At 42.3% G+C, this 144,179-nt stretch overlaps 3 protein-coding genes and 5 pseudogenes across 3 annotated transcripts; 3 read left to right on the top strand and 5 right to left on the bottom strand.

The window, feature by feature from the left end:
* Window positions 1-42,167: 42,167 nt before the first annotated feature.
* LOC120024564 lies at window positions 42,168-42,756 on the bottom strand (annotated as a pseudogene).
* Window positions 42,757-57,608: 14,852 nt separating this feature from the next.
* LOC120024557 lies at window positions 57,609-58,206 on the bottom strand (annotated as a pseudogene).
* A 6,270-nt stretch (window positions 58,207-64,476) lies between these two features.
* Window positions 64,477-65,055, top strand: LOC120024550 (annotated as a pseudogene).
* Window positions 65,056-70,870: 5,815 nt separating this feature from the next.
* Window positions 70,871-71,463, top strand: LOC120024543 (annotated as a pseudogene).
* Window positions 71,464-81,326: 9,863 nt separating this feature from the next.
* LOC120024534 (bactericidal permeability-increasing protein-like) lies at window positions 81,327-87,262 on the top strand. Its single transcript, XM_038968814.1, has 16 exons — window positions 81,327-81,444; window positions 82,927-83,044; window positions 83,179-83,293; window positions 83,470-83,601; window positions 83,748-83,903; window positions 84,063-84,126; window positions 84,216-84,276; window positions 85,273-85,364; window positions 85,550-85,726; window positions 85,826-85,885; window positions 86,100-86,267; window positions 86,362-86,429; window positions 86,511-86,553; window positions 86,643-86,706; window positions 86,792-86,868; window positions 86,987-87,262. The coding sequence occupies exons 2-16, from the start codon at window positions 82,942-82,944 to the stop codon at window positions 87,026-87,028; spliced, it is 1,422 nt and encodes a 473-aa protein (XP_038824742.1). The 5' UTR covers window positions 81,327-81,444; window positions 82,927-82,941; the 3' UTR covers window positions 87,029-87,262.
* A 13,097-nt stretch (window positions 87,263-100,359) lies between these two features.
* Window positions 100,360-110,303, bottom strand: LOC120059276 (dolichyl-diphosphooligosaccharide--protein glycosyltransferase subunit 2-like). Its single transcript, XM_039008205.1, has 16 exons — window positions 110,217-110,303; window positions 109,498-109,685; window positions 109,222-109,317; window positions 108,874-109,049; window positions 108,586-108,661; window positions 108,311-108,445; window positions 107,776-107,952; window positions 107,368-107,486; window positions 107,074-107,179; window positions 106,502-106,593; window positions 106,277-106,391; window positions 105,894-106,175; window positions 104,585-104,680; window positions 104,238-104,313; window positions 102,831-102,960; window positions 100,360-101,045 (listed from the first exon to the last, which is right to left on the bottom strand). The coding sequence occupies exons 1-16, from the start codon at window positions 110,257-110,259 to the stop codon at window positions 101,030-101,032; spliced, it is 1,923 nt and encodes a 640-aa protein (XP_038864133.1). The 5' UTR covers window positions 110,260-110,303; the 3' UTR covers window positions 100,360-101,029.
* A 2,901-nt stretch (window positions 110,304-113,204) lies between these two features.
* On the bottom strand, window positions 113,205-121,982 carry LOC120024527 (myb-related protein B-like). The gene is made up of 15 exons (XM_038968801.1): window positions 121,790-121,982; window positions 121,206-121,302; window positions 121,021-121,092; window positions 120,771-120,863; window positions 120,337-120,557; window positions 119,987-120,131; window positions 119,831-119,884; window positions 117,484-117,690; window positions 117,000-117,272; window positions 114,646-114,818; window positions 114,425-114,524; window positions 114,204-114,311; window positions 113,991-114,107; window positions 113,771-113,902; window positions 113,205-113,544 (listed from the first exon to the last, which is right to left on the bottom strand). The coding sequence occupies exons 1-15, from the start codon at window positions 121,828-121,830 to the stop codon at window positions 113,416-113,418; spliced, it is 1,962 nt and encodes a 653-aa protein (XP_038824729.1). The 5' UTR covers window positions 121,831-121,982; the 3' UTR covers window positions 113,205-113,415.
* A 3,018-nt stretch (window positions 121,983-125,000) lies between these two features.
* Window positions 125,001-126,763, bottom strand: LOC120024518 (annotated as a pseudogene).
* Between the last annotated feature and the right edge of the window lie 17,416 nt (window positions 126,764-144,179).

Raw genomic sequence — 144,179 nt, 5'->3', positions numbered from 1 at the left:
TGCCAACAAAGGGTATATAACAAAGTATTGAGATAAACTTTTGTTATTGACCAAATACTTATTTTCCACCATAATTTGCAAATAAATTCATTAAAAATCCTACAATGTGATTTTCTGGATGTTTTTTTCTCATTTTGTCTGTCATAGTTGAAGTGTACCTATGATGAAAATTACAGGCCTCTCTCATCTTTTTAAGTGGGAGAACTTGCACAATTGGTGGCTGACTAAATACTTTTTTGCCCCACTGTATACAATGAGCAAATTGATCATGCCGTTTTTATGTGGCTGCTATGAAAGTGAACTGTGTTTGCGTGTGATCAGGGGTGTATTCATTCCACTGATTCTGTTGAAAAACGTTTCTTAAACAGAAGAAAACGGAACGAAATGGAGATAAACATACCTGAATTTGTCCAATAGAAACTCTTGTTTGCAACTGTGAGACTAGTGATTAAACCCTAGATCAGCTAGATGTAGGCAAGAGTGTGCATGGCGGTATTGAATGTGTCACTGTCTGTCACCTTGATTACGCACAATTCTCTCGACCTGTGTACCTACGTTGTAAACTCTCATTCATAGGCTAGGTTGTAGCAACCTTATGATGGGTACAGGACTAATTTAAGTATCATGTAGTAACCTAAATCTATCACTGTTAGATTGAGCTGGGTGAATGGAATATGAATGACAGTCATCCAATATGCTGTAATAGAAATAAGGCAATGATCATTAAAAAAAATATCATCCTCCCTCATCTTAAATGGCACCGACCACCACTGCCTGAGGTACTGGATGGCTGTAAGATACAGTAGCACAAATAGCAGACACCTACTGTCTGAGCTAGGATGAAAAACAATGAGGCATTAAGCACACACATCATCCCACCAGATCAGAGAGAGTGTGGGACATGACAAGTCTCATGCCTGAAAAAGGAGAGAAGATTTGTTCAGGGAAGAAGAGAGAGTGAGGGATGGGGAAGGGGGAGGCAGATATGTAAGAAGGAGAGAGAGAAAACCCTCGCATGCAGCCTCAAAACCTGCTGACTCACTGCAACCTCCATGGGCTGGCTCTGGCTCCCCTTCAGAAGGACAAAGTGACACTTCCCATCGTAATCCACGAGCTATGATGGGAAGCTTTAAATAAAAGACGGGAATAAAACCGCATTAAGGCTATAATGGCGCCAGAGGGGATGGCTGCCGTTTTACGGGCTCCTAACCAACTGTGCTATTTTTATTTTTAGATTTTTTGCATTGTTTGTAACTCATTTTGTACATAATGTTGCTGCTACCATCTCTTATGAACGAAAAGAGCTTCTGGACATCAGAATTTGCCAATGAGTAGGTAAACCACCACTTCCCTCCGTATTATTGGCCAAGGTGAAATCATTGGAAAACTGGACGATCTACAATTAAGACTATCCTACAAACGGGACATTAAGAACTGTAATATCTTATGTTTCACCGAGACGTGGCTGAACGACGACACGGATAATAATATAGAGCTGGCTGGCTTCTCAGTGTCTTTTTGTCAATAACTGTTGGTGCGTGATGTTTAATATTAAAGAAGTCTCAAGGTATTGCTCGCCTGAGGTAGAATACCTCATGATAAGCTGTAGACCACACTATCTATCAAGAGAGTTCTCATCTACATTATTCGTATCCCTCTATTTTTTTCACCACAAACCGAAGCTGGCACAAAGACCACACTCAACGAGCTGTATAAGGCCATAAGCAAACAAGAAAATGCTCACCAGAAGCGGCGCTCCTAGAGGCCGGGGACTTAAATGCAGGGAAACTTAAATCCGTTTTACCTCATATCTACCAGCATGTCACATGTGCAACCAGAGGATAAACAACTCTAGACCACCTTTACTCCACACACAGAGATGCATACAAAGCTCTCCCCCGCCTCCATTTGGCAAATCTGACCATAATTCTATCCTCCTAATTCCTGCTCCAAGTAAAAACTAAAGCAGGAAGTACCAGTGACTCGCTCAATACGGAAGTGGTCAGATGACGTGGATGCTACGCTACAGGACTGTTTTGCTAGCACAGACTGGAATATGTTAAGGGATTCATTCAATAGCATTAAGGAGTATACCACCTCAGTCACCAGCTTCATCATTAAGTGCATCGACAACGTCGTCCCCACAGTGACCGTACGTACATTTCCCAACCAGAAGCCATGGATTACAGGCAACATCTGCACCGAGCTAAAGGCTAGAGCTGCTGCTTTCAAGGAGCGGGAGACTAATCCGGACGCTTATAAGAAATCCCGTTATGCCCTCAGACGAACAATTAAACAGGAAAAGTGTCAATACAGGACTAAGACTGAAACCTACTACATCGTCAATGACGCTCTTTGGATATGGCAAGGCTTGAAAAATATTACGGACTACAAAGGGAAACCCAGCCGCGAGCTGCCCAGTGATGCAAGCCAACCAGACGAGCTAAATGCCTTTTATGCTCGCTTCGAGGCAAGCAACACTGAAGCATGCCTGACAGCACCAGCTGTTCTGGATGACTATCTGATCACACTCTCCTTAGTCGATGTGAGTAACACCTTTAAACAGGTCAACATTCACAAAGACGTGGGGCCAGACTGTCACGGTTGTTATGAGAGACGGACCAAGGCGCAGCGTGATTGGAGTTCCACATCTTTATTTTAGTGAAACTTAAACAAAACAAGAAACAAACAACGACCGTGAAGTACCGTAGTGCTACATGCACTCACTCAAAACAATATCCCCAAAGCAGGTGGGAGAAACGGCTTCCTAAATATGATCCCCAATTAGAGGCAACGATTACCAGCTGCCTCTAATTGGGAACCATACAAACCAGCCACATAGAAAATAAATGACTAGAACACCCCCCTAGTCACACCTAAACACCATAGAGAACCGAAGGCCCAGTCTGTGTAAGGGCTATTTGACCAAGAAGGAGAATGATCAAGTGCTGCATCAGATGACCTGGCCTCCACAATCACCCGACCTCAACCCAATTGAGATGGTTTGGGATGAGTTGGGCCGCAGAGTGAAGGAAAAGCAGCCAACAAGTGCTCAGCATATGTGGAAACTCCTTCAAGACTGTTTGAAAAGCATTTAAGGTGAAGCTGGCTGAGAGAATGCCAACAGTGTACAAAGCTGTCATGACGGTAAAGGGTGGCTACTTTGAAGAATATTAACACTTTTTATATTCTACAATGTAGAATATAGTAAAAAATTAAGAAAAACCCTTGAATGAGTAGGTGTGTCCAAACTTTTGACTGGTACTGTTTATACTAGGCAGTGTCAGAGGAATGCCCCAAAAATTGTCAAAGACTCCAGTCATAGACTGTTCTTTCTGCCACCGCACGGCAAGAGGTACCGGAGCGCTAAGTCTAGGACCAAAAGGCTCCTTAACAGCTTCTTCCCCAAAGTCATAAGACTGCTGAACAATTAATCAAATGGCCACCCGGACTATTTGCATTTGTTTTTACACTGCTGCTACTACTGTTTATTTTATTCACTTTAGTATATTTAGTAAATATTTTCTTAACTCTATTTCTTGAACTGCATTGTTGGTTAAGGGCTTGTAAGTAAGCATTTCACAGTAAGGTCTACACCTGTTCTATTCAGCGCATTTTTTATTTTTTATTTAACCTTTATTTAACTATGCAAGTCAGGCAAGTCAAATTCTTATTGACAATGACGGCCTAACCCGGGCCAATTGTGTGCTGCCCTATGAGACTCCCAATCACAGCCTGTTGTGATACAGCCTGGAATCGAACCAGGGTCTGTAGTGATGCCTCTAGCACTGAGATGCAGTGCCTTAGACCGCTGCGCCACTTGGGAGCATGTAACAAGAAACATTTGATTTGAAATTAAATAGCAGCTCCCTAGGATGTATAATAGTAAAACACCTATCTCATCAGAACAGACTGATGTGAGAGAGGGGCCAGTGAATCAGTGAGGCTAGTGCAGAGTGTGTAATAACTGATGCTAAAAATAAAACTCCTGAGCAGACAGACAGCAGTAGGAGGTGAAGGGACAACACTGAGGAAGTGAGAGGAAGACACAGGATGCAAGAGGGAACACAGAGACCGGAGAGACAGCTCATTGCCCAGCAGTCAGTCAGTAGACATATCAACACCCTCTGTCTAGCCCATTCAGAAAACACACTCATTGACTATCATTGACTTGTATTTCCTATGGCAAAACAATACCTCATTGTCCCCAGCTGACAGTAAATAGTCCTATAGTTATCCTTAAAGCCTGTGATGGCACAGCTTCAGTCATCAACAGGGTTACAGATTCAAGAAGAAAGTCAGCTCAAATACTGCCGTTTAGGAATGGTACACAGAAATAAGATTGCACTAACATCACATTCAAATCAGCCATCGACTCGGTTTGCCAACAGTCCTTGGCCACACGGGAACGCAACCCTCAATGCATTAAATCAAATATCCAGAATAAACCTTACCATGCTAACCTCAGAGAGCAGTGTAAAGTGAAGTTTCCTCTTCTGTCTGTGTGTATTCTCAGTAGCAGTGTCACTGACCAAGCCTTTGGCTCGTCTCTGTGACTGCCTCCCGACTTGTCCCTGCAACGCTGCATGAGTTGTGACTAGATTCACCCAACTACAACAACACAGAGCCATGGAACATTCCACAGGGCCAGCAGTAATGACAGCCCAGAGCAGACACTGAAAAAAGCATACACACTGTCTTCAACACACACTGCACTATAAAGCCCATGTACTAAAGTACTGTATACAGTATGTACAGATGTATGATCTTAATTTGAGACAGTTTGCTACAGCAAGAAAATAATCCTGCAACAACAGGTAATGTGAATTATAATGAATGGACATTTTTGTAGGGGTTGATACATCTTTTCACAAGGGAAAATCAAGTTTCAAAGTAGAAATTACAAACTTCAGAAATCTTTTTAAACCTCAAATACAGTCCAAGTTTAACATTTCCTGTGATCAAATTATGATCCTACATCTGTAGGGAAAGAACATCTGGCTTAATTTTTCCTGGTTTGGTACTGTATTGTACTGTAATAAATGAATAATGACACAAACAAGATAAAGCATTCATATTTTGTAATGATAAATTCAGCATGTTGTAATGTGGTAACGAGTAGTGGGATCAGTACATTAGGTTAACATGGGGTACAGGAGCTGGTTGTCTCCAGGGAAAGACAGAGCACAGTGAGGAGCACTGCCTCTGTGCCTCAGACCCAGTAGATGCTTCATACTTCCTAATTTGAATAGCAAATCAGGGAAAAGCTGCATGCTGTGCTCTGAAATCAACCTGGACTCAGGGGTAGACGTAACATAGTAAATGTAAATCCGGGACACTCCAATTACTCCAACACTCCAACTGTTCCCCGGTAGGCCGTCATTGTAAATAAGAATTTGTTCTTAACTGACTTGCCTAGTTAAATAAAAGTTAAATAAAATAAAAATACACATTTGTATGATATGTTACGTTTCATATGGTATGTATTCATTTGTGGATGTCCATCATCCATTTCGTATGATATGTTATGAACTGTAATTTATACATTATGTTACGAATTGGAATTCGTACGATATGTTGCGAATTTGCAAAACGTAGGATATGTTATGAATTCCAATTTGTTGTGGCTAACATTAGCTAGGTAGGTGATTTAGACCCAGAGTCCTCTGTTGCACGTATGTTTGTCTGTCACTTTTCCTGAGTTTTCCCCGCATTCCCAGCATAAGGCGCTCGTAGATCCAGGCGCGGCTGGGAATTTCATTTATAGAGCGTTAGCTCATAGTTTAGGGACCCCCATTGTTCCCGTGGATGTGCCCTTCCCCGTTCAGGCCTTAGATAGTCGACCATTAGGGTCAGGGTTAATTAGGGAGGTCACCGCTCCTTTGGGCATGGTGACGCAGGGGGGTCACACGGAGAAAATGTGTGTTTTCCATATTGACTCTCCTGCGTTTACCGTGGTGCTGGGCCTACCCTGGTTAGCTTGTCATAACCCCACTGTTTCTTGGCCACAGAGGACTCTCACGGGGTGGTCGCGAGAGTGCTCAGGTAGGTGTTTAGGGGTTTCCGTTGGTGCTACTACGGTGGAGATTCCAGACCAGGTCTCCACCATGCGCATACCCCCTGAATATGCCGATTTGGCTCTCGCCTTCTCTAAAAAGAAGGCGACTCAATTACCACCTCATCGACGGGGCGATTGTGCGATAGATCTCCTGGTAGACGCTGCACTTCCCAGGAGTCATGTGTATCCCCTCTGACAGGCGGAGACGGAGGCTATGAAAACATATGTCTCCAAATCCCTGCGTCAGGGGTACATTCGGTCCTCCACTTCACCCGTCTCCTCGAGTTTCTTTTTTGTAAAGAAGAACTTTAAGGCAGACGCATTGTCCCGGCTGTATGACACAGAGGAGCGGCCCATGGATCCCACTCCCATAATCCCCGCCTCTTGTTTGGTGGCGCCGGTAGTGTGGGAGCTGGACGTGGACATTGAGCGGGCATCACGTGCAGAGCCCGCTCCCCCTCAGTGTCCCGCTGGGCGTCTGTACGTTCCGTCTGCTGTCCACGACCGGCTGATCTATTGGGCCCACACGTCACCCTCCTCTGGTCATCCTGGGATCGGTCGGACGGTGCGCTGTCTTAGTGGGAAGTACTGGTGGCCCACTTTAGCTAAGGACGTGAGGGTATATGTTTCCTCCTGCTCGGTGTGCGTACAGAGCAAGGCTCCTAGACACCTGCCCAGAGGTAAGTTAAAACCCTTACCTGTTCCACAACGGCCGTGGTCGCACCTGTCGGTGGATTTCCTAACCGATCTTCCACCTTCACAGGGTAACACCACGATCCTGGTCGTTGTGGATCATTTTTCTAAGTCCTGTCGTCTGCCCGGTCTCCCTACGGCCCTACAAACTGCGGAAGCCCTGTTAATACACGTCTTCTGGCGCTACGGGGTGCCTGAGGATATAGTGTCTGATCGGGGTCCCCAGTTCGCGTCAAGGGTCTGGAAGGCGTTCATGGAACGTCTGGGGGTCTCGGTCAGCCTTACCTCAGGTTTTCACCCCGAGAGTAACGGGCAGGTGGAGAGAGTTAACCAGGATGTGGGTAGGTTTCTGAGGTCTTATTGCCAGGACCGGCCGGGGGAGTGGGCAGTGTTTGTGCCCTGGGCAGAAATGGCCCAGAACTCGCTCCGCCACTCCTCCACTAACCTTTCTCCCTTCCAGTGTGTATTGGGATATCAGCCGGTTCTGGCTCCTTGGCATCAGAGTCAGACCGAGGTTCCTGTGGTGGACGACTGGTTCCGGCGCGCGGAGGAAACATGGGACGCCGCCCATGTCCACCTTCAGCGCGCCGTACTGCGCCAGAGGCCGGTGGTGGCTGGCCCACTCCAGGAGTCTGAGGTGCGGAAGGTTCCTCCACCCCTTCTGGACATCGAGGGGGCCCCTGCGTTCGCCGTTCGTTCCATACTGGATTCGAAACGTCGGACAAGGTGCCTTCAGTACCTCGTGGTCTTCAGTACCTCGTGGACTGGGGGGGGGTGTGGTCCGGAGGAGAGATGCTGGGTTCCGGTGGAGGACGTGTTGGATCTTTCCATGCTGCGAGATTTCCACCGTCTCCATCCGGATCGCACTGCGCCTCGCCCTCCGGGTCGTCCCCGAGGTCGGTGCCGACACGCTGCTGGAGCCGCGCGTCAGGGGGGGTGTACTGTCACGACTTCCGCCGAAGTCGGTCCCTCTCCTTGTTCAGGCGGTGTTTCGGCGGTCGACGTCACCGACCTTCTAGCCATCACTGATCCATTTTTCATTTTCAATTGGTTTTGTCTTGTCTTCCTTCACACCTGGTTCCAATCCCATCAATTACATGTTGTGTATTTAACCCTCTGTTTCCCCTCATGTCCTTGTCGGAGATTGTTTGATTGTATGTTTGTGTATTATGTGTTGGTGCGCGGCGGGTTTTGTACCCACTTTTTATTATTTTGTAATTTTGGTTTTGGAGTTTTGTGAGGCACTGATTAAACAACTCAGTTTATACCAAGTTCGATTCTCCTATCCCTTGCTTGCTAGCTAGCCAACTATGTCCAACTTACAGTCATGTCAAACAGTGCAGCCAGAATAACAGCAAAGTAGGTGCATTTGAGTTTGTTTAAGCTGTTTTCTAGTGACATTTATTTGGATACATCCATAACAATGAACTAATAATGCGCGATTTCGCCTGACATAGGAAATGTGCTCTCTCGTCAGGACACTGTTGTTCAGAGGAGCTAGCCAACAACACAGCTAACGCAATCACTTCAAACTGAAGCTGGAAAGACTACAAACTAGCTGCATTTAGTTTTGTTTGACCTGTTTTCTATTGACATTTCTTTGTATAGATCCATAAAAACTATGACAGCTGATTCATTATTTTGACTGACTGAGAAAAGCTGTCTGTCTGTCTCATCCTGGCTCCCAACACGCTCATTACTATGGGATAGTTGGAGATCAAATTTCAATATTGAAACAATGTTCCAAATGTTGGAGAGTCAGCTGTTGAAAGCCAAATGCTAGAAATGGGAGATAATGTCAAGATGCTTTTCATAGTGGAGATCAAGTTTATAAATTGCCTGGCTGGGCTGATGATATAGTGGATTGCCCATTGAGATGGAACAGAGTAAACAGGCATTTCAACGTCATAGCTTTAGCCAGTGGTAACTTGTAGAATAGACATCGGATGGAATGCGATATTAACCAATCAGCATTCAGGATTAGACCCACCCGTTGTATAATAGAGCTATATACACATTCCAATTGTGATCTGCACCCCCCCCCTAATTTTTACCCTCAGAACAGCCTCAATATCCTCTCCTCTACCTATCCTCTGGCTATCCTATCCTCTACCTATCCTCTGGTTATCCTCTCCTAAACCTATCCTCTGGCTATCCTCTCCTCTACCTGTCCTCTGGCTATCATATCCTCTACCTGTCCTCTGGCTATCATCTCCTCTACCTGTCCTCTGGCTATCCTCTCCTCTATCTGTCCTCTGGCTATCCTCTCCTCTACCTGTCCTCTGGCTATCATATCCTCTACCTATCCTCTCCTCTACCTATCCTCTGGCTATCCTCTCCTCTACCTATCCTCTGGCTATCCTCTCCTCTACCTATCCTCTGGCTATCCTCTCCTCTACCTATCCTCTGGCTATCCTCTCCTCTACCTATCCTCTGGCTATCCTCTCCTCTGGACCCCTTTTTATTCCCTATCTTTATTTTTTACAAGGTTTCAACGCGTTCCACAGGGATGCTGACCCATGTTGACTCCAATGCTTCCAACAGTTGTGTCAAGTTGGCTGGAAGTCTTTGGGTGGTGGACCATTCTTGATACACACATGAAACTGTTGAGCGGAGAAAAAAACAGCAGTATTGCAGTTCTTGACACAAACCAGTGCGCCTGTCACCTACTACCATACCCCGTTCAAAGGCACTTACATTTTTTGTCTTGCCCATTCACCCTCTGAATGGCACACATACACAATCCATTTCTCAATTGTCTCAAGGCTTAAAAATCCTTCTTTGACCTGTCTCCTCCCCTTCATCTGCAATTATTGAAGTGGATTTAACAAGTGACATCAATAAGGGATCATAGCTTTCACCTGGATAGCAATGTTTCCTCTAAGCTGCGGATGTGCGCTTAGTGCAGAAGAAATATCAGCTCGCCCAGAGAAGCACAAGATTGAACTTTCTAGAGTTTTCCCCGCAACGTTTCCCTTTATGGTGGGAATTGCGATCAAATCAATGCAATATTAGCCACTTTCAATGCCGAAACAATACAAACCTGAATATTTTTTCTTTATTAAACTAGGCAAGTCAGTTAAGAACAAATTCTTATTTTCAATGACAGCCTAGGAACAGGGGGTTACCTGCCTTGTTCAGAACGACAGATTTTTACCTTGTCAGCTCAGGGATTCGATCTTGCAACCTTTCGGTTACAAGTCCAACGCTCTCACCACTAGGCTACCTGTCGGCTACCTGCCGCCCCAGTATGCAAAACTAACCAAGAGATTTTGTTGTAGGCAGAACGCATCGGAGTAGGATTCTATTGCATTGACAGGCATGACTCAGGCACATATTCTACACAGACCTAATTTGTCTGATTCTCTGTAATAATGGTATGAGAATAATTATGCATTTTATTTTGTAAAGCGGTTTCTTGCATCAAATAGCACAACATTTCACTCACCTCCTTATCTGAAGGACAAGTGAATAAACAGGTTAATGTCAAGCACTGCATGTTTTTTTTTAAGTCTCATGGAATGTTGGCTTCCTTTGAACACAACACATTGGCATTTTCTCCATTGTTTTTTATGGTAGGCCACTCTAGTAGGCCTACATGATGATCAAATAGCCACAGTAGCCTACTTGACCACTGTTAAAACAAACTTAAAGCGGGTACAGTTTGCACTCAGCAGACCTGAAATTTGCTCAGTGATTTAAAAAATTTGAGGGAACATTGCTGGTCTGTCTATGTCATGGAAAGAGCAGGTGTTCTTAATGTTTTGAATAATTTTTAATAAGATCATCTTTGAGAGCTAACAATCACCAAAATAAAAACAGACTAGTCAGGGAAAATCTAAAAGTAAAAAAAATGTCATGGCATTGGGCCCCCACTGATTTTATTATAATGTTAGAGTCACTCAGATAACATAAGAGCACGGCATTAGCCATGGCAAAAAAAAAATGAATTGCAGTAAACTAGCTTTAAAACTGTAAAATTGTACCTCCGCCACAATGGCAAAATGTGTAGAATTGCAGGAAGTTCTTTCAAATAGCAAAATGTTGTCTCTGCGGCAAAGAGGGCCTTTAAAAATGTTGATCGGATACCGCACCGTTAGCCACGCCCACTACCACACCCCCACCCACCCCCCACACTAACTTTGCCACAGCTGCTGAAAAATGAAAAAAATCCTAGGGAAAACAGTGCACAACCAAATCACTGAACCTGACCAATGAGCATGTCCACTGTATCAGTGTGACACACATTACACATTTTGTGTTGGTTAAAAACACTGAAGAGTTGTTCGCCTTTTACGAGAATGCCAATTGTGACATTATTATTGAAGCTTCTGATCTGAAACAGATCTTATGTATTTGAAACCAGAAGGGGCTCAGAAGCAGGGGTGCAACTTTAACTTGGGACGGGGGGGACATGTTTCCCCACATTCTGAAATTGCATTTTTGTCCCCACCAGTTTCATCATTGGAATGTGATACAAAACGAGGTAATGGTGTGCTTTAGGACCATGCGGACGCCTCTGAGCAGTCGGGTAGGCTGTTTCGAGTATTTATATTTGTAAAAATACAAATATTTGTTATGCCCCTCACTTCTTAATAAACCAAAGTTGCTCCCCTGCTCAGAAGCATCATGGTGAGAGGTGAGACCACTTCCATACATGGACCTGCCTGAGCATGCAGCGTAACAGTCTTCTGAATGTTTATTTCATTTAACTTCTACCAAATGCTCATTGTACTCCCTCACAGTGTGCTGTCTGTAGGAATACCTTTTTTGGTGTGCTTATCTGGATATAGGCCACAACAATTAGCAATTAGGCCTCACGAGTGGCGCAGTGGTCTAAGGCACTGCAGCAGTGCTATCTCTGCCGCTAGAGGTTCTGGGTTCGAGTCCAGGCTCTGTCGCAGCCGGCCGCGACCAGGAGACCCATGGGGCGGCGCAAAATTGGCCCAGCGTCGTTAGGGGTTAGGGGAGGGTTTAGCCTGCAGGGATGTCCTCGTCCCATCGTGCACTAGCTACTCCTGTGGTGGCTGGGTGCAGTGCACGCTGACTTGGTCGCCAGGTGCACAGTGTTTCCTCTGACACATTGGTGCGGCTGGCTACTGAGTTAAGTGGGCATTGTGTCAAGAAACAGTGCGGCTTGGTTGGCTTGTGTTTCGGAGGACGCATGGTTCTCGACCTTCGCCTCTCCTGAGTCAGTATGGGAGTTGCAGCGATGAGACAAGACTGTAACTACCAATTGGATACCACAAAAATGGGGTAATTTAAAAAAAAAACTAAAATATATAAAAACCATTAAAAATATATATATATATCAAATAAATAATAATAACAATCAGTGATTAGTTATCGGTGATGGGATGTCAGTCACTCAATATTATGTCCGCAGGTCATAGAAATGCCTTTCAGAAACTTTAAACACATGTAACGGGAAGGCTCGGCTTGGGAATGCCTGACTGAACATACCCCTGAAGGTGTTTGTGTGTTTCTGAGAGGGTGTGATGTGGGACCATGTGTGCCATTTGGATCAGTGTCTCAGCGTGTTATGCATACAGCCGCGTGTCTGTTTATGACTGTCTGTGTGTGTGTGTGTGTGTGTGTGTGTGTGTGTGTGTGTGTGTGTGTGTGTGTGTGTGTGTGTGTGTGTGTGTGTGTGTGTGTGTGTGTGTGTGTGTGTGTGCATAAGCATCAGTCAATCTGAGTGTGGGTGTGCATAAGCATCAGTCAATCTGAGTGTGGGTGCACTGTGTGAGATGGGAGTGTCTGGGGAGAATCAGGCAAGTGGACTGGGGTAAATAAGTGGACTGGGGTAAATATAATTTAAAAATAATAATAAATAGAGGGGCTATCAAACACTGGGATCAATCACACACCCCTTTGATCCAGAGTCATGGGATTCGGTCATGGGAAAACCCAAGCCTACTTGATGGCGATAGCGCTGACTGTTGCCCCTAGTGGCCGGATTTGAAGGCATTTCCCGACGTCCTCAGGACATGGATAGATATTAAATTTGGAAGTCTCTCTTGAGTGATCTGCCTGATGGGATAGCTGCACTATATAATGACAGGGCTGAATTAAACAGAAACAGAGCATTATACAGCATCTTCCTTGAGGTAAACATGAAGGTGTGTGAGAGGGTTGATGGTCAGTAAGAGTGTGTGGGATTCAAGCCATCGGTCCACCCTGGTACGCAGGCTTAACGTAGGGATGCATAGTGGCAGAGGTAAGCCACATTACTGGACAGGGATTTTAATGCCTGATGAAACGTATGATAAAGATGAAAGCACTTTGTGAGCAATAGTATGCCAGTATATCTGGCAATATATTCAACATAAGTGCTCAAGGATTGGCTGTCATCATCGATCTGAATTCACTCTCCTCCATGGGCAAAAAAAGCGAGATGCCACCCACCTGAGTGGTCATATAACAGAACAGAACAGAATAAAACATAATAGAACAGAATAGGATATAGAATAGAATATTATAGAATATAATTTAATAAAATGTGCTCCCTTCTCTCCACTGCATGGCCTCTATCCCCAGGAGGCTAACACACAGCCTCAGGCTAAACAGGCTCCAGGCATAAGCAACATATGCGGTCGCTTTGGGCCCCTGGCCGCTAGGGGAACTCTGATCCTATTATTTTTTTGTTTTGCATCTGCAGTTTTTCTCTTGTTTTGTCAGTCACTGACAGTCACTCAGCTAACAATTTTTAGATTGGTAAATTAGTCTAGACAATTATCTAAAATTGTAGTAATCATGGCCGTATACCTAACCGGCACACAGGGCATGTGGCCAGGGGCCCCCCATTGATTTTGTTAGTCACCCTCACCCAGATATAATTAACATGCCATAAGTCATGGCAAAATGTGTAGAATGCAGGAAATTAGCTTTAAAACATTTCTCTCTGTCCCATTGCAAAATTAATACAATTGCATAACAATTGCTAAATGTTCTCTCAGCCCCAAGGCAAAATGTTTAGAACTGCAGAAAGCTCGCTTTAAAACTGCAAAAATGTATCTCTGCCCCATGGTAAAATTGCATGAAATGTATTATAACATTTTGAAATTTCCTCTCCACCCCATGGCAAAATGCGTAGAACTGCAGAAAACTTGCTTTAAACTGCAACATTTTCTCTACACCTCATGGCAGAATGTGTAGAATTGCAGGAAATTAACTTTAAAACGTACATTTTTCTCTCCCCAGTCAAGAGGGAGCACACTAAAAAATGTTGCCCGCTTGGTGGGGGGGGGGGGCAACCAAATCTTGCTTAGGGCCCCCAAAAGGCTAGAGCTGGCCCTGACTTCACTATGCCACACTGGGACACTGTAATACTAACACCAGATATGATCTTATTAGTTTTATTTCTTGTGTGTTTTTGTTCTACCTTATGTTATTTTTTGTGCTACATTTATATTGATTACTGCTTTGTTGGGCTTGGAGCTTGCAAGAAAGGCATTTCACTGTACTTCTGCATGTGACATTCAAACTTGATCCACACTGGGACACTGTGATACTGATATAGATAGTACTGCTTTGATCATCAACTTTTTATTCTCATTACTGGGAACGCCTATTACATCTAATTGACTTCTTCTTCATTATTTGTGTTGGTTTACTAGCTTTATATGACAACATGGCTATATGACTATCATGGAGAATAAGCTAAGTTTGTTATTAAAGCTGTCAGTTCGGGGTGAGGGCTGAGCAGAGGATGTGAGGGAAATAGCCGCGTCATTTACGCTACAAGTTGTGCCTCTGGAGCCCTAGAACCAATGACTGTATGCCTAGAACGCACCATGGAAATTGAGTATTAATTTATTTCGTATCACCTCATGTCACACACACATCGCCTTCACACAATGTCCCGACGACAGTGCGCATTCGCATGTGGGATATTATGAAAGGCCATGGGCATGTTCCACCATAAAGATTCCCGAATCAAATGTGCTCTGTCCTTTTAGGGAGCGCAAATGCAGTCGTATAGAATGGAATTATTGCAGAATAGCCCAGCAGTGACATGTTCCTTCCTTGCGAAATATTAAATCGTCCTAGACATTTCGCTCCAGCGTGTAATCCAGCATAGTTTACAAATGGCCTTTTAAAACATGTTATAATAAAACAATTAGGGATACATACATGCTTTACAGCCATGTGCAAGAATTTGTTTAGAAGTAAGGAGAGATTGTACCCTAATAAAAAAAACTATTCCTATGATGAGATGGAAGCACCGCATATATGAAATGTATTAATACAATGAAAAATTTGATACAATGCAAAATGTTGCCACCTACCTTCAAGTCAAACACACATTCAGGTGTGGACTGTTGACGTTGTGCACCGCGGGCAAATCAATCCAATACTGCCTCTGCCCCGTCCTTATTCCCTGCTTTGAGGGAACAGCAGTATATGACGGAGTCAAGAGCTTCGAGCGAGTATGAGGAAGAGAAGGCGAGCGAAAGAGGGAGGAACGAAGGCTGGGAGTAGAGGAGAAAACGCGCAAGTCTCCGGATGTCAGCGAACAGCGCTTGCTAGCTTTTACTCCAAGCAGAGAACGGCCTTCAATTCACGTTACCTAACAACGATTTTGGCACTGCAATGGCTTTGATTTAATCATTGGCACAAAACAAACGCCTATCGAGGTACAATATGCAATGGAACAGTCTATTTTCGCGTTCAGAAGATAATAATAAGCTTGGTGAAGTGGTCCATCACATCAAGACAGGGCCTTAAAATGTACTTATGAATTGCTTAAATGTGACATAATCACCATTTATGTGTAAACTATGGCAGGACTATTGAGATAACATGCATTTATAGTCCTTCTTCTTGGTTAAAAAATAACACTATACTGGTCCAATTGATAAAAAGGAAAATATGTTGTTCTGTATTAAAGCGGCAATAGGTAACTTTTTGGGCTACCCAAACAAATGCACATAGAAATGTGATTATAGATCTGTCATTTTCATTGAAAGCAAGTCTAAGAAGCTGTAGATCTGTTCTATGTGTGCTATTTCTATGCTCACCGTTCTGAGTTTTTGTATCTTTTACTTTTGGTTTTGTACACCAGCTTCTAACAGCTGAAAATACAATATTTTGGGTTATGAAAAATATATTTATATAGTACAATGATTCTCTACACTATACTTGCTTGTTTTGTCCCATAAACTGAAATTAGGCTATTAGAACTACTAGAATGTTTGCAACCAGGCAAAGGAGGATACATTTCAGCATAGTGCACCTTTAAGTCAGTCTATTGAAATAAACTGTTTTATGCCATGCATGATGTTCTCAGGTTTCAGTAAAGATGAAAACAGAGCAGACAGTAGACTGTCATAGCCTACTCACTGGTTTAGATAATTCCATACTATCCCCTCTTTCTCTGAGCTGTAGATAGGCCTAATGTAAAGAATGATTTACTGCCTTCTTAGAAGCACTGATCTATGCTTCAAACTCCCCATGCCCCACAGACAGTAATAAGAATGCATCACTGAGTGTGTTTACCTTCAAAAAGTACCAGTATCACTGTGGAAAAGTACAGCATCTGTCCACTCCGTGTGGCTGCGAGGGAGTGTGGATACATTTGCAGTCAGCAGCAAGATGATGAAATCACCAGCTGAATACCACTGCACATGTGTCAATACGGTATGTTATGCATGCAGTCAGTGAGAGTCCTGTCACTCTCAATACAGATGTAGGATCTTAATTTGACCCGTTTCTCACAGCAGAAAAATAATCGTGCAGCAACAGGAAATGTGGATTTTTTAGGGGTTGTTAGAGCAAAGTTTGACATTTAAATCAAATCTAATCAAATTTTATTTGTCAAATACACGTAGTTAGCAGATGTTAGCCAAAATGTTTGTGCTTCTAGTACAGTGCAGTAATATCTAATAAGTAATCTAACAATTCCCCAACAACTATGATGGCGCCGGAGGGTAGGGCTACCGTCTTATCGGCGCTCAACCAATCATGCTATTTTGTTTGTTTTTTCATGTTGTTCGTAACTTGTTTTGTACACAATGTTGATGCTACCGTCTCTTATGACCGAAAAGAGCTTCTGGACATCAGAATTGGGATTACTCACCTCAAATTGGACGAGGAGTTCTTCTTCAATAAGTCGGCCGCGAGAAATATACTGCAGACGCCCGACCAGGCCCCGATCCCTGTGATTCGCTGGAGAAGGAAACAGAGATTTTGAGGCAAAAGATCCGGATGCCTTGCGAGGATCAGGCGGCGAGTGGCTAAACTGCCCTTGCCTTCCATTCTGCTAGCTAACGTTCAATCGCTGGAAAATAAATGAGGCGAACTGAAAGCAAATATATCCTACCAACGGGACATTAAAAACAGTAATATCTTATGTTTCACCGAGTTGTGGCTGAACGATGACATTAAGAACATACAGCTGGCGGGTTATACACTCTATCGGCAAGACAGAACAGCAGCCTCTGGTAAGACACGGGGCGGGGGCCAATACATTTATGTAAACAACAGCTGGTGAACGATATCTAAGGAAGTCTCAAAGTTTTGCTCGCCTGAGGTAGAGTAACTCATAATAAGCTGTAGACCACACTATCTACCTAGAGAGTTTTCATCAGTATTTTCGTAGCTGTCTACATACCACCACAGAGCGAAGTTGGCACTAAAACCGCACTCAACGAGCTGTATTCCGCCATACGCAAACAGGAGAATTCTCACCCAGAGGTAGCGCTCCTGGTGGCCGGTGACTTTAATGCAGGGAAATTTAAATCATTTTTACCGAATTTCCATTAGCATGTTCAATGTGCAACCAGAGGGGAAAAAATTCTAAACCACCTTTACTCCACACACAGAGACGCGTACAAAGCTCTCCCTTGCCCTCCATTTGGCAAATCTGACCATAACTCCATCCTCCTGATTCCTGCTTACAAGCAAAAATTAAAGCAGGAAGCAACAGTGACTCGGTCTATAAAAAAGTGGAGATGAAGCAGATGCTAAACTACAGGACTGTTTTGCTAGCACAGACTGGAATATGTTCCAGGATTCTTCCGATGGCATTGAGGAGTACATCACATCAGTCACTAGCTTTATCAATAAGTGCATCGAGGACGTCGTCCCCACAGTGACCGTACGTACATTTCCCAACCAGAAGCCATGGATTACAGGCAACATTCGCACTGAGCTAAAGGGCAGAGCCGCCGCTTTCAAGGAGTGGGACTCTAACCCAGAAGCTTATAAGAAACCCCGCTATGCCCTCCGACGAACCATCAAACAGGCAAAGCGTCAATACAGGACTAAGGTCAAGTCGTACTACACCGGATCCGACGCTCGTCAGATGTGGCAGGGCTTGCAAACTATTATAGACTACAAAGGAAAGCACAACCAAGAGCTGCCCAGTGACACAAGCCTAGACACAAGCCTAGACAAGCTAAATAACTTCTATGCTCGCTTCGAGGCAAGCAACACTGAAACATGCATGAGAGCATCAGCTGGTCCGGATGACTGTGTGATCACACTCTCCGCAGCCAATGTGAGTAAGACCTTTAAACCGGTCAACATTCACAAGGCCGCTGGGCCAGACGGATTACCAGGGCGTGTACTCCGAGCTTGCGCTGACCAACTGGCAAGTGTCTTCACTGACCTTTTCAACCTCTCCCTGTCTTAGTCTGTAATACTGTACCAACATCTTTCAAGCAGACCACCATAGTCCCTGTGCCCAAGAACACTAAGGTAACCTGCCTAAATGACTACCGACCCATAGCACTCACATCTGTAGCCATGAAATGCTTTGAAAGGCTGATCATGGCCCACATCAACACCATTTTCCCGGAAACCCTAGAACAACCCCAATTTGCATGTCGCCCAAACAGATCCACAGATGATGCAATCTCTATTGCACTCCACACTGCCCTTTCCCACCTGGACAAAAGGAACACCTATGTGAGAATGCTATTCCTTGACTACAGCTCAGCGTTCAACACCATCGTGCCCTCAAAGCTCATCACTAAGCTAAGGACCCTGAGACTAAACAACTCCCTCTGCAACTGGATCCTAGACTTCCTGACGGGCTGCCCCCAGGTGGTAAGGGTAGGTAACAACACGGGGGCCCCTCAAGGGTGCGTGCTCAGTCCTCTCCTGTACTCCCTGTTCACTCATGACTGCACGGCCAGGCACAACTCCAACACCATCATTTAGATTGCTGATGACACAACAGTGGTAGGCCTGATCACCGACAACAATGAGACAGCCTATAGGGACGAGGTCAGAGACCTGACCATGTGGTGCAAGGACAACAACCTCTCCCTCAACGTGATCAAGACAAAGGAGATGTGGGCTACAGGAAAAGGAGGACGCCCCCATTCTCTTTGACGGGACTCTAGAGGAGCAGGTTGAGATCTTCAAGTTCCTTGGCGTCCACATCACCAACATACTAAACTAACATGGTCCAAGCACATCAAGACAGTCATGAAGAGGGCACGACAAAACCTATTCCCCCTCAGGAGACTGGAAAGATTTGGCATGGGTCCTTAGATCCTCAAAAGGTTTTACAGCTGCACCATCGAGATCATCCTGACTGGTTACATCCCTGCCTGGTATGGCAACTGCTCGGCCTCCGACCACAAGGCACTACAGAGGGTAATGCGTACGGCCGAGTACATCACTGGGGTCAAGCTTCCTGCCATCCAGGACCTCTATACCAGGCGGTGTCAGAGGAAGGCCCTAAAAATTGTCCAAGATTCCATCCACCCTAGTCATAGACTGTTCTCTCTGCTACCACACGGCAAGAGGTACCGGAGCGCCCAGTCTAGGTCCAAGAGGCTTCTAAACAGCTTCTACCCTCAAGCCATAAGACTCCTGAACAGCTAATCAAATGGCTACCCAGACTATTTGCACCACCCCACCCCCACCCCCACGCTGCTGCTACTCTCTGTTATTATATATGCATAGCCACTTTAATAACCCTACCTGCGTGTACATAATTACCTCAATTACCTTAACACCGGTGCCCCCGCACATTGACACCTTGACTCTGAACCGGCGGTACCCCCTGTATATAGCCCCGCTATTGTTATTTGCTGAACCTTAATTATTTGTTTTTCATATCGCTTACTTTTATTTATTTTTTTATATTTTCTTAAAACTGCATTGTTGGTTAAGGGCTTGTAAAGTAAGCATTTCACTGTAAGGTCTACACGTGTTGTTTTCGGTGCATGTGACAAATACAAATTTGATTTGATACACAAATCTAAAGGGGGGAATGAGAATATGTACATGTAAGTAAATGGATGAGCAATGTAAGATATGTAAACAATATTAAAGTGGCATTATTTAGAGTGGCATTGTATAAAGTGACTAGTGATCCCTATATTTAAGTGGCCAGTGATTGGGTCTCAATGTAGGCAGCAGCCTCTCTTGAGTTAGTGATTGCTGTTTAGCAGTCTGATGGCTTTGAGATAGAAGCTGTTTTTCAGTCTCTCAGTCCCAGCTTTGATGCACCTGTACTGACCTCTCCTTCTGGATGGTAGAGGTGTGAACAGGCAGTGGCTCGGGTGGTTGTTGTCCTTGATGATCTTTTTGGCCTTCCTGTGACATCGGGTGCTGTAGGTGTCATGGAGGGCAGGTAATTTGCCCCCGTAGATGCGTTGTGCAGACCGCACCACCCTCTGGAGAGCCTTGCGGTTGAGGGCGGTGCAGTTGGAGTACCAGGCTGTGATACAGTGGAAATGAAACTTTAGAAGCCTTTTAAAACATTGAATACACTACAGGTTTGCATTTCCTGCTGTGCAGTAAATTTCCTGCAAAAACAGGGTGATCAAATTAAGATCTGGACCATCCATGTTTCAGATTAGCACTGTTCCTGTTGGACTATACAGGAGTATAAAGTCAGCACACAATCCCCATCCCGCCTCCCTAACCTCTAGAGGGCAGTGATCTAAAATTCTAAAACAAAGACATTCAAGGACATGGCAGACCTCCCTCGGTAGAAGGAATTTGTCTGTTTTTCATCAGAGAATGGCGCTGTGGACATTTTTAACATGGCAAGTCCCAATCTGCCTGCCATTGCATTTACATTTCAGTAATTTAGCAGACACTATTATCCAGAGTAATTTAGAGTAGTGAGTGCATACATTCCATGAAGCACTACCACACTAGGGTTAGTTTAAGGCTATGGTTGGGATTTCCTCACTGTATCAGAACTATTGTCCAGGGTTTGGTAAGATGATGTGGTAGCAGCCATGTATATGCAGGTCCTCTGCTGCTGCTATCCTCAGTGGAGTGCTTTTAGACTGCTGTTCAAAACCTTTGAAATCTTCTCATCCTTATTTTTCCTTCTTGTTGTTTTGATATTTGACCCAGCAAACAATGTATGCTGCAGCAGAACACTTCGAAACTTAAAAGCCATTCACAATTCACAATGTCTAAAAGATTCACATTTTATCAGTACTTTTTACCCCTCGATTTATTTGCTATGAAGTGCCTTAATGCACAAATTAATATTTTGTTTCAGTTACACAAATAAATCCTAGCTTCAAAGCACTACTTGTTAATAATGAAACAGTACTATCTCGCAATAAGAAAGTCTTTTGAAAACCACAGAGTAATTATTCTAAGGAGAATAAGATATAAGTTCTACTGGAAGCTAGATATTTATATTTATCTGGTGCTCTTAAGAAAGTCGTGTGATAAACCACTCTGTGGACTCAGACTCTGTACTATGTCAATGTCACCAATGCCACTCAGTAGATGGCTACATATCAATGCAAGACTTTGTAATGACGGCACAATGGTACAACACTGTCACATCACCAGTCTTAATGGAGCAGGATCTCCAGTAACACTAATAATCCTAACCTTACCTGTGAACACCATTACACCAATACTCTGAGCAGCACTATAAGTCAATTCAGCTTTCTGTACGTCAAAGTCATCCCAGCAAACCAAGATTGTTTCTGTGAAAGTTCCCAGAACATTCGTTAGGTTGCGGCCAATGTTCTCATAACTCAAAAACTGTCCGGTTGTGCTGATGATTATATAATGTTTGTATAAAACATTCACATGATGTTACAAGAACGTTCCCAGAACGTTGAGCTCAGATTTTGTTGCAGCAATATCTTCTAAAAACATTACTGGTACATTGTGTTATTACATTACCTGGAAACCTAATGAGAACGTTTGGGGAATGTTCTGTGGTGGTTCTTACAGATGTTTTGCACAACATTTTTGTGAATGTTAGGAGAACATTACAAGTATATTTCTTATACAGTTTTATCAAAAACGTTCTTTGAATTATAGCTAAGTTTCTGGGAATAACTCTCCCTCCTCCTGGTGCTAAGAGGCCTTAGCAGGACCAAAACAGTGCCCAGGTCTCAGCACCAAGGCACCTGGGTGGAGCAGTGAGGGGACCATCAGTCGACCCACAGTGAGATATGACGCCCTGAGAGCAGCCTGCATGTTTCTCTGAACAAAGACCTGTTTGGCAGGCAGGTGGGTGCATTGCGGACAACGGATCTGCTGAAACCACGTAAATTGTGATACGCCATCCTCTGTTATCACATCGTTAAAGCGTATGCTCACAACACAGCCAAGAGAGTGTCAACTGATGCCTCACAAGATTAAACTTGATAGATAATCTATGGGGTTTGTACAATTATTCAGGTGACATTTCATATCAACTCGAGGCAACAAAAAAAAACAGCAGTAAAGGTTCTGGAAATAATCAAGCAACTTTCTTGGTATAATTTCTCCAATAACCTCTGCCCAAAATTGTTTTCGACAGGAAATGATTTGACTTTGTTGTTTTCAAGGCTAATGTACATTTAATGACGGTTTCTCATTAAATTGAACAAAATCAGCATTTCCTTACACTTCAACTTCACTGCTCTGTTCTCAAAGGGGAATTTTTAAAAGTGATGAGTCATGCGCCTTTTGAAAGCCAACCGTTACTAATGAAGTTACTTTCTTGATTATCCAGCATGCTGTTTATTAATAAAGGGAATATCAGAATATATATAAGATTTTCACTAAGACACTGGAAGTTTAATTTGTTGAGGTGCTACAGATCCATAGACATACACAGAAGGCTCATAATAGATTTCAGTGCACTGCAAAATATCCAGACAGGATCAGGTTCATGATATAAACCTTAGCCATTTCAGAAAGCCATTTCAGTGGCAGGCTCATCTGCTGATGTAAGGCTGATCACACCCAGAATAATTTTCCTCCCACTGTGTCAAAGCCTGGTGTTAAACGATAAGGAGAGCTTTGCCAAATGATTTACAGTGAAGAGACTCAAAGGAGAAGAGACTCAATGGAGACCTCAAGTATCCTGTCTCTTCACTGTCTGATCCCTGTGCTCTCCGCTCTCACTCATATGTGTCGGCCGGGGCACAAGTATTTCCCTTTCTTAATTTGTCCCATGACAGCTTGACATCCCCCATGATTACAGCTGGGAGTGTTTCCGGTACGTGACCTAACAAGTAAACACTGAGGCCTAGATGTTTCTCCATGACTAAGAGGAAAGCTAAATATATAGTAGTTTACAAGCTTCACTCAGTCAACCCTAGATCAGTCAACCCTAGATCCACCCCTGTGCATATGACTAAGCCATATGCATATGACACCTTAGTCCACTGTCCCTACATGTGGTCTGTAAATGTAGGTAATTCCCAGTGGAGTGTGTTGTATGTTGTAGCTGTTTGTTCTTAAAAACATCATATATATATATATTACTGTAAAAATGTATCACATTCCTTGTGTATGATCATATATTTTGAAAAACGAAATGCATGCTAGTAAAACTAAATGCATGCTCCTCAACCATTCGCTGCCCGCACCCGCCCGCCCGACTAGCATCACTACTCTGGACGGTTCTGACTTAGAATATGTGTCACGACTTCCGCCGAAGTTGGTCCCTCTCCTTGTTCGGGCGGCTCGTCCCCGAGGCCGGTGTCATTGCTAGAGCCGGGCGTCAGGGGGGGGGTACTGTCACGACTTCCGCCGAAGTTGGTCCCTCTCCTTGTTCGGGCGGCGTTCGGTGGTCGAAGTCACCGACTTTCTAGCCATCGCTGATCCTCTTTTCATTTTCCTTTGGTTTTGCCTTGTCTTGTATCACACCTGGTTCCAATCCCATCAATTACATTGATGTGTATTTAACCCTCTGTTCCCCCTCATGTCTTGTCGGTGATTGTTTGTTTGTAAGCTAGTATGTGCAAATTATGTTCTGGTGTGCGACGGGTTTTGTACCCACTTGTATTATTTTGTATATTTTGGTTTTCGGAGTTTTTTTTTTTTTTTTTTTTTTTTTTTTATTTTATTTTATCCCCTTTTCTCCCCAATTTTCGTGGTATCCAATCGCTAGTAATTACTATCTTGTCTCATCGCTACAACTCCCGTACGGGCTCGGGAGAGACGAAGGTCAAAAGCCATGCGTCCTCCGAAGCACAACCCAACCAAGCACTGCTTCTTAACACAGCGCGCCTCCAACCCGGAAGCCAGCCGCACCAATGTGTCGGAGGAAACACCGTGCACCCGCCCCCCTCGGTTAGCGCGCACTGCGCCCGGCCCGCCACAGGAGTCGCTGGAGCGCGATGAGACAAGGATATCCCTACCGGCCAAACCCTCCCTAACCCGGATGACGCTAAACCAATTGTGCGTCGCCCCACGGACCTCCCGGTCGCGGCCGGCTGGCCAGTTGAGAACAAGTTCTCATTTACAACTGCGACCTGGCCACGATAAAGCATAGCAGTGCGACAAAAACAACAACACAGAGTTACACATAAACAAATGTACAGTCAATAACACAAAAGAAAATACAAATAGAAAGATCTATGTACAGTGTGTGTAAATGTAGAAGAGTAGGGAGGTAGGCAATAAATAGGCCCTAGAGGCGAAAACAATTCAAATTTAGCATTAATACTGGAGTGATACATGTGCAGATGATGATGTGCAAGTAGAGATACTGGGGTGCAAAAGAGCAAGAGGGTAAGCAATAATATGGGGAGGAGGTAGTCGGGTGTGCTATTTACAGATTGGCTGTGTACAGGTACAGAACTCCGCATCTCTGGCAACCGAAGCGATAGAACAAACTACCAGCCGGCTTGGGTAGGATCCTATTTGTGTCGGGACTATATCTTGTGGAAGGATGAAAACACCCATGCCAATATATCCTCCAAACACCAGCTTCTCTGGCATTATCACTTAAATAACATACCATTTTCTTCACATCCTTTTTCCACTATGTGGGAAGGGGTCCCTCCTCATTGTGAAACCTAGAGAGATTTGAACACTATTCAATGGATGCCAGTATAGATATTCCTGCAATATCTCAATTAGTCCCTGATAGCTGTGCTATTGAGCATGAAACTCATAAGATGTTAAGAGAATTTGGGCTACAGAACGTCACAGTCCACTTTTATTGAAACAGAATTCAAAGATATTTGATGTTTTCAGGTACAGAGAGAGATAAGGAAAAAATACGAAAATGTAAAACACGGAGGCCTATGCATTCCTCTCCAGCCATGGAGGATCAATAGCTTGCACTACTCACTTCAGTCATTGGGAAGGAGATCAGTTTTACCATAAATAATTACTGAACATTAGGAGAATTGTAATCACAGAAGCTTTTTTCTGTTAAGTTTTACATGCTAGTGCAACAGTGTCCATCCCTATACGGCCTACCCAAGGGTGGAGATGATGCTTGGGACAGGTGGCTACTTTTCCATGTCAGCTTTTCCACACTGGTGTCAAAATGTCTCATGTCTGCTAGGGTGGGCCAGAGTTCCACAGATTCCCGCATAGCATGTGGATTCATATCTGCTGTTCCCTGAGAACTGTCTAAAATAATCCAACATTGCTTTACAGGAACGTGTGCAATTAAGTGATTGGCTTTGTTCCAAGACTATGTGACAGTTGTACTTTATGCACTCATCACAGCGGTTAAACTGATGGTGTCCCTCCTCCCAGCTGGTCCATACTCTGATGCCTGGATATCCCAGGGGCTCTCATATCTAGGGACAGGATTCTTTCCTGACTATGTGACCAGACCAGGTAGAAACAGTGAACCTAGTTATTCCTAGTCAGTTCACAATGCCACTTAATATAATGTTTACATACCCTACATTACTCATCTCATATGTATATGTATATACTGTACTCTATATCATCTACTGCATCTTGCCATCTTTATGTAATACATGTATCACTAGCCACTTTGAACTATGCCACTTTATGTTTATATACCCTACATTACTCATCTCATATGTATATACTGTACTCTATACCATCTACTGCATCTTGCCTATGCCGTTCTGTACCATCACTCATTCATATATCTTTATGTACATATTCTTTATCCCTTTACACTTGTGTGTATAAGGTAGTAGTTGTGGAATTGTTAGGTTAGATTACTCGTTGGTTATTACTGCATTGTCGGAACTAGAAGCACAAGCATTTCGCTACACTCGCATTAACATCTGCTAACCATGTGTATGTGACAAATAAAATTTGATTTGATTTGATTTGATTTGAAGGTCAGTAAAGTCTCTTGGGCCTGCTCATATCTGCAAGAGCAGGGATACAGGACATCTAACTGAGCGTCACCCTTGACTGTAGGGGATGTAGCAAGGGGCTCTGGATCTGTGCCCGGTGGTGGGTCCCCCAGGCAGCTGCATGGACCAGGGGCACAGACAGACAGGCCTTCTTTCAGACACATTGCTCCTTTTATGCCTCACACACTACGGCATTGATCTAGGGTGCCTGTCTACGCTACAAGTCACAACTAAGGTCTGTATGGAATTAATGCAACATTTATCTTACAAAGGTAATTTGCATAATATAAATGAATAATGTCAACAAAATGTCGAGAACATTATATGTTTAAGTACCCAATTGCTCCACACAAAGTATGAAAACTTACAAAATATTCACATTACTCAATATATCTTTGAAACCTACATTTTTTGCCCCAGACACTTGGGTACTCCAGTGAGGAAGTTCTCTGCAGGCCCAGTGGAGTTTGGATGGAGCACTAGTTGACTCTTTCCATCAGTGGGCTATGGCTCCAGCAGTGAGGTTGTTATGACAATGTTGGGATTGTGTTTGGGGTACATGGTCCTGTGTAGCTCAGTTAGTAGAGCATGGTGCTTGCAACGCCAGGGTTGTGGGATTCATTCTCACGGGGGACCAGTTTGAAAATGTACCCACTCACTACTGTAAGTTTCTCTAGATAAGAGTGTTTGCTAAATGACAATTTCTTTAAATGTAAAATGCACTGGGGGGGAGGTGATTATGACAGGGTCTAAGAGTGAGAGAGCGCAGCCTCTTCTGTCTCTCTCAGTCACTCTGGGGCTCTGCTCAGTAATCACTATCAGCCCTGGTCTGCCTGCTTGATATTCACTGCAGTCCTCCTGTACTGTTGCTGATCCACCGCCCAGTGCCCAGTGTAAACTCTGAGACAGATAATGGAATGTAAAAGTGAGACTGTAGCCTGGTCATGCCAGATTGGTTTGTGATTTTATTTTTTACCTGTATTTAACTAGGCAAGTCACAAATTCTTATTTACAGAGACAGCCTACACTGGCCAAACCCAAACGACACTGGGCCAATTGAGCGCCGCCCTATGGGACTCACAATCAGAGCCGGTTGTGATACAGCCTAGATACGAACCAGGGTGTCTGTAGTGACACCTCTAGCACTGAAATGCAGTGCCTTAGACCGCTGCACTGCTTGGGAGGCCCAAATGTATTTTGTATGGCATGAGGATGAAGTTCAGAGGAGTTGGTAAAGGAATAAAACAGATAAAACAGACACCAGGCTTGTGAAGTTCAGGTTCCTCTCAGATTGACATGTTTTACAGACCTCTTCTAGGCCATGGCAGTGAACATAGATCTCCTCAGCATGGTGTGTATGTTTCATAAGTTCATAACAGCTGTTTAGCTATAGAGGGACTTCCTTGGGGCTACTCTGTTGAGATGAATGAATCCCCCCCGCTCTGACCATAGGGAGGTAAGGCCACCTGCGCCATCACATTACAGGCCTGCTGAGCCGGTTGAAGCATCCTGTTTCCTATGAGTGCAATGCCCTTGGTTTCCCCTGACTCAATTTGACTTTGTAATGATTTACTTAGATATTCAAGAGAGTTATTGTGAGGCACTACAATGAAAGTTATGCAGACATTAGATGAGTAAAAAGTCATCATGATGTTTGTTTAGTATGATATTTACATCTAAATAAAGCCTGATAATCTGAAATAATATCTTACAGTACGTATTGTTACCATTGTCATCAAGAACCCCATTTAATGTGCTGATGTACCTGGTGGACACATCAGTGAAGTAAGAAGAAAGTCATGATCAATATTCACAAATCACTCTTTCTATTATCTATTAGGCTAAAGCAATCATGTGTGATTAAGAACACATAGGCCTAATGGTTTCATTGTTTGTACTCCTGACACTGTTTGTTCTCCAGAGATGGACTTGATGCATAGGTTGGCTCAGAAATGATGAGACTGGGGGCCTCCTGAGTGGTGCAGGGGTCTAAGGCACTGCATCGCAGTGCTTGAGGAGTCACTACAGACCTGGTTTCAATCCTGGGCTGTGTCGCAGCCGGCCATGTCCGGGAGACCCATGAGGCGGCACACAATTGGCCCAGCGTTGTCTGTGTTAGGGGAGGGTTTGGCCAGCCGGGATGTCGCGTTGCGCTCTAGCAACTCCTCGGTCGCCAGTTGTACGCTGTTTCCTCCAACACATTGGTGCTTCTGGCTTAAGCGAGTAGGGTCGTGTTTTGTAGGATGCATGGCTCTTGACCTTCGCCTCTCCCGAGTTGCAGCGATGGGACAACACTGTAACTACCAATTGAGGAGAGTAAATCTGGGAGACTATGATATTATGTTTGGTAGTGTTACATAAGATAGAAGGTTACTTAATACAAAAACAAAAGGAAGGTCAGGGTGGGTGGGTGGATAACACAATAACACAAATGTCTAGCTATCACGGACAACTTTCGAATTTGAGCCAATTAGCAACTTTTCAACTCAGCCGGCTAACCTAGCAACCTAGCTAACGTCAGCCATATCAAATTGGAATTCGTAACATATCATATGTTTTGCAAATTCGTAACATATGGTATGTTTTGCAAATTTGTAACAAATGTACAAATTGCAGTTCGTAACATATTGTATGAATTACAAAGCATATCATACGAAATGGATGATGGACATCCACAAATAAATACATACCATACGAAACGTAACGTATCATACTAAATGGAGCGTACGGATTTACGTGCAGAATAATACAAATGTTCTGAGACCACGTTAAAATGATGGACAGATATTCTAAGACTGTCATCTACCGGGGATTTTTAGCATTGCACTTAAAAAATTATAATTTGAAATGTCATAACCTTCAAATGATGGCAAAAAATAAGTCAATTTTCCATCCTGGAAAAAATCCTAATCCACAAGCCAGTGGATGGTTGCTTAGTATAAATGTCCTTTCAAAAAGCCTTTTTACAGGATCTTCCCAGCAATACCATAGTACCTCTTAGGTTCTTGGTAAGAGTCTACATCATGACCAAATGTTTAACTCTACAAGACATTACTTTGTTACTTCAATTATTGGTGGATTTGTATCAAACCAGGTGACCTATTTTTCATTGTCATTCATAAACATTCCATTGTTTACTTTCTCTTTACTGTATATATCATGGATGAACAAATCATATAATTGCAGATCAGAACTATTTATACAGCCCAGCACAGCTTCAGCTTAAAGAAGCGTCCAGTCAACAGCGCCCTCTAAAGGCCCTGGTAGAGTCCTACCTACTGGAGCGCCACTCTCTGACAAACATAATGGACCAAGTCCCCAAAAATGTTTTTTTATCATGTAGGTTTAAGATGAATATACTGGACAGTAATGAGAATAGGAAGATATCTTCTTAATCTTCTGTTCATGCAGAAGGTTTTCAAAGTCTTGCTGTGATTGAGACTATTAACTTTAGATGTGCTGAAGAAATGTATCTAATAAAATGATTTGATCTATGAAAACGATATAATTAATTACAGTTATAATTGAAATCGTAATCTTATGTTCTGTGCAACATATGTTGACTATGCTGATTATGTGTTTATTCATGATCAACAATAACCAACGATTCTCCATGAGGACTTTTAACACAAAATGGGTATTATACTGCATCATCCATCTTTTTGGGATTCTCTGTTATTGCAATCTACACTAAAAGAAACATATTTTTTTCCCACTACATTTGTGTAGTGATGTTTCATCACTGTATATGTCTTTGATAAATAGTTGCATTAAATTAACGTCATTAATTGACTCTTGCAGTCTATATCTTATTCACAGGTAACTCAGACCTACAAATGTGCATGCATAGGCATACAACTGTTCTAATACCTTTGGGTGCTTTTAACTTGCACAATGATCGTTCTCTGCCACGTCCAACAACAACTAGCACCACATTGTGGCACAACACACAATTTCGAGCCATTTTTGGTTTGATCTCATTGTTCAAGATCAATTACTAATCATTTTGTTCTTTAAATGTCTTTAAATTAAAGTTGTTAAGAAAAATGTTTTTTTTGTGCCCACACTTTCAGCGTTAATTGCATTGTATTATCATCCCACTTGGCACACAGTGGTTGTATCAACGTTGTTTCCACGTCATACCTTCTTGCCCTTTGTGCTGTTGTCTGTGCCCCATAATGTTTGTACCATGTTCTGTGCTGCTATCATGTTGTGCTGCTGCCATGTTGTGTTGCTACTGTGTTGTTGCCATGTTGTGTTGCTATCATGCTGTGTTGTCATGGGTTGCTGCCTTGATATGTCTTATGTCTCTCTTTATGTAGTGTTGTGTTTTCTCTCTTGTCGTGATGTGTGTTTTTGTTTTTCTTTTATTTGTTTTATTTTTAATCCCAGCCCCCATCCACGCTGGAGGCCTTTTGCCTTTTGGTAGGCCGTCATTGTAAATATGAATTTGTTCTTAACTAACTTGCCTAGTTAAATAAACGTTTAATTAAAAAAATTACAATAAATTAAGAAGTGAATTACTTGATAATAACTGCTCAAGACATTCATCTTAGACCAAAATTGATATTTGTAAGCATTTGGCATGTTGTTGAGCTAAAAGGTTGTCATAGTAACGAGAAGTAAAAGGAAAGAACAAGAGCAATGTCACGCCCTGACCATGGAGAGCCTTTGTTTTTCTATGGTATAGTAGGTCAGGGCGTGACTGGGGGTTGTTCTAGTTAGTTATTTCTATGTGGGGTTCTGAGTTATTATTTCTATGTTGGTGATTGGTATGATTCCCAATTAGAGGCAGCTGGTAATCATTGTCTCTAATTGGGGATCATATTTAGGTAGTGTCACGCCCTGACCTTAGAGATCCTTATTTATTCTCTATGTTTGGTTAGGTCAGGGTGTGACTCGGGTGGGAGATTATATGTTTTCTATTTCTTTGTTGTTTTTGCCATGTGTGGCCCCCAATCAGAGGCAGCTGTCTATCGTTGTCTCTGATTGAGGATCATATATAAGTTGTGTCACGTTCCTGACCTGTTTTCTGTTAATTTTGTATGTGTTTAGTTGGTCAGGGCGTGAGTTGGGGTGGGCATTCTATGTTTTGTGTTTCTATGTTTAGGTCAGGTGTAATTAGCCTTATATGGTTCTCAATCAGGGACAGGTGTTTGACGTTTCCTCTGATTGAGAACCATATAAAGGTAGGCTGTTCACACTGTTTGTTTGTGGGTGATTATCTTCCGTGTCTGTGTATGTTGCACCATACGGGACTGTTTCGGTTTGTTCGTTCGTTTGATGTAGTCTGTTCCTGTTCGTGAGTTCTTCGTGTTATATGTAAGTTCTTAGTTCAGGTCTGTCTACGTTCGTTTTGTTATTTTGGTAATCATTTCAAAGTGTTTTCGGTTTTCGTCTTTACTTTAATAAACATGTATATGTCAAATTATCACGCTGCGCTTTGGTCCAATCCCTACTCCTCCTCTTCATCCGAAGAGGAGGAGGACAGCCGTTACAAGTTGTGATTTTCCGTTTGGGTTTTGTGGGGAGTTATTTTCTGTTTAGCTGTTTTGTTGCCTGACAGAACTGTTCGCTTTCGTTTTCTACTTTGTTATTTTGTTGCGGTGTTCAGTTTTATTAAAAATCATGAATGCCTACCACGCTGCACCTTGGTCTCCTTCTTCAACCCACGAGAGTCGTTACAGGTAGCCTTTTTCCACCTGTGTTTTATGGGATATTGTTTTGAGTTAGTGCACGTAGCAACTCTGTAGTCACGGTTCGTTGTTAGTTTTGTTTATTTGTTTTTGTCTTTGTTTAGTTTCACTTTCTAATAAATAATGTGGATCTCAACATCCGCTGGGCCATGGTCCGACATTTATTCTAACGAGCGTGACAAGCAAAGTAATTCGTTTGATTACATTTATTTTATTAAAATGGACTCAATGAGTCACATTATAGATAACACCTTAACTTAAGGTGCAAATAAAGTGATTCAATGTCACAACAAGAACTTGGATAAATCTCCAAGACATGATACTTCATCAGAGTAAAGACACACAGAATTGTTTGAAATAAACAAGGGTTTTACAATGAGAAAACATCTGCAGTAAATACATTTTTCAGGTATTAAAACAGATGAAATAGTGATAATCACAGAGTGATGATAACATAATACCCAGTTTGGGTAAATAATCCTCATAGAGGAACAGTGATGCTATAACTCAGGTTGAACATTATCAATATAACTGATACATGCTTCACAGAAGATGCTTAATACAATGTAGTGGTAAAAAAAAATGTTGCTTATACATTTTGACCTAAAAACAGATCTGTCATAGACAATCACAATCACAGATTGATCCCAGTTTTGGGTTAAAATTCCTCATCTAGGACCATTAAAGCTATTGTTAATCATGAATAAAAACATGATCAACATAGTCAAGGTTACGATTTCAATGCACACAACAACAATATTGTTTTCATACATTACACATTTTTCTCATAAAAATGCATTTACTTCAATACAACTGAAATAAAAAGTCTCAATCACTGCAAGACTTTTCAAAATGCTATGTACTCAGATGATGAGGAAGATCTCTGATCACTGTCCATCACATTAATGTTAGACCAACATGGTCCATTGAGTTTGTTTGAGAGTGGAGTTCCAGTCTGTAGGACTCTACCAGAGACTCCAGAGAGTGATGTTGACTGGACTCTTCTCTTTGCTGATGCTGTGCTGGGCTGTGGAGCTCAACTGAGGCAGGTCACTCTCCCTCCTGTTCTTATCAGAGGTTGGATGCAGGCTCTGCAAGTGGCTCAGCAGTCTTCTCTGGGACTGTGTCTTTACCTCATTCTTGGACAGGAAGTGCACAATCTCATGGACACCCCTGGAGTAACACTGTAAACCTGGTACTGTTGCTGTTATCTCAGGAAGCAAACTGTCATCTCCTGGATGTTGGCTTTCTCCAGCTTGGAGTCTGACTGCTGGTTGAGGATGTCTGGACGCAGGAGAAAATTGAGCAGCTCAATGCTGATGTTGATACGAACTCCGTGTAACTTCACCACTGGCTTTCTTAGCTGCAAGAAGAGAAGAGGAGTCATTAATAACCTTATTATGAGATAATAATGAAACTAATAAATAATCAATCAAATAAGATTCATTTCCTTAAAATTGATTCTTCAATTTACCTTGTTGGTCAGTCAGGTGCTCATTAGAGTAGATCATAGCTGAAGTGATTGTAGGTACCATGGCTGGATCTCTGTGCTGTAGAGGTCTCTGTGTAGAGTGAATCTGATTCCTACTGGCTTCATCTCTGCTGTATGTAGTCCATAATCTGCATTTGAATGTGTAGGTCTTGGGCTTGTTGGAGTTTCTCACAGTCTGTAGCCAATGGGTGAGCTTGGGAGGACAATGAGGAATGTGGAGCTGCCCCATGCTCAGTGTTCTTATTGTTGGGGGACAATGGTCACGTCTCATGGAACAGGTGGAGAGGTGGGGGGTGATAGAGAGGGTTGTGTGAATCTGGGAAACTAGTGACCCCCAGATCTACTGCCTGATGTTGGGATCAATGATGCTGAGAGAGCACACACTCATCATCACAACTTACACATGAAATTTACAATGTAACTTAGTCCCCACCTATGAAAACATTGTTGAATGTATAGTGTTTAAACGCTTTATTACTGATTCAGTCACATTTTATTATCTCACAATGAATGTGAGATAATGACAAAACTTATGATATAGTATAGTGTTTTACATTTTGTCACAATTGAAAAGTTAAACATATTTATAATTTTCTGTGCTGCTGAATTTCATTTTTGTCAAAAGAAATTAATATTGAGTCAAATATGACGTCTTTCAAAAATATAAAGTATGTTAATTTGCAGAGAAATATAGCTTATGGTTAAGTTCACAGGTTCGATATTGTATTAATAGCATGAGGTCTCAAAAGTCAGTAGTAGTAATTATACTGTCAAGCACTCTGGAGTCCAGAGGTAGCAGATGTTTCCTCTGTCTTGAGGCTACTGGTCAGTGTGAGTAGAGAACTGATCTGAGTTTCCCACACTGAGTCATGTGTGCTGTGATCAATGCACTACAAAAGCTGCTCAGTGAACCCTCACTGACGGCTATTGGCTCTGTGTTCTATTATAGACAGAGTATGACATCACAGACCATCTGGATTTTGGAGGGAAACACTAGAACACTTGATTTTATCCTAAAAGTGTGCTGCAAGACATATACTGTACTTTATCAGTGTTCATTTCTACGTTATGTTTGTACCCTGGAGAAACTGATGTATTCAGCTATTGTTTAATTCCCTTCTATAAGTGTTGCTATTCCCCAGTGACTCTGGGTGTTCCCCAGACAGTCAGGTGCTGATGGGACTGATGATGATGATGACACTAGACTGAGACTCTGCTCTCCAGAGCTTTCCCACACTCTGCCCATTGACAGAGCTTCCACCTAACAACAGAAGTGTGCCTTGTTAAATGCTAATTCATCTCTACACAAGCAGTTCCCATTAAGCACCTGGGGGAGAAAAAATTAATACATCTGACATGCATATATTAAGAATGTAGTAAATACAAATATTTTGACTATTGGATGATATAGACTTGTACAGCATATGGCCATTCAGAGATGGTCAAGATTGGACTGAATACTGAAGATATTTCAAGCGTATACGTTTTAGATATAAGATTTAAAATCTTCGATACAACATTCACATTTTAGCAGATGCTCTTATCCAGTGTCAATGATGCTGAGAGAGCACACACTCATCATCACAACTTACACATGAAATTGTGCATACTTTTTTTGTACTGATCACCTGTAGGTCTTGAACCCACAACCCTGGCATTGCAAGCGCCTTGCTCTACCTACTGAGTTACACAGGACTACTAAAATGTAATCATGTTTGTATAAAGTGTAATATAATGTATTTCCTGATCTGTTACCTAATTCCTCTTACACCCTGTCATAATAAAAAAACACTTGTGCAGTCCTTATAATTCATTATATCTGTGATTTAATTCATTTCTAGAATTCAATGATGAAACCTTACAAGTGAAATTCCTTCTCACCCCTCATCATACAGGGTACAGAAGTCTATTGTCCCAAAGCGGGTCTGTGAGTGAGTTTTCCTTGGTTTCCCACACTCTCTCCATTCACTGCTCCAAACAATCTGACATACATAAATTAAGAATGCAGTAAATACAAACATTTTGACTATTGTATGAAATAGACTTGTACAGCATATGACCATTCAGAGATAGTTAAGATTGGACTGAATGCTGAAAATCTTTCAAGCATATATTTTTTAGATATAAACTGTATCAAATCAAATCAAATTGTATTTGTCACATGCGCCGAATTCAACAGTGAAATGCTTACTTACAAGCCCTTAACCAACAATGCAGTTTTAAGAAAATACCCCCCCACACAAAAAAAAGTAGGACATAAGAAAAACAAATAATTAAAGAGCAGAAGTAAATAATGTGTCAACGTGCGGGGCACCGGTGTCGAGGTAGTTGAAGTAATTATGTAAATGCAGGTAGGGTTATTAAAGTGGCTGTTGTGGCAAAGAAGGGGGCCGAGTGATAAATGGCAGATTTGTGAGGGCAGAACTAATAAACGGGCTCTGCCCTCTCACTAAAATGGCCACCCCGACCAGAACTACAGGTCGCCAAATGGCCGACCGCCAAAACTACAATTCTCAGAAGCAAGGGGAACGCTCAGAAGGTGGGGCCGACCCACAGATAAGGGATCAAGACAATCAGGAAGAGAGAGAGGAAGGGGCTGGGGGGGATCTGTGAACCATAGAGATAGAGAAAGTGACCATATATATATTGGCTGGATTTACCGTGTATGACCTGGACTGTTTGGACATACCTGTTGGTGTTTGGAACTGGACCTACCGAGAACCTGATTTGTGTACCGAACCATGCTATCCCTGACCCCGCCTGTGGCCTGGGTGGACCAGGACGGGGAAAGCAACACAAAGGTACTGTCCTGTTAAAAAGAACTCTCATTCTGGGGAGATTTTGGTGACGGTCGCCCGTTTAATTTGTGAAAAATTCTCCTAACCTTGAAGAGGTTTGTCACGCTATGCATAGATGATAACGGAGAGTAGCAGCAGTGTGGGGGGGGTCTTATAGCTTCGGGGTAGAAGCCTCTTGGACCTAGACTTGGCGCTCCGGTACCGCTTGCCATGCGGTAGCAGAGAGAACAGTCTATGACTAGGGTGGCTGGAGTCTTCGACAATGTTTAGGGCCTTCATCTGACACTGCCTCGTATAGAGGTCCTGGATGGCAGGAAGCTTGGCCACGGTGATGTACTGTGCCGTACACACTACCCTCTGTAGTGCCTTGTGGTCAGAGGCCGAGCAGTTGCCATACCAGGCAGTGATGTAACCGGTCAGGATGCTCTCGATTGAGGACCTTTTGATGCTAAGAAGACCCATGCCAAATCTTTTCAGTCTCCTGAGGGGGAAAAGGTTTTGTCGTGCCCTCCTCACGACTGTCTTGGTGTGCTTGGAACATGTTAGTTTGTTGGTGATGTGGACGCTAAGGAACTTGAAGCTCTCAACCTGCTCCCCTTCAGCCCTGTGGTTGAGAATGGGGGCGTGCTAAGTCCTCCTTTCCTGTAGTCCACAATCAACTTCTTTGTCTTGATCACGTTGAGGGAGAGGTTGTTGTCCTTGCACCACACGGTCAGGTCTCTGACTTCCTCCCTATAGGCTGTCTCATTGTTGTCGGTGATCAGGCCTACCACACTTGTGTCATCAGCAAACTTGATGATGGTGTTGGAGTTGTGCCTGGCCCTTGCAGTCATAAGTGAACAGGGAGTACAGGAGGGGACTGAGCACGCACCCCTGAGGGGCCCCCGTGTTGAGGATCAGCGTGGCAGATGTGTTGTTACCTACCCTTAACACCTGGGGACAGCCCGTCAGGAAGTCTAGGATCCAGTTGCAGAGGGAGGTGTTCAGTCCCAGGGTCCTTAGCTTAGTGATGAGCTTTGAGGGCAGTATGGTGTTGAACGCTGAGCTGTTGTCAATGAATAGCATTCTCACATAGGTGTTCCTTTTGTCCAGGTGGGAAAGGGCAGTGTGGAGTACAATAGATTGCATCATCTGTGGATCTGTTGGTGTGGTACACAAATTGGAGTGGATCTAGGGTTTCTGGGATAATGGTGTTGATGTGAGCCATGACCAGCCTTTCAAAGCATTTCATGGCTACAAACGTGAGTGATACGGATCGGCAATCATTTAGGCAGATTACCTTAGTGTTCTTGGGCACAGGGACATGGTGGTCTGTTTGAAACATGTTGGTATTACAGACTCAGACAGGGAGAGGTTGAAAAGGTCAGTGAAGACACTTGCCAGTTGGTCAGCGAATGCTGAATCATCTTTGATTCTACAATCTGATCATGTTTTGTATAAAGTGTGACATAATGTCTTTATTGGTCTGTTACCTAATTCCTCTTAAACCTTGTCATAATAAAAAAAAACACTTGTGCAGTCCTTACAATTCATTGTCTAATTTCAACTGGTGATGACAAGTTTTACCAATGTCACATAGCCCCTGCTCCCACAGCCCTGGGTGCAATATGTGAAACATAAAAAAGCTGCTACCTATTCATTATTTTTTTGCATTTTGATGTGGAGGATATATCTGTGACATAATGAATATATAAAATTCATTTGAGGAAACCTTACTAGTGAAATTCCTGCTCACCCCTCATCATACAGGGTACAGAAGTCTGAGTCTATTGTCCCAAAGCGGGTCTGTGAGTGAGTTTTCCTTGGTTTCCCACACTCTCTCCATTCACTGCTCTCAATGGAGGAACAATAGAAGTGTGCCTTGTTATAATGCATCATAGTAGGTATTCAGTTCAGTCCGGTTTCTAGGCAACCATTAAATATGCTTCAATTATAAAAACAGCATCTGGTACTAGAGAAGGTTCCCTGAAAAACTTGGATTGGAGGAAATTATTTAGTTAAAGAACAGTCAGCACTATAGAGTAGCACTTGTCTTGGTTCTGACCTAAATTGAATCAATGAGAGACAAGTGACATGTTGATTTTAGCCATCACCTTAACCCTAACCTTAATCCTAACCCTAGTTTTACTGTATGTCCACACCCCTTCTGAACCCTAACACTAAACACAACCCTAACTCCAGCTTCTTGTCCACACCCCGTTTCAACCCTAACCATAACCCTAACTCCAACTCTAGCTTCATGTCCACACCCCGTTTCAACCCTAATCATAACCCTAACCCCAACTCTAGCTTCATGTCCACACCCCGTTTCAACCCTAATCATAACCCTAATCCCAACTCTAGCTTCATGTCTACACCCCGTTTCAACCCTAACCATAACCCTAACTCTAGCTTCATGTCCACACCCCGTTTCAACACTAAACACAACCCTAGCTCCAGCTTCATATCCACACCCCGTTTCAACCCTAACCATAACCCTAACTCTAGCTTCATGTCCACACCCCGTTTCAACACTAAACACAACCCTAACTCCAGCTTCATATCCACACCCTGTTTAAACCCTAACCATAACCCTAACTCTAGCTTCATGTCCACACCCCGTTTCAACCCTAACCATAACCCTAACCCCAACTCTAGCTTCATGTCCACACCCTGTTTAAACCATAACCATAACCCTAACCCTAACTCTATCTTCATGTTCACAACCCGTTTCAACCCTAACCATAACCAAAACCCTAACTCTAGCTTCATGTCCACACCCCGTTTCAACCCTAACCATAACCCTAACCCTAACTCTAGCTTCATGTCCACACCCCGTTTCAACACTAACCATAACCAAAACCCTAACTCTAGCTTCATGTCCACACCCCGTTTCAACCCTAACCATAACCCTAACCCCAACTCTAGCTTCATGTCCACACCCCGTATCAACACTAACCATAACCCTAACCACAACTCTAGCTTCATGTCTACACCCCGTTTCAACCCTAACCATAACCATAACCCTAACTCTAGCTTCATGTCCCCACCCTGTTTCAACCCTAACCATAACCCTAACCCTAACTCCAGCTTCATGTCCACACCCCGTTTCAACCCTAACCATAACCCTAACCCTAACTCCAGCTTCATGTCCACACCCCGTTTCAACCCTAACCATAACCCTAACCCTAACTCTAGCTTCATGTCCACACCCCGTTTCAACCCTAACCATAACCCTAACTCCAACTTCATGTCCACACCCCGTTTCAACCCTAACCATAACCATAACCTTAACTCTAGCTTCATGTCCACACCCCGTTTCAACACTAACCATAACCAAAACCCTAACTCTAGCTTCATGTCCACACCCCGTTTCAACACTAACCATAACCAAAACCCTAACTCTAGCTTCATGTCCACACCCCGTTTCAACCCTAACCATAACCCTAACCCCAACTCTAGCTTCATGTCCACACCCCGTATCAACACTAACCATAACCCTAACCCTAACTCTAGCTTCATTTCTACACCCTGTTCCAACCCTAACCATAACCCTAACCCTAACTCCAACTTCATGTCCACACCCTGTTTCAACCCTAACCATAACCCTAACCCCAACTCTAGCTTCATGTCCACACCCCGTTTCAACCCTAACCATAACCATGACCCTAACTCTAGCTTCATGTCCACACCCTGTTTCAACCCTAACCATAACCCTAACCCTAACTCCAGCTTCATGTCCACACCCCGTTTCAACCCTAACCATAACCCTAACTCCAGCTTCATGTCCACACCCCGTTTCAACCCTAACCATAACCCTAACCCTAACTCTAGCTTCATGTCCACACCCCGTTTCAACCCTAACCCTAAACCTAACTCCAGCTTCATGTCCACACCCCGTTTCAACCCTAACCATAACCATAACCCTAACTCTAGCTTCTTGTCCACACCTTGTTTCAACCCTAACCATAACCCTAACTCTAGCTTCTTGTCCACACCCCGTTTCAACCTTAACCATAACCCTAACTCTAGCTTCATGTCCACACCCCGTTTCAACCCTAACCATAACCCTAACTCCAGCTTCATGTCCACACCCCGTTTCAACCCTAACCCTAACCATAACCCTAACTCTAGCTTCATGTCCACACCCCGTTTCAACCCTAACCAAAACCCTAACTCCAGCTTCATGTCCACACCCCGTTTCAACCCTAACCCTAACTATAACCCTAACTCTAGCTTCATGTCCACACCCTGGGTCTTTTCTTCTTACATGCTGACCACACAGCTCGCGTCTCGTGCCTCAACAAGATTCTGCGTTGCCAGGTGCCAAAATAGAACTTGGTTCTGGTTGTGATGCCTGATGCCTCATTGTTTTTTAGGACGATATACCCACGTGGGTGATTGATAGATGAACTGAGGTCCACACTCCAGTACAATTGGTAGTGGTAATGCACCTTAAAGTTGGTGTCCAAACGCCATACTATGTCCAAAGAAGAAGAAGCCTGAAGGAGGAGAGATTACTCGAAACAAACTCAATTGACCCTTTTCCCTGTGGATTAATTGTTGGAGTAGAGGACCTTGTTCATTTCAGCTAAGATAACAACCCAATGTTTATATCCCAGACAAATTAGCTAGCAACAGCAAGCTAGCTAGCTAAATTTCCATATATGTTTCATGCTATTCGACCTGTCCCAAATAAATAAGGTTTGTTCAGCGTTTGTTTTGATATTTCAACTTGTGATTCCTTTAGGTGTCTAACATGCTGACTGCACGCGTGATGGTGCAGCATGTGGTCAGCATGTTAGACACATTAAGCCATCACTATTTCTGTTCCTGCTCAAAACTGGGATCCCTGTAGATTACTTGATTGAGATGCAATATTTTTAACTTCCAAAACTTCATGACAAATCATTGAAAAAGTAAGTATGACCTTATACAGTAGATCTGCATTGTAGTCTACAGTCAATATGTTGATTACAGTAGAGATCAGGAAAGATCAAGAACAATAACAAATTATTTAATTTCATTATTTTGGGATTTATTGACATTGACTCAGAGTCGCATCATAGACTTGAACACCTAAATATAAGGTGAATAGTTTAGGTGATTACACATCACAACCAGAACTTGGAATAAATCTCCAAGACATATGATACTCGAACAGAGTATAGGATACACATTTACTGTCTTTATAAAAGACAACATATTGTCTAAAATAAACAAAGGTTTCACATTGAGAGAAAACATGTTCTCCGCTTTACAATATCCACATTATTCAAATAATGAGGGCAACATTTTCCCACACAAGGTCTGATCTTTAAACAGATCAATTATTTCTAATCACAGAGTGATGATTACAGGTATAATTCCCAGTTTGGGTAAATAATCATCATGGAGGATCAGTGATTCTGTAGCTCAAGTTGATCAATAACAAATGTTTAACTAATACTGATACATACTTACTGCTCAATATAATGTTAATATGACCATATCACTACAACAATGTAGTTGTAACAACATTGCTTATTCTTGATAAGTGTTTACCTTTAAACAGATAGGTAACAGATAATCACAAAAGGATTGAAGATATAATACACATTTTGGGTTTAAAGTCCTCATGGAGGACAGTTGAAGTTGATCATTAATAAGCAAATTATCAACATAATCAACACATGATGATGCTTCACAAAACATAAAGGTTATTAACATTACAAAAATGCAGTGTTCGCAGATTTCAGTGTTTTATATAAGAGAAACGTTTTAACTTGTTCAGTACAACTGAAATGAAAAGTTTCAATCGAAACACAACTTTTAAAACAACCTGCACAAGCAGAATATGAAGAAGATCTCTGATCACTGTCCATCACATTAATGTTAGACCAACATGGTCCATTGAGTTTGTTTGAGAGTGGAGTTCCAGTCTATAGGACTCTACCAGAGACTCCAGAGAGTGATGTTGACTGGACTCTTCTCTTTGCTGATGCTGTGCTGGGCTGGGAGCTGAACTGAGGCAGGTCACTCTCCCTCCTGTTCTTATCAGAGGATGGATGCAGGCTCTGGAAGTGGCTCAGCAGTCTTCTCTGGTACTGTGGTTTCAACTCATCCATGGACAGGAAGTGCTGAATCTCTTGGACATAGCTGGAGTAAACCTGATTGACAGCTGCCGAGCAGGAACTCTGGCTGGTTCTGTTGCTGTCATCTCCAGGATGTCGGCTTTCTCCAGCCTGGAGTCTGGTTGCTGATTGAGGATCTCTGGACGCAGGAGAGACTTGAGCTGCTCAATGCTGTTGCTGATACTATCTCTATGTAACTTCTCAACCACTGGCTTTCTTAGCTGCAAGAAGAGAAGAGGAGAGTCAATAATAATATTATTCTGAATACAACAGAGCTGACATGAATGGCTGTATTCTAGAAGCAAAAACTGAAACAATATAACACTATTTGTAACTCAATTTACCTTGTTGGTCAGAGTCAGGTGCTCATTAGAGTAGATCATAGCTGAAGTGATTGTAGGTACCATGGCTGGATCTCTGTGCTGTAGAGGACTCTGTGTTGAGAGAATCTGAGTTCTACTGAGTTCATATCTCCTATATATAGTCCATAATCTGCATATGAATGTGTGGGTCTTGGGCTTGTTGAAGTTTCTCACAGTCTGTAGCCAATGGTTGAGCTTGGAAGGACAATGAGGAATGTGGAGCTGCCCCATGCTCAGTGTTCTTATTGCTGGGGGACAATGGTCACGTCTCATGGAACAGGTGGAGAGGTGGGGGTGATGGAGAGGGTTGTGTGAATCTGGGAAACTAGTGACCCCCAGATCTACTGCCTGATGTTGGGATCAATGATGCTGAGAGAGCACACACTCATCATCACAACTTACACGTGTGAGACTGACGCAGATCCCCTGCATGAATTTTTTACATTTTTTATGGTTGCATTTCTATGAGAATATTGTTTCAAAATATAGAAAAAATGGAGTTGCATTTAGATGCTTGGATATGGAATAGACCTTTCTAGAATTTGTTTCATAGAGAATTTGAACAGGAGGTTTAAACTATAGTAATTAGATTCCGTTCATAATTTTTTTAGAAACAGAGACTTTAAGAACATTGCCACTTTTAAAACGTAATATTGTGTAGTAGTAAGTAAGTTGAAATTCCCCCTGGTATATTTATGTTGCAATACTGCTCTTGTGTCTGTGTATTCACAGATTTGACAGACTAGTGCCAGAGGTAGTGAAGTCTGGAGGTAGCAGATGTGTCCTCTGTCTTGAGGCTGCTGGTCAGTGTGAGTAGAGAACTGATTTGAGTTTCCCACAGTCCTGTGTGCTGTGATCAATGCACTACAAAAACTGCTCAGTGGAGCATTAGTGACGGCTTTTGACTCTGTGTTGTGCTATAGACCAAGCCTGACGTCACAGACCATCTGGATTCTGGAGGGGAAAACGACCACAGGCTCCTTCCATACTGTTTGACAATCATATATTTATTATATTTTATTCCGGATTTTGTTTTTTTGCAGACTACATTAAATTAACATTATACTCTATATCTACTGCCTGATGTTGGGATAAATGATACTTACAGAGCACACGCTCATCATCACAACTTATATGTTTGAGGCTGACACAGAACCTCTACATTAAATGTACAGTGTAACTTAGTCCCCAACTACGGTATGAAGCCATTGTTGAATGTATAGTGTTTCAACGCTTTAGCACTGATTCAGTCAAATTGTATTATCTCACAGTGGACTTTACCGCTGACAAAAATATATGCCTGTAAATAGAACAAATATTTATAATGTTCTGTCTTGCTGAATTTAATTTCAATTCCATTTCTTTCCTTATTGAGTCAAATTAGCTTCCACTAAACAACAGAAATGTTCCTTGTTAAATGCTAATTCATCTCTACACAAGCAGTTCCTGTCAAGACCCTGGGGGAAATGTTTTTTTAAATCAGACATACATCAATAAAGAAGGTAGTAAATACAAACATTTTGACTATCGGATGATACAGACTTGTACAGCATATGGCCATTCAGAGAGAGTTAAGATTGGACTAAATACTTTAGATCTTTCAAGAATATACGTTTTAGATATAAACTGTATCATCTTTGACTCTACGATCTGATCATGTGTAATATAATGTCTTTCCTGATCTGTTACCTAATTCCTCTTAAACCTTGTCATAATAAAAAAAACTCTTGTGCAGTCCTTATAATTCATTGTCTAATTTCAACTGGTGAAGACAAGTTTTACCAATGTCACATAGCCCCTGCTCCCACAGCCCTGGGTGCAATATGTGAAACATAAAAAAGCTGCTACCTATTCATTATTTTTTAGCATTTTGATGTGGAGGATATATCTGTGACATCATGAATATATAGAATTAATTTGAGGAAACCTTACTAGTGGAATTCCTGCTCACCCCTCATCATACAGGGTACAGAAGTCTGAGTCTATTGTCCCAAAGCGGGTCTGTGAGTGAGTTTTCCTTGGTTTCCCACACTCTCTCCATTCACTGCTCTCAATGGAGGAACAATAGAAGTGTGCCTTATTATAATGCATCATATTAGGGATTCAGTTCAGTCCGGTTTCTAGGCAACCATTAAATATGCTTCAATTATAAAAACAGCATCTGGTACTAGAGAAGGTTCCCTGAAAAACTTGGATTGGAGGAAATTATTTAGTTAAAGAACAGTCAGCACTATAGAGTAGCACTTGTCTTGGTTCTGACCTAAATTGAATCAATGAGAGACAAGTGACATGTTGATTTTAGCCATCACCTTAACCCTTACCTTAATCCTAACCCTAGTTTTACTGTATGTCCACACCCCTTCTGAACCCAAACACTAAACACAACCCTAACTCCAGCTTCATGTCCACACCCCGTTTCAACACTAAACACAACCCTAACTCTAGCTTCATGTCCACACCCCGTTTCAACCCTAACCATAACCCTAACTCTAGCTTCATGTCCACACCCCTTCTGAACCCTAACACTAAACACAACCCTAACTCCAGCTTCATGTCCACACCCCGTTTCAACACTAAACACAACCCTAACTCCAGCTTCATGTCCACACCCCGTTTCAACACTAAACACAACCCTAGCTCCAGCTTCTTGTCCACACCCCGTTTCAACACTAAACACAACCCTAACTCCAGCTTCTTGTCCACACCCCGTTTCAACACTAAACACAACCCTAACTCCAGCTTCATGTCCACACCCCGTTTCAACACTAAACACAACCCTAACTCCAGCTTCATGTCCACACCCCGTTTCAACCCTAACCAAAACCCTAACTCTAGCTTCATGTCCACACACCGTTTCAACCCTAACCATAACCCTAACTCCAACTCTAGCTTCATGTCCACACCCCGTTTCAACCCTAACCATGACCCTAACTCTAGCTTCATGTCCACACCCCGTTTCAACCCTAACCATAACCCTAAACATTAACTCCAACTCTAGCTTCATGTCCACACCCCGTTTCAACCCTAACCATAACCCTAACTCTAGCTTCATGTCCACACCCCGTTTCAACCCTAACCATAACCCTAACTCTAGCTTCATGTCCACACCCCGTTTCAACCCTAACCATAACCCTAACTTTAGCTTCATGTCCACACCCCGTTTCAACACTAACCAAAACCCTAACTCTAGCTTCATGTCCACGCCCCGTTTCAACCCTAACCATAACCCTAACTCCAGCTTCATGTCCACACCCTGTTTCAACCCTAACCATAACCCTAACCTAACTCCAGCTTCATGTCCACACCCTGTTTCAACCCTAACCATAACCCTAACTCTAGCTTCATGTCCACGCCCCGTTTCAACCCTAACCATAACCCCTAACTCTAGCTTCATGTCCACACCCTGTTTCAACACTAACCAAAACGCTAACTCTAGCTTCATGTCCACACCCCGTTTCAACCCTAACCATAACCCTAACTCTAGCTTCATGTCCACACCCCGTTTCAACCCTAACCATAACCCTAACTCTAGCTTCATGTCCACACCCCATTTCAACCCTAACCATAAACCTAACTCCAGCTTCATGTCCACACCCTGTTTTAACCCTAACCATAACCATAACCCTAACTCTAGCTTCATGTCCACACCCCGTTTCAACCCTAACCATAACCCTAACTCTAGTGTCACACCCTGGCCTTAGTTATCTTTGTTTTCTTTATTATTTTAGTTAGGTCAGGGTGTGACATGGGGGATGTATGTGTTTTTGAATTGTCTAGGGTTTTTTGTATGTTTATGGGGCAGTGTTCAGTCTAGGTGTTTGTATGTCTATGGTTGCCTAGATTGGTTCTCAATTAGAGACAGCTGTCTATCGTTGTCTCGGATTGGGAGCCATATTTAGGCAGCCATAGTCATTAGGTAGTTTTTGGGTGATTGTCTATGTCTTTACGTTAGTTGCTTGTGTCTGCACTTTCGTTTTATAGCTTCACGGTCGTTTGTTGTTTTTGTATAGTTTGTCAGTGTTCGTTTTGTGTTCGTCTTCGGTAATAAAAGAAGATGTACTGTTATCACGCTGCGCCTTGGTCCTCCTCTCTTCATTGTTACGACGATCGTGACAGAATCACCCACCAAAACAGGACCAAGCAGCGTGATACAAGGCAGCAGCAGCGATCGCAGGAATATTGGAATTGGGAGGAAATATTAGACGGCGGAGGACCCTGGGCACAACCAGGGGAATATCGCCGCCCCAAGGCAGAGCTGGAGGCAGCGAAAGCAGAGAGGCGCCGGTATGAGGAGCTAGCACGGCAGAGCGGCTGGCAACCCCAAAAGTTTCTTGGGGGGGGGGCTCTCGGGGAGTGTAGCTGGGTCAAGTAGGAGACTTGAGCCAGCTCCCCGTGCTTACTGTGAGGAGCCGAAAATGGAACCAGAGCCAGTCGAGGTGGAATTGGAGGTGAGCAAGGGGAGTGAAGCTGAGACTGTGGATGAATTAATGGGGAAATTGGAGGAGAGAGAAATGAGGGACTTGCTGGTGTGGAGCATAAAGCACCGCATCCGCGTGAAGGAGCGTGTGCGGGATTTGATATCACCTGAGTCAGCTCTCCATACTAGTCCTGAGGTGCGTGCTAGCAGGCTGGTGAAGACTGTGCCAGCACCACGCACCAGGCCTCCTGTGCGCCTCCCTAGCCCTGCACGTTCTGTGCCAGCTCAGCGCACCAGCTCTCCTGTGGCAGCCCCACGCACCAGCTCTCCTGTGGCAGCCCCTCGCACTCGCCCGGTGGTGAGTGTTCCCAGCCCAGTACCACCAGTGCCAACACCACGCACCAAGCCTCCTGTACGTCTCCAGAGCCCTGTACGCACTGTTCCTTCTCCCCGCACTCGCCCTGAGGTACGTGCCCTCAGCCCGGTACCACCAGTGCCGGTACCACGTATCAGGCCTATAGTGCGCCTTGAGAGGCCAGTGTGCACTGTTCCTGCTCCCCGCACTCGCCTAGTGGTGCGTGTCTCCAGTCCGGTACCACCAGTTCCGGCACCACGCACCAGGCCTACTGTGCGCCTCAGCAGGTCAGAGTCAGCCGTCTACTCAGTGCCGCCTGCACTGCCCTTCTGCCCAGCGCCATCTGAGCTGCCTGCCGGCCCAGCGCCATCTGAGCTGCCTGCCTGCCCAGCGCCATCTGAGCTGCCTGCCCAGCGCCATCTGAGCTGCCTGCCTGCCCAGCGCCGTCAGAGCCGCCCGTCTGTCCCGAGCCATTAGAGCCGTCTGTCAGTCAGGAGCCGCTAGAACCGTCTGTCAGTCAGGAGCCGCCAGAGCCGCCCGCCAGTCAGGAGCCGCCAGAGTCGCCCGCCAGTCAGGAGCTGCCAGAGCCGCCATCCAGTCAGGAGCTGCCAGAGCCGCCCGCCAGTCATGAGCTGCCCTCCAGTCATGAGCTGCCCTCCAGTCATGAGCTGCCCTCCAGTCATGAGCTGCCTTCCAGTCCCCTCAGTCCCCTCAGTCCGGAGCTGCCCTTCAGTCCGGAGCTGCCCCTCAGTCCGGAGATGCCCCTCAGTCCGGAGCTGCCCCTCAGTCCGGAGCTGCCCCTCAGTCCGGAGCTGCCCCTCCGTCCGGAGCTGCCCCTCCGTCCAGTGGCGCCCTCTAGGATAGTCTTCAGTCCGGGACTCGCTGTAAGGGTCCTCGCTCCAGAGGCGCCACCAAAGCGGGTATTGACTATGGTGGAGTGGGGTCCACGTCCCCGCACCCGAGCCGCCGCCGTGAGAAGGCCCACCCGGACCCTCCTCTTCTGTGTCAGGTTTTGCGGCCGGAGTCCGCACCTTTGGGGGGGGGGTACTGTCACACCCTGGCCTTAGTTATCTTTGTTTTCTTTATTATTTTAGTTAGGTCAGGGTGTGACATGGGGGATGTATGTGTTTTTGTATTGTCTAGGGTTTTTTGTATGTTTATGGGGCAGTGTTCAGTCTAGGTGTTTGTATGTCTATGGTTGCCTAGATTGGTTCTCAATTAGAGACAGCTGTCTATCGTTGTCTCGGATTGGGAGCCATATTTAGGCAGCCATAGTCATTAGGTAGTTTGTGGGTGATTGTCTATGTCTTTACGTTAGTTGCTTGTGTCTGCACTTTCGTTTTATAGCTTCACGGTCGTTTGTTGTTTTTGTTTCGTTTGTCAGTGTTCGTTTTGTGTTCGTCTTCGGTAATAAAAGAAGATGTACTGTTATCACGCTGCGCCTTGGTCCTCCTCTCTTTATTGTTACGACGATCGTGACATCTAGCTTCATGTCCACACTCTGTTTCAACCCTAACCATAACCATAACCCTAACTCTAGTTTCATGTCCACACCCCGTTTCAATCCTAACCCTAACCATAACCCTAACTCCAGCTTCATGTCCACACTCTGTTTTAACCCTAACCATAACCCTAACCCTAACTCTAGCTTCATGTCCACACCCTATTTCAACCCTAACCATAACCATAACCCTAACTCTAGCTTCATGTCCACACCCTATTTCAACCCTAACCATAACCCTAACTCCAGCTTCATGTCCACACTCTGTTTCAACCCTAACCATAACCATAACCCTAACTCTAGCTTCATGTCCACACCCTATTTCAACCCTAACCATAACCATAACCCTAACTCTAGCTTCATGTCCACACCCTGGGTGTGCTGTGATCAATGCACTACAAAAGCTGCTCAGTGGACCCTCAGTGACGGCTATTGGCTCTGTGTTGTACTGACAGATGACATCACAGACCATCTGTATGAGATCACAGACCATCTGGATTCTGGAGGAAAACACTAGAACACTCGATTTTGTCCTAAAAGTGTCCTGCAAAGCATATACTGTACTGTATTTGTGTTCATTTCTACATTATTTCATTTTAATCACATTGATTTTGGATTTTATTTGTACGTTTATGTTCAACTTGCTTTATATGTTTACATTCAGATTGTGATTTTGGAGAAACTTAATATTCAAATTAAAAAGTTTAAAATAAAGTATGCACAGTTTCACACAAATTATATTTTAGATCTAATATCATGTTTCTTGATCCAGCTTCCACCCCAAAGGAAGAGAAGGAGAAAGAAAGAGTTAAACCCTGGAGAAACTGATGTATTCAGCTATTGTTTAATTCCCTTCTATAAGTGTTGCTATTCCCCAGTGACTCTGGGTGTTCCCCAGACAGTCAGGTGCTGATGGGACTGATGATGACGCTAAAGTTTGACTCTGCCCATTGACAGAGCTTCCACTAAACAACAAAAGTGTGCCTTGTTAAATGCTAATTCATCTTTCACAAGTAGTTCCCATCAAGCCCTTGGGGGTAAAGCTCATTTAGGAAATATTTTTCTTAGGAAACAGATAAAGACTCATTGTTACAGAGAATCAATTCAAATTGTAAGCGTGTTTGTGTGGCATGTTTCACTTTCAACCATGCCTCACATACAAACAGCATAAAAACGGGATATATCACATTAATCTTGAAGAAGATGTAAGTATTGCTCAAATATGCTTAAAAAAGCAAATGATCGAAATATGATGTCTTGAACCTTTTTAGTGAAAATGTAAATATTTGATCAGATTTCTTCCTGCAAGACACAAAATACAGAACATTTTTGGGATCATTAGCAGTAGATCCATTCATTTTCCCATAGAGATTCAGACCCCATCTAACTTCTGACGGTCTAGGATAGAGGTCCCAGTCTATTGCCCCAAAGGGGCTCTGTAAGTGAGTTCTCCTCGGCTTCCCACACTCTCGCCATTCATTGCTTTAAATGGAAGGACAATAGAAGTGTGTCTTATTGAACATCACATTATGCAGCCCTGCAGACCTAAACTTTTAGAGCACTAAGACGACAGTGCCAGTTTTGGCCTAACACCAGGAATAACTGATATATCATGAACAAACAAAAAATAAATCAATGATATACAAAAAAATGATTTACATAAAACAAGTGTTTCAGTAAAAACAACACAGCCATGCCTCTGGGACTCATGGGATCAATTATCTCTTACACACTGTTCCGTTCCCCAGCAAGACAACCAAAAGTTGTCGCTCAAACAGAAAGGGAAACAAACAAAGAGTCACTGACAATAACCAAAACGAAGCAGGTGGGGTTTTAGGAAGGGCTGAAATACACTCATGAAAGTTGACTAGCAACAACAACTGGTACCTAAAAAGACACCCACCATGAGCGCCCACTAAATTTTCCCAAGAAGAGGTAAACAAAAGAACCCACACCAAACGTAAAGACAGGAAGCAAAAACAAAAAGTTGCGCAAAACAAAAACAGGGAAGATCAGCTAAAGGATTGTTTGTCTAAAAATCAAATAGAGAGAGCCAGCTAAAGGTGTTACCCCTCACATCTCTCAAGACAACTATAGCACTGGACCAGCCTCTCTTAAATTGCACCTGGGATAGCACATGTGAAACACAAACCAGCACATGTGTAATTAAACATATAAATATACTGTATATTTAACCTTTATTTAACTAGGCAAGTCAGTTAAGAACAAATTCTTATTTACAATGATGGCCTACCCCAGCCAAACCCAGACAACGCTGGGCCAATTGTGCGCCGCCCTATGGGACTCCCAATCGTGATACAGCCTGGATAACACATATTGTTACATACAGCCTGGATAACACATATTGTTACATACAGCCTGGATAACACATATTGTTACACATATTGACTAATGAGGTGACACCAATCGGTGAACCCCACCTGCTAACGTCCAAAATAGAAATAGAAATGGAAAAACTAAAGCCTGTAACACACACTTCATTATACTTCAGTGACATCATATGTTAAATTAACAGCCTAAATTGTTAGTTAGTCATATCTGACTCATCAAACCAATTCATGTAAAGTAATAATATATGAGTAGAAATGTATTTTATTTTACTCTGTAAATGTTGAACTGAGCACCAAGAGGTGAATGATATCTATATTTAGTGTGTCCTTCTTTCAAGCTCATTCCGTGCAGTCTTGGCTCATGGTAGGCTTTTCTTTATTCAGCCCCATATAGCTACAGTGACCTCCAGAAGTATTGAGACAGTGACACATTTGTTGTTGTTTTAGCTTTGAACTGCAACACTTTGGATTTGAAATGATACAATGACTATGAGGTTAAAGTGCAGACTGTCAGCTTTAATTTGAGGGTATTCTCATCCATATTACATTTACATTTAAGTCATTTAGCAGACGCTCTTATCCAGAGCGACTTACAAATTGGTGCATTCACCTTATGACATCCAGTGGAACAGCCACTTTACAATAGTGCATCTAAATCTTTTAAGGGGGGGGGGGGGGGGTCAGAAGGATTGCTTTATCCTATCCTAGGTATTCCTTAAAGAGGTGGGGTTTCAGGTGTCTCCGGAAGGTGGTGATTGACTCCGCTGTCCTGGCGTCGTGAGGGAGTTTGTTCCACCATTGGGGTGCCAGAGCAGCGAACAGTTTTGACTGGGCTGAGCGGGAACTGTACTTCCTCAGTGGTAGGGAGGCGAGCAGGCCAGAGGTGGATGAACGCAGTGCCCTTGTTTGGGTGTAGGGCCTGATCAGAGCCTGAAGGTACTGAGGTGCCGTTCCCCTCACAGCTCCGTAGGCAAGCACCATGGTCTTGTAGCGGATGCGAGCTTCAACTGGAAGCCAGTGGAGAGAGCGGAGGAGCGGGGTGACGTGAGAGAACTTGGGAAGGTTGAACACCAGACGGGCTGCGGCGTTCTGGATGAGTTGTAGGGGTTTAATGGCACAGGCAGGGAGCCCAGCCAACAGCGAGTTGCAGTAATCCAGACGGGAGATGACAAGTGCCTGGATTAGGACCTGCGCCGCTTCCTGTGTGAGGCAGGGTCGTACTCTGCGGATGTTGTAGAGCATGAACCTACAGGAACGGGCCACCGCCTTGATGTTAGTTGAGAACGACAGGGTGTTGTCCAGGATCACGCCAAGGTTCTTAGCGCTCTGGGAGGAGGACACAATGGAGTTGTCAACCGTGATGGCGAGATCATGGAACGGGCAGTCCTTCCCCGGGAGGAAGAGCAGCTCCGTCTTGCCGAGGTTCAGCTTGAGGTGGTGATCCGTCATCCACACTGATATGTCTGCCAGACATGCAGAGATGCGATTCGCCACCTGGTCATCAGAAGGGGGAAAGGAGAAGATTAATTGTGTGTCGTCTGCATAGCAATGATAGGAGAGACCATGTGAGGTTATGACAGAGCCAAGTGACTTGGTGTATAGCGAGAATAGGAGAGGGCCTAGAACAGAGCCCTGGGGGACACCAGTGGTGAGAGCACGTGGTGAGGAGACAGATTCTCGCCACGCCACCTGGTAGGAGCGACCTGTCAGGTAGGACGCAATCCAAGCGTGGGCCGCGCCGGAGATGCCCAACTCGGAGAGGGTGGAGAGGAGGATCTGATGGTTTACAGTATCGAAGGCAGCCGATAGGTCTAGAAGGATGAGAGCAGAGGAGAGAGAGTTAGCTTTAGCAGTGCGGAGCGCCTCCGTGATACAGAGAAGAGCAGTCTCAGTTGAATGACTAGTCTTGAAACCTGACTGATTTGGATCAAGAAGGTCATTCTGAGAGAGATAGCAGGAGAGCTGGCCAAGGACGGCACGTTCAAGAGTTTTGGAGAGAAAAGAAAGAAGGGATACTGGTCTGTAGTTGTTGACATCGGAGGGATCGAGTGTAGGTTTTTTCAGAAGGGGTGCAACTCTCGCTCTCTTGAAGACGGAAGGGACGTAGCCAGCGGTCAAGGATGAGTTGATGAGCGAGGTGAGGTAAGGGAGAAGGTCTCCGGAAATGGTCTGGAGAAGAGAGGAGGGGATAGGGTCAAGCGGGCAGGTTGTTGGGCGGCCGGCCGTCACAAGACGCGAGATTTCATCTGGAGAGAGAGGGGAGAAAGAGGTCAGAGCACAGGGTAGGGCAGTGTGAGCAGAACCAGCGGTGTCATTTGACTTAGCAAACGAGGATCGGATGTCGTCGACCTTCTTTTCAAAATGGTTGACGAAGTCATCTGCAGAGAGGGAGGAGGGGGGGGAGGGGGAGGAGGATTCAGGAGGGAGGAGAAGGTGGCAAAGAGCTTCCTAGGGTTAGAGGCAGATGCTTGGAATTTAGAGTGGTAGAAAGTGGCTTTAGCAGCAGAGACAGAAGAGGAAAATGTAGAGAGGAGGGAGTGAAAGGATGCCAGGTCCGCAGGGAGGCGAGTTTTCCTCCATTTCCGCTCGGCTGCCCGGAGCCCTGTTCTGTGAGCTCGCAATGAGTCGTCGAGCCACGGAGCGGGAGGGGAGGACCGAGCCGGCCTGGAGGATAGGGGACATAGAGAGTCAAAGGATGCAGAAAGGGAGGAGAGGAGGGTTGAGGAGGCAGAATCAGGAGATAGGTTGGAGAAGGTTTGAGCAGAGGGAAGAGATGATAGGATGGAAGAGGAGAGAGTAGCGGGGGAGAGAGAGCGGAGGTTGGGACGGCGCGATACCATCCGAGTAGGGGCAGTGTGGGAAGTGTTGGATGAGAGCGAGAGGGAAAAGGATACAAGGTAGTGGTCGGAGACTTGGAGGGGAGTTGCAATGAGGTTAGTGGAAGAACAGCATCTAGTAAAGATGAGGTCAAGCGTATTGCCTGCCTTGTGAGTAGGGGGGGAAGGTGAGAGGGTGAGGTCAAAAGAGGAGAGGAGTGGAAAGAAGGAGGCAGAGAGGAATGAGTCAAAGGTAGACGTGGGGAGGTTAAAGTCACCCAGAACTGTGAGAGGTGAGCCGTCCTCAGGAAAGGAGCTTATCAAGGCATCAAGCTCATTGATGAACTCTCCGAGGGAACCTGGAGGGCGATAAATGATAAGGATGTTAAGCTTGAAAGGGCTGGTAACTGTGACAGCATGGAATTCAAAGGAGGCGATAGACAGATGGGTAAGGGGAGAAAGAGAGAATGACCACTTGGGAGAGATGAGGATCCCGGTGCCACCACCCCGCTGACCAGAAGCTCTCGGGGTGTGCGAGAACACGTGGGCAGACGAAGAGAGAGCAGTAGGAGTAGCAGTGTTATCTGTGGTGATCCATGTTTCCGTCAGTGCCAAGAAGTCGAGGGACTGGAGGGAAGCATAGGCTGAGATGAACTCTGCCTTGTTGGCCGCAGATCGGCAGTTCCAGAGGCTACCGGAGACCTGGAACTCCACGTGGGTCGTGCGCGCTGGGACCACCAGGTTAGGGTGGCCGCGGCCACGCGGTGTGAAGCGTTTGTATGGTCTGTGCAGAGAGGAGAGAACAGGGATAGACAGACACATAGTTGACAGGCTACAGAAGAGGCTACGCTAATGCAAAGGAGATTGGAATGACAAGTGGACTACACGTCTCGAATGTTCAGAAAGTTAAGCTTACGTTGCAAAAATCTTATTGACTAAAATGATTAAAATGATACAGTACTGCTGAAGTAGGCTGGCTAGCAGTGGCTGCGTTGTTGACTTTGTTTGAAAGTGTAGCTGGCTAGGTAACCTCGATAGCTGGCTAGGTAACCTCGGTAACTGGCCAGATAATTAGTCTAAACTACACAAATGTCTTAGATACAAGGACAGCAAAGACAACTATGTAGCTAGCTAACACTAGCTAGCTAACACTACACTAATCAAATCGTTCCGTTGTAATGTAATAGTTTCTACAGTGCTGCTATTCGGTAGAAGTTGGCTAGCTAGCAGTGTTAGCAGTGTTGACTAGCAGTATTGACTAGGTAGGAGAACGGCAGCGCGGCGGACGAAAATAGCTGGCTAGCTAACCGAAAATTACTCTAGACTCCACAGTTATCTTAGATACAAGGACAGCAAAGACAACTATGTAGCTAGCTAACACTACACTAATCAAGTCGTTCCGTAGTTCCGTTGAATGTAATAGTTTCTACAGTGCTGCTATTCGGTGGCTAGCTGGCTAGCTAGCAGTGTTGATTACGTTACGTTACGTTAAAAGGACGAAAATAGCTGGCTAGCTAACCTAGAAAATCGCTCTAAACTACACAATTATCTTTGATACAAAGACGGCTATGTAGCTAGCTAAGATCAAACAAATCAAACCGTTGTACTGTAATGAAATGAAATGAAATGTGATACTACCTGTGGAGCGAAGCGGAATGCGACCGGGTTGTTGAATGCGGAAGTGATCATCGACACAATGGTGGATATCGGGTGAACCGTTTAGTTTTTGTACATATGGGACCAACTTTTGGTCCCCATTTTAAGGGACCAAAAGTATTTTGACAAATTCACTTATAGTGTATTAAAGTAGTAAAAAGTGTACTAGTTGGTCCCATATTCCTAGCACACAGTGATTACATCAAGCTTGTGACTCTACTAACTTGTTGGACGCATTTGCTGTCTGTTTGGGTTGTATTTAAGATTATTTTGTAACCAATAGAAATTAATGGTAATTAATGTAGTGTCATTTTGAAGTCACTTTTATTGTAAATAAAAAAATATAATATGTTTCTAAACACTTCTACGTTAATGTGGATGCTACCATCATTACGGATAGTCTTGAATGTATTGTAAATAATGATGTTTGAGAAAGTCACAGCCACACAAAGTATCATACAGTATCATACCCCCAAGACATGCTAACCTCTCACCATTACAATAACAGGGGAGGTTAGTATTTTATATCATACCCCCAAGGCATGCTAACCTCTCACCATTACAATAACAGGGGAGGTTAGTATTTTATATCATACCCCCAAGGCATGCTAACCTCTCACCATTACAATAACAGGGGAGGTTAGTATGTTTTGGGGGGGGGTAAGGTAACTTTCTCACTCATCATTATTAATGATTCATTCAGAAGTATCTGTAATCATGGTAGCATCCACATTAATGTAGAAGTGTTTAGAAACATATTATATTCTTATTTACAATAAAAGTTACTCCAAAATGACACAAAACATTAACATTAATTTCTATTGGGCACAAAATAATCTGAAACATAACCGAAACAAATACCAAATGCATCCAACAAATCATTAAAGTCACAAGCTTAATTTAGTCATTGCATGCTATGAATATGGAACCAATTGTACCATTTATTTTTTTATGTCACTGTACCAATACTTTTGGAGCTCGCTGTATATGTGGAATATCATAAATCAGTAATGTAACTCTATTGGAAGCTTGTTCAGTGATGAGAAAAATGAAGTAACAGACAAGAGGATTATATTTGATGATTTGTGTGTTTATTCAGACTGACTCACTGAATTGCATCATCGAATACCTTAATTTAAGGTGAATATTTCAATAGAAATAAAGTGATTAAACATCTCAACCAGAACTTGAATAAATCTCCAAGACATGTGATACTCTAACATAGTATAGGATACACAGTTACTGTCTTTATAAAATACGCAAGTTTAAAATAAAGAGATTTTATAAGAGAGAACCGTTTTCTATTATAGGAAGTATATACATCAATATCATAATAATAATATTAGAAACATTTTCACACATGAAGTCTGATCTTTAAAATTAAGTTGTAACAAAATTGCTTATTCTTGAATACGTGTTGACCTTTAAACAGATCGGTAATAGACCATCACAAAAATATGATTAAATACCCATTTTGGGTTAAAAGTCCTCATGGATGACCATTGAAGTTGATGTTGATCACGAATAAACAACTGATCAACATAATCAATATATGCTTCACAAAACATAAAGGTTATTAACATTACAAAAATGCAGTGTTTGTAGATTTCATTGTTTCCTTAGCAAAAACGTTTAACTTGTTCAGTACAACTGAAATGAAAAGTTTCAATCGAAACACAACTTTTAAAACAACCTGCACAAGCAGAATATGAAGAAGATCTCTGATCACTGTCCATCACATTAATGTTAGACCAACATGGTCCATTGACTTTTTCTGAGTTGAGCTTCAGTCTGTAGGACTCTACCAGGGCCTCCAGAGGGCGATGTTGACTGGACTCTTCTCTTTGCTGATTCTGTACTGGGCTGGGAGCTGAACTGAGGCAGGTCACTCTCCCTCCTGTTCTTATTGGATGGTTGGACGCAGGCTCTGGAAGTGGCTCAGCAGTCTTCTCTGGGACTGTGTCTTCACCTCATCCTTGGACAGATAGTGCACAATCTCTTGGACATAACTGGAGTAAACCTGATTGACAGCTGCAGAGCAAGAGGAGGAGCTCACTGGCTGGTTCTGTTGCTGTCGTCTCCAGGATGTCGGCTTTCTCCAGCTTGGAGTTTGGCTGCTGGTTGAGGATCTCTGGACCCAGGAGAGACTTGAGCTGCTCAATGCTGTTGTTGATACGATCTCTGCATAACTTTTCCACCACTGGCTTTCTTATCTGCAAGAAGAGAAGAGGAGAGTCATTAATAACCGTATTCTGAATACGACAGAGCTGACATGAATGGCTGTATTCTAAAAGCAAATACTGAAACAATGTGACACTATTTGTAACTCAATTTACCTTGTTGGTCAGAGTCAGGTGCTCATTAGAGTAGATCACAGCTGAAGTGATTGTAGGTACCATGACTGGATCTCTGTGCTGTAGAGGTCTCCATGTAGAGTGAATCTGATTCCTACTGGCTTCATCTCTCCTACATATAGTCCATAATCTGCATATGAATGTGTGGGTCTTGGGCTTGTTGGAATTTCTCACAGTCTGTAGCCAATGGGTGAGCTTGGAAAGACAATGAAGGAATATGGAACTGCCACATACTCAGTGTTCCTATTGAGGCGGGACAATGGTCATATCTCAGGGGAGCAGGTGGAGGGGGGTGGAGAGTGTCTCACAGAACGCTGTGTGAATCTGGGAAACTGGTGACCCCCAGATCTGCTGCCTGATGTTGCAACCTGGTCTCAGAGCATTTCGTATTATTCTGTAAGTAAATACGAGACACACTATTTAGTATGTTACGTTTCATATGGTATGTATTAATTTGTGGATGTCCATAAGTTCAGGAGTTAAGTTAAAGGGTTACGGTTAGGGTAAGGGTGAGCTAAAGGGTTAAGGTAAGGGTTAGGGGAAAGTTTAGCTAAAAGGGTTAAGGTAAGGGTTAGGGGAAAGGTTAGCTAAAAGGGTTACGGTTAGGGGAAAGGTTAGCTAAAAGGGTTACGGTTAGGGTTAGGGGAAAGGTTAGCTAAAAGGGTTAAGGTAAGGGTTAGGGGAAAGTTTAACTAAAAGGGTAGTAAGTGGATGCAAAGTAGCTAAAAAGTAGTAAGTTGTCGAAATTGTGCTTATTAGCTAAAATGCTTAAGTTGTCTGTGGTGAGATTTGAACCCGCAACCTTTGGGTTACTAGATGTTCACGCTATACACCCACCCACCATCTAAGTAAATGTCTGTCTTATGTAATCATACTAAACATATCATACTAATTTGAATGTCCCTGATTTACATTTCCTATGTTATGTCTAGTCTATGAGACCAGGCTGGATGTTGGGATCAATGAAACTGACAGAGCACATGCTCATCAGCACAACTTACAGGCTGATGCAGATCCTCTACATCAAACTGATGTGTTTTTGATGGTTGCATTTCTATGTGAATATTGTTTCAAAATAGAGAACCTACAGTTGCATTTAAGTTATTGGAAATGGAATAGACCCTTATAGATGTTTTTATACATATTTTTAACATAAGGTTCTAGCTATAATAATTTGATTACTTTTATTTAAATTTTAGAAACAGAGACTTTAAGAACATTGCCACTTTTAAAACATAATATTGTGTAGTAGTAAGTAAGTTGAAATTCCCCCCTGGTATATTTATGTTGCAATACTGCTCTTGTGTCTGTGTATTCACAGATTTGACAGACTACTGCCAGAGGTAGTGAAGTCTGGAGGTAGCAGATGTGTCCTCTGTCTTGAGGCTGCTGGTCAGTGTGAGTAGAGAACTGATTTGAGTTTCCCACAGTCCTGTGTGCTGTGATCAATGCACTACAAAAACTGCTCAGTGGAGCATTAGTGACGGCTTTTGACTCTGTGTTGTGCTATAGACCCAGCCTGACGTCACAGACCATCTGGATTCTGGAGGGGAAAACGACCATTGGTTCCTTCCATACTGTTTCACAAGCATGTATTTATTTTATTTTATTCAGGTAAACCAAAAAATTATATTCTCTATCTGTTTTGTGGAAAATTACATTGTTATTAATGTTTATATTGATGTGAGGAATGATGTTGCCAATAAGACTGAACTGTGACTCTGCTCGCCAGAGCTTTCCCACATTTTGCCCATTGACAGAAATACCTTCAAACAATAGAAGTGTGCCTTATTAAGCTATTTTGTCTCTTAATACAATTCCCCAAAAGTGCCTGGTGAGTAGCTTGTTAGTTAAATATTACTCCATTTCAATATGACTGAACTGCAAGTGTGCTAGGTACAAGAGTATAACAAAATAGCAATTTTACAACTACCATTATGAATAACCAGTTAATTACTTATGGTATTTTGAATCAGGAAACCAATTAGTGTAGTGTTGTGATTTTTCAAAAGTTGAGCATGTTGCTGACTTGACTTTAGACACAACAACATCTGGATATTCTGATACACATATTAACAGAATAGTTGCATTGCAGTAAGTCAGGAGTAAATGTGTACTTATGTGGGTATTGTGGATTTAGCCATATACAGTCATTGATGCTTGAACAAATTCCAGTATAAAGCTTGCTGGACAGTGAAGGGTTTTCTGAAGTTTGTGGAACTGCTTAATTAAGGTGTATAACACTTTAGGTATAGTATAGTGTGTTTATTCATGCACTATCGAAGTAAGTTATTCACTTATGTTCAGGTAGTACGTTCTACATTGAAAGGGTTTACACCATTTTTTTATATAAATGAATGTCAATGTATTTCTTTTATAGCACACCTGGCCTGTACTGTATGTGTATTCACTTTTATGTTTCTCCAATTAATGTTTTCTGTGCGATAAAATTGACCAGATGTTGGATACTGTAGGGGTATGAATGACCCTACATATTCATCAGTTGCATAATCATTGAGTTTTTCTGTAATTTCTTGTCAAGAGCATAAAACTGAGAGAACAGTTCATTCCTCCATGAGACACAAACATATATATATCATATACCTAATGATGTCATGAGACACTAATGATGTCATGAGACACAAACATATATATAGCATATACCTAATGATGTAATGAGACACTAATGATGTCATGAGACACAAACATATATATAGCATATACCTAATGATGTCATGAGACACTAATGATGTCATGAGACACAAACATATATATAGCATATACCTAATGATGTCATGAGACACAAAACATATATATAGCATATACCTAATGATGTCATGAGACACAAACATATATATAGCATATACCTAATGATGTCATGAGACACAAACATACATAAAGCATATACCTAATGATGTCATGAGACACAAACATATATATAGGATATACCTAATGATGTCATGAGACACAAACATACATATAGCATATACCTAATGATGTCATGAGACACAAACATATATATAGCATATACCTAATGATGTCATGCCGTATTCCTCATCCTTCTGAGGTATGAATACAATATGAAAAGAGAAGTGAAATATATTATCCAAATATTTATTTAGTCTTTGAATGAAACATGTTAGGCACATTTGAAAACCCTTTAGGCACATTTTTGTATGTGTGAAGCCATTAATAAGTAATTGAAAACAAAAAAAACAATATGCTTTAACATTAAAATCATAGCATTTCCCATTAGTATAAAGGAAAGCAGGGTTCAAATTATACATTGACTCACATACCCTAAGAAAGTGGGATAAACCAATGGTCATATTTTCAATACTTCTACTTTATAACAAGAGTGGCCAGCACTCTGTAATTCAAACTCTGAGGACAAGTGTTTACAATCAGAGTAACCAACTCCGCTCTCTTTCAGGTAACATAGATCAACAAATTCATCCAAAGGTGACTTTCTCAGGGAAAGGATAGAGCAGTACAACTGCTTATAACAATGCATGCAACGCATTTCCAAATCATTTCTAGAGAATTTGCAACATACACAAAACTAAGCTTCACAAAATCATTGTACTTTTAGACAAAATGTATTTTTTTTAAAGTATTAATTTAGCTATGTGTCTCTGTCAGTTGCGATCCAATACCTGTCAATCAGTTGCAGTCTATGTTTATAGCAGCATCACAAGGGAATACATTAAGCCAAGGCCACAGTTAATTACAGCAGGGTCTGTGAGCTCTGAATGGTAACCTCCACGTCCATCCATCTATCAGTTCATTGTTCAAAGCAGAGTGGTACAATGTCCTCCTCTGGAGCGGGAAAGAGACGCAGCATGTCCCTGGAATATTTGGAATAGCCGGTGGGTGACAGCAAGACCTTCTTGGGAGTGAAAAACGACACAGTTTTCTCCAGAATAGGAGATATGGGAGATGTAGGGATCCCGTTCTGTAGGTGTTCTCCAATAACTATCTTCAGTTTCTCCACACCGCTGCTGCACTTCCTCTCCAACAGAGAGAGTTTACATCTGAAAAACAAGACAAGACACTCATGAACATCTCTTCTCACACATAGGCTTTATTAATTTTGAACTCTTATGACCTGAAGTATTTCAGTGTAATTGATCATGAGCTTACCTAATGTGCTGATCTTTCACATTCATGCTGCCCTGAAGAGCAATGTCCAAGTAGGCAGGCATTTTCAGATGTTGGCCTTGAGTTTGCAGCTCGGAAATCAAGTAGAGATGTTGTACTTGCTAGGTCTTGATGGTGGTCTGGAGTTTGTGTTCTGGTAGCTCCTCTGTTCTGCTGTGTTGCTGCTGGTCTTGGCTCAGCTGATGCTAAGAGAGCATTCGATAGTGAACTTTGCAACTCCACTCTGTATTTATGTGCCTCCTCTCGCGCTGTCTCATGCTCTGCAGCCAATCAGAGGGCTCTGAAGGTGGGACAATAGCCAGTGGGAATAATAGCTGATTCCGCACAGGACAGGTGGGATGTTGTTCTTTAAGCCATATGCAAAAGAGGTTGGCCACGTTAGTCCCTGAGAACGTCTCTATATACCCATGTGTACTCAGAAAAAGACTGTTCCCATGTCAAGTTGTGACACAAATCAACAAAATGCAAATGTGACATATGCTAGGATCACAAGTATTTTTCGTCCTACAGCAGCTAACTATCATTGCATTAGATCCCAAATCACATAATGACGATAAATGTGTGGAATAGCCATATTTCAGAAATGGCCTTTTCACAGGAACTTGGTCATGGCAAGAGTCTACTAGATCAGCTAATCAATCCTATTTGCTAATGGCCCAGATACATAATCAACTTTTGGCGTATCCATAAAATGGTACATTTGTAAACTTTCTCTTCAATATATATTTAAAAAATGTATTCGGTAGAATTTTTTTTTCAATATTGTGCAATTCCTTAAAGTATTCCCAATCTGAGTTATCAGGGATACAGATAGTTTGTCTGTTGGTACTAGACTGCCCTATAAACCAATCTCTCTCCCAGCATGGCTGGCTGTGCATGGGAACAGCCAGTGGGTCTTTGTGAGAGCAGACACACTTCTATTATGTCTCGCGGCTCAGCAAGCTGCATTCAGAAGTGTGGGAAGCCGTGTGTCCCTGTGGCTCCCATCTCCAAAGAGAGGAGGGCGTGCGACTGGGGCACGCTCAGCGTTGTGTTGTAGAGCCAGCTGTGCTGTGGAGCTCAGAGGAGGAAAGTGTGCTGCCTGGGCTGGAGCCCCGGGAGAGTTCTTGAGCGAGTAGACAGACAGACAGGCAGACAGACAGACAGACAGACAGACAGGAGGTCATCATCACCTCACAGCTGATGCACTCTGATGGAGTCACAATACCTGCGAGGTCATCAGCTAGAGAAAGATCAGTCTGAAATGACTCCAATTTTTTAAATGTGAGTAGCCTACCAGCATTTTCATTATATAATGTGTTTTCCTATGCGTTGTAGAAACCTGTGTTGATCTCACACGTGTAAATTGTGATGATGAGCGTGCTGTCACGATCTTTCAAGATCGAACCCAGAAGCAGACCAGGACAAGGAGCGTAGGAAGAAGGTGAGTATTTATTTACAGTGAAATGTGAAAAGGTAGATATATCCAGATGGCGTAGCGGGCAGCGGTGGTGAGTAGATGAGAGGAAATAGGTGAATCCAATGTAGTAGCAGAATCCTCTGTCAACCAGGCGGGAATGGAGTGAATGATCCAGGTGAGTAATGTTCATGGCTAACGATCCGGCAGGGAATGGAAGTCAGGTCAGAGCTTTTGAAGGGTAGAGATGATGATCAGGACAGGTGTGCAGATTACTGACGGGAAACAGGTGCGGGTGAAATCAATCTCCCAATGAGCTAATTCGCCCGGCAACCATACAGGGTGCGTTCCAGGACACCTGAAACACACTCCAGGACAGACACACAGGCAAACCCAGACTCAGGAAGCGGGATTCGTGACACGTGCACTCTGTCAGTATCATTGATCCCAGCATCAGGCAGTAGATCTGGGGGTAACCAGTTCTGCAGATTCACGCAGCACTCTGTGAGACACTCTCTATCACCTGTTCCATGAGATGTGACCATTGTCCCCCAGCAATAAGAACACTGAGCATGTGGCAGCTCCACATTCCTCATTGTCCTCCCAACCTCACCCATTGGCAACAGACTGTGAGAAACTCCAACAAGCCCAAGACCCACACATTCGTATGCAGATTATGGACTATATATAGGAGATATGAACTCAGTAGAACTCAGATTCTCTCAACACAGAGTCCTCTACAGCACAGAGATCCAGTCATGGTACCTACAATCACTTCAGCTGTGATCTACTCTAATGAGCACCTGACTCTGACCAACAAGGTAAATTGAGTTACAAATAGTGTTACATTGTTTCAGTATTTGCTTCTAGAATACAGCCATTCATGTCAGCTCTGTTGTATTCAGAATAATATTATTATTGACTCTCCTCTTCTCTTCTTGCAGATAAGAAAGCCAGTGGTTGAGAAGTTATGCAGAGATCGTATCAACAACAGCATTGAGCAGCTCAAGTCTCTCCTGGGTCCAGAGATCCTCAACCAGCAGCCAAACTCCAAGCTGGAGATAGCCGACATCCAGGAGATGACAGCAACAGAACCAGTCAGTGAGCTCCTGCTCTGCAGCTGTCAATCAGGTTTACTCCAGTTATGTCCAAGAGATTGTGCACTTCCTGACCAAGGATGAGGTGAAGACACAGACCCAGAGAAGACTGCTGAGCCACTTCCAGAGCCTGCATCCATCCTCTGATAAGAACAGGAGGGAGAGTGACCTGCCTCAGTTCAGCTCCCAGCCCAGCACAGCATCAGCAAAGAGAAGAGTCCAGTCAACATCACTCTCTGAAGTCTCTGGTAGAGTCCTACAGACTGGAACTCCACTCTCAAACAAACTCAATGGACCATGTTGGTCTAACATTAATGTGATGGACAGTGATCAGAGTACTTCTTCATATTCTGCTTGTGCATGTTGTTTTAAAAGTTTTGTTTTGATTAAAAGTTGTCATTATAATTGCACTGAAGAAGTAAAACAGTTTTTACAAAGAAAGTGTCATGTTAATAACCTTTATGTTTGTGAAGCATATGTTGATTATGTTGACCATGTGCTAATTAATGATCAACATCAACTTCAATGGTCATCCATAAGGACTTTTAACCCAAAATGGGTATTTAATCATATTTTTGTGGTTATCTGTTACCGATCTGTTTAAAGGTCAACACGTATTCAAGAATAAGCAATTTTGTTACAACTACATTTTTGTAGTGATATTGTCATATTAACATTATATTGAGCATCTTCTGTGAAGTATGTATGAGTATTAGTTAAACATTTGTTATTGATCAATGATCAGCTCCATGATGATAATTTACTCAAACTGGGAATTATACCTGTAATCATCACTCTGTGATTGGAAATAATTGATCTGTTTAAAGATCAGACGTTATATATGAAAATGTTACTCACATTATTAATGGTGTGTATATTGTAGAGGGGAGAAGAAGAAAACAAATGTCTCAACATGAAAACTTTATGATATCTTTTATAAAGACAGTAAATGTGTATCCTATACTCTGTTCGAGTATCATATGTCTTGGAGATTTATTCCAAGTTCTGGTTGTGATGTGTAATCACCTAAACTATTCACCTTATATTTAGGTGTTCAAGTCTATGATGCGACTCTGAGTCAATGTCAATAAATCCCAAAATAATGAAATTAAATAATTTGTTATTGTCCTTGATCTTTCCTTCTCTCTACTGTCATCAACATATTTAATATAGACTACAACACAGATCTACTGTATAAAGTCATACTTACTTTTGCAATGATTTGTAATAAAGTTTTGGAAGTTTAAAATATTGCATCTCAATCAAGTAATCTACAGGGATCCCAGTTATTAGCAGGAACAGAAATAGTGATGGCTTTATGTGTCTAATATGCTGACCACACGCTGCACCATCACGTGCATGATGATTTTGTCCACCCACACCAGACACGATCAGGACACGCAGGTTGAAATATCAAAACAAACGCTGAACCAACCTTATTCATTTGGGGACAGGTCGAATAGCATTAAACATATATGGACATTTAGCTAGCTAGCTTGCTGTTGCTAGCTCATTTGTCTGGGATATAAACATTGGGTTGTTATTTTAGCTGAAATGAACAAGGTCCTCTACTCCAACAATTAATCCACAGGTAAAAGGGTCAATTGAGTTTGTTTCTAGTAATCTCTCCTCCTTCAGGCTTCTTCTTCTTCGTTGAACTTTATATGGCAGTTGGCAACCAACTTTAAGGTGCAATACCACCACCAACTGCACTGGAGTGTGGACCTCAGTTCATCTTTCAATCACCCACGTGGATATATGCTCCTAAAAACCAATGAGGCGATGGTACGTGGGTATAGCGTCCTAAAAACCAATGAGGAGATGAGAGAGGCGGGACTTGCAGCGCGTCAGGCATCACAAACAGAACCAAGTTCTATTTTAGCGCCTGGCATCGCAGAATCTCGTTGAGGCACGAGCTGTGTGGTCAGCATGTAAGAAGAAAAGGCCCAGGGTGTGGACATGAAGCTAGAGTTAGGGTTATGGTTAGGGTTAGGGTTGAAACGGGGTGTGGACATGAAGCTAGAGTTAGGGTTAGGGTTATGGTTAGGGTTGAAACGGGGTGTGGACATGAAGCTAGAGTTAGAGTTAGGGTTATGGTTATGATTAGGGTTGAAAGGGGGTGTGGACATGAAGCTAGAGTTGGGGTTATGGTTATGGTTAGGGTTGAAATGGGGTGTGGACAAGAAGCTGGAGTTGGGGTTATGGTTAGGGTTGAAACGGGGTGTGGACATGAAGCTAGAGTTGGGGTTATGGTTATGGCTAGGGTTAAAACAGGGTGTGGACATGAAGCTAGAGTTGGGGTTAGGGTTATGATTAGGGTTGAAACGGGGTGTGGACATGAAGCTAGAGTTGGGGTTAGGGTTATGATTAGGGTTGAAACGGGGTGTGGACATGAAGCTAGAGTTAGGGTTATGGTTATGGTTATGATTAGGGTTGAAAGGGGGTGTGGACATGAAGCTAGAGTTGGGGTTATGGTTATGGTTAGGGTTGAAATGGGGTGTGGACAAGAAGCTGGAGTTGGGGTTATGGTTAGGGTTGAAACGGGGTGTGGACATGAAGCTAGAGTTGGGGTTATGGTTATGGCTAGGGTTAAAACAGGGTGTGGACATGAAGCTAGAGTTGGGGTTAGGGTTATGATTAGGGTTGAAACGGGGTGTGGACATGAAGCTAGAGTTGGGGTTAGGGTTATGATTAGGGTTGAAACGGGGTGTGGACATGAAGCTAGAGTTAGGGTTATGGTTATGGTTATGATTAGGGTTGAAAGGGGGTGTGGACATGAAGCTAGAGTTGGGGTTATGGTTATAGTTAGGGTTGAAATGGGGTGTGGACAAGAAGCTGGAGTTGGGGTTATGGTTAGGGTTGAAACGGGGTGTGGACATGAAGCTAGAGTTGGGGTTATGGTTATGGCTAGGGTTAAAACAGGGTGTGGACATGAAGCTAGAGTTGGGGTTAGGGTTATGATTAGGGTTGAAACGGGGTGTGGACATGAAGCTAGAGTTGGGGTTAGGGTTATGATTAGGGTTGAAACGGGGTGTGGACATGAAGCTAGAGTTAGGGTTATGGTTAGGGTTGAAACGGGGTGTGGACATGAAGCTGGAGTTAGGGTTGTGTTTAGTGTTGAAACGGGGTGTAGACATGAAGCTAGAGTTGGGGTTAGGGTTATGATTAGGGTTGAAACGGGGTGTGGACATGAAGCTAGAGTTAGGGTTATGGTTAGGGTTGAAACGGGGTGTAGACATGAAGCTAGAGTTGGGGTTAGGGTTATGATTAGGATTGAAACGGGGTGTGGACATGAAGCTAGAGTTGGGGTTAGGGTTATGATTAGGGTTGAAACGGGGTGTGGACATGAAGCTAGAGTTAGGGTTATGGTTAGGGTTGAAACGGGGTGTGGACATGAAGCTAGAGTTAGGGTTATGGTTAGGGTTGAAACGGGGTGTGGACATGAAGCTGGAGTTAGGGTTATGATTAGGGTTGAAACGGGGTGTGGACATGAAGCTAGAGTTAGGGTTATGATTAGGGTTGAAACGGGGTGTGGACATGAAGCTAGAGTTAGGGTTATGGTTAGGGTTGAAACGGGGTGTGGACATGAAGCTGGAGTTAGGGTTGTGTTTAGTGTTAGGGTTCAGAAGGGGTGTGGACATATAGTAAAACTAGGGTTAGGATTAAGGTAAGGGTTAAGGTGATGGCTAAAATCAACATGTCACTTGTCTCTCATTGATTCAATTTAGGTCAGAACCAAGACAAGTGCTACTCTATAGTGCTGACTGTTCTTTAACTAAATAATTTCCTCCAATCCAAGTTTTTCAGGGAACCTTCTCTAGTACCAGATGCTATTTTTATAATTGAAGCATATTTAATGGTTGCCTAGAAACCGGACTGAACTGAATCCCTACTATGATGCATTATAATAAGGCACACTTCTATTGTTCCTCCATTGAGAGCAGTGAATGGAGAGAGTGTGGGAAACCAAGGAAAACTCACTCACAGACCCGCTTTGGGACAATAGACTTCTGTACCCTGTATGATGAGGGGTGAGAAGGAATTTCACTTGTAAGGTTTCATCATTGAATTCTAGAAATGAATTAAATCACAGATATAATGAATTATAAGGACTGCACAAGTGTTTTTTTATTATGACAGGGTGTAAGAGGAATTAGGTAACAGATCAGGAAATACAGTATATTACACTTTATACAAACATGATTACATTGTAGTAGTCCTGTGTAACTCAGTAGGTAGAGCAATGCGCTTGTAATGCCAGGGTTGTGGGTTCAAGACCTACAGGTGATCAGTACAAAAAAAGTATGCACTTGCTACTGTAAGTCACACTGGATAAGAGCATCTGCTAAAATGTGAATGTTGTATCGAAGATTATAAATCTTATATCTAAAACGTATACGCTTGAACTATCTTCAGTATTCAGTCCAATCTTGACCATCTCTGAATGGCCATATGCTGTACAAGTCTATACCATCCAATAGTCAAAATATTTGTATTTACTACCTTCTTAATATATGCATGTCAGATGTATTAATTTTTTCTCCCCCAGGTGCTTAATGGGAACTGCTTGTGTAGAGATGAATTAGCATTTAACAAGGCACACTTCTGTTGTTAGGTGGAAGCTCTGTCAATGGGCAGAGTGTGGGAAAGCTCTGGAGAGCAGAGTCTCAGTCTAGTGTCATCATCATCATCAGTCCCATCAGCACCTGACTGTCTGGGGAACACCCAGAGTCGCTGGGGAATAGCAACACTTATAGAAGGGAATTAAACAATAGCTGAATACATCAGTTTCTCCAGGGTTTAACTCTTTCTTTCTCCTTCTCTTCTGTCTTCCTTTGGGGTGGAAGCTGGATCAAGACACATGATATTAGATCTAAAACCAAATGTGTGTGCAACTGTGCATGAATGATTTAGAAATGTTAATTTGAATATTAAGATTCTGCAAGATGTAAATCTGAATGTAAACATATAAAGCAATTTGAACATAAATGTACAAATAAAATACAAAATCATTGTGGTTAAAATTAAATCATGTAGAAATGAACACTGATAAAGTACAGTATATGTCTTGCAGCACACTTTTAGGATAAAATCAAGTGTTCTAGTGTTTCCCTCCAAAATCCAGATGGTCTGTGATGTCATACTCTGTCTATAATACAACACAGAGCCAATAGCCGTCAGTGAGGGTTCACTGAGCAGCTTTTGTAGTGCATTGATCACAGCACACATGACTCAGTGTGGGAAACTCAGATCAGTTCTCTACTCACACTGACCAGTAGCCTCAAGACAGAGGAAACATCTGCTACCTCTGGACTCCAGAGTGCTTGACAGTATAATTACTACTACTGACTTTTGAGACCTCATGCTATTAATACAATATCGAACCTGTGAACTTAACCATAAGCTATATTTCTCTGCAAATTAACATACTTTATATTTTCAAAAGACTTCATATTTGACTCAATATTAATTTATTTTGACAAAAATGAAATTCAGCAGCACAGAAAATTATAAATATGTTTAACTTTTCAATTGTGACAAAATGTAAAACACTATACTATATCATAAGTTTTGTCATTATCTCACATTCATTGTGAGATAATAAAATGTGACTGAATCAGTAATAAAGCGTTTAAACACTATACATTCAACAATGTTTTCATAGGTGGGGACTAAGTTACATTGTAAATTTCATGTGTAAGTTGTGATGATGAGTGTGTGCTCTCTCAGCATCATTGATCCCAACATCAGGCAGCAGATCTGGGGGTCACTAGTTTCCCAGATTCACACAACCCTCTCTATCACCCCCCACCTCTCCACCTGTTCCATGAGATGTGACCATTGTCCCCCAGCAATAAGAACACTGAGCATGTGGCAGCTCCACATTCCTCATTGTCCTTCCAAGCTCACCCATTGGCTACAGACTGTGAGAAATTCCAACAAGCCCAAGACCCACACATTCATATGCAGATTATGGACTATATATAGGAGATATGAACTCAGTAGAACTCAGATTCTCTCAACACAGAGTCCTCTACAGCACAGAGATCCAGCCATGGCACCTACAATCACTTCAGCTATGATCTACTCTAATGAGCACCTGACTCTGACAAGGTAAATTGAATAATCGAATTTAAGGAAATTCATCCAATTTGATTGATTATTTATTAGTTTCAATAATGCCCTATTTCAGAATAAGATCAGCTCTTCTTGTAGTTAACAAAGCCATTGATGGAGAAGTTACACAGAGATTGTATCAACAACAGCATTGAGCAGCTCAAGTCTCTCCTGGGTCCAGAGATCCTCAACCAGCAGTCGGACTCCAAGCTGGAGATAGCCAACATCCAGGATTTGCCAGTTTACTTGCTGAGACAACAGCTACAGTAGCAGCCAGTTAGCTCCTCCTCCAACTCAGCAGCAGTCAATCAGGGTTACTCCAGGTGTGTCCAAGAAATTGTGCACTTCCTGTCCAAGAATTATGTGAAGACACAGTCCCAGAGAAGACTGCTAAGCCACTTCCAGAGCCTGCAGCCATCCTCTGATAAGAACAGAAGGGAGAGTGACCTGCCTCAGTTGAGCTCCACAGCCCAGCACAGCATCAGCAAAGAGAAGAGTCCAGTCAACATCACTCTCTGGAGTCTCTGGTAGAGTCCTACAGACTGGAACTCCACTCTCAAACAAACTCAATGGACCATGTTGGTCTAATATTAATCTGATGGACAGTGATCAGAGATCTTCTTCATATTCTGCTTGAGCAGGATGTTTTAAAAGTCTTGCTGTTATTAAGACTCATTTTTTGTTGTACTGAACAAGTTGTAATGTTTTTTTAAGAAAATGATCAAATTGATCATTGAATAATAACATTTATGTTTTGCAAAACGTGTTGATATTGATCATATGTTCATTCATGATCAACATGATCAGCATCAACTTCTATGGTCCTCCATGAGGACTTTTACCGCAAAATAGGTGTTATATCATCAATCTGTTCGTGATTTTCTATGATTGATCTGTTTTAAGGTGAAAAGGTATAAGACAACAATGTTTTACAACAGTGATATAGCATTATTGACATTGTATTGAGCATGTTCTGTGTCGCATCTATCTGTTATATATGTAATTATGTTCAACCTGAGCTACAACATCAAGGGTCCTCCATGAGGACTTTTAACCCAAAATGTTGTTACAACTACATTTTTGTAGTGATATGGTCATATTAACATTATATTGAGCATCTTCTGTGAAGTATGTGTCAGTATTAGTTAAACATTTGTTATTGATCAACTTGAGCTACAGAATCACAGATCCTCCATGATGATTATTTACCCAAACTGGGAATTATACCTGTTATCATCACTCTGTGATTAGAAATAATTGATCTGTTTAAAGATCAGACTTCATGTGTGAAAATGTTGCTCACGCTGTTTGAATAATGTGTACATTGTAAAGGTGAGAAAATGTTTTCCTTTAATGTGAAACCCTTGTCTAGTTTAAACAATGTTGTTTTTTATAAAGACAGTTATTGTGTATCCTATAGTCTGTTAGAGTATCATGTCTTGAACATTTATCCATGTTTTTAAGGTGATTTTTGATCACTTTCTTTCTGTTGAAATATTTACCCTAAATGTGGGTATTCTAGTCAGTCTGAATAAATATACAAATCATAAAATTAAATCTTCTTCTCTGTTTCTTTATTATTTTCTTCACTGAGACGAGCTTCCAATACGGTTACATTACTGATTTATTAAATTCCATATGTAGAAGCAAAAAAGCCTACTTTGACCCAAGACTGTACACAATGATCTTGAATGCATTAGAATACAACACTGAATCTACATATTCCTTTCTACCTCTGGGTGCAGTCAAAATCTACCAAGTAAGGTAAAAGTCAAGAGATATTTATATCCATACATAACTACTTTACATTCATTGTTTTATTTGACATGTGAAATTAAATATAGAGAGATAATTCTTCCTAATTATGAGTTTCCCAGGAGGCATGACTGTTTTTAGTTGTTGCTGATGTCCCTGTTTTACATGTATGTTCAATTACATTTTCATGATTTTTAGTCTGGTCCTGATATCAGTGATTCCAGGTGTTGGGCCAAAACTTGGTACTGTCATCTAAGTTCTCTAAAAGTTTAGAGCAGATGTGCTCCCCAAACTCAATAGCTTACGTGATGTGTCACTCTATGCTGCAATCGATGGATCTATTTTTTTATATATGGAGTGGCTGCATTGCCAAAAACATCTGAGGCCTCTTCCCGATAGCAAAAAACGAACCATCTGCGCATGTGAAGGATTCTCTGCTCTACAATGTTTTGCTCCCTCCGCAGCCACTTCCCCCTCCTGTGTGTGCGTGTGTGCGTGTGCGTGTGCGTGTGTGTGAAGTTGGGAGAGTTAGCTAAATGTTCATGACTAATTTAGTTTTGATAATTTTTTTATACAACGTTTATGCCATACTTCTACATATTTGGTGAAAATTCACTACAACCAAGCAAACACAGTAGCTAAGTTCAACTCTGTCCACATATACGATTGTCAGAGTAGTGTAACACCATCTACATCGAGTCACTATCAGTTTCTACGCCTCTTTTGATTTGCAAATATATTTCTAAAAGTGTGTATTGTGAGTATGAACATGCAGAATCAGCCAGTGGTGGTGTTTCCCTCCAGAATCCAGATGGTCTGTGATGTCGTACTCTGTCTATAATACAACTGATACAAGTATTCTGTGTGTATCCTGTGTGTATTTCTGTTCTCTCCTTCTCCCCTACTCACAGGTGACAATCATCATTCCCCAATCAGTCATCAATCAGTCGCTAATCGGGAAGACACGTGCTCCTTTTCCCTTACCCAATCACAGTCCCTTTCCCTTGGTTTAAAAACCCTGTCAGTTGTGTTCTCTAGAGCTCAATCTCTCTGTAAATGCCATATGTCTGTAGATCCATTGTGTGGTTTTGCATCTACATGTCACTTTGTCCCCACCTGTGAGTATTGTTTTTGGTTATGGTGTTTGAGTGTTTGTTTGATGGTGGGAAAAAGGGGGTAACCAGACAGTTTGCCCATGGGCATACACTACCCGTAGGTAAACTTTGTTAAAAACACTAGTTAGAACTGGGTGGACCACCCACTGTATTTTTGGTTAGTTAGCTGTTGGTGAAGTACGCTAGTCTAATTTAGGGGTATTTTTGAATACTTATTATTTCTTTCCTTGGGTCCAGCTCAGCCCCTTTTTCCTGCCCCCCTTTACTGTGTGTTTAGAAATAAACCCTGAGTGTTTGACGGTAATTAAGTTGTCTGTGTTATTTTGTTCTCACCGTTACTTTGTCACTGTTTATAATTTGCGTGAGTTGTGTTATGGGTCCCATTACCATCCCCCCCCTAGATTGTCGGGCCAAAGGGATTCGTAACAACACAGAACCAATAGCTGTCACTGAGGGTCCACTGAGCAGTTTTTGTAGTGCATTGATCACAGCACACATGACTCAGTGTGGGTAACTCAGATCAGCTCTACTCGGACCAGTAGCCCTAAGACAGAGGACACATTTGCTACCTCCGGAATAGTGTGCTTGCCCAAATAACTACTATTTCTAAGTTTAGATTGATATAATATTGAAGCTAAAACTTAAACACTAAATGAACTTTAGAACAAGTTCTAATTCTCAGGATGTCCACTTACCTATACAATAAACAGGTAACTGGCAAAATTAAAGGAAACACGAGTAAATGAGGGATAAAAAGTGTATTGAAAGCAGGTGCTTCCACACAGGTTTGGAATTAACATCCCATCATGCTTCAGTGACGAAGACTGCTCAACTTGCTGATGCTTAACTATATGCCATGGGTGTTGCCCGATATGTTTCACGATATGCCATGGGTGTCTCAGTCACCAGATCTCATCCCAATTGAACTCTTGAAAGATTCTGGAGCGGCACCTCAGACAGCGTTTTCCACCATCATGGAAGAATGGTGTCACATCCCTCCAATAGAATTCCAGACACTTGTAGAATTGACGCCAAGGTGCTTTGAAGCTGTTCTGGTGGCTCATGGTGGCCCAAACCACTTAAGACACTTTGTTGGTGTTTTCTATTTTGGCAGTAACCTGTATATACTGTACATGTATATGTCATTTAGGAGATGTTTTAATTCAAAGCAACCTACAGTCATGCCCACTATCCTGGCGTGCTCTACCACACGTATCAAACTCATTCCACGGAGGGTAGAGTGTCTGCAGGTTTTTGCTCCTCCCTTGGCCTTGATTGATGAATTAAGGTCACTAATGAACTCCCCTCACCTGGTTGTCTAGGGCTTAATTGAAAGGAAAAAACAACACCTGCAGACACTAGGCCCTCCATGGAATGAGTTTGACACCCCTGCTCTACCAACTGAGCTACAAAGCAGAGTTTCCCAACATTTTCCTCAGGGACCGAGGGTTGGGAAGTACTGCTGCAGAGGACTAACTTACCCATTAGTTTTGACTAAAACGCTTAACATGTTAGCTATAGAGGGACATCCTTGAGGCTACTCTGTAGAGATGAATGAATTCCACCCTAGTCTGACCACAGGTAGTTGCGCCATCACATTACAGGCCTGCCAAGCCGTTTGAAGCATCATGTTTCTTATGAGTGCAATGCCCTTGGTTTCCCCTGACTCAATTTGACTTTGAAATTATTTACTTAGATATTCATCAGAGTCATGAGGCACTACAATGAAAGTTATGCGGACATTAGATGAGTAAAAAGTCATGATTTTTGTTTAGTATGATATTTACATCTAAATAAAGCTTGTTAATCTGAAATAATATCTTACAGTACGTATTGTTACCATTGTCATCAAGAACCCCATTTAATGTGCTGATGTACCTGGTGGACACATCAATGAATTACCAAGAAAGTCAGGATCAATTTCACAAATCACTCTTTCTATTAGGCTAAAGCATAGCACATACACCTAATAGTTATATTGTTTCCCAAGTATCCAAAATAATTATTAAGAAATAACTGATTAAAGTTGTTACATTTGTGAAATTTTGGACTTACCCAGGTCTTCTTTAAAGGGACAATCTGCATTTACTATATCCATTTTAGACTTGTGATATGTACCCATTGATTCTTGCAGAATATAACTTATAAATGCCTCATGAACTTAGTTCAACTGTCAGACCCCACCAGAACCCAAAATATAAGATTGGTTCACTCCAATGATTGTAAACAGTCAATGTATACACTATATAGGCTCAAAACATGGTTTAAACTATCATTTTGATAGCTTTGTCTATGAATTTGAGAGGTTGCATTTCTCCAGCCCTGTGCCTCAGCTTTTTACCTAAACAGGGGCAGGGACTCACTTTGTTATTGCTTCAACTGCTGATTGCCCCTTTAATACACTACAACGATGTGTCTGTAGAAGCTGCACATTTTGGTGTCATCTAAAACCTTGCAGTGTGTTCTGAAGAATTTGTATAGTATTTTACTATTTAGATTAAGAATAATATTGATATACATTAAAAAAAATATAAATGTAAATATCTTAAGTAGCCTTTTTTACTTTTTATCTAAAGATATGACATTCAAAGCAGTTCAACTTGGCCTAATTTCAAGCAATAACAACACACATAGTGTTAACCGGATTATATCTCCCATCCAAATGTTGTGAATTAATATGTATTCATGTCATAGTCACCAGTCAACTCCATTACACTCAAGTCCAAAAAATACTTAAACCAGTGAATGCTAGCGATTGCTAACTATGCTACCAGTCTGTCTTAATGGGTGTTTGCATGCTAGTAGCACCTGTAAACTAAAATATCTATTTTTAAGGGGTATGCAGTATGCTGATTACGATATTAACCAAATTCCCAGCAAATTACAAAACAGTCATGGTATTTAGTTTAAGAGAATTAATGTGAATTAACATGGCAACCTTGGGGATAATTTGAATGGGCGCCAACGGTAGACTGAGGGATTTGTACATCCGTACCCCGGTACGACAAACGTGACAGCAGTGAAACATCACGCTGTGATAAGGTATAGTCCTAGGTTTAACTTTTTGTGTTCACTCCGTAATGTCCTCCATGTTTGATGTGAGGTGACTGGGTCCTCACGAATGGCAAGTGGCCATGCCTCTGTATGTATCCCTCTAAGAGCGCACAGGCCAAATTTCCTGCGAAATCGTACACGGCCAATGGGAATTTCAGCTGTGGCCACAAAGGCCAGACCAATGATGTATTTCAACCCTGGATGCATCCTACCTATACACGCCAAACTTGATTCAAAACCCCGCCCACGACTAACCTAGCAACATTCAAAGCTGCACTGATTGGTCCGCATTTCTTCCAAACGCTTCCAAGTCAAAACCATGCCCCAAAGCAGCGTGAACGCGTTGATTGGATAGTCGAAGAGCCTCATCCAGGCGCAAAGACAGGCTAAAAGTCTGAAGTTATTGACCTTGTTTAAAATATGTTTTAGCTTTCAATTTGGCCCATTATTACTGGATTAAGTACAAGCATAATTCACGAGTGGTAACTGTTGATTACTGGTTTACATAACTTGATTTTAGAAATACTGGCTTGCAAAGCTTGCTTGAAAAACTTGATTTTAGCAAGCATGGATGCTGCAAACGACACATGCTTCAAACCCGGTACCGTGAGGTAAGACAACGTTTCCAAATCTCTTAGCTAGCTATAATAGTTAGCTAGTAAGCTTAATAATATGCTGTCAAAACGCTTTGGGGCGTGGTTTCGACTTGGAATCGCTTGGAAGAAACTCACTGACCAATCAGTGTGGTTTTGAATGTTGCTAGGCTACTTATAAGCGTGGTTTTGCCCCAGGTAAATACTTTTTATCTGCTGACGCTATGTATTGGCCAATGAGAGGCTTTGAAGCCATCGGCCACCATATTGGTACTCCTCAGGAGGAGCTGTCATCCATTGAAATGAATTGAATTCTACAGTATTTCAATCAATGCTTTCAAGGACAAAATTACATGTATTTAAGTATTTCTTTCTTGTAGTGGTGACATTAACATTAGTACTCTCCCCAAACAATCTTTAATAACAAATATATTTTATTAAACTTTATATTTCTATGTTCAGTTCGCATAGTATCATTTCAAAGTTTGCATTAAGGTGTCTGTAATAAAATATACTTGGCAAAAATGAATGTAGACATTCCAAAATATTTTTTACAAGAGTGGAGAAGTACAAAAATGGCTGTGCAGTGGCTTAAACTCCTGTCAGTAATTTAGGGTATATACACATCCTTGGGCCAGACTGTGGATGAACGTAACCATCTAGTCTTCATAACATTTTATTCTCTGATCCTCGCCACTATTAAAGATTATATTTAATCAAGAATATATAAATTAATGTAAATAAAATGCATTCTTAATCTAAACACTACTCGTGTTTCAGAATACACTGTAAGGGTTCAGATGACACAACACTGTTTTTAGCATCTACAGAATCATCGTTGCAGTGTCTAAAAGAAGGAAAAATGTCACATTTCACAACTTTTTATAAAAATATAAAGAATTGGATACAGATTTCAAAGGTATGCCGAACATCCTTCCCCCAAAGGACCTTTTTAGGGATTTCATTTCAGGAAGATCAAAAACATGATAAATATCTTTAGGCCATCCATCCTTTCATGGAATTGCCCCACTATGGAAACATTGACTAGATTACCCTTTGCACAATGTTTGCTCCATGCTCTCTCTGTTACCTACAGAATGGGTAGTCTCAGTGAGTCCATTTCTCAAGCAGCTCTTCCTGGTTTAAAGAAGTGAATAAAAGGCCATGTGCATCTCTTTGCCACTTTCTTACCAGTTCATAGGTAACTACAGACTTGTAGATTTTTTCTAATACATGTACCATATGTCCATGAGTTTGACCTTGACTCCAGGGTTGGTGGCCAGTGATGTGGAGAGAATGTTGTTGTTGATACTCTGTATTTTCAAGTATTGTGATGGCAGCATCATGTTACGGGTATGCTTGTCACCAGCAGGGACTGGGGAGTTTGTTACCATCAAAATAAATATGAAAGGAGCAAGGCCCTGGTAAGTTACAAGCACACATTTTAATGCCAGACACACAAGAATGGCTTTCCAAGAGATACTAAGTGTTCCTGAGTGGTCCAGTCTCAGTCCTGACTTAAAATCTGCTTTAAAAAAACATGTTTAAGTATAGCTTTTTTTTCACTTTGCCTTCTTTAAGGCAGCACAATGTGAAGACTAGGCACTGTACACTATACTCCTCGCAGCCCATACTGCCTCAATGCTTTGCTCTGTCCCATTCACAGGGAAACAGATTGGGATGGCATCTCTGCAGCAGAAAGACCATTAAGGTCCCAGATCTCTCTGGAGATAATAGAATGCGACCATTGGCAAGGTCAAGTACAGCATGACAGGGTAAGGGAACAAATTGAAAGTATCCTTTTCAAATATATTGCGGTCAAATACATTGTCTGCATATCTCATTTATGCCTTGGTTGATAATCAACTGTGTTTCAAATGCTATAGTGTTCACAACACGCCCCTATCCTACCAACTATGTACTGTGTTCTATCCTCCAGAATGACTATAGTGAATCTGGGACTTCCCAAGTCTGCTTTGGTACTGGTGCCAGGTACTGGAGTCAGCCTTGCGATTACTAATGCCTTCATCAACCTGCACGGGAACTGGAGGGTCCGATACTTCAGGTTCATGTGAGTTCATGAGTGTTCTTCTGCCCTGGTTCTAGGGAACCTCTGGGTTGTGCAGGCTTTTGTTCCAGCACAAGAGTAGCACACTAGCCATTTAAAACACTGTACAATTTCCTCTTGGGTCTATCCACACTCCAAGGGGCTCAATCAACAGCTCTTACTTTCTGTGTGACATTACAGAAAAGACTGACGGTAAATGGACTCACCATCACTGCCAGTATTGCACTCAAGAGGGATAAGACTGGTAGGCCAACGGTCAGCACTGTCAACTGTGTGGCCAACGTGGGCAGCGCCAGCATCAAGGTCCATGGTGGGGCCAGGTAACTGGAGCATATACATGTATCTGAACTAAACACTATGGTGCACTTAACTTTTAGAACACACGTTACCGACTTAATCAATCCACAATGTCATCAAATTATTGCAATGTGGATTTATTGTGTTACTTGTTTCCTCAAATGCTTGGTTTCTGTTTTCCAGCAGGCTGGACAATCTTTTCACGTCCTACACTGACAAGGCCCTGCACAGTGCTCTGCAGAAACAGGTGAGGGAGAGAGATACGGACAGTGTAATGCCAGACTACAAACTCAGCAGGTTAATCTCGTTCTGTTCTCGTGACAATAATAATCCCTCTGTTCATTTTTACAGATTTGCCTCCTAGTGGCTGATCCTATTACTGACATGAACCCACACCTCAACTCTCAAAACAAGATTTACAGAATTTAGCTTAATGAACATATGTGATTATTATTGTGTTATTCATAGGCTACTAAATGGATCCTAAGTATTTCATATTTTCTGCCATCTTGACGATCTAGCCAAGAGGACAAGGATGCTGAAATTGAATATTACATTTTGAAATCATCCATTGACTTCAGTCTGAAGGTGAGAACTCCAGATTTGTGACTCCTAATCTTTCCTCATTTCATAGTTGGAGTCACTAAGGCAAGAGGCTAAAGGTAAAATCTCTCTCGCTCTCTCTCCCTTTCTCGTTCCACCTCTCTCCCTCGCTCCCTCCTTCCATCTTTTTTCTCCCTCCTTCCATCTTTTTCTCCCTCCTTCCGTCTCTCTCTCTCTCTCTCTGTCTGTGTCTGTCTGTTTGTATCTCGGTTTGTATCTCTGTCTGTATCTCTCTCTGTCTGTATCTTTGTATCTCTCTCTGTTTGTATCTCTCTCTGTTTGTATCTCTCTCTGTTTGTATCTCTCTCTGTTTGTATCTCTCTCTGTTTGTATCACTGTCTGTATCACTGTCTGTCTGTCTGTCTGTCTGTCTGTCTGTCTGTCTGTCTGTCTGTCTGTCTGTCTGTCTGTCTGTCTGTCTGTCTGTCTGTCTGTCTGTCTTTGTCTCTCTCTCTCTGCAGGGTGAGTTCTACAACATTGTTAAGCACCAGGAGCCTCCGTTCTCTCCCACGCCCTTCTTCCTGCCTCCTCAGGACAAGTTCGGCTTCAAGAAGCCAGACCACAGTAATTCTTATGTTCTTGATAAGAGCCTATGACCGAATGATACTCTACAAGACATTACTTTATTACCGCAATTATTGGTTGGATTTGTATCAAACCTTGTGACCTAGTTCTCAATGGCACCCATAAACATGCCATTGTTTACTTTCTCTTTACTGTATGTCCTGAACAAATCCTTCTCTGAATGGTATGAATGGAAGTCTGAAAATATGAATCTATTAGATTTGCAGACATAACTAAGGGAATAGCTTAGATTGTTCTTCTTTGCACCATGTTTGCTCCATGCTCTCTGTGTTATTTACAGAATGGGTAGCCAAGTATCAGCCAGCCCATTTCTCAAGCAGCTCTTCCTGGTTCAGAGAAGTGAATCAAAGGCCATGTGAATCTCTTCTCCTTTCACTCTGCCCTGCCGCCAGCCAGGGAGCGACAACAACAGAAAAAATCCACTTTCTTACCAGTGCATGAGGTAGGTAACAACAGAGTCGTGCATACAAAATAGACTGGCCTGTTTCTCTCTGTCAATTTAAAAGTTATCTCTCTTTTACAGAAGTGTGTCAGGTTTAGGTGAGCACCCAATTTTATCATTTGTGCTAATGTGTACATACTGTATGTGGGAGTGTTTTGCAGGTATTCAGGGAAAATGTATTGTAGGGTAATTTTATGAAAGCTGTCACTCCTCAATCTCCACTAAGTAAGCAGGCTAGATGATGGGTTGACATGGACATACAGTGTGGAAATTATACAGTATGTCAAAAGTGATATCTTTGTCCCTGGGTAGTTGAGAAACTGTCTATACGATTAGCGGTTTTAAACATTCTCCATTAGCGGTTTTAAACATTCTCCATTTGCGGTTTTAAACATTCTCCATTTGCTCAAGCGAGGTAAAAAAAAAACACAGAAAACTGATTCCAATGGGGAAGTGGGGAAGCAATCAAGAAACAGCTAACTTTCTATAGATACAGACAGTGGTGTAAAGTACTTAAATAAAAATACTTTAAAGTACTACTTAAATAGTTTTTTGGGGTATCTGTACTTTACTATTTCTATTTGACTACTTTTCATTTTACTTCACTACATTCCTAAAAGAAATAATGTACTTCATACATTTTCCCTGACACCCAAAAGTACTCTTTACATGTTCAATGCTTAGCAGGACAGGAAAAGGGTCCAATTCATACACTTATCAAGAGAACATCCCTGGTCATCTCTACTGCCTCTGATCTGGCGGACTCACTAAACACATGCTTTGTTTGTAAATGATGTCTATCTACATTTTAAAACAAGAAAATGACATCGTCTGCTTTGCTTAATATAAGGAATTGGAAAGTATTTACTTTTGACACTTAAGTATATTTAAAACCAAATACTTTTAGACTTTTACTCAAGTAGTATTTTACTGGGTGACTTTCACTTTTACTTGAGTCATTTTCTATTAAGGTATCTCTACTTTACTCAAGTATAACAATGGGGTACTTTTTCTATCACTGGATACAGAGTTCCTTGAGAAACACACCAGTCACATGTCTGTGAACCAAAGAAGGTGCCACTGCTCCGTAAAAGAATTGAAAATATGGGACTTTGTGTCACAAAGTGTTGATGGTATAAGGGAAGCTGCATGCAACAAAACAGGAAGTATTTGTCCATTGTAGAAATTCCCCTGCTCAGTTATAAGATTGTGGCAAAATATGGTTTCATTATTGGTCAAAAGAAACCACGTCAGACGTAGGTCAATATTAGTGTTGAGACTACAGTGCACGTGTCTAGAAAATCAGTACAGTGGAAAATAAGGCTTTACACAAGAAACTGTCCAAACTTAATGTTCTTCCCATAAAAACGGAAGCCTAAAAGTCATACGATTTCATACCTACCCAATTCTATTCATTAGACAATACACAATACACCTGTATTGTAATGTAGATATATTATTGTTTGTTCATCTTCCCTACAGGTGACTGCAGTCAAGATGTCTCCATTCTGTTTGTTGGCTCTGTTGGCTCTAATCCCCTTAACTCTGGCTGCCAACCCTGGAGTCAAGGTCAAACTCACAGACAAGGGCATTGAATATGGTATGTTTGAGGCAGGTGCAATAACATTGCATGATTTTAGATCAAGATGAGGCTGTGTATTATGATCATGTGGCAAATAAATATACTCCTCACAGCCCATTCTGCCTCAATGCCTTGCTCTGTGCTGTCCACAGGTAAACAGATTGGGATGGCATCTCTGCAACAGAAACTTAAGACCATTAAGGTCCCAGATCTCTCTGGAACAGAGAAAGTGCCTCCCATTGGGAAGGTCAAGTACAGTTTGACAGGGTAAGGGAGAAAATCCTATGTCTTTTCCCAAACAAAATACGTTGCAGTCAAACACATTGTTAATTGTCTGCTTATCTCATTTATGCCTTGGTTGATAATCAACTGTGTTTACAAATGCTATAGTGTTCACAACACGCCCCTATCCTACCAACTATGTACTGTGTTCTATCCTCCAGAATGACTATAGTGAATCTGGGACTTCCCAAGTCTGCTTTGGTACTGGTGCCAGGTACTGGAGTCAGCCTGGCGATTACTAATGCCTTCATCAACCTGCACGGGAACTGGAGGGTCCGATACTTCAGGTTCATGTGAGTTCATGAGGGAGGGTCTGAACACCCAGTGCATCCCCAGGACCAGGATTGAACAAGACTAAAACACTGCACAAGTTTCTCTTGGGTCTGCCTATCCATACCCAAAGGACTCAAACAATATTATTTTCTCGTTAACAATCTAGACAAGACCGTGGCTCCTTCGACCTGGCAGTAAATGGACTCACCATCACTGCCAATATTGCAATCAAGAGTGATGAGACTGGCAGGCCAACGGTCAGCACTGTCAACTGTGTGGCCAACGTGGGCAGCGCCAGCATCAAGTTCCATGGTGGGGCCAGGTAAATGGAGTATATAGAGGCACTTAACACTATGCTGTTCTCACAAAACGTTGTGAGAACACATGTTATCGATTTAGGAATCATCAAACCACAATGTTAAAAAATGATTGCAATGTGGATTTACTTGTTTCCTCAAATGCTTTGGTTGCTGTTTTCCAGCTGGCTTTACAATCTTTTCAAGTCCTACATTGACAAGGCCCTGCGCAGTGCTCTGCAGAAACAGGTGAGGGACAGTGTCATGCCAGACTACAAACTCAAATTAATCTTGTTTGGTTCTCTTGACAATAACAATCCCTCTGTTCAATGTTACAGATCTGCCCCCTAGTGGCTGATGCTATTACTGACATGAACCCACACCTCAAAACTTTCAATGGTAAAACAATATTTAAGGCCAAATGCAGCCAGTTTTTTTATATCAAATAATTTCTGGGTAACAATTAAGTACATTGTAATATATTTATATTAAAATGAGCAAAAATAGCTTTTTAGCAAAACAATTATTTCTCAAGCAAGATTTTTGTTTGGACTGTCTGGGAGTGCTCTGAGGTAGGAGGGGAAAACTGAAAACAAGCTGTTATTGGCAGAGAGGTTTGGAACTCTCTTTGTTATTGGTCTATTAACCAATTTACAGCATGGCGATGTCACAATGGAAAGCCGAAACTCCCGCCCATGCAAACCTGATGATTAGAAGGTCCTGTGTGGATTGTATTTTTAACCAGAAACTATCAAGAAATAACACTGATACATTTTTTTATACTTTTACAGTGTTATTTCATCAACTGTTGTACAATATGATACAAAACACAGAAAAAACATCATTTTGACTGCACTGGGCCTTTAAACACTTATCCTCATGAACATATTTGTATAAATCAAATCAAATTGTATTAGTCACATGCACCGACTACAACAGGTGTAGACCTTACAGTGAAATGCTTACTTATGTGCCCCTAACCAACAATGCAGTTTTAAAAAATAATAAGAAATAAAAGTAAAAGTAACAAGTAATTAAAGAGCAGCAGTAAAATAACAATAGCGAGACTATATACAGGAGAGTACCTGTACAGAGTCAATGTTGAGGTAGAGTTATTTCGGAGCGGCAGGTAGCCTAGTGGTTAGAGCGTTGGACTAGTAACCGAAGGGTTGCAAGGTTAAATCCCCAAGGTTAAAAAAACTGTCGTTCTGCCCCTGAACAAGGCAGTTAACCCACTGTTCCTAGGCTGTCATTGAAAATAAGAATTTGTTCTTAACTGACTTGCCTGGTAAAATAAATATATATATATTTTTTATGTTATTAAATTGACAAATTACGGTGTTATTCATAGGCTACTAAATGGATCATAAATATTTATTTTCTGCCATCTTGAAGTTCTAGCCAAAGTGGACCAGTATGCTGAAATTGAATATTCCATGATGACATCACCCACCATTTCAAAGTCCTCCATTGAATTCAGCTTGAAGGTAAAAACTTCAGACTCCCAATCTACCTTTCAACGCTACAAACATATGGGCTCAGTAAGGCAAGATGTCAATTCTCCCTCTCTCTCTGTCTTCCTCTCTCTCTGTATCCCTTTCTCTCTCTGACTCACCCTCTAACTCACGCTGTCTATGTATCTTGCTCTCTCTCTTTCTTTCTCTCTCTGCAGGGTGAGTTCTACAACATTGTTAAGCACCAGGAGCCTCCGTTCTCTCCCACGCCCTTCTCCCTGCCTCCTCAGGACAACAACATGCTCTACATCGGGGTCTCTTCCTTCACCCCCAACTCTGCAGGCTTTGTGTACAACAATGCTGGAGCGCTCAGCCTATATGTCACAGATGATATGGTGAGTCTAAATCTGATTCCCATCTACAGGGAGTGAGGTTTAACATAGTCCCATCTGCCTCAGGGGTGAGGTTAAACATAATGTTTCTTCCCCTGACAGATCCCTCCTAGCTCTCCCATCCGTCTGAACACTGGAACGTTTGGAGTCTTCATTCCAGAGGTGATACACCAGACCCCACTTTCACCATTCTACCTCCATATCATATCACTTCACTTGTTTAGAGTAAAAAATCTATGAAATTAGTTTGGCTTTAGTGTCCATCCAGAGATGGAAATTAGCCTTTTGTTCAAATACATTTACTCTGTGTTTGTATCTAAGAGAGGATAAAGTTAACATTCTTCTCAGGATTAAAGAAAGATTATGTATGTTTCAGATAGCGAAGCGTTTCCCTGGAATGATGATGAAACTGCTGGTGAAGACGGTGAAGGAGCCCACCATCTCGCTTGAGCCCAACAACGTGACAGTCCAGGCCAGCGGCACAGTGACGGCCTACGCCATCCAGCCCAACACCACGCTCTCTCCCCTCTTTGTCCTCAACATGGTCAGTCAGTCTGTCAGTCACTCAGGAAGTAGAATACTGTAGCTTAGACTGTGAGAGTGATAATTAACTCTACAAGCTTTCTCTATCTCTGCAGGAGGGTAGTGTCAGCGCTCAACTGAACGTGACTGGGGTGAAGCTGGCTGGGGCTATCACTCTGAACAAGTAAGTATGATTGGTGCAAAAGGGGAACAAAAGCCCTTCAAACACTGACCAAAGTAAATTAATACTGTCTGCTTTTCACAGACTTGAGATGACATTGGGAACTAGTTACGTAGGACAGTTTCAGGTAAGAATGATATTTTCAGAGCTTATGACATGCATATAACTTGCTAACACTGAACCACTGAACCTAAACAATTAAATTATATCAAACAGGTTCAATCTCTTGACAACATCTTCCTGATGGTTCTGAAAGTGGTTGTGATACCTAAGGTCAATGGTGAGTGCTTTATTTCCATGTTTATTTATATTCATTGTTTCTGCACTGATTGGCCACTGGAAAACCATGTGTTTGTATCTTATAGCTCGCCTAGAGAAGGGTTTTCCCCTACCCGCTATTGGAAAGATGAATCTTATCAACACTCAACTGCAAGTCCTGAAGGTACAGTCAGATATCTAAGAGCTCATTGCTTCCTACATCTCTTCTCACGTCCAATATCTCCTATACTGTAGCCAGTGTGTGTCCTAACAACAAGCTACTGCTGCTTTTCTGTCTCCAGGACTACATGCTCATTGGGACAGACGTTCAGTTCACAGGATAAGTGCCATGTAAATCCCAGTGCAAGTCATCATTAATCAATGATTGATCATGCATCAAATCATAAATCAAACCAATGAGACATGTAATGAATGTTTGCAAATCTATTATACTGTACATTTATACACTCAAACAATGCACCACATTCTGAAATGAAATACTGTATCTTCCAATCTTTTCAGTATTCCACTTCTATTCAATGTTATTTATATTGAATACATTTGTATAAATAAACAAATATCAGTAAAGCTTTCTTTTATTCGACAACAGTCTTCTTCAGTCTGTCTCTGGTTTGAGGTAACATCTTTGTCCATCAACTGCTGGCTTTATAATGAGCTATGCCCACAAAAATCCTGCAAAGCACTGCTCAGCACCGTGGTGCCACAAAGGATGTCCACTCCACACTCACCTTCAGGGAACAGAGGACTAGACACTGTGTTGGTGGGTCAGACAGCCAGTTGTCCGTTATGGTGGTGGTCAGATATGTAGCTGTGTCACGCAGAGAGGTGTGGCTGAGGGCGTGGCCTCTCAGGCTCTCAGTGTTGGCTGATGTTATCTGCTATCTGAGACAGGCCAGTCAGTCACAGGGCAGGTTTGAACATGGTGCCCCAGTGACGGTAGTGTCTCATAATCCCTATAAAAGCACTCATAAGCCATTATAAGCAATGGATGGACATGAAATGAAACATTTGAATCAAATCGAAGTTTATTTGTCACGTGCGCCGAATACAACAGGTGTAGTAGACCTTACAGTGAAATGCTTACTTACAGGCTCTAACCAATAGTGCAAAAAAGGTATTAGGTGAACAATAGGTAAGTAAAGAAATAAAAACAACAGTGAAAAACAGTAGCGAGGCTACATACAGACACCGGTTAGTCTGGCTGATTGAGGTAGTATGTACATGTAGATATGGTTACTTTCATACAGTATAATTGAGAGAGTGTGAGAAGTTAAAAAAAAAAAAAATTATTTATTGAATATTCGAAACATACAATATACTTGCAGTGAAGCCGCTCAATAACCACATCATACCAGTCATCCAACAGATTCCCATTCAGAGCGACACACAGAAGCATCCAGGGTCAATGCCCTGCTCAAGGGCATGTTGACCGATCTACCACCAGGCCAAAAAACGTGAACCAGAACCCTCCAAGATCCCCCCCACAGTTCCCCAATAGCTGTCCCTCAACCATTCGAGACCGCTCCCACAGTCCCCCCAGGAAGAAAAATAAATAAAAAATGCAATTAATTCCATTCCCCACCCCAAGAACCCCCCCAACGCACCAACAACCAAGAGAATGAATTAAAGAGAAAAAAGGAAAAGACAGAAGCAAACAATGCAAAACAATACATTTAAAACGAAGGACATCAAGGACAACTAAAATCATAACAGCAATGCCAACTGTATATGTTTGTGTGCATGTCTGGCACTATTACATGTGTGTGTTCTTGTATGTGTTTATTTGAATGAGAGTGTGTGTATATGCATGTGTACAAACACCTGCACAGCATCAGCCTCAGGCAAACCGGCATTAGTTGTAAAAACACTGCCACTTAGTGTCTTTCAAATGTGCTTTTTATTATGTTTTATTTGGACTTTTAATTTTTTTAAACTTTTTTATCTTTGACCATTCTATCTCTCACACAGTAACTCCACTCCCACTTGTCTCCAATTCCACATACCAACCCTCAGTTTCCATCCGCCCATCCCATCTATCTCTGCTGGCCACCCACTTCAGGTTTCTACGCAACACATATCTTTCAACTATGCTGTGATGTTTAACGTACAATTTCAATCTATATAATCGAATAGAATCCACAGATTATGATGAATACTTTTACTAAGAGTATTAGTATATTAGTAATTGACTGACCCGGTCTCTCCAGATCTCCTAACAGTACTATTTCTAGGGTCAATTTTATATCAATGTTATGCATTTTCAGCCATTCCTGAACCTGAGACTAGAAACAGGCTACCTGAGGGCAATACCAATAAATGGTCTATTGATTCTGTATCCTCACAACAAAATCTGCAGAGCTTCGATGATTTTATGCCCCAAATATTCAACATTTTGTTGTTGGCAAGAATTCGATATAATAATTTTAGCTGAAAAGCACGAAGTCTTGAATCTTGCGTTGTTTTATATATCAACTCATATGGAATCGGTACATCAAAAATCTCTTCCCAACTATTTTGCAATCTGTATGGCACAGTTGTCAACATCCTGATCCTCAAATGAAACTGGTATACTTTCCTATTTATGCTATTGTTATTCCTCCGCCAGTTTTGATGCTTTATATTGGGCAGACAGACCAGTTCCCTACCGAGCATCACAAACACCAGGAATCTTCTCCTGCAGTTGAACCACTTTCACATTTACCGCTACCCCAATAATCATCCTTTCAATGGCACCCTTTTCTTGAGAGCAAAACAAGTCACAGCTCTTGTCCCCATTCACGTGGCGCGGCGCGCCTGCTCCCTCTGACCAGCAGAAACACAAACAGACCACTTTGATTTTCTTCTCGTATCAGGTCGGTGAGCTATAATAAGAACTGATTGTGTGTAGATAACTATCCGTCTTTCAAATACGTCCTCAAGGACGTCCAACATTGTGGTCTGTCTTGAACCTCTTCCTTCACAAAAGGTTCCACTACTATACATTGTACTATACATTGTACTATACATTGGCCCACAGTGAACGTGCCAGCGTTGTCCACCTTGAATGAAACTATAGAAACATTTTACCATAAAGATCAATATCTACAGTCTATACATATTTAAGAGAGAGAGACAGAGAGAGAGAGAAAAAAAAAGAGAGCGAGAGAGCAAGAGAGAGAGAAAAGAGACTGAGATGATGACCTGAACTAACATCAATGACTGCAGGAGAACCCAATAGAATCAACTCACAAAGGATTAATCCAGAAGGTTTGTTTAAGATTGTAATGTTTTTGTGTGTGTCAATAACACCATTTGGTTATGATGATGTCATTAATTGATAGTGTAACCCTGTCAAAGTGATGTACAGTTTATCAGAATTGCAACAAAAAAAACTATACATGAATATAATATTTAGATTGTTATCTGTATCAACTATACATGGTTATTTATTCTTCAAATAAAATTACTAAACTAACTGTTGTGCTTTATTTTGGATATATTGGTTGAAGAATCAAACAAAGCCAGACTTTGATTTTGCATTTTTTATGTATTTTACATAATAACTAAGATTTGGTTACATCCAGTATTGCTGCACTAAATAGTCTTCCTCTTGGTCAAAGTAATCATGAAAACAATGTCTACCTCTCCTAGAGAACTCCATGTCCACTGCAGTGATATCAGATCAGGGGCCAAGTGAGGAAAACTGTGGCTTCAGAGTTTTTTTCTAATGCAATTTTAACACTGACATTTTTTCTTGCTGTTTTCCAGAATTAGCCATTATGATGGAGAGAACTGCACTGCTGGTGTTCTCCTGTCTGGTAACGTCTGTATCAGGCTCCCCACTCTGGCCATCTATTAGGTACTGTAAGAAACCAAACATTCTGCATAACAGCAATTTCATTTCAAATCCAAAGTCATTTTAATAGTATTCAAATATGTTGCAGAATATTAACCAACATACTAATTTGACAAATGCCTACCACGGGTTGTATGACATATGACAAAAGATAGCTTATTTTGCTTTAATGTGACTTAAAAAACTAAAATCTCAGAACTTAATGAATGAATGTTATTTAGAGAATGTTTCTAATAAAACATTATTTGAAGTTTGCTATCTGAAAATGCATTCTGATACAGCTATGGTAATTTAATAAATTAAATCATTAAGTATTAATATGAATGCAACTGTAAAAGCTCACTAACCATAATGCACTTGAATAAGAAAGAACGATTTATGATTCTAGTACATTACTGCTAGAGTTTAAAAAACAAGGCTATCATCTATGTCATATGAAGATCTAATTCAATTTAATTTTGAATCAACTGGACTTCCATGAACCCCTAGTAGCTATGTTAGTAGTGGTGTGCATTGCCTTTTGAGTGACATAAACAACACGCAAAGTAATTCTGGTGTATGGGCTTTGCCAGCAGACCAACAAAACAATTGCAATCATTAAATGTGTAAGTGTTCTCGTACCAATCTTTGGGGAACAGGAGCTAAACCCCCTATTATGTTACTCACCCTCTTGTTAGACAGGTTAATAATGTAGAGCACGTTGAGTGAAATAATCCACACCTGAACTGCAGTTATCCCCCCTACTCCGCCCCCAGTCTCATTGACCAGGGCCCAGGCATACACAATGGGCTTGCTCTGCTAGCTCCCTTTTCAAGAATTCCCTTTGCAGTCTGAAAAATGGATGTATGCTTCCTTCCTCTGATGGATGGTGTAACAATGGGAGCTAGCAGAGAGAGAACTGAGAGAGAGCATGATGTGTGGTTATCAAGGCTGGGACAGGCAGCCCAATTATTATATTTTTTTCATTAATTGGTCTTTTGTCCAATCATATTAGCTCTGAAAAATATCTGATGTGAAAAGATCTGATGTGATTGATCAAAAGACCAATTAGTGAAAAAAAGATCAGAATTGGATTGCCTGTGTAAACACAGCCTACCAGACAGACTGGACTCCCACAAGAGGCCAGAGAGAAACAGAGAATCCCTGCAGCCAGCAGTCTGTCTGAACATGATGCACTAAATCTCTCAGGGGTCAGTCTGCCTGTCATAGTGTGCCCTGTTTTCTTGTTATGCTAACAGGGGTCAAGATGTTTGGATTAGTCACTAAAATGTGTAACATTTGTACAACACATTATTAATCACAGCGTTCGGGGACAAAGTATCAGATCATTATTATGCATATGAATGAAAAACACATCTACTGAAAATTATCACTTGACCTAACTATAATTGAGATAATGGCATTTAAAATATGGTCATTTTTTTACATAGCATGTGAAACAAACTGTTCACTTATACTACAGTCATGTCCACAAAAAAATATTTGTTTATGTGGGTAGGCTTATCAGCATCACATGCTCTGCAGCCAAAAACCGCTTGCATTTGTTTGCGTCAGACAGACATGGGGGAGAGAGCGCCGGCGAGGCGTCTGGTGGCACGATTCTCACAATTGTAGTCTTTCTCACAGTTTGAATGGTTTGAGACATATTTGACTATCATGGAAACATCTCAGGAACAGTGTGTCTAGTTTAGACAAGGCATGCCCTCATTGGTGGTTCACATTCATTCTTTACTCTCTCTTTCTCATCTCCAAGCTGTCTAGAAACTGTTTTTCCATGTGTCAGGCTTTCTCATCTCCAAGCTGTCTAGAAACTGTTTTTCCATGTGTCGGGCTTTCTCATCTCCAAGCTGTCTAGAAACTGTTTTTCCATGTGTCGGGCTTTCTCATCTCCAAGCTGTCTAGAAACTGTTTTCCCATGTGTCGGGCTTTCTCATCTCCAAGCTGTCTAGAAACTGTTTTTCCATGTGTCGGGCTTTCTCATCTCCAAGCTGTCTAGAAACTGTTTTTCCGTGTGTCGGGCACCAAACAAGGCTGTTTAGTTCTTTACTAACTGACAGTGTACCTAAACGGTAACACTTTATTTGGATAGTCCATCTGTAGATGCTCTACAGACTATCAGTAACATTTCAACTATCTAATAACCTTACACTCTAAAAAGAAAAGGTTCCTGGAGTATCCTTCAGGGGTTCTTCAAATTGAAACTGTGGGGGAACCCCTATAAGTTCTTCAAAGAGCCCCTTTTAATGGATCCTCGAATAACCTTTTGTGGTACATTTTTTAACTACACCCCCCTTCCTCCCCTATTATTATTATTATTATTGTTATTATTATTAATAATAATAATATGCACAGTAATAACAAAAATAACACAATATTTGTTATAATAAACACAATATTATTATATTATGATTTTAGTGGCAAAGCAGAATAAAACATCTAAATATGAAGTAAACTCCCAACAAGTCCAATGGGTAAATCCTCTGACGTGTTGATGTTAATGTGTTGATGTTCTCCGTATCCACAGCCAGAAGGATTTTGCAGTGCATGGTGATTGAACAGGTTTCCTGTTATATTCATCAGAGGTGTAGGGAGGGTGAAGTAGTTATACAGATGATTAACAAAATATGCACATGGCAGTATTCATACTTTTGGGGTGGCAGGTGGCCTAGTGGTTAGAGTGTTGGGCCAGTAACCGAAAGGGTGCTAGATCCTTCGGGTCGTTCTGTCATTCTGCCCCTGAACAAGGCAGTTAACCCACTGTTCCTAGGTTGTCATTGTAAATAAGAATGTGTTCTTAACTGACTTGCCTAGTTAAGTAAATACATTGGTTTTTGTGGTGAATGAAAAAACTGTTTTGATAATGGTTTTCATACACATACCTTGTAATCTAGAGGCCTCTGGGATATTCATTGATGAGGTAAGGAAGGAGAATGGTAAATGTGATCTGTATAACATACCAGTACCAATTGACATACCTTTGTTTGTCTCCTTGTCTGTATAACTGCAGACACAGACACAAAAGTGAGCAGTTCAGTCATCTGCACCCAATACAGCTAGCCTTTAACATGTTCTTATAGCCTACATATTCTTACCTCTTTGTTGATTGATATCCATTAAATTGTGTACATTTTCTGTTTTAGAAAGATTTTCACAAATATGAAAAGATAGATGGTATCATCATAAAGCAATATCAATTTAGATCATACAAGGGACAAACCTTAATTTGAGGAGATCTTTACATTTTTCAGTTAAGTGCCTGCATCTTCTGTCCTTTAAAATTCAAATCCAAGTGTTTCAGTTGGGCAGTTAGGTTCCTGCAAGAACCCCCACCAACTAAGGAGGTTCCTCGATGAACTCCACCTCCTATGGGGTACTTGGAATAACCTTTTGGGGGCCATTTTCAGTGCCAAGAACCCTAAGGTTCTTCAAAGAACTTAGAAGAACCCTTGTTGAACCCCTAATTTTTAGAGTGTAGCCCTAATCCTAACCTTAACTCTTATCCTAACCCTAAACCTAACTCTTACCCTAACCCTAGCCCTAACACTGACCCTAACCTTAACCCTTACCCTAACCTTTTTTCAAAACCTAACCGTAACCTTAGCAAGCAGTTGCTTATCAACAGATAGGTTGTTGATGGTGTGATTATCCAAATAAAGTGTGTCCTAAACATGCACTACTCCCCGTAGCTGTTTTCCCAGGATGATCTGAAGGAACTTCCTGGCTGAGATTTGACCTAGAACCTTCCTGTAGCTGTTTGTGAAGATGGCATCAGCATGTCTTCCTGATCTGAGATGAAAGATGGGAGGGAGCACATGACAGATCATTTGATGGATAGAATGTATAGAATTTGAAAGGTCAGTTAACCTTAATGTTATTATTCAATTATTCAGTACTGTATAGCAACAAAAGCACTTCTGAGAAGGTTTTTGGTTTTATTTATTTGTATCAAATAAAATATGTGAAAGACTAAACAGCACACATAATTATTATTGTTTTACAAATGTTGTGCAGGTGAGGTTGGAAGCCCAAAAGCAAGACCTAAAGGGCTTGTATGAAAACCACACCACAAATATAAGTACAAAAAATATTTTGAACACAACCATGTCTTCCCAATACATATACATAGTTTGTGACTTCTGTATTGGTTGGTAAAAATGCATAGTCACTGTCCCACACCAGTTCAGATCTGTGTCACTTGGAAATGACTAACCTATGTACCCTGCAGTTGCCTTGACTAGATTCTATGTGGCTCCGAACAGTCTGGTCGTTGTTGGCTCAACTTAGCTTATTCACATATACACCACTTAGTGCTGTTTCTTTATGTCTAATGTTTACCTCTATGTTGGACCACTCCTGCACTGTCTTATACTGTTTCTTCTGCCTACTTCCAAAGGAAATATTTTGGGCACTGGAAAATTACTAGGCGACCGGAGACTCTCTAACATGGGTACTGGAAAATTACCAAAGTGCTGGATTTTTAACCCACACAGTGGGGAGGGTGAAGGTTATCGCAGTGTCTTGTGTTATATAGATGGATTTCAGAATTAACCTGGAAGAATATATTGGTTTAGGTAAAGTGTCTGGGAGGTAGGAGTATTTGTAGATGAAAGTTGATAATTGGAGTACGTTAATGTTTTAAATAGACAAGATATTGAGTTTCTTAAACAAAGGTGCAGATGGAGCCAGGTAATTAGAGGAGGTGGCTAGTGGCTAAACTAAAGGAAACACTTGTGTAAAAGAGGGATACAAAGTATTTTGAAAGCAGGTGATTCCACACGAGTATGGTTCCTGAGTTAATTAAGCAATTAACATCCCATAAAATGCCCAGTTGCCCATTATTTTGACTACCATGGCTAGAAGAAGAGATCTCAGTGACATTGACAGAGGGGTCACAAAGGAGCATGTGTGCGTGTGTGTGCGTGGGTGGGTGTGTGTGTGTGCGTGGGTGTGGGTGTGCGTGTGTGTGCGTGTGTGTGCGTGGGTGGGTGGGTGTGTGCGTGTGTGGGTGGGTGTGTGTGCGTGGGTGGGTGGGTGTGTGCGTGTGTGTGTGTGTGCGTGTGTGTGCGTGGGTGGGTGGGTGGGTGGGTGGGTGGGTGGGTGGGTGTGTGTGCGTGGGTGCGTGTGTGTGCGTGGGTGGGTGGGTTTGCTTGCGGCATTGCAGCACAGGTTTGAGCACTGGCGTAATATCATGTGGGTAGTCACTTGCAGTGTTGGTTTAATTACAAAAATACTGGATAGCACTGGAGGCTGCTGAGGGAAGGACGGTTCATAATAATGGCCCGAACGGAGCAAATGGAATGGCATCAAACACATGGAAAGTTGGGTTTGTGTGTTTGTGGGGGTGTTATGTTTGCTTCAAGCTGGACTAAATTTTACTAACCTCTGACAAAGTTTAACAACACACAGAGACACAGTCACGAACACAATAATGTGGGATTCAGGGTTCGGGTTAGAGGGAGTGTTATCAGTTCCTTACTTTGGTAGCCTAACATAGTATATTGGCCTACTTTAATTAGATGACAACCATTTAAACTGGCACATGGCCATCTGGATCAGCACCGTGCGCCAGAAATATGATGAGGATACGAGGGGACATGACTGTCTGGGACATAGTCCCAAATGTCACCCTATTCCCTACACTCTTAGAAAAAAGGGTTCCAAAAGGGTTCTTCGGCTGTCCACATAAAAACCCATTTTGGTTCAAGGTAGAACCTTTTTGTGCTCTATGTAGAACCCTCTGTGGCAGAAGTTCTATGTGTGACGACCCTCCCACTCTGTCTGCCGTATTCTCTCTTTGTTCTTGTTTCCTTATTAGGATGCCGGTGGGCGGAGTTGGGAGGGTCGTCAGCTGGGCCCAGTGTGTCCCAGGATAAATACACCACTTCCCCATTCATGGAAGAGACTCTCTCCATGCAGACACCTTTACAGATTTTGTTGTGAATCTTGGTGTTTTTTTGGGTTGTTTGCTTTGGCACCTTTCAACACCCTGCATTATCACATTCATGCATGCAAAACACTCACTTACACTACTGATTACTGATTACACACACCATTGTATATTGTACTTAGTTAATACATATATTTTGTTATTCCTTATCTCCACGTTGTCTCCCTTTTGTTACGGGCTTTGATCCGGTTCGTGACATATGGAACCCAAAAGAGTTCTATCTTGAACCAAAAGGGTTCTACCTGGAACCAAAAAAGTATCTTCAAAGGGTTCTCCTATGGAGACAGCTGAAGAACCCTTTTAGGTTCTAGATAGCACCTTTTCTTCTAAGAGACCTGGGTGCTTTATGGGACAAAGACAGCTTAAACTATGCAGCGACTAGGCATTCTAGTGGTTAGCTACTACAGTTATTTTTAATCACTTTGGTGCAATTTTGACAAGTATGTGAATTTGGCACATGTGACAAATAACATTTTATTTATACAACTCCTAGTACAAAACTCAAAACAGATCATCGAAAAGGCAGTTGTTTCAAAACTCTAAGCACATTTTCAATTGACTAACACACAAAATCATAGTTACTTTTTTTACCAAACTTAATCAGTGTTTTGTCTAGAAATATGTTTTATATTGCAATACATGTTCATTTACACTGCGTGTACAAAACATTAAGAACAGCTGCTCTTCCCATGACATTGATAGACCAACAAGGTGAATCCAGGTGTTATGATCCCTGAGCTATGATCCCTTATTGATGTCACTTGTTAAATCCACTTCAATCAGTGTAGATGAAGGGGAGGAGATAAGTTAAAGAATGATTTTTAAGCCATGGAGTGTGTATGTGTGCCATTCAGAGGGTGAATGGGCAAGACAAAATATTGAAGTGCCTTTGAACGGGGTATGGTAGCATGTGCCAGGCGCGCTGGTTTGAGTGTGTCAAGAACTGCAACACTGCTGGGTTTTTCCCGCTCAACAGTTTCATGTGTGTATCAAAAATGGTCCACCACCCAAAGAACATTCAGACATCTTGACACAACTGTGGGAAGCATTGGCGTCGACATGGTCCAGCATCTCTGTGGAGTCCATGCCCCCAGCGAATTGAGATTGTTCTGAGGGCAAAAGGGGGTGCAACTCAATTTAAATACGCTGTTTTGTACATTCAGTGCATCTTTTGGATCAATAGTTGTGTGGGTGGGCGTGGGTGTGCGGCATTGCAGCACGTTTGAACACTGACGTAATCTCATAGATAAACAGCAGGGGGCAATCCATTATAAATTTTGACTGATGATAACGGGCGCGTTTGACATTAAAGCAGAATTTAAAGGCAAGTCGAGACTGACTGATTTACAAATCACCTTGCATCATAAATAACTACTCAATATTATTTGCAGATCAGTCAGTCAGACACTATTTACCTATGAATAGGGTGACAGGTAACCTACCAGTTAGAGAGGCAAGGTTGCCAGTTCAAATCCTGGGTCAATAAGAACAATCTGGCACGAAGTGAGCTGGCAACCAGAGGGTTGCTGGTATCAGATCCTAGATGCCATTGCCTGCCATTGAGCAAGGCACATAACCACCCACAACAACAGCTACGCAGGTGCCCAGTGTGGCAGCTCCCTGCACCTCTCCAAAACATGTGTATCAGAGGGGTTGGGTTAAAAGCTGAAGTAACATTTTGGTTGGACCTTGTGTGTAATTGACCAATAAAGTGATCCTAATCTTAAATGTTTTATGTTCTTGAACACGGCCAGTGAGGTACAGTACTGGCAAACACACAGACGAGTTCAAGGTCGAGTTCCTCCCCGACTACAGCGCCTCGATAGGTATTTAACATATCAACTAACCACATATGATATAGCAATCTGATGCCTGACTGCACAGTCGATGGCGTGGCACGCAACCATTGGTTGACGCATTGCAATGCCTCTGCATCTAGTCGGGCAGAAACTTGACCTATGTCAAGCAAGTAAAGTCGTGCAAGTGTGTCGTAAATGCTAAAATAGCTATAAGAGTTGCACACACAACATACAGCATTGTGAGATATGTGCACACTTCTCTTTTTTAGAACTATTCTTGCAACATTTCCGAAATCTGTTTTCTGTCCAGTATTCTGTCATTGTTGTACTACGGTAGTAAGGGAAGGTTCCTTCCGTAGTGTCCCAATAGCTTTTACATTTGTTTCCTTTACTTGTCTCCTTCCATTCAAGGCCCCTTCATTACATCTGAATAAACTGATCACTTTTTTATGGTAGCGAGGAGACAAGGGAGGGAAGCCATTGCAGACAAGAATTGGAACATGGCCAGCGTATGGTCGTGGTTATGATACTGTATTTAATTGTACAACTCCACCAGAATAAAAATGCTTCAAAAGTATAGAAGCAATGCAGATGTTTATACAGAACGTAGTACATTCTTTCTCTCTTTGTTTTCAGTCTTTTAAACCCAGAGAAGAAGCTGGGAGCCATAAAGTGAAGTGCCAGTCAGACATTTGAAAGGGCACCTACAAAACGGAAATTCACATCCATTCAGAGAAAACAGAGTTACAGGGGACAGCAAAACAATGTCAAGAAGCCGATGTACAGTTCCCACACAGAACGCAGTTTGAAAATCTCATGATTTACAGCAGTCAAGTTAAAACAAGCTATTTGTAAGCATTCAAGGCATACACATACTTACACTCCCCTACGTATTTATTTGGACAGTGAAGCTAAAACTTTTCATTTGGCTCTATACACCAGCATTTTGGATTTGAGAGCAAACGTACATTTTTTTATATGAAGCTATAGTAAAGTGTCACCTTTTATTTGAGGGTATTTTCATGCATATCTGTTTTACCGTTTAGAAATGAATGCACTTTATGTGTATAGCCCCCCCCATTTGAAGGTGTCGTAAGTATTTGGACAAATTCACTTATACTACAGTCAATTTAGTCAAAAGTTCAGTATTTGGCAACATTACCAATAACAGGGGAGGTATGATATTCATGCCTCTAATTCTTCACAATTTGTTCATGATTATGCATAATCATGGTAGCATCCAAATTAATGTGGAAGTGTTCCGAAGCGTTCATTCTTATTTACAATAAAAGTGACTACAAAATACATAATTTGCCATTACTTTCTATTAGGCACAAAATAATCTGAAACACAACCAATACAAACTGCAAATGCATCCAACAAGTTCGTAGAGTCACAAGCTTGATGTAGTCATTGCGTGCGAGGAATATTGGACCAAATACAACCTTTGACAAAATGACTTGATACATAAAGTGCTTCCACTTCTAAACGGTAAAACAGATTAAAAATACCCTCAAATAAAAGTTGACGACAAGTACTGTCGCCTCACATAAAACATTTTCTCAAATCCAAAATGCTGGAGTATAGAGCCAAATTAAAAGTTTTAGCTTCACTGTCCAAATAAATACATAGGGGAGTGTACATTACCAATTTGTCATCTGTGAAGTGTGTTGTCACATGGAAATGCATTTTAGGAGTTAACTGACATTCCTACTTACGGTTTCTCTTCCAGACTTCTACGTAGCGAATATAAGCGATGTATCTGCTGGCGATGTATCTGGCGATCTCCACTCTTCAAATGACCTGAAAGTATGTTATGACGATACTTTCTTTTTTTCAGAGGAAAAAAATATTCTGTTTTCCTATCAATGCTTAGAGTTCAAATTAACACATTGCTCAGTTCATACACTACTCTGCCAAACACAATTGTACTGAATAACGTAACCGCACAGTTTCCACAAAGCAGAGTTAGTTTCCTTCATCCAATACATTTATTGCAAAAGCACTATTAAGTACTTTAAAAAATATATTACAACACTACAAAGGGTGTATTGCACCCAGAAGAAAAAGCAGTACACTTATTAATCCCCATTTCTTTATTTCATTACAAAAACATGTGATTTTTTAGAATTACCCATCAAAATGTTGTTCTAGAGGGGGTTAGGTCTTTATTGTAAGGGGAAAATAGCTCACACCCTCCACATGTAATTCATTGAGAAGACAAGCATACATTACAGACTTATGATGAACATGTCAGTGAAGCCACCATCAATAAACTTCCATCAAAAGGCCTTGTAAAAAAAAATCAATGGCTTACTTCTTGACGCACCTTTTGATACATAGCAGTGGTAAGATGGGCACAGAGAATCTGGAACGTACAAAAAAACAAATTCATCCCAATTACATTATGAAACCACAAATGATATCCCCAAGCCTGTGGTGGAAAAAAAAAAAATATATGAAAAAAGGCATTTGCAACAGTCACAGAAAAATGAAGTGCAAGGATGGTTAGCTTTCCACCCCTCAGTAGGAGTATTGTGTCAGTGAGAGTCTGTCCGGACCCTCTACCAACACCTTTGACTAGAACATTTATTATTTTCAAGTTGAAAAAGAAAAGTTAAACTGCATTTCAAATTGTCCATTGGATTCATGGAATAACCTCTGACAGTCTGATGGTTGACGATGAGTCAAACGAATCCTTGAAAACCAAAAACTAAGCATCTTTAAATCTTCTTCAATCTTGTCATTTACTTGCAAGTCTGCAAGAGAAGAAAATACATACATTAGAATGTTTGTTGTACACTTTAAACAATCTAATTTAAAGCCTGTTAACTGAATGACAAGTCCTGGATACATGTTTAACACATCTGATGTGTAAAACTTCCTCATGCATTTCTTTACAGCATAAAGATGAAGTGTACAGGACTTTCTCAGCAACAGAACATGAACTGCAGAACAATCAGGATGACATAGGTTAATTCTGAGCTCAGCCAATGATGACACACCACACACGTTGCATCTGAGAATAACTATGTACAATGGCAGGCAATATGAAGATTAATCAAATGGTGACAGACAGGATGTTAAAGGTGATAGAGCTGGGTGATATGGACAAAAATCCATATCGCAATAAATTGCCTGAACTGATGCAATAAAGATAAATAGAGTGCTAGGTTAATAACAATGTGCACCACAGGTTATTTTATTTTCCTTTAAACTACTACTAGTTTGATGGTTGTAGCCATAAATTGTCCCATTAACAAATAACCCATATTAGCAAACTCATTTCAATTTCACATCTCTCTAGAATAGGCTACTTATCGTAATGAACGATATCAGCAAAATGCCTGCGATGAGTGATCGGTATGGTTGGTGTTGATCATTTTTTGGTTTATAGTCCCAGCTGTAAAAGGTGAGCAGATGATTTTGTGGTGGGATGAGCAAGATGCTGGCCAGAACACTAGATAGAGAGTGAGCCCTGACTGCACCACACAGCCATGCATTATACAGGGCAATGGGGATGCAGTCCATAGAGATGCCCTTACTTCAGCCTGGAAGACTGGCCCTTTGTTATTAGAAAACAGGCCTTTACCGCAGGCTCCTATACTTTGCCAACCTACAACTTTGCTCTGCGGCAATCCTGAAAAAGAGAAATGTAGCAAGGAGTACACAGGAGAGTTAAGGAGACAGGCAGTCACTATAGGAGACAGTGGCTAAAGAAAGAAAAGCAAGCAGAAACAAGTCAATATTCATCAACTGAAATTAAATCCACATCAACCAGAAGGATCATTAGACTAGCAAATGGTTGAGAGGACCCGGTTAGAAATTGGCATGAACAAGGTGCAGTATTTCCACAGTAAAACTGGCCAATTAGACCTTGACGTCTTCAGCCAGTGACACACATATTACCTCTGTGTCTCTATGGCCTTTGGAGAGATTTACATGTTGAAGAAGTGAGGGGAATCACCCACACGGTGCAATCTGGCCAGGCCCTCATGGTCCCAGTGGTTATACGCTCTACAGTGGAGGCTCCACTCTTCTGCTAGCCCGGCACGGACAGGGGGTCACACACACCAAGGGGGCAGTGCGCCACCGTAGGCTCTTACACACCCTCTCAAGGGCCCTGAGTGAACAGTAGTCAGGCACATCTCTGACAACCAACAAAGAGGTCCAAAATCCCCAGAGTCCTTGTCATATTAAAATCCCCAGAGTCCTTGTCATATTAAAAATAGGTCAAACTTTCTACCTGTGGTCGAGAGCTCTCCAGAAAGAAACCCTGACAGTCTGTGTTGCGATCGCTAACAGGAGCCATACCTAACCTAGGGCTCTACAGTGCGACCATGTTACTTGCATATGCGCCTAAATATTTGACAGCGCATTCTTTATTTATGAGCACCAGTGCGTCTAGAGAAATTAAGGATTCTAGCTTAAGTACCTGAAACATGTTTAATTGTGCTCCTAAATTTCTTACTGTGCGACAAAAAAAAATCAAATTTTCACACGTGCTCCTTGTAAAAAAGGTCAGCGTAGAGCTCTGGCCATACCTCTTCACTGCTTTCTGGGCCAACATGCGGTTTCCAGCCAGGAAGGTGAGACTGCCGATGATAGCCAGGTACTTGAGGGTCTGGAACATGTTGAGGTGAGTCCAGTAGACGTACATCAGACCCAGCATGCCTGAAACAACCAGAACAGAGTAAAGGTGATCAACTAGGAACAAGATATACACCTCTTTCAGAAAGTTCACACCCCTTGACTTTTTCCACATTGTTGTGTTCTAGCTTGAATCATTTTTTAAAATTAAATTAAGATTGTCACAATACCCCATAATGTGAAAGTGGAATTGTTCGTGGAACATTTTCAAAATGAATAAACAATTAAAAGCTGAAATGTCTTGAGTCAATAATTATTATATTAGAGGAAGGAAACTGCTCAGGGATTACACCATGAGGCCAATGGTGATTTTAAAACAGTTACAGAGTTTAATGGCTGTGATATGAGAAAACTGAGGATGGAACAACACTGTAGTTACTCCACAATACTAACCTAAATAACAAAGTGAAGAGAAGGAAGCCTGTACAGAATAGAACATATTCCAAAACATGTATCCTGTTCGCAACAAGGTATACTGAAAAAAAAAAAATGGGCAAAGAAATAAACTTTTTGTCCTGAATACAATGAGTTATGTTTTGGGAAAATCCAACACAAAACATCCCTGAGTACCACTCTTCAAATTTTCAAGCATGGTGGTAACTGCATCATGTTATGGGTATGCTTGTCATTGGCAAGGACTAAGGATTTTTTGGGTGGGATGAAAATAAACAGAATACAGCTAAGCACAGCCAAAATCCTAGAGGAAAACGTTGTTTCCAACAGACACTGGGAGACAAATTCACCTCTCAGCAGGACAATAACCTAAAACACAAGGCAAGATCTACACTGGAGTTGCTTACAAAGACAACATTGAATGTTCCCGAGTGAATAGTTACAGTTTTGACTTAAAACTAAAGCAAGACATGAAAATGGCTTTCTAGCAACGATCAAAAACCAACTTGACAGAGCTTGAAGAATTTTTTTAATAATAAAAAGGGCAAATATTGTACAATCCAGGTGTGTACATTTCTTAAGAGACTTACACAAAAAGACTCACAGCTGTAATCGCTGCCAAATGTGTTTCTAACATGTATTGTCTCGGAGTGAATACTCATCTAATCAAGATATATTAGTGTTCTATTATTCATTAAAAAAGTATATAATTTTTCCTTTCACATTGCCGATTCTTTTTTGTAGATCGTTGACCAACAATTTCAATTAGAATCCCACCTTGTAACAACAAAATGTGGAAAAAGTCAAGGGGTGTAAATACTTTCTGAAAGCACGATCTGTGGAGTGACAATGCCAGTAGTTTCCATTGTAATCCTAGACTCAGAACTACATCATTGCTCAGTACTCACATGCGTGGCCCACATGGAAGAGCACAGAGCTGGGGGAGAAGCTGAAGTTTGAGATGTTGGCCCCGAGTTTGAACCACTGAACAGAGAGGGGGAGAGAAGAATAAACTATACCACAGCAGTACAAAGGATCTGAAAATAGATTGTCCAGGTAGCACACAATGCAGTGATCCAAGCCTTAAACAGTAAGGACAATGTCATCACTCAAAACTGTAAATGTCATAGAAAATACATAGCTTTATTCTAAGCCTGGGTAAATACAAAAAACAGACAGAATAGAGGCAGATTTGAACCCTTTCTAAAAGGTTACCATTGAACAGTTCCAAACAGAGAAGTAAAGTGAGCCTCACCAGAATAAGCAGCAGGAGAAACGGTGAGAGGACGAGGGCTGTGAAGGTGTTGGACACCACCGTGGGTGGCTTCTTCTCAGGCTCCCGGAACAAGTGCTACAGAGGAGGAGAACATCATTCAAGTCCAGTTATTTATCCATTTATTATACAACGGGTGGGTCTAATCCTGAATGGTTAAAATTGCATTGCAGCCGGTGTCTATTCCACAAGTTACCACCAGCTAAATCTATGAAGTTAAAATGCCTATTTACTCTGTTCCATCTGACTGCGCAATTCATTGTGCAGTCATTCATCTCCACTATATAAAGCATCTAGACATAATCTCACATTTCTTTTAGACTAACATTTAGTTTTCAACAGAGATTTGTATAAACCTTGCTGTCTTTCTCTCCGACATTTGCAACATTGTTTCAATATTCAAATTCAAAGACAGACAGGAAGGCAGCTTTTCACAGCCAGTCGAAATCATGAATCAGCATAACTTTTATGGATATATACACAAAGAAATGTCAATTGAAAAAAGATCAAACTAAACAATGTGCAGCTAGTTTGCAGTCATTCCAGTTTCAGTTGGAAGTTATTGTGTTAGCTGTGTTGTTGACTAGCTCCTCTTAACAAGTGTCCTGATGAGTGAGCACATTTTCTATGCGCGCCTCATTAGCTCATTGTTATGGATGTGTCCAGATAAATGTCACTAGAAAACAGCTTAAACAAATGCGGCTACTTTTCTGTTAGTTTGACATGACTAAGTTAGCCCTGGTTGGCTAGCTAGCAAGTAAGGGATAATTACGTTGCCAGCCAGTATAGAAATAGAACATTTAGAACGAACGACTGGGTTGCGTCCATAGATACAGAACAAAAAGACTGAACGAATCGGCCACGTCTCTAGCAACCAAACCGATAGAACAAACGACCAGCTGGCTTGGGTAGCAACCCTAGATTTGTGTTGGGACTAAATCTTGTGGAAGGATGAAATATTATGAATAAATTCATGAAAATAATGTTAATGAAAATATGTCAATCAGTATTTGAATATGTTGTTAACCCGTTGTATCAAAGTGATAATGCCCTCGAAGCCGGTGTTGAGTATATATTGGCACGGTTTGCCAATATATCAAAACACCAGCTTCTCGGGCATTATCACTTAACTAGTTTATCTATCAGCAACTATGCACCAGAGTTAGATTTATCTCATCTTCATTAGTCATTTCAAGCTATGACTAGTAGCCTCAAGAGTAGCGAAACAGCTAAATGTTACATAACTCATCACAATGTTAAATGATATGCAAGTGTTTGGCTTGTTGTTAACCTGAATATCTGGTTTGGGCATGTAAAGGGTCTTGGACTGGATGGCTGCTGGGGCCTCCTCATCAAGGAACTTCAGGACAACATCAGCCACGTTCCACAGAATGGGGTTCTCCAAGGTGGCATCTCCCACGATGAGGTGGAGGACATAGGTCCCAGACATGGAGTCAAACTCAGACTTCCTCTCTGCTGTGTCCAGCTCAAACTTGTAAAGGTTCTTACTGTCAGGTTCAGCAACAAACACAACCTCCTGGCCAGTTTTCTGATTGTGAAACCTCACAAAGGTCTGGAAAGAAAAACAAAATACCCTCAAGAGGTATAGCACAATGCAATGTTGACAGAATGAGAGCCGAACATAAAAATGTTGACACAGGAAAAGCCAAATACCTGGTGGGGGGTGAGCTCTACTCCCGTGTTGACATCCACTAACTGGAAAGTCATGGCAAAGTTCTGATGGCTGTCTGCAGTAAAGGAGCCCTTGGCCTTGAAGGGATAGTCCACCCTGAAAATGACATACTTTAGATTTATTTTGTGTGGCTATGGGTAAGGACAACCTCTGTGTTATGGGTCAGTATTAAAAAGGCCTTCATATACGTGGTTGGGCTCTCTGACCTGGATGTCTTGGTGCCGATGCTCTGGTCCTTATCCACTACAGACAGGTCCATATTAGTGATGGCTACGTCAGTGGACACCTTCACTTTCAGCTGAAGGCAGGTGGAGAGAGAGAGAAATTAAGGAATTAAATGGAATTCATATGATGAAATTCAAATGAAGCAGAGTGATTGTCACATGTATGGTGAGTCAGAGAAAGCTAAAGTAAAATGCTAGAGGTTAATAGTTTTGATACCTGGTCAAGTAACATAAAAAGATATGTATGCTAATGAAAAAGGCTACTTTGTAAGAATAACCTTCCTTGGCAAGCACAATGAACTGCTAACCTTCTGACAAATCCCAAAGAGGCAACTCTGACTTAACTTCCAACAACTAGAACATTTAGACTAATTGAAGGTTCTCAAAATAACAAATCCAAAACTATAGACCTTTTATACTTGGTATTGTGTGTACCATGCCCCCATTTAAGAAAATGCTAAACTTCCAAATACTATATAGAAGATTCTGTTTATGTTACATCTGGGTACCAAATGATTCCCAATAAATTTCTCTTCAATAGAAGACAAGCTCACCTCAACCTGATTGGCAACCAATCGGCTGTCCCCGGTGACAGCCACAGTAAACTGGTAATATCCACTGGCTGGCTGGCTAGCCATGAAGTTAAGTTCAAAAATGCCACTGTAAAACAGTTGGAAATAATTATTACAAACACTACAACGCTGACATACAAATAACATACATGAACAGCAGAGACATTTCCTTGACAGCAAAGAATTGATTAAAGCTTGGAATCTATAACACTCAATATTAATCTACACAAAATTATTGCCCAGACAAATTCAAATCGGTCTGTCTACCATACTTACTCTCTGAGGGAGAAAGGTGCCTGGCTGAGTACAACACTCTTAGAGGCTACAGCTTGAGCAGATTCCACCAGCACATTGGCTGAGGCAAGAGGATTGGACAGGATGTCTGTCACCAGAAGCTGTGGGTAAAGACAAGGAGGCAGATAAAGGGTCAGTGAAAAGTAAATGTGTGAGACCATTGCCCAGTGGTGGACTAGCAAGGGCACTGAACCTTTTGCTCCTCAAGGTCCACTAGTGTTCATGTCAACAAGGTTTGGGCTCAAGTAAGAAACAACAATATTCATGTGACATCCTTCAAATGTGTTTCCAATTGATGACATCTAAATCATATATATATATATATATATATATATAATTTTTTTAAATGTCACTGGATGATAAACACTGGAGTAGTAGAGGAGAGCATACATGCAGGATTGGCTGGCTGTGGGAGACTGTGGCAGGCCCCTGGGTGCTGACGATGACTGGCACGTGGAAGCGGTTTCTGGAGAGGGCGGCAGCAGCACAGGCTACGCTGAACGCCTCAGACCGGGAATCCCAGGACTTCTTACTGAACACAGAGTTCACCAGCTGGATCACCTGGTCCTGTGGGGATAACAGCTCACATTAGTTCCACATTTATAGTAATCTGATAAGAAGATAGCTGGGGTTTCAAGTTTTATTGTCACGTGCACAAGTACACTGAAAATCTTTTCTTGCTTGCTCTTTCCCAACAATGCAGTAATCGATATCAGTAGTACTATTTGTTTTGTAAAAGTCAAGTAGAACAAAAAGACACGAGAAATATAAAATAAACAGGAGAAAGTAAGCAAGCTACTCTGGAGTTCCATTCCAGAGATCTAATACAGAACACATGATCAGAGGAAGAAGAAAAAAAAAATCACCCCCCCTCATGCAACCTGCGTCTCTTCTACCACCCACATAAATGGTGACAGCAGGTTACCTCTTTCAGAGGAGGCGCCGTGTCCACATGGTCTGACAGTGTGTAGGCTGCTGTCACAAAGAGGGCGGTCGCCTCAAGTCCCTCCTCAAACTGGAGGTACACTCCACCCAAGTCATCCAATCGTGCTGCCAGATCCTTAAGAGGGAGAGAAAGGTTCAAATACAACATCTCTGCTTGAGAAACCAGTTTGCATGAGAGAAATTTGCAACTTTGCAAAGTAATTCACCTGACAAAACCTGTAGCACAGCACCACCTGGTGGGCTTGTGAAACTCACCTCAATCTCCTCCAGGATTCCTCCGAGCTGAGCCTGCTGGGAGAGACGGGTGGCAGTCTGGAGTGCAGTAGTGATCCTGTACAGAGAGACAAGAAAAAGAACAGTCACTTTACTATGACAAAGCGGTGTTAAGTCTTTAGATCAATGGCCATAGGAATGCGTTATCTGTTCAAAAGCGAAGTTTGTTAGAAAGGACAAAGTAACAATGAAGTTCAAAAACCCAAATGATCAAAGAAATGATTCAGCAGCAAGTCTGTTCCATCTGCCAGGCCAGCGGGTATTACTCACGCCAAGACGTTGTCCTCCTTGGCAATACGGGAGACGAGGGCAGCGACGACTTCCTGTGAAGCCAGAGGAAGCCCCAGGGAACTGAGGGCGCTGACAGCTCTGAAGATCTGTGTCACTGTAGAGTCCTCGCTGACTGCTGCCAGAAGGATGTCACGGGTCTCGTTGGATACTGGCATCTAAATAAGTAATTAATAAAGAGGGAGAACACAGAGCTAAGCGAGGACTTCACTGGCAGGGCATCCAAAACCACCATCATAAATGTTGTCTTAAGTCCATGCAAGCCACCATTTATGTTACTGGAAGAGCAAATTTGTCATACATAAGTAAGCTCCCTATAGGACTACTTACCTCACAGTCTGAGATGGCCTGACTGGCCTCAGCAGCGAAGAAGAGGGAGTCGACACTCATGGGGTCCAATTGGGCCTTCAGAAACTGACAGGCATCCTGCAAAATAAAAAACAAGGATTTAATAAGGCAACAAGCTGTACAGTAAAACACATAGGTAAACATTGTGGTGATTATGGAAGTGAATAGCCTAAGGTAACTAAACATGCCATAGGCTACACGTTTTGGATACAACAGTCAAGCCTCTTTCCTTCAATAATTAGAGGCTAATTTTCTTACATTTTCATCAGCAACTGAGGCTCCAAGCTTGCTCAAACCAACGATGGAGTAGTATGCTGATGCCAGGTCTGTGAAGGGTTGGCTCAGGAGGCCTTTAAGTCTCTCCACGTCTGACAGGGAGAGGTGATGTGATGGGGTCAGAGCCTGGGCCCCGAGAGCCACCGTGAGGAGGACCAAGCAGAACATACCTGTGGGGACACATGCATGATGGTTACAGCCAGGTCAGTAGGAGAGGGAAGATCGCAACTATTTGAGTTCCCATTTTAGAAATGTAGACTTGTTTGTGGTCTCGATCATGCAACCATTGCACAGCAACCCATGCAGAACACTCCATTTCTTAACTAGAGGAACCAGCTAGAAAGCTAGCTAACCAGCTAACGTGAGCGATAGATTTTACACAAGCTCACTAACGTTGGCAATCATAATACAGACAACGTACATTTGTATACAATCCAATGGTATTCATGATGATGTAACGTTACATGTATTGCAATATATAGTTAACTACGAGTCTACGACATCCTAGCTACCTGCTAACGTTAGCTTCCACATAGGTCCTGTCACTCCAGCCTGGAGTCCAGGCGTTACATACCTGCACGCACCATTTGTAGACTTTAGCAATATCAAAATCAGCGCTAGACGATATTACTCAATTTGGGTGGCAACTAGGAATTAGAAGTTTATTTCGATCGTATTTAGAAACAACTCTTTATACTTACGAGGCTGTGCCATGTCCACTCCAATGATGTATAGATAGATCATTGGCCCACTCTTGTCGTCTAATGTATCGTCACCTAAGAGCCGCAATTGCTTCCGGGTTCCAAGCCTTGGAGACTACTATTTCAAAGACATGGGGAGGTAATTGCATTTTCAGACTTGGTATGTGTTATTATTAAACAACCACCTATCACAAAACGTATTATTTCCCAAATATATTACAATAAAATATTTTTAAATCATATATCCTCAGATGCTTTGTTTTATGAAATGTCAAATCTGACAGCTAGTGTCGTTACCCCTATTCGTATAATTGGTTACAACTAACTGCTGCAAATGAATGAACGCGTTCTGATATCAGAACCAGAGGGTTGTTGGACATGTCTGAAATGTGGGCCAGAATAACAACAAAAAAATGTATATCAAATAATCGGGTATAATCTGTGCAAATATTATACATTTACATTCACATTCTATTTCAGTGCCTTTCAAACGTTACCGGGCTCATGTGACTGCCCCTCAACACAAAAAGGGGCGGGTTCACATGAGCATTGTGTTCGTTTTTCATTGGTCCTCATCAAGAAACAAGCCACACTCAAAATTCCTAATCTGGCCAATCAATGATTTATCACAAAATCAATAGCTCACCAACCGATTAAGTCAATAAAAAGACAACATACATTTAATACTTTTCAATCACACATTGTAAATGCACAGATAATTTTACAAATTGTTCATATAATTTAATATTTTTAGTTTGTTTACATTAGTAAAAAAATGAGATTCTTATACATTTTGTTATCTGCACAGAACATTATCAGGTTTCAGTAGAAAAATCCTGTTCCTCTTAACATTTTGGACATGAGAATAGGGCAACCCGAGTGTATGATTCTTCTATGGTGATGCATATTCACCTCACATGTTTCTACTCTTAAAATAGTAGCCTATAATACAACTACAGTTGACAGTAGACTACATATTGTCAAAATAGATCATAGGAAACAAACATTTCTGCAACCTCACCAACCATCTGTTCGCTTGTGAGTCAACTTGTTTCGATTCATTATTGATTGATCAGGTAATCAAACGCAACCATGACAAACATAGTTACAAACAACTCCAATACTGATAGATGTAAGTGCAAAATGACATGTGAACTTTAGATATCAAAATGAAAACATTTAGACCTTTCTATTACATTTGAGTATGACAAATTTGATTTAAGTGTGGATTAAATTGTTTTTGTACAGTGTTAAGACCTTTACTAGAGAACGATGCGTGTAGATTCAAACTGCATTACATTTGAAACACTTATATATCCATAAAGTTGCCCTACAATACAATTCTTTCCATATTTACAAGTATCCAGGACTGAGAAAACATTACTTCAGTTGAGCATTCTCAACACAGCACGATACTTTTTTTGTTGCAAAATGTTGTTTTATAAACATAAAACCATGCTATCATTGAAAATACCAACACAATAAAGGCTGGGTTTACTCAGGCTACCTGTATAAACGCTGCCTAAGGTTGGGAAGAGACGCATTGAAACATGTTTACCATATTTAATCCTTAAGAGTCTAAGCCAGGGTGTATTTAACCTTTTATTTTAAAAGGCACTAAACTATCTCCATATATACAGTGCTTTCGGAAAGTATTCAGACCCCTTCCCTTTTCACACATTTTGTTACGTTACAGCCTTATCCCAAAATGGAATAAATAAACATCTCAATCTACACACAATACCCCATAATGACAAAGTGAGAAGAGATTTAGTTTTGCAATTGTATTAAAAATAAAAATATACCTTATTTACATAAGTATTCAGACCAGCTCAGAGACAGGATTATGTTAAGGCACAGATCTGGGGAAGGGTACCAAAAACTTTGTGCATCATTGAAGGTCCCCAAGAGCAGTGTCCTCCATCATTCTTACATGGAAGAAGTTTGGCACCACCAAGACTCTTCCTACAGCTGGCTCCCCAGCCAAACTGAGCAATCGGGGGAGAAGGGCCTTGGTCAGCGAGGTGACCAAGAACCCGATGGTCACTGAAAGAGCTCCAGAGTTCCTCTGTAGAGATTGGGGAATCTTCCAGAAGGACTAACATCTCTGCAGCACTCCACTAATCAGGCCTTTATGGTAGAGTGGCCAGACAGAAGCCACTCCTCAGTAAAAGGCACATGACAGCCTGCTTGGAGTTTGCCAAACTCTCAGACCATGAGAAACAAGATTCTCTGGTCTGATGAAACCAGATTGAACTCTTTGGCCTGAATGGCAAGCGTCACATCTGGAGGAAACCTGGCATCATCCCTACGGTGAAGTATGGTGGTGGCAGCATCATGCTGTGGGGGTGTTTTTCAGCAGCAGGGACTGGGAGACTAGTCAGGATCAAGGGAAAGATGAACGGAAGAAAGTACAGAGAGATCCTTGATGAAAACCTGCTCCAGAGCACTCAGGACCTCAGATTGGGGCGAAGGTTCACTTTCCAATAGGACAACGACCCCTGACAACGACCATGTTTTAATGCGGCTCTTCCCAACCTTAGCACACAGCCAAGACAACGCAGAAGTGGCTTCAGGACAAGTCTCTGAATGTCCTTCAGTAGCCCAGCCAGAGCCCAGACCTGAACCTGATCGAACATCTCTGGAGAGACCTGAAAATAGCTGTGCAGCAACGCTTCCCATCCAACCTGACAGAGCTTGAGAGGATCTATAGAGAAGAATGGGAGAAACTCTTCAAATAAAGGTGTGCCAAGCTTGTAAGGTCACACCCAAGAAGACTCGCTGTAATCGCTGCCAAAGGTGCTTCAACAAAGTACTGAGTAACGGGTCTGAATACTTATGTAAATGTAGTATGTATTTTTTGTCATTATGGGATATTGTGTGTAGATTGAGGGGAAAAAACTATTTAGTCCATTTTAGAATAAGGCTGTAACGTAACAAAATGTGGAAAAAGTCAAGGGCTCTGAATACTTTCCAAATACATCGACACGGGGGAGTTTTTAACTAGGGTTGCAACATTTCGGGAACTTTCAATAAATTCCCTGGTTTTCTAGAAATCGCGGTTGGAGGAAACGAGATTTTGGGAAAACCAGGCAATTTATTGAAAGTTCCCAGAATTTTGCAACCCTATGTTTAACACAATGGAAATGTCTGCAGAGAGGACAACGAGGTTGGTGAGGGCTCAGGACAGGGTGAGGGCTCAGGACAGGATGAGGGCCCGGTTAGGAGCGTGGGATTTCAGTAAACGGAGGTAACGTCTTGCTTTCTCTGTCATTATGAGCTGGTCCTTAGTACGTCCACATACCACTGCTTCCCATGCCTTGGACATCTGAGAACACAGCAAAGCATATCAATAACTTCAGATGCAAACAGACAAATAGAGGGAAATGGAAACCATTACAAAAGATGATAAAGGACATGTACAACAAAATAGATGTGTGCATTACAGGCTATTAGAAAACTCATGATTATGATATAGTATACAAATAAACAGCTATATAATAATTATTTAACTTAGATAGCAGCCAATGGTAGCGTTTCATTAGAGTACTCACTGGGGTTGGGGGCACTGTGTTGGAATATGCACCACTCTCACTGGGTCCTAAACAGAAGCCCTGATCCAGAACATTCTCCTCTTTATCTTCAGTCTTCATACAAAAGGACGAGGAGTTGAGAGACATCTCAGCCTGCCACAAGGATGACAATATACAAATCAATGGAGGAAATCACCATCAACAATAACAGCAGAATTCAATCCATTTCTAATGGATGTACCTTAGAAAAGGTTTTGGGCTCGGACTTCATGGACTGATGCCTGGCAGTGACTATCTCTTTGCAGTCCATGACATCCAGAGCCAGAGATTTACGCACTTTCTTCATTGGAGGCCGATGCTGGAAGCAAAGGAATGGACCACATAGTCAGACCATTTCATAAAACAGAAGCATCATCTGTGTAAGTAAATTATCGTAAAATTTCATCATACTCACCACCTGCTTGCGTCTTTGCTCAGGTGGACTCTCATCCGTCACAATCAGCTCAATCCCAGCCTCTTTCAAGAGGACCTCTTTCAAGTCCTCCTCATTCGGAGTCTGAGGCTAAGACATACAGAAATAAACTATTTTCAGCAGGATATTGAAGAAATTATCCGTACAAATCGTCTGACAATCCAGGTGCTTTCATTGACAACACTAGCAAGTGAGGGACTCACCATTGGTCGCAGATGACCATACTTCTCCATGGCATTTTTGAATGGAGTTGGAGTCCGCGGAGTGGTGTCAAGATTTGACTTGTGGTTGGGTGTGATGAACCTTTATAAAAAGACAAACTAAATATAATTCTCTACTGCTACGAGAGATTAATCATATCCCATGCCAATAATAACTTGGCGCATACAAGACAATTGTTTATCAATAATGCCTTATTACATACACTGAGTTTGGGTACAGCTTGGATGCGCAAACAGAGTTTTCCTTCTGTGTGAGTGGAGTCTTGTCACGGTGTAGTGGTGTGGTAACCCCAGACTTCTGATTGCACACTGGGGTAGAGGTGAGAGATGGATTCTCCAGCTCAAAGTTGTCCTGTTTGGTCCACATGTTGAGGAACTGGAAACACACACCGCATTTAGAAACCATTTCACTAATATGACACCTAACATCCATTTGCAATAGTACCCCCCACAGCAACTCGCCCAAGCCTCCCCCATTTCTCCTTCACCAAAATCCAGATAGCTGATGTTCTGAAAGAGCTGCAAAATCTGGACCCCTACAAATCAGCTTGGCTAGACAATCTGGACCCTCTCTTTCTAAAATGATCTACCGAAAATGTTGCAACCCCCTATTACTAGCCTGTTCAACCTCTCTTTTGTATCATCTAGAGATACCCAAAGATTGGAAAGCTTCCGCGGTCATCCCGCTCTTCAAAGGGGGAGACACTCTAGACCCAAACTGCTACAGACCTATATCCATCCTACCCTGCCTTTCTAAGGTCTTCGAAAGCCAAGTTAACAAACAGATCACCGACCATTTCAAATCCCACCGTACCTTCTCCGCTATGCAATCTGGTTTCAGATTTGGTCATGGGTGCACCTCAGCCACACTCAATGTCCTAAACGATTTCATAACCGCCATCGATAAGAGACATTACTGTGCAGCCGTATTCATCGACCTGGCCAAGGGATTCGACTCTGTCAATCACCACATTCTTATCGGCAGACTCAACAGCCTTGGTTTCTCAAATGATTGCATCGCCTGGTTCACCAACTACTTCTCTGATAAGAGTTCAGTGTGTCAAATCGGAAGGCCTGTCATCCGGACCTCTGGCAGTCTCTATGGGGGTGCCACAGGGTTCAATTCTCGTGCCGACTCTCTTCTCTGTATACATCAATGATGTCGCTCTTGCTGCTGGTGATTCTCTGATCCACCTCTACGCAGACGACACCATTCTGTATACATCTGGCCCTTCTTTGGACACTGTGTTAACTAACCTCCAGACGAGCTTCAATGCCATACAACTCTCCTTCCGTGGCCTCCAATTGCTCTTAAATGCAAGTAAAACTAAATGCATGCTATTCAACCGATCGCTGCCCAACCTGCCCGCCCGTCCAGCATCACTACTCTGGACGGTTCTGACTTAGAATATGTGGACAACTACAAATACCTAGGTGTCTGGTTAGACTGTAAACTCTCCTTCCAGACTCACATTAAGCATCTCCAATTCAAAATGAAATCTAGAATCTGCTTCCCATTTCGCAACAAAGCATCCTTCGCTCATGCTGCCAAACATACCCTCGTAAAACTGACAATCCTACCAATCCTCGATGATGTCATTTACAAAATAGCCTCCAACACTCTACTCAACAAATTGGATGCAGTCTATCACAGTGCCATCCGTTTTGTCACCAAAGCCCCATATACTACCCACCACTGCGACCTGTACGCTCTTGTTGGCTGGCCCTCGCTTCATACTCGTTGCCAAACCCACTGGCTCCAGGTCATCTACAAGTCTCTGCTAGGTAAAGCCCCACCTTATCTCAACTCACTGGTCACCATAGCAGCACCCACCCATAGCACGCGCTCCAGCAGGTATATCTCATTGGTCACCCCCAAAGCCAATTCTTCCTTTGGCCGCCTCTCCTTTCAGTTCTGTTGCCAATGACTGGAACAAACTGAAAAAAATCACTGAAGCTGGAGACTCATATCTCCCTCACTAGCTTTAAGCACCAGCTGTCAGAGCAGCTCACAGACCACTGCACCTGTACATAGCCCATCTGTAAATAGCCCATCCAACTGCCTCATCCCCATAATGTATGTATTTATCTTGCTCCTTTGCACCCCAGTATCTCTACTTGCACATTCATAGCCTGCACATCTACCATTCCAGTGTTTAATTGCTAAATTGTAATTACTTCGCCACCATGGCCTATTTATTGCCTTACCTCCCTTATTCTACCTCATTTGCACACACTGTACATAGACTTTTTCTACTGTATTATTGACTGAATGTTTTTTTACTCCATGTGTAACTCTGTGTTGTTGTTTGTGTTGCACTGCTTTGCTTTATCTTGGCCAGGTCGCAGTTGTAAATGAGAACTTGTTCTCAACTAGCCTACCTGGTTAAATAAAGGTGTTTTTTTTTAATTATATATATATATAAATAAAAATATGGAATTTAATTTTAGGGAAATTAAACATGGTAAAATGTGTTTTTGGCCACGTGATTATGTACAAAACAATGGAAGTGACGAGTCATTTTACTGTGTTAGGTCATGGTGGTTGAGCCATTACCTGTGAGGGAGAGAAGGGCAGGATCTTGACCGGGGTGCTCTTGGGGGTCCTGGAGTTGTTGGAGTCAGGGGACAGAGCTATGCGACGGCGGCTGCGGCGGTTCAGTATGGAAGGTGGGGTGATTCCTCCAGGGGAGATGGGGATCAGCTCCCCCCGGTTACCCTTACTGAGTTCCTGTAGGGCACTGCCCTCCAGACGGAACTGGGTCCGCTCTGGGCTCTGGCTCTCCTCGGGCAGATCAAAGACAGCCATGTTACACCAGCCATCCAGGTCCTCGTAGATGAAAAGAAACAGAAACAAAGTAAGGAAGAATTTATGAAAATAAATATAATTTGCCAAACTAATTCATACCAAAATAGTCAGACATCTTGTCTGCCATATCTGATCATCAAATGAGATCTCTTTGGTGTTCCATTCAAAGCAGAAGATGAACGTGGTGAAATTCAGAAGACAGAGGTATTATGACCACAACCAGCACTCTTACCCCATCCACCATCTCCATCACCTCTTTTAAGGCTGGGCCGTTGGGAGAGAGGAAGCCTGAGCTGTCCACCACCCAGCTACTGGTATTCAGTTCACCTCCTGGGGTGTTTGGCTCACTTTTGGGGGTCTTTGACTGTTGAGGAGAGACAGCCTTGTGGGAGCCTGCTTCTTTCGGTCCGCCTCTTACAGTGGATGTACTGGCATTCTCCTGTAGGGAGCGACATAAGCTTGAAAAACAGAATGGAGATCCAGAAGAATAGATTAAATGAATATGTACACACACACAGCTACAAGAGCAATGTGTACTACCTTGAAGACTAGTATAAACTAGTAATATTCTAACATGCACATGCTCTAACACACAAAACTCCCAAATGACAAAGCTTAAACAGGTTTTTAGAAATGTTTTCAAATGTATAAAAATTAAAAAATAAACAGAAATATCACATTTACATAAGTATTCAGACCCATTACTCAGTACTTTGTTGAAGCACCTTTGGCAGCGATTAGAGCCTTGAGTCTTCTTGGGTATGACGCTACAAACTTGGCACACCTTTATTTGGGGAGTTTCTCCCATTCTTCTCTGCAGATCCTCTCAAGCTCTGTCAGGTTGGATGGGGAGCGTCGCAGCACAGCTATTTTCAGGTCTCTCCAGAGATGTTAGATCGGGTTCAAGTGCCGGCTCTGGCTGGATATTCAGAGACTTGTCCCGAAGCCACTCCTGCGTTGTCTTGGCTGTGTGCTTAGGGTCGTTGTCCTGTTGGAAAGTGAACCTTCGCCCCAGTCTGAGGTCCTGAGTGCTCTGGAGCAGGTTTTCATCAAGGATCTCAGTACCTTGCTCTGTTCATCTTTCCTTCGATCCTGACTAGTCTCCCAGTCCCTGCAGCTGAAGAACATCCCGTAAGCATGATGCTGCCACCACACTTCACCGTAGGGATGGTGCCAGGTTTCCTCCAGATGTGACACTTGGCATTCAGGCCAAAGAGTTCAATCTTTGTATCATCAGCCCAGAGAATCTTGTTTCTCATGGTCTGAGAGTCCTTTAGGTGCATTTGGCAAACTCTAAGCGGGCTGTCATGTGCTTTTTACTGAAGAGTGGCTTCCGTCTGGCCACTCTACCATAAAGGCCTGATTAGTGGAGTGCTGCAGATGGTTGTTTTTCTGGAAGGTTCTCCCATCTTCACAGAGGAACTCTGGAGCTCTGTCAGAGTGACCATCGGGTTACCTATTTTATAATTTTTTTTACCCCCTTTTTCTCCCCAATTTCATGATTACGATCTTGTCTCATTGCTGCAACTCCCCATTGGGCTCGGGAGAGGCAAAGATTGAGTCACGCGTCCTCCAAAACATGACCCGCCAAGTCGCGCTTCTTAACACCTGCTCGCTTAACCCGGAAGCCAGCCGCACCAATGTGTCGGAGAAAACACTTTTCAACTGACGACTGAAGTCAGCCTGCAGGCCCACCACAAGGAGTTGCTAGACCGTGAGGAGCCAAGTAAAGCCCCCCCAGCCAAACCCTTCCCTAACCCGGACGACGCTGGGCCAATTGTGCACCACCCTATCGGACTCCTGGTCACGGCCGGTTGTGAGAGCCTGGGATTGAACCCCAGGCTGTAGTGACGCTGCAACACTGGGATGCTGTGCCTTAGAACGCTGCTCCACTCGGGAGGCTGACCATCGGGTTCTTGGTCACCTTCCTGACCAAAGCCCTTCTCCCCTGATTGCTCAGTTTGGCCGGGCAGCCAGCTCTAGAAAGAGTCTCGGTGGTTCCAAACGTCTTCCATTTAAGCATGATGGAGGCCACTGTGTTCTTGACCTTCAATGCTGCAGAAATGTTCTGTGCCTTGACACAATCCTGCCTCGGAGCTCTACGGACAATTCCTTCGACCTCATGGCTTGGTTTTTGCTCTGATATGCACTGTCAACTGTGGGACATTATATAGACAGGTGTGTGCCTTTCCAAATCATGTCCAATCAGTTGAATTTACCACAGGTGGACTTTTGTAGAAACATCTCAAGGATGATCAATGGAAACAGGATGCACCTGAGCTCAATTTTGAATCTCATAGCAAAGGGTCTGAATACTTATGTAAGAGATGTATTTTTTATTTTTAATACATTTGCAAAAATAACTAAAAACCTGTTATTGCTTTGTCATTATGTGGTATTGTGTGTAGATTGATTAAATAAATAACAATTCTCATCAATTTTAGAATAAGGCTGTAATGTAACAGATGGTAAAAAAAGGGAAGGGGTCTGAATACTTTCCGAAGGCACTGCATTTATAATATAAAACACTCAAGTTTATCTGCTTTCCCCCATAGAAGTTAGCAGTGTTTGCATTTTACCGGCAGTGTGGGGTCTTGGTCTGGTTCCCTCTCCATAGAACCACCATTGTCCATCTGTAGAGACATAACAAATCATGTTTCACAGAAAAACATTATAACAAGGATTAGTTTGAGCATAGCCCAGATGTTGTCAAACTGATTTCAGAAGGAACCAACCTGCTGATCTCTACTGTGGTGGGCCATGCTCTCTTCTGGTTCCATCTGCTGACATTTCAGATTAGGATCCACCCTGCTGTAGAAGCCCATCTCAACCTTACGCTTGATGGTTGAGTTCCAGTGGTTCTTCACAGCATTATCGGTCCTGGAACGTGAAATTTTAACATAATGTTGTAGTAATCAAGATATAGCTAGTGTATGAAGTCGAGCACTAATCCAACTCCAATCCATTCAATTGCATTTATCACAAAATATGTGGAGACCAATAAACTGTTCTGAGTGATCCTGACATTTCAGCTCAGACATGTCAGAGTGACTCTCTTAGCTGGAGTACATGTCAACACAGTTACCTTCCGGGGAGCAGCTTGGCGATCTCAGCCCAGCGGTTTCCCAGCATGCAGTGGGCCTTGTAGATGATGAGGTCCTCCTCTGCTGTCCAGGAGGATTTCTTCACGTCCGGGTTGAGGTGGTTGTGCCAGCGTTCCCGGCACTGCTTCCCCAGCCGGCCCTTCAGGTGCTTAGCCACGATAGCCCACTGCTTGTTGCCATACCTGTTCACCAGGTCTATCACCTGTGGAGAGGAATGCAGGGTTGGTGGCCGTCTGAAAATGTGGCCTCTGAGTGGTAGTACAAGCCACCCGGAGGCTGTCCTTAGATAGGAGTCAAAGCAGCCAGTTGAAAGTAGAGCTGACTGAACAACTATTGGTAAAACTCAACAACTAAAGTTTCTCTCACAAAGAAGTCTAGTAAAACTGATTGTAGAGTAGTCACCATCACAACTAACCTTCTCGTCCTCCTCTTTGGTCCAGGGCCCTTTGACCAGATCTGGATCCAGAACCTTCAACCAGCGGTGCTGGCACTGGTGTTCTGAGCGATTCTGTGCCATACAGCGTTACCATACAGTTAATGTTTAATGCAAAATAAACCACACACGCCTTCAGAATGTATTTAATATTTTAACCCTTCAGTTGTATTATTTGTATTGTCAACTGGATATAACAGAATATATACTGTACTCCGTCGAACTCGCTCACCGGTAAAATGCTGGCAATGTATTTCCAGTCATTTGGCCCCCGGTTTTGGACCAACGCTTTCAGATTGTCATCCTGAGAATAAAGTACAGGCATTTTATGAAGAGCTAAGTAACTAGCCCATTCCAAATAACCAACCATTTATAGATCAGCATTGGTGGGGGATGTGTAAGGGGACATGAACTCACCTCATCTTGTGTCCATTTCACTTTGACCTTTCCACAGTCTCTCTGTTCAGCCACGTCAGAGTCAGTGTCCTGATACATTGCCTCCTCCCCATCCTCTCTAAAAAGACAAGCAACAGGGTGTGGTGGTCGAGATCAAACTCATGCAAAGGGCGCACATGCATTGTACTGAAACGTAGCTGGCTTGGGTGTTAAGTCACAGAATTCTCAAACAAAGCATTTTTATACCTAGCTAGGTACTTACTACAAGCAACAGATTATGTGAGCTAGTAAACGTTTGTGCTCTCTGATTACTACGGTATGCATTAGAACATTCTCTAATTTATTGTTTCATGCCATGATTTGACTACTGTAACGTTAGTTAGCAACATCTGACGTCGACCTCAACTGGTGTGGTGACAAAAGCGCGGTCAAATCACGTAAATGCGCAAAAATAATCGATGACATTCAGTAATCTCATATTATAAAATAGTACATAGATCCCCGTCCTCTTAAAAATAACATTAGGATATGGGCATTGTTATTTATCCAACAGCTGTTGTAGCTAACAATAACAAAGGTTAGAATCCGATTAGCTAACTACTTACCCGCGCGACCACCAGGACATTTCCCTTTGCTTTACCTCCATCACTAAAATATATTGTATATATTTTTTTGGCCACGTCGTGCATATATTTACAAACTATATTATAGGAGAAAGTCTGTTTGTCGTATATAATCCACGTTGGTAAAAACAAAAAATCGAATTGTCGCTGGGGTAGGTACACTGGATTGCAGACAACACACTAGTCCGCGCTCAAGTTCCTATCTCGCGCGCTTCTTTTCTCGCAGGCTCACGGCTTTCCCGGGAGTGACGTGACCAGAGGTGTGCGCGCGCAGAATTGAAACGTTCTATTTGTTCATATAGTCATTGATTCGTTCCTATGATTTGTCAAGGGACACAAATATATATATATATATATTTTTTTTTTATTGGCCCGGATTGTCTGATTAGTGACTTTTCACAATGCTGTTTCTCTGTCTACCGAATAAACTATTCATATCTATTCATGCATATAAAGACTAGAGATAAATGCTCACTTTTATCACAAACTATAAACTGGGTTGTTCGAGCCCTGAATGCTGATTGGCTGACAGTCATGGTATATCAGACCATATGACAAAACATTTATTTTTACTGCTCTAATTACATTGGTAACCAGTTTATAATAGCAATAATGCACGTCCGGGTTTGTGATATATGGCCAATATGCCTGGACACAGCCATTAGCCATGGTATACTGGCCATATACCACACCCCCTCGGGCATTTTTGCTTAATTATACACCCCCCTCCACCTTATCGCTGCGGGCCTTCATTAACAAACAGGTGAGACAATCAACCAGCAGATTAAAAACAAGCTGCATTGTAATTAGGCAACCATTCAATGATTGTCTAAAAACATGGATGAGGAACTTGCCAGTGCTGGTAAGAAAACAGATTTATTTGGCAAAGCAATTTGAATCTCTGCATAGGGTACATTTATGCTAATTAATATGAAGAATAATCAAAACAATTGCATGTTAAATCATGTGGTGGTGAGACATTTTAACTGCGTTGAATTATTTGCTTCACAGATGCGTCCATGAGTTTTCAGTGCCCATCTCCCTCAGAGTTTGACAGAGGCTTCTTGGACCAGAGTTTGTCTGTGTCTGCTCTGTCACTGATGGGACAGTCCACATCGGTGCTGCCTCCAAATAGAATTGTTGTTGAGTACTATGGTTCCAAACAATCCCTCCTGGCCTCCCTGTGTCAGTCTCCCAACCCTGTGTCCCCCTCTCAAGCCATGAACCTGAACTCTAAGGAGGCTACACAAACACCACGGCTCACTATACCTGTAGAGAGCAAGTCCTCTACTCCCGCTGAGCAGGTCCTCCTCCAGAAACCCAAACTAGCCTGCCCATTGGATCTGTCCTACATTGATCTGACTGCCTCGCAGGTTGCCTGGGAGGTCTCCCTAATCCGACCTGAGACTAACAGTCCAAAACCGATCCTTGAGTCAAGCACGTTGGAGACTACCTGGAGTCCCAAGTTCCAGTCTGCACCACCATCCCTGGCTGAGATCTCCCTGATCTGGTCAGGCTCACCCCCACATGGAAATAACACAGAGGACAACCAGAGGTCCTGGAAGGAGGTCACTATGGGTTCTAGTCTCAGTTCCAGCCTGAGCCAGACCTCAGGTTCAGCATCAGCAGCTGAGGATGAATGGCAGAGACGCACAGCCATCCCTACAGGTTTTGACAAGCCAAAGTGGGGATGTGACAGTGCTGTACTGAAAAGTTGAGGTAAGATTCTCCGGTTCAGTGACTTATTTTTTTAGTTGCTGCTGTGTCCTGGCCAGAAAGTATTTTTGATGTAAGTGGGCCAGACCTGGCATGAGATGTCCTAGTTAAACTAAGACTTCAGAGTTCGTTTAATGGCTTGTATATTGACATGTTCTCTTATTTCACCTTTACAGACCTTAAGGAGGATATTCAAGATGCCTGTGAATTATTTTACATGAACCTATTAAAGTAAATAAAGTTTTGTATTGATTAAATCGACAATGCCTCTTGAGTATTTAGGGAATGACAAATGCCAACATTTATGATACTATAGCACAAACATACTAAATCAAATGTATATTGTATGAGGTTTCCCACATTTGGAACACTAAACAAATCAACTATCTCTTCAGTTTGATGGAGGATATGGTGTTACATTTTGTATTTAATGGCAACACTATATACAAGGATCTAGACTGTGGATTTGGCTATTTCAGTCACACCCGTTACGGACGTGTGTAAAATTGAGTGCACAGCCATACAATCTCCTCAGACAAACATTGGTAGTAGAAGAGCCTTACTGAAGCACTCAGTGACTTTAAATGTGCCACCTTTCCAACCAGACATATTGTCAAATTTCTGCCCTGCTAAAACTGCCCTGGTCAACTAAGTAGAAACTTCCAGGTGCAACAATGGCTCGGCCGTGAAGTGGTAAGCCACAGGAGCTCACAGAACAGGAATGCTGAAGCGCGTAAAAAATCTGTCCTCGGTTGCAACACTCACTAACGAGTTCCAAACTGCCTCTGGAAGCAATGTCAGCACAAGAGCTGTTCATCGGGAGCGTAATGAAATTGGTTTCCATGGCCGAGCAACCACACGCAAGCTTAAGATCCCCATGCGCAATGCCAAGCGTCGGCTAGAGTGGTGAAAAGCTCACTGCCATTGGACTCTGGCGCAGTGGAACGCTGAATAACGCTTCACCGTCTGACGGATTAATCTGGGTTTGGAGGATGCCAGGAGAACGCTACCTGCATAGTGCCAACTGTAAAGTTTGGAGGAATAATGGTCTGGGGCTGTTTTTCATGGTTTGGGCTAGGCCCTTTTAGTTCCAGTGATGGGAAATCTTAACACTACAGCATACAATGACGTTCTAGACGATTCTGTGAATCCAACTTCGTGGCAAAAGTTTGGGGTAGTAAATTCCCTGTTTCAGCATGACAATAACCTGTGCAAGGTCTGAACAAAAACACCTTTTGGGATGAATTGTAACCCAGGCCTAATCGCCCGACCTCACTAATGCTCGTGGCTGAATGGAAGCAAGTCCCAACATCTAGGAAGGCTTTCCACTAGAAGAGTGGAAGTCTGTTATAGCAGCAAAGGGGAGAGCAACTCCATATTAATGCCCATGATGTTCGACAAGCAGGTGTCCAAATTTTTGGTCATGTAGTGTCAATGCACTGCAAAATGTACAAACTCTCACTGGTTGCTAGAGTCATCAGAACTGGGAAAACCTGGTCTGTGTGTCTATCATGTTCCTGTATAGGAGAGATGGGATAAATCATTTAAATTACACTAATCGCAAATGAATGTCAACCAAGGCCTAGATCAACAAATACTGTGCATTTTTATCAAAGACTCAATTGGTCATATTGCTCACCTGGTTGAGCTTCTTGAACTCTACAACCTGGAAGAAGATGTGCTCCAGGATGTGTTTGGCATCCCTTTGGTCTTTATCCAACTTCCCCGTCACCCCCAAGACGTACCCACACTTCCTCACGTAGAACTCTAGATTGTCGTCGGTGCCTGCAGGAAGAATACAGAAAACACTTTCCGTTAATAATGCTCGATTCAAATATAACCTGGGGTTAACAATTACATTTGTTGGAGAGCTGTGCCAAACGCACTCTCAGAAGAGAAGGTTTCATCCAGGTCAAGCATGGGGGGAGGCAGGTCCCTGAAGACAGGTGGAAAGACCTGCTCAAAGCAACCCATAGGAGAACACACACACACATTTTAGAGGGATGGCAAATTTATCATTTTCTACAATGATCAAGTGTGTATTGTCACATTTTAATAAATCCCAGTCAATTAGCAAAAAGTGTTGAATACAGTCTAGTGCACATGCCATTCTCAGTTGAGTGTACAGAATCCACATCCAATCACAGCTGAGCTAGACAGGAGCTGGGTGAGATTGTGTAGAGCTGGAGAGGGGAAACCTACAGCAGGCTCCAGCTGGGGAAGGGGAGTCTCAAACTGAGGTGTGATCAGCTGGAGGGGCTCATGTTTGACATCTGCTTGTAGGAACTGCAGTGGGACAAGTCAAACACATTGGTGTCAACAAACACACCGTAAACATGTAGGCAAAGCAGACAAAACATCCTGTAGCCACCAACTACAGCCTACGGTAATGAACTGATGTCTGCCCAGTTTCTAAAGCAGTATGTGTTTCCACCTGATGACTTGGGGCAAAGTGTTTGACAGCTTGAGTAGACATGTCAAACAGGGAGGTCAAAGTCTCTTGGGTTTTCCTCTCCCTCTTGCAAGCATACTCGTAGTCGCACAGACAGGCAGCCTGTGTCTGGTAGCATGGTGTAATCTGTGATCTGGGCAAAACACAGAATGATAAGTGTCACTTCTAGAACTAAAAGGTAAAACTGCAGATCCTAAAACATTCCTTGGCTTCTCACCTCGGAGTCCTCTGCATCCATCTGGTTCAGATTAATTTTATCACCCATTAGCCCCTGGAAAACGACATCCTGCATAACAAAAATAGACAGGCAACATTACAACCTAATGGAGTCAGTAGGGGATCAAATAGTGGTTCACCAACCATTACATCATCACCATTACAGTGGTTGTGATCACACTCTCACAACTATTCTGGAGTTGCTGTGAAGAAGTTAACGAGCCTGCCATGAGGACGTCGTCAAATACCCTTTTCACACTCAGTACTGAGTGGACCGAGACATGCACAGCCAAGCTGTACTGTGCTGGTCCGGTTAAGCCTCCATCATAATTGAAAGAACCATGCTGGAAAGGACAAAAATATCCGAACCAGCACAGTACAGTTTAGGTCGATATGATCATGTGAAAAGGGTAAAAGAGCGGGCACAATTGGCTCTCAAACCTAACAGAAGTCTGAGTGTTTTAAACTGACACTGCAATCACCATTAATTTACTGTTCTCCTCTTTGTTCAGGTACTGGTCACTGAACATGTGACAGGACCCCATCACTGCCAGTTTGCCTGCCTCCTGCATTACAAAAAAACAATTGACACAACTAGTAAATAACTGACATACTGTATCTTTGAAAAACAACAACGTATGATCTTCCAGTGGTGTTTGCAGGTCAACGGGTCCTCTCTTGTACTCCCTGTTCACTCATGACTGCATGGCCAGGCATGACTCCAACACCATCATTAAGTTTGCCGATGACACAACAGTGGTAGGCCTGATCACCGACAACAACGAGACAGCCTATAGGGAGAAAGTCAGAGACCTGGCCGTGTGGTGCCAGGACAACAACCTCTCCCTCAACATGATCAAGACAAAGGAGATGATTGTGGACTACAGGAAAAAGAGGACCGCGCACACCCCCATTCTCATCGATGGGGCTGTAGTGGAGCAGGTTGAGAGCTTCAAGTTCCTTGGTGTCCACATCACCAACAAACTAACTAACATGGTCCAAGCACACCAAGACAGTTGTGAAGAGGGCACGACAAAACCTATTCCCCCTCAGGAGACTGAAAAGATTTGGCATGGGTCCTCAGATCCTCAAAAGGTTCTACAGCTGCACTATCGAGAGCATCCTGACTGGTTGCATCACTGCCTGGTATGGCAACTGCTCGGCCTCCGACCACAAGGCACTACAGAGGGTAGTGCGTACGGCCCAGTACATCACTGGAGCCAAGCTTCCTGCCATCCAGGACCTCTATACCAGGCGATGACAGAGGAAAGTCCTAAAAATTGTCAGACTCCAGCCACCCTAGTCATAGACTGTTCTCTCTGCTACTGCATGGCAAGCAGTACCGGAGCACCAAGTCTAGGTCCAAGAGGCTTCTAAACAGCTTCTATTCCCAAGCCATAAGACGCCTGAACATCTAATCAAATGCCTACCCAGACTATTTGCATTGCCCCCCCTCCTCTTTTACACTGCTGCTACTGTTTATTATCTACACATAGTCACTTTAATAAAACTACCTACATGTACATATTACATCAATTACCTCGACTAACTGGTGCCCAGGCACATTGACTCTGTACCGGTACCCCCTGTCTGTAGCCTCGCTATTGTTATTTTACTGCTGCTCTTTAATCATTTGTTACTTTTATTTATTATATTTTAATAGGTATTTTTTTCTTAACTGCACTGTTGGTTAAGGGCTTGTAAGTAAGCATTTCACTGTAAGGTGAAACACCTGTTGTATTCAACGCATGTGACAAATACAATTTGATTTGATAGTAGGTGCAATTTCAAAATTTGGTTGTGCATCAGCAGTTTCTTCTTGTTATGTCAGTCACTGACAGTCACTAAATTAGCCCATGTCAGCTAACATTTTATAGATTGCTAGGTAAATTAGTCTAGCCAGCTATTTAAATAATATGGCCGAATTACTGACCGGCCACGCAAGGCACATGACCATGGGCCCTGACCTCTAGCGGACCCCAATTGATTTTGTTAATCACTCTCACTCAGGTATCATATGAACACGAGTAGTTAATAGAGGTGGATTTTGTTAGTCACTCTCACTCAGGTATCATATGAACATGAGTAGTTTATAGAGGTGGATTTTGTTAGTCACTCTCACTCAGGTATCATATGAACACGAGTAGTTAATAGAGGTGGATTTTGTTAGTCACTCTCACTCAGGTATCATATGAACACGAGTAGTTTATAGAGGTGGATTTTGTTAGTCACTCTCACTCAGGTATCATATGAACACGAGTAGTTAATAGAGGTGGATTTTGTTAGTCACTCTCACTCAGGTATCATATGAACATGAGTAGTTAATAGAGGTGGATTTTGTTAGTCACTCTCACTCAGGTATCATATGAACATGAGTAGTTTATAGAGGTGGATTTTGTTAGTCACTCTCACTCAGGTATCATATGAACATGAGTAGTTTATAGAGGTGGATTTTGTTAGTCACTCTCACTCAGGTATCATATGAACATGAGTAGTTTATAGAGGTGGATTTTGTTAGTCACTCTCACTCAGGTATCATATGAACATGAGTAGTTTATAGAGGTGGATTTTGTTAGTCACTCTCACTCAGGTATCATATGAACATGAGTAGTTAATAGAGGTGGATTTTGTTAGTCACTCTCACTCAGGTATCATATGAACATGAGTAGTTAATAGAGGTGGATTTTGTTAGTCACTCTCACTCAGGTATCATATGAACATGAGTAGTTTATAGAGGTGGATTTTGTTAGTCACTCTCACTCAGGTATCATATGAACATGAGTAGTTTATAGAGGTGGATTTTGTTAGTCACTCTCACTCAGGTATCATATGAACATGAGTAGTTTATAGAGGTGGATTTTGTTAGTCACTCTCACTCAGGTATCATATGAACATGAGTAGTTTATAGAGGTGGATTTTGTTAGTCACTCTCACTCAGGTATCATATGAACATGAGTAGTTTATAGAGGTGGATTTTGTTAGTCACTCTCACTCAGGTATCATATGAACATGAGTAGTTTATAGAGGTGGATTTTGTTCACTCAAGACAATGAGTGTTGATTTATGACCTAAAGGTCAGGTAAAAGGTCATGTCTGTAGGCGCGTTGTTTAGACAATGGACGGATTTTGTTTAAGAATGTGAGTGTTGATTGATGTACATGTACGTACAAATTGATGAACGGCAAGAGTCAGACAAAAGTCAACACTCAACATGTCATCAGGCACGGTTTATCTGAGACTCATCTCTTAACAGGTAGGCTGGTAGTCTTTTTCTGAAATAATTATTTTAACTGGCTTACAGTAGGTCTGTCTTAACTGAAATGGTGCTCACATAACTTTCATTAGCTGGCTAAGGTTAGCATGCTAGCTAGTTACACTTACAGCTGTCAGTCAGTGCCCTATTTGTTGTTATTTCTCTGCTACACGTGGAGATCACCACAACATGTCCATCCCAAATTCCTGAAAATGTATTAGCAGCCTGCACCAGTCTTTGAGGTGGAACCTAAATGAGAATTTTTGCTCTAGGACAGGAATTACTCGAAATAGGTGTGGCAACTTCTTCTGAGGTGTGCCTTGTTAACATCCAAAAATGGAAGTCGCTTCACAGGCTCTCTTTTGAATTTCCTGAGAACCGGAACATCCGGCTTTTGGGGACTAGTGTTTGACAAATGGACTGGTCTGATGTGTGTGTCTGGGTGTGGTCGGAACAAGTTTCTTCACTCAGGAACATGTAATGATTGATGGTCTACATGAGCAGGTACGGTTGTTTGTAAGTACTGTGCGGCTTCCTGTGCGGCTGACTTTGTGTTTTTCCCCTCTCCGAGGTTTGTGTGTGTGAGACAAAGACACGATGTGTGTACTACTACAATTAGCTTGTGTACTACTTACACAAGCTGACCTGTGTGTGTGTGTGTGTGTGTGTGTGTGTGTGTGTGTGTGTGTGTGTGTGTGTGTGTGTGTGTGTGTGTGTGTGTGTGTGTGTGTGTGTGTGTGTGTGTGTGTGTGTTAAGCATGGGAGCAGGTGTGTGAGAGGAGGATAGAGTTTTCCGAAGAGTTGGTGGGATAGCCCAGACCCAGGTCCTGGGGTGGACAGTGTTTGAGAGAGGGAGTTTTACTAAGAGTGGAGCAGGCCGATGTGGCCATAGAGGCCCATGAGTCTTGTATGAGAAGGGGGGAAAGAGAGAGGTGGAGTCTCAGAGAGAGGCAGAATTTTAGACTATGTCCATAACCAAGATTCCCAATTACTCTCTGTGTCACACTGTCTACGGTTTGTAATTAACAGGCCTCAGCTCAACGCTCTCTCCCAAGTCTTGTTTCTAAGTCATTCTCTTCATTGGCATATCTGTAAAAGCCAAGTCCTGAAATACAAGATACAGATTGTCTCGTCTTAGACCTAATCAAATCTAATGTCCTAGTCAGGCACTAATATATCATAAAGAGCCTACATAAATAAACTGGTGCCTGTACAACTCCATTTGAATCCATACGAAGTAGCTCTATATCCTCCCTAAATAGGCTTTAACTCCAAATTCTTAAGGTTAGGCCTTAACTCCGAATGTTTAAGATAAGGGTTAAGGTTTGGGATAGGCTTCAAACAAAAATATCAAACACAACTTTCTATCACTGGATTCAAACTGGCAACCTTTGGAATCAGAGGCAGATGAGCTTACAGCAATCTGCCATCCCCGTCCACAACACCCTAGCAAAACCGAAACCTACTTGAAGGTGCTCATTGTTGCCCCTAGTGGCCGATTTCCACATCATCTCCCGATGTTCTCAGACATGGATGGACGTCGAATAATGACTTGTATCACGGGTGACCTTTCTGATTATTGAAACATTGTATTATTTCACCTCCAGTGTATCATCTGCTTCAACGAGTTTGTATCTTATTTCATTTTTGTATCACAAAGCTCATTTTGTATCTCATCCGACTGTATAAAATAACTGTCCAAAGGTTCTACACGTTCTACATTTTCCCTTCTGTACATACACTATATATACAAAAGTATGTGGACACCCCTTCAAATTAGTGGATTTGGCTATTTCAGCCACACCCGTGGCTGACAGGTGTATAAAATCGAGCACACAGCTATGCAATCTCCATAGACAAACATTGGCAGTAGAAGAGCCTTACTGAAGAGCTCAGTGACTTTAAACATGGCACCTTCATAGGATGCCACCTTTCCAACAAGTAAGTTCATCAAATTTCTGCCCTGGTAGAGCTGACCCGGTCAACCGTAAGTGCTGTTATTATGAAGTGGAAGCGTTTGGGAGCTACAACGGCTCAGCCGCAAGGGGGTAGGCCAAACAAGCTCACAGAATGGGACTGCTAAGTGCTGAAGCGCGTATCGCGTACAAATCGTCTGTCCTCAAGTTGCAACACTCACTACCGAGTTCCAAACTGCCTCTGGAAGCAACGTCAGCACAATAACTGTTCATCGGGAGCTTCATGAAATGAGTTTCCATGTCCAAGCAGCCACACACAATCCTAAGATCACCATGCGCAATGCCAAGCTCGCCGCCATTGGACTCTGGATCAGTGGAAACGCGTTCTCTGGAGTGATGAATCGTGCTTCACTAACTGACAGTCCAACGGACGAATCGGGTTTGGCGGATGCCAGGAGAACGCTACCTGTACCAATGCATAGGGCCAACTGTAAAGTTTGGTGGAGGAGGAATAATAGTCTGGGGCTGATTTTCATGGTTCAGGCTAGACCCCTTACTTCCAGTGAAGGGAAATCTTAACACTACAGCATACAATGACATTCTAGACCAGGCCTGGTCAATTATTTTCCATGGCGGGCCACATTAGAATATATTTTTGCCATCGCGGGCCAGAATCACATTACAGGATTATACATAATGTGTATGACTGACATATCTACTGTACACGTCCAGATATGCCACTTATTTAACATTCACAGAAATAAACCACATCCATGTTCTCCTTTTGGTAGGTATTTTCACTACACAAAGGGAAAAGTACACTGTGCATTCAGCACCACGGACAGAACTCTTGTTAACGGGTATGCACAAAAACCCAAGAAAGAGAGAGAGCTCAACATTACATTTAAACTACTCAATCAGTGTGAAGAGTGAAGTCACTGATGGGCATTGTCTAGAGCAGTGAAGTCAGGTATAGTTTCTGACGTCGCTATGCGCAGGATTGCTGAGAGGTGAGTCAGTAAGATATGGGACTTGTTATATTTCATCACTGAAAATGTATGTTCACATACATAGGTTGACCCAAACAGTACAAATATCTTCTGAGCATGACTCCTAATCTTTGGAAAGGTTGGTTAATCGAGAGATGCATAGAACCTCGTCAGTGACATTGGAGAACTATTCAAAAAAATCACTGCATCACACTGAAGATCGATAAGCTCAAGTTGCAGGTCAGTGGGAGCATTATCCACAATGAAGGTGAAAGGAGAGGAAACAAACAGCATGTCATTTTCCAACACTTTGAAATCCTCAGAACGATGAGAAAACTCACCGTTCAAAGCAAGCAGCAGCGATGTATACTTCTCCCACTGGTCATCTGATAGGGAACAGACTAGTAGTGTTGGACGGTGGGTGAGATTGTTGGCTTCTACTTGGCGGGTCAGGAGGAGTAATTTTCCCTTGAAGGCTTTGACAAGCCTGTACAGCTGATGTGCAAAACAGTCCTTCCCTTGTAGTTTGGAATTCAGTTCATTCATGAGGGCCATGATGTCCACAGTGAAGGCAAAATCAGCCAACCATTCTTTATCTTGCAGTTGAGGGAAATCCACATATTTTCCTTTCATTTGCAAAAACTCAGCAATCTCCGACTTCAGGTCCCACACCTTTTTAAGCACCTTCCCCAAACTCAGCCATCTCACGTTTGTGTGGTGGGGAAGATCTGCATGAACCGACCTGTCTCTTCCAGCAGTGAGACAAACTGCCTGTGGTTTAAAAATGTTGCTGTTATGAAGTTTACCATTTTAGTGACTGTATCCAAAACATGGCTCATTTTAATAATGCAATACAGGAAAAAAAATGTCTGATCTGGGTTCAGCTCAACTACTTGATCTCGTATCCTTTTCAAAAGGCCAACGTTTTTCCTGTCAAGTTTGGCCACCCATCAGTGATCACACTGGATAACTTTTCAAAACTCAGTCCCAGCTTTGCCACACACTTATTAACCTCCTCCAATAAATATTTCCCTGTGGTTGTGCTCTTCATTGACTGCACTGAAGCAAGCTCCTCTGTAATTTCAAAGTCTGGGGTTATGCCTCGTAAGAATATCAACAACTGCGCCATGTCACGTGCATCACTGCGCTCATCCAGGGCCAAAGATAAATAGGTGAAATCCTTAACTTGTCTTTCAACTGTTGTTCCATATTCTCTGTGATGTCCTCAACAAGCCGTGTCACTGTTCGTCTTGACAGGGAAACATTTTCAAACAGCTCTTTCTTGTTGGGGCAAAGTATTGCTGCAGAGTCAATTAAACATTCTTTAATGAGTTTGCCCTCAGCAAATGGCTTGCTATGTTTAGCAATTTTGTGGGACAGTACATAGCTAGCTCTCGCAATTCCGTGTTTGCTGAATGCAGTTTTGTGAAAAGTCCTTGCTGCTTTTGCAACTGAGAAAGCAACTCAGAAGACATATTCCCATATTTCTCTGCATGCTTCGTCTGGAAGTGTCGAGACAAGTTGTAGTTTTCAAGACAGTGATGCTCTCTTTGCACACTAAGCACACAGCTTTCCCTGATACCTCAATAAATTAATATTTCGATGTCCACTCTTGCTGGAACACCCTACATTCATTGTCTACTTTCCTTTTCTTTGAAATCCTTAAACAAATTTTTCTGCAATTTCTAGCAAGCTACTATTTGTAACTGTGACGTGTGTGTCAGCCTGTCAGTCACTGTCTGTCCTTGTGCAGTTGTTATTTTACACAAAGGCGAGTATTCATTGGGCTTTTAATTTGAATAACAAATAGGTTTTTCAAGACTCTACTATCGCAAATTCTTTATGTGATCTGGGCATGATTCATTGGGCCATACTGAATCATGCCCCTTTGCCCAGGCCTGTTCTAGATGATTCTGTGCTTCCAACTTTGTGGCAACAGTTTTTGGAAGGTCCTTTCTTGTTTCAGCATGACAATGTCCCCGTGCACAAAGTGAGGTCCATGCAGAAATGGTTTGTCGAGATCGGTGTGGAAGAACTTGACTGGCCTGCACAGAGCCCTGACCTCAACCCCATCGAACACCTTTGGGATGAATTGGAACGCCGACAGCGAGCCAGGCCTAATCGCCCAACATCAGTGCCTGACCTCACTTATGCTTGTGGCTGAATGGAAGCAAGTCCACGCAGCAATGGTCCGACCTCTAGTGGAAAGCTTTCCCAGAAGAGTGGAGGCTGTTATAGCAGCAAAGGGGGACCAACTCCATATTAATTAATGATTGTGAGGCACTATACATATTCGACAGTCACAAGATGGGACTTCAAATAGACCTCTGTCATGTCAAGGGAACTGTAGCCTACTGTTTAGATGGGTTAAATGGGAACTGAAATCTGGACACTGACTGTAGGTCTATAACCTCACATAGCCTTAATAATAACTCCAGCCGAATTAAGCATTTCTTGCAGTAAAATGATACACCAAATGTAGGCAAAATTTGGACTTGGGAACAGGAGTGGGAGAAATATGATTTATTTCTGCATCTTGAGAGAATGCTGTTAGATACCATCTGTAGAGGTGCTGTCTTCATAAAAGCTGATAGTATTTCAACCACATAAAATATGCATTGAAGCCGAACTGAAATCTTATATGAAACATGTTGGGTCATTTTCACAGCTTTCTTTTTCCTTAACGTGTCAAACTGATGTAATATGGACATTTTGCACAGATTTGTTTTTTTGGCAGTTTATTTATGTTTGCGTTATTGGATTTTTTCCCCCGTCTCTAAATACCTTTTCTCTGCGAAAGATGACAGAGAAAACTTTACAGATGTCAACTAGATTGAAGCATTCATTCTATCGATCTATTACATTATTCCGTTGAGCAAGGGTTTATTTAGTCTTTTGGGGCAACATATGACAAAAGAGAAGCTACATGAATCTATTTATAGACAAATTGACTAACAAATAGCATCCCAAAATGTAGTAAATTATAAGCAGAAACATATCTAAAATCAGACAACAACAAAAAAATCCTGCACCCCCTGTCAAAAAACATGTCTCTGACATGCATGCAACATTCTGCATACAGTGGAATTCACTATTCGATGCAAGACTGATACCCTCTATAAGAAATGTGCTAAAGGTCATCTTTTACAGTGTAAATGTAATATTAATGGTACATTTCTTGAATTAAATTCTCTAACATTAATGAATTACTTAAAATAAATATAACTTAAATATACATTAACCTCTTCAATTAAAATAAATGTTTGAACTAAGTATACATACCAACTAGAGAATAAACAGCTGTAAAAGTGGAAATGGAAATGGAAAACAAAATGGAAATGCCTGATGGTGGCACTAGAGGAAAGGTAAAGTGGTCACCAAATCAATAGGTTTCTTCCACTTGGGGTCTTGATTGTGCACAACAAATTTCATGGAAATCCAGCCATTACTTTGAGATATATCTTGTTTGCAGTCTGTTCTCAGTCTGTGGGCATCATGTGTGTAGTGATCCAATATCCATAGCCATGCCATTTAACAGTTATCACTGGCTCAGCCTTACTCACCAAGAGCCCAGCGCCGAGCCTTCTTGCTAGCAAAGTCACTGATCAAGTCTTTGAAGTCCAGCTGTCTAACTAACTGACTTTCAATGGACAGCATGGCAAGACTGCAAAGCAATTTTATCAGTTTTAGCTTACTGAAAGCTCTCTCGCCACCAGCAACAGTCACAGGCAGTGTGCAAAATATACGTAAAGCAATGCACACTTCTCCAAAAATGCTTTGCAACTGCATCTTACAAATTGCATTCAGGAGACCAAGAGGGGACAAGTTAGGGGGGAAAGTGGCAGCATATAAAGTGTTCAGGTGTCTTACTTCATTTTGAAACTCAGGTATAAGATCTCTGGAATACTTCATGATCAGTGGTTGGCACACAGAAGGGACTTTATCCTCACTAATCTGCCCAACTTTCAGAACAGCGGAAAATTCTTCTACAATTTTTGCAGTGGTGTGGAACCTAGTGTCCAAGTCACTTATGATGTTGTCAATAGCAAAAAACAGTGTGTTCCGAAACACTGTTTCTGCACTGTCCTGAGCTGTCTGTCTCCTCTTGAGAGGTCTCATCATGGAATCTCTTCCTTTTCCTCTGGCGGCTGTGTTCCTTGCTAAATTGAGGTGCAACATCCATTTGCGTAGCAATCAGTGTTGCCTCAGACAGGAGAGACTCCCATCCATCTCTAAGAGCCTGCATCTCTTCCTTTAAGGCTCTGATATTGGCTGCCTCTGTGTCAAGGGAGATTTTTCCTGACTGGAGAATCACATTCCTGTCCTCAATGCATTGCAGTACCTGCAATTATGCCAACTGACATGTCATTCAACACAATGCTGCTCACCTCCTTCTTCAGTTGGGAGTAGGGCTGGTTCAGGGGTATGGGTATGGGGATGGGGAGACAGGGCTGCTGAGCCTGAAGCTGCATCTGTTGGGCCTGGCACCAGGCAGGGGCAGGGACAACTGATTTATTATGAATAGCTTACCTGCATTGATTAAATGTCGGCTAAAAGAGGAGCGAAATGTAAACACTCCGAATTTTCTGTATAGATATTAAGTAACTAATGTTAGGGGAGCAAAAGTAGCCTATTTCACTATGAACTAAGCTAACAGGTTAATTTCCACCACTCACGGACTACACCCACCTTCCTTTGAGAAACATTGGGTGACATATTGTCGCCCTTTCTTTTCTCTCTCTCCTGTCTTTATTTTCCTTCTTTTCGTTTTTGGAAGCCAGATTTTTCTTTAGAAAGCTGAGACATGATGCTTCACCAGCACTCCTCACTCGCAATTCACTGCTAGCAAGTACCGTGGGGGGATACAGAGGCTCTCTGGATGTTTACTTTTTGCCAAAAACAAGAAAAGAAAAAGAACCCGTTAGTTTTATTAGTACATTGTAAATTAAATATGAATGATGATAGGTACAATTCTTTCAACATTAAATTATTAACCTAATGTTCTAATAATTGTTTAGGGCCCCTGTCAGCCACAGACCCTTAAAATCGTCCTAACTCCCCCGTTCATCCGCACGTACCGTTTAGCAAAAACAATGCAGTATGCCACCGCCACAACCCAGTAGTGGCTCCTGACTGGCTGAGTAGGTGGGGTATTTTTCCACATCAAGCATATGGAAACCAAATGTTTGACTCCGTTCCATTAATTCCATTCCTAAACCTAAACTTTTCAAATGTTCAAATCAAAAGACTATTGCAGAGAAAGATTTACAGTCGAGTACATTGCAAATTCAGAACCGCTGGACAGCAACATAATAAACCAAAGCACTGATCATTGGGAAAGAGATCAGAATGACTGCTAAGGCTTGATCCAAAAATGACATAATTAAATAGTTAGCATAGCCTACAAAACTAAACCAATCCATATGTTCAAATCAAAAGGACTGATTAACATGACATCAATAACGCAGCCACAGAGTCCTGGTACCGACACATTCAGAAATCAAAAGACGGTTAAGTATTTAGTTAAACAGCTCGAAGAAAACAGAAATCCACTTTGAATAAATAAATAAAAATCAAAGATGTAGCCTACGATGCAATACTCGTGATCATTTTAAGGAGAACAAAAACAGCCTACATTTTAACACCACTGCAGAATCTTCGCTATTCGGCATCTTCCCAATTAAGTAGCCTAGTGTTGTTGTTTGGGTTCTTGAAGAGAACTAGAGTCTTATCAGCAGCCCACATCTTCCAATGCATTGTGGAAAAGTGTGCATCGAATTCTAATAGATGAAGAGCTGAAATGAGTACAACATCCTGGCATTTAAGCCATACTCGATTTTCGAAAATTCACATAGCCTACTATAAAACATATTTTCGTATAATGAGAATCCGTCATGCGCGATTGCGTTGTTTCCCGCTATTCGTTGATTTCGGTAGCGAGTCCCCTGATACAATTGATCAACTGTTGTCAAAACCGAAATGAGTATGACATCAGGGCATTTAAAGTGTACTTGATTTTCTTAATGTCGCACACTATACTCAAAACGGCCTACTATTTGGGGTATGGGTATTCGGGCACGGCCAGTGTCTTAGTCACACGTCTTAGAATTGTAATATTTAAATCCATACACATACTGTAGAAACACACACCTCTGAAAGGGGGGAAGAACATTCGAAAAACACAAAGTCCGCCGCACAGGACTTAAAAACAACCATACCTGGGCCCGGTTTCCCAAAAGCATCTTAAGGCTAAATTCATCCTTAGAACCATAGGATCCTATTAACTTAACCTTAACATGCTTTGGGCAACCGGGACCTGCTCATGGAGACCTACGGAAACTTAGCGTCAATCAGTGAACAAAATCTGTCCGACCATGCCCACACATCGACCCAGTGCATTAGTCGAACATACACGCATATGGGGGGTGATAAGGGACATGCATAAGCCTAGGCAACCGTACCACCTGACACTGATACCAACGCCTTACATGCTGACCTGACCAGACCCCGACACGTCGCGTGCGCGAGCGTCGCAAAATAAATTTAGAAACCCATGTTATTCAATTATTGCACCCACACTGCTTGCGCGCGCCAAGGAGCGTCTGCGACACCAAGGGCTAAAATAGATGTCGTTCCTATTTCTGACGCAGATCGCGCTGCAAGTCCTGCCTCTCCCATCTCCTCATTGGTTTATAGAAGCAGGTATCCACGTGTCATCTCCTCATTGGTTTATAGAAGCAGGTACCCACATGCCATCTCCTCATTGGTTATACCCACGTGGGTGATAGAAAGACGAAAACTGTTTTGCCGGTAGTCGTGGTAATACAATGAAAGTTTAGATGCGATCACCATATAATTTAAACGATGAAAAAGCCTGGAAGGAGGAGAGATGACTAGAAACGATTCGGTTGGCCGTTTTATATGTGGATTAATTGTCGGAGTAGAGATCCTTGTCCATTTCAGGTAAAATAACAACTCAAGGTTTATATCCCAGGACAAATTAGCTAGCAACAGCAAGCTAGCTAAACAGGACAAATTAACGCTAGCAAGTGCAAGCTAACTAGCTAAAATACCATACATGTTTAATGCTTTTCGACCTGTCCCCAAATGAATGTCATTGGTTCAGAGTTTGTTTTGATATTTTAACCTGCGTGTCGTGATCGCGTTTGGTGTGGGGGGGGGAATAAATTTATGCACGATAGCGCACGATGGCGCACGGGCGCAGCCGGTTTGGACAAGGTGTTATGAACGTCTGCTTGACTCCTGCGTTAAGCGTCTGATTTACATGACATGATACCAACGCCTTACTAACTTCTGCGTGACGCCTGCATCGCGTGTTAATGAAAGTCATAATGTGCATAGTTTATATTTATATGAATTAAATCTCAACCATAAATGTTAGAAACATACATTTTTTTCGTGCAAGCAGACATTCCGACGTTGCCACCTTGAACTATAGTGTAGCCTAGGGCTTGTGTATTTCCTGTTATTGCTAATGGCCTAGAAAAGATTATGTCCAATCTATAGGTAATATGTCTTTCCTTCAACACCTCATGGCATGGTATGTTATCACCAAATCTCGATAAGGGGCCCAAAAAGCTAGAAACAGCCCTGCTCCTTTACCTCAATAACTAATACAACCTAGCCCTTTTGAATATATGACTCGGAAAATGTATATCAGTCACTAGTCATCACGCTAATATTGAGAAAAATATTTACACTGGCCAGATTGATGTACATGTATGTGTAACGGATGTGAAATGGCTAGCTAGTTAGCGGGTACGCACTAATAGCGTTTCAATCGGTTACGTCACTTGCTCTGAGACTTGAAGTAGGGTTTCCCCTTGCTCTGCAAGGGCCGCGGCTTTTGTGGAGCGATGGGTAACGATGCTTCGTGGGCGACCGTTGTTGATGTGTGCAGAGGGTCCCTGGTTCGCGCCCGGGTCGGGGCGAGGGGACGCCGTGAAGTTATACTGTTAAATTGATGCTGTTGACCCGGATCACTGGTTGCTGCGGAAAAGGAGGAGGTCGAAAGGGGGGTGAGTGTAACGGATGTGAAATGGCTAGCTAGTTAGCGGGTACGCGCTAATAGTGTTTCAATCGGTTACGTCACTTGCTCTGAGACTTGAAGTAGGGTTTCCCCTTGCTCTGCAAGGGCCGCGGCTTTTGTGGAGCGATGGGTAACGCCGCTTCGTGGGTGACTGTTGTTGATGTGTGCAGAGGGTCCCTGGTTCGTGCCCGTGTCGGGGCGAGGGGACGGTCTAAAGTTATACTGTTACATATGTACAAATTGATGAATTTATTAATCGAGCAGGTGCATCGGTTTGTAGTAGAATACTCTGTAAATACATAATAAATGTGAATTGAAATAAATGCAAATTGAACCCCCAAAATTTGGAGCATGGGGATAGAGTAGACTAAATTAAGTTTGACAGACAGCTCACTTTTTGTTAGTCAACTACATGCAGCTTATCTTCTGTCTTTACTTGTTGCCCAATAATACTAAATAAACCCCTGCTCATCAGAATGTCATAAATTGATAGAATGAATGCTTCAATCTAGTTGACATCAGTAAAGTTGTCTTTCGTCTCTGCATCTCTCATGCAGCAAAACATTTCAGGGACCGGAGAGAAAATGCAATTGTCAAAAAACGAATCATTTGAAATATTTTCTGTGCAAAATGTCAATGAAATCAGTTTGACCGGTTTTAAGGAAATCAAAATCTGTGGAAACTACCCAACATGTTTCTGATAGCACCTTTACAGATTTCTGAATCGCTGTGTCTCCAGCTCGCCTAGCGCAGTAGCGACTACCGAATGGCTCCCTGACTCACCTATTGCTGCTCATTGGACCCTATGATCACTCGGGCTACACATCCCTCTCCCCAATGTCAATATGCCTTGTCTACTGCTGTTTAGGTTAGTTATTATTGTTTTATTTCACTGTAGAGCCCCCAGCCCCACCCAACATGCCTTAGATAGATCTTTTGTCCCACCCCCCACACATGTGGAGTCCTCACCTGGCTTAACTGGTGCCTCCAGAGACACAACCGCTCTCATCGTCACTTAGTGCCTAGGTTTACCTCCACTGTAACTGTACTCGCATCCTACCATACCCTTGTCTGTACATTATACACTGAATCTATTCTACCACGCCCAGAAATCTGCTCCTTTTATTCTCTGTTCCCAATGCACTAGACGACCAGTTCTTATAGCCTTTAGCCGTACCCTTATCCTACTCCTCCTCTGTTCCTCTGGTGATGTAGAGGTTAACCCAGGCCCTGTAGCCCCCAGCACCACACCTATTCCCCAGGCGCTCTCATTTGTTGACTTCTGTAACCGTAAAAGCCTTGGTTTCATGCATGTTAACATCAGAAGCCTCCTCCCTATGTTTGTTTTATTCACTGCTTTAGCACACTCCACCAACCCTGATGTCCTAGCTGTGTCCGAATCCTGGCTTAGGAAGGCCACCAAGAATTCTGAAATTTCAATCCCCAACTACAACATTTTACGACAAGATAGAACTGCCAAAGGGGGCGGTGTTGCAATCTACTGCAGAGATAGCCTGCAGAGTATTTCCATAAAATTTGAGCTTCTACTTTTACCTACCTTTCCAGAAATAAGTCTCTCATCGTCACCACTTGTTATAGACCTCCCTCAGCCCCCAGCTGTGCCCTGGACAGCATATGTGAATTGATTACCCCCCATCTATCTTCCGAGATTGTACTGTTAGGTGACCTAAACTGAGATATGCTTTACACCCCGGCCATCCTACAATTTAAGCTAGATGCTCTCAATCTCACAAATTATCAAGGAACCTACCAGGTACAACCCTAAATCTGTAACCATGGGCACCCTCATAGCTATCATCTTGACCAACTTGCCCTCTAAATACACCTCTGCTGTCTTCAACCAGGATCTCAGCGATCACTGCCTCATTGCCTGCGTCCGTAATGGGTCCGCGTCAAACGACCACCCCTCATCATTGTCAAACTCTCCCTAAAACACTTCAGTGAGCAGACCTTTCTAATCGACATGGCCCGGGTATCCTGGAAGGATATTGACCTCATCCCGTCAGTAGAGGATTCATGGTTGCTCTTTTAAAGTGCTTTCCTCACCATCTTAAATAAGCATGCCCCATTCAAAAAATGTAGAACTAAGAACAGATATAGCCCTTGTTTCACCCCAGACTTGACTGCCTTTGACCAGCACAAAAAAATCCTGTGGCGTACTGCACTAGCATCAAATATCCCCCGCGATATGCAACTTTTCAGGGAAGTCAGGGAGTACAGGAGGGGACTGAGCACGCACCCCTGAGGGGACCCCGTGTTGAGGATCACCGTGGCGGATGTGTTGTTACCTACCCTTACCACCTGGAGGTGGCACGTCAGGAAGTCCAGGATCCAGTGTTCCTTTTATCCAGGCGTGAAAGGGCAGTGTGGAGTGCAATAGAGATTGCATCATCTGTAGATCTGTTGGGGCGGTATGCAAATTGGAGTGGGTCTAGGGTTTCTGGGATAATGGTGTTGATGGTGTTGATGTGAGAGCCAGCCTTTCAAAGCACTTCATGGTTACAGACGTGAGTGCTACGGGTCAGTAGTCATTTAGGCAGGTTACTTTAGTGTTCTTGGCACAGGGACTATGGTGGTTTGCTTGAAACATGTTGGTATTACAGATTCAGCCTGGGAAAGGTTTAAAATGTCAGTGAAGACACTTGCCAGTTGGTCAGCACATGCAGAGTACACGTCCTGGTAATCCGTTTGGCCCTGCAGCCTTGTGAATGTTGTTAAAAAGGTTTTACTCACATCGGCTGTGGAGAGAGTGATCACACAGTCGTCCGGAACAGCTGATGGTCTCACGCATTTTTCAGTGTTACTTGCCTCGAAGTGAGCATAGAAGTAATTTAGCTCGTCTGGTAGGCTCGTGTCACTGGGCAGCTCTCATCTGTGCTTCCCTTTGTAGTCTGTAATAGTTTGCAAGCCCTCCCACATCCGACGAACGTCGGTACTGGCCTAGTACGATTCGATCTTAGTCCTGTATTGAGTCTTTGCCTGTTTGATGGTTCGTCGGAGAGCATAGCAGGATTTCTTATAAGCTTCCGGGTTAGGGTCCCGCTCCTTCAAAGTGGCAGCTCTACCCTTTAGCTCAGTGCGGATGTTGCCTGTAATCCATGGCTTCTGGTTGGGGTATGTACGTACAGTAACTGTGGGGACGACGTCATTGATGGACTTAATGATGAAGCCAGTGACTGATGTGGTGTACTGGAACATATTCCAGTCTGTGCTAGCAGAACTGTCCTGTAGCTTATCATCTGCTTCATCTGTCCACTTTTTTATTGACCGAGTCATTGATGCTTCCTGCTTTATTTTGAGCTTGTAAGCAGGAATCAGAAGGATAGAATTATGGTCAGATTTGCCAAATGGAGAGCTTAGCTTTGTATGCGTCTCTTTGTGTGGAGTAAAGGTGGTCTAGAGTTGTTTTCCCTCTGGTTGCACATTTAACATGTTGGTGGAAATTTGGTGAAACGGATTTAAGTTTCCCTGCACTAAAGTCCCCGGCCACTAGGAGTGCTGCCTCTAGATGATTGTTTTCCTGTTTGCTTATGGTGGTGCACAGCTCATTGAGTGTTGTCTTGGTGTCAGCATCGGTCTGTGGTGGTATGTAGACAGCTACGAAAAATACAGATGAAAACTGTCTTCGTAGATATTAGCTTATCATGAGATACTCTACCTCAGGCGAGCAAAACCTCGAGACTTCCTTGGACATCATGCACCAACTATTGTTTACAAATATACATAGACTGCCACCCCTTGTCTTACCAGAGGCTGCTG

The sequence above is a fragment of the Salvelinus namaycush genome, chromosome 2 (genome assembly GCF_016432855.1).
Source record: "Salvelinus namaycush isolate Seneca chromosome 2, SaNama_1.0, whole genome shotgun sequence".
NCBI classification, from domain to species: domain Eukaryota; kingdom Metazoa; phylum Chordata; class Actinopteri; order Salmoniformes; family Salmonidae; genus Salvelinus; species Salvelinus namaycush.
The sequence above is the reverse complement of the archived record's forward strand: the minus strand, read 5'-3'. Positions and strand labels throughout refer to the sequence as shown.

What these genes read in the sequence shown, in the direction of transcription:
- LOC120024527 (XM_038968801.1), bottom strand. Translation starts at nt 121,830, where the DNA reads ATGGAGGTAAAGCAAAGGGAAATGTCCTGGTGGTCGCGCGG. An exon ending in ACCACAGTAGAGATCAGCAG is followed by an intron (nt 119,885 to 119,986) that starts GTTGGTTCCTTC and finishes ATGTCTCTACAG; the next exon opens with ATGGACAATGGTGGTTCTAT. An exon ending in ACACAGTGCCCCCAACCCCA is followed by an intron (nt 113,545 to 113,770) that starts GTGAGTACTCTA and finishes CTGTGTTCTCAG; the next exon opens with ATGTCCAAGGCATGGGAAGC.
- LOC120059276 (XM_039008205.1), bottom strand. Translation starts at nt 110,259, where the DNA reads ATGATCTATCTATACATCATTGGAGTGGACATGGCACAGCCTC. An exon ending in AGTGGACATGGCACAGCCTC is followed by an intron (nt 109,686 to 110,216) that starts GTAAGTATAAAG and finishes GTGTCCCCACAG; the next exon opens with GTATGTTCTGCTTGGTCCTC. An exon ending in TGCCCAAACCAGATATTCAG is followed by an intron (nt 104,681 to 105,893) that starts GTTAACAACAAG and finishes CCTCCTCTGTAG; the next exon opens with CACTTGTTCCGGGAGCCTGA.
- LOC120024534 (XM_038968814.1), top strand. Translation starts at nt 82,942, where the DNA reads ATGTCTCCATTCTGTTTGTTGGCTCTGTTGGCTCTAATCCCCTTAACT. An exon ending in GCAGTGCTCTGCAGAAACAG is followed by an intron (nt 84,127 to 84,215) that starts GTGAGGGACAGT and finishes TCAATGTTACAG; the next exon opens with ATCTGCCCCCTAGTGGCTGA. An exon ending in CCATTGAATTCAGCTTGAAG is followed by an intron (nt 85,365 to 85,549) that starts GTAAAAACTTCA and finishes CTCTCTCTGCAG; the next exon opens with GGTGAGTTCTACAACATTGT.